The sequence below is a fragment of the Littorina saxatilis genome, linkage group LG1, assembly GCF_037325665.1.
Source record: "Littorina saxatilis isolate snail1 linkage group LG1, US_GU_Lsax_2.0, whole genome shotgun sequence".
Taxonomy (NCBI): domain Eukaryota; kingdom Metazoa; phylum Mollusca; class Gastropoda; order Littorinimorpha; family Littorinidae; genus Littorina; species Littorina saxatilis.
In genome coordinates, this window is record NC_090245.1 from 65,584,942 (window position 1) to 65,702,107 (window position 117,166).

General features: G+C 44.2%; 1 protein-coding gene across 1 annotated transcript; it reads right to left on the bottom strand.

Annotated features, from left to right (window-relative positions):
- Positions 1-19,200: 19,200 nt before the first annotated feature.
- LOC138982833 (zinc finger protein basonuclin-2-like) lies at positions 19,201-69,880 on the bottom strand. The gene is made up of 6 exons (XM_070356227.1): positions 69,616-69,880; positions 42,977-43,221; positions 26,204-26,541; positions 24,736-25,784; positions 23,610-24,340; positions 19,201-23,136 (listed from the first exon to the last, which is right to left on the bottom strand). The coding sequence occupies exons 1-6, from the start codon at positions 69,878-69,880 to the stop codon at positions 22,213-22,215; spliced, it is 3,552 nt and encodes a 1,183-aa protein (XP_070212328.1). The 3' UTR covers positions 19,201-22,212.
- Positions 69,881-117,166: the final 47,286 nt, after the last annotated feature.

The following is a 117,166-nucleotide window of genomic DNA, read 5'->3' on the forward strand; positions in this document are numbered from 1 at the left end:
GTACCGAGTGGTTACGTCCCTTGAGTAAGAAGGGAAACATTTGAGGATGAATCAAATTTCAAGTTAAATAAAAAAAAGATGGGTTGGACAAATTTGGCCCCATGAATGTAAGGTACACAAGGTCGCTTATTCCAGCGTCGCGGACGACGCTGGTATCTGCGGTCGGGAAAGACTGTCCACGAATTTGCCACAGGGCGCCGCCATGTTTTCTGTGCTCGACTGCGAGCAGACCACAGGCACATTACACCCAAAATTCTTGTAGGCATACACAGACGCAACATAGCATATGCAGACAATAACACCCACAACACTTCAACTGCATATGAAAGGAATAAAAATAAATCCGCAAATCAGTCGCGCACAATACACCAGTTAGAAAAACAAGGAGTACCAAAGCGGCGTGCAGAAACTAAACTGACTCGGAGACTGAGAAGAAACATTTATCACACGATGTGGATAGCAAACATTAAAATAAAACAGATAAGTCAAGCAAAAAATAAACACAAATATCGAAAACACAATAAACAAAGGTAAGGAAAACAAAAAGAGATGCTTGCCGACAGTCAGTGTGTGTGTGCGTGGTTTGCCGTGTGCGTCAGCGGGGTGTGTGTGTGTGTGTGTGTGTGTGTGTGTGTGTGTGTGTGTGTGTGTGTGTGTGTGTGTGTGCGTGCGCGTGCATGCGTGCGTAGGCTACGTTCTTGCGTGTGTGCGTTCGAATGAGAAAGAAGAGAGAGAGAGGATTGAACAATGAGGTCACGTTCTCTGTCACATGAATACATATACACACACTGAAGGCTACTTCGGACACGAACACTTGCCAACAACTGTGGTTGGACATGCTTTTGAAATGTAATATTTTTTCGACATGATTTCTGGACATACGAATCCCGCTGTGTTGCCTACTGATGTTGCGAATGATGAAGGTTTTGAGTTGACTGACCTTGAGGAGGGATTGCATCAGGCGTTTATCGTCTCAAATTATATCCTTGCTACTTTTCAGGAGTCAACTATTGCCATTCATGGTAACTTGGATAGTCAATGTTTTTATTTGTTTGATTCCCATCAAAGAAACAGAAATGGTAACCATTCTTCAAATGGCGCTGCAGTTTTGATGTCATCAAGTTAATTCCTTTGCAGAATTGATTGATTTTCTCAAAAGCCATTATCAATGTGTTTATCAATTAACACCTGTTCATTTCTGTCCAACTGCAATGCAAACTCAATGTGGAGGAAACAAGGATTCATTACAAACAAGTCATCCCTGTACATCAACAGATTTATGTACCTCAATCAATACTGCTAGTATGAGTGACAGGAATCTAAAAGAAAAAACAACCAAACGCAAATGTACTACTACTTCTACGACTCGTTTGAATGTAAAACAGAAATGTAACACTATCTGTGACAATGACGGTTCTACGACTCGTTTGAAGGACAGTATAGATCGAACCTTAACCCACAACTACGACAATTTGTGTCAGACTTTTTTGAACAGGAAAATATGCCTCTGTTCAACAGTAACCAAAACATGGAAGATGTTTTTGAAACTTTACAGAAATGTAACACTAGCCTATCTGTGACAATGTTGCTTTTGAATTGAACCCACATTTGTTGAACAGGAGAGAATGTTCCTGTTCAACAGTGCCCAAAACACTGAATCTGACGTTTTTGAATCTTTTCTGTCATCTAACTGAATCTGACGTTTTTGAATCTTTTCTGTCATCTAACCCAATTGCTCATGACTTCATCGATCTTGAACATGCCTACTTTTCAAAGAAAGACAGACAAAAGCGAAATCTGCATGTTAGCCATCTGCCTGAAATGGTCAATGCACTTTTGTAAAATTGTCACAGCTGTTATGCACTTTTGTGAAATGGTCAGTGCTGTTGTGCACTTATGCAAAACTTGGTGCTGTGCTGTTAACATTTGAACAAAATGCATTTTTTTTCAAATGTTTAGTGCAACTTGCTACTATATAATCGCTGTATGCGCTTTGTGGTAATAATGCACTGTTGTGAAAAGTTTGCGCTAAATGTTGGCACTATGCATCATTGTTGGAGCACCCTCCTGTAGATGCACCATGCTGAAAAATGTACTTATGAATCAAGCATTGACTGAAATAAACAATTTATATATCCAGCACAACATGCAATTCATTAACTTTTGACCCTAACCTTTAACACTTCCCAAAATAAATCTTTGGTGGACATTGCATCGACGCTGTTCATTTTGAATGAACATTTTTCTTGTCAGTACTATCGAAGGGTGTTTTTTTTTGTTCAGTGTAGAGTTTATACTAGATCAACGAGGCCGAGAAGCGAAATATCACCACGGCGAAAGATGAAAACGTCACACCGGCCCTAAGACCATCCTTCCAGTTGGTCACATACTAACCATCAACCGCCTGGGTGCAGTCATCAGGGCGTTGCTTTTGGCATGTGTCCAGGTGGATCCAAGTTTTTAACGTGGGGGTTACATCAGAGTCACTCATTCCGACAGAGTTTGCATAACTTGACGTGGGGGTATACGTCAGAGTCACTCATTCCGACAGAGTTTGCATAACTTGACGTGGGGGTATACGTCAGAGTCACTCATTCCGACAGAGTTTGCATAACTTGACGTGGGGGTATACGTCAGAGTGACTCATTCCGACAGAGTTTGCATAACTTGACGTGGGGGTATACGTCAGAGTGACTCATTCCGACAGAGTTTGCATAACTTGACGTGGGGGTATACGTCAGAGTCACTCATTCCGACGGAGTTTGCATAACTTGACGTGGGGGTATACGTCAGAGTCACTCATTCCGACAGAGTTTGCATAACTTGGCGTGGGGGTATACGTCAGAGTCACTCATTCCGACGGAGTTTGCATAACTTGACGTGGGGGTATACGTCAGAGTCACTCATTCCGACGGAGTTTGCATAACTTGACGTGGGGGTATACGTCAGAGTCACTCATTCCGACAGAGTTTGCATAACTTGACGTGGGGGTATACGTCAGAGTCACTCATTCCGACGGAGTTTGCATAACTTGACGTGGGGGTATACGTCAGAGTCACTCATTCCGACAGAGTTTGCATAACTTGGCGTGGGGGTATACGTCAGAGTCACTCATTCTGACGGAGTTTGCATAACTTGACGTGGGGGTTACGTCAGAGTCACTCATTCCGACAGAGTTTGAATAACTTGATGTGGGGGTTACGTCAGAGTCACTCGTTCCGACAGAGTTTGCATAACTTGACGTGGGGGTATACGTCAGAGTCACTCATTCCGACGGAGTTTGCATAACTTGACGTGGGGATTACGTCAGAGTCACTCATTCCGACGGAGTTTGCATAACTTGACGTGGGGGTTACGTCAGAGTGACTCATTCCGACAGAGTTTGCATAACTTGACGTGGGGGTATACGTCAGAGTCACTCATTCCGACAGAGTTTGCATAACTTGATGTGGGGGTTACGTCAGAGTCACTCGTTCCAACAGAGTTTGCATAACTTGACGTGGGGGTATACGTCAGAGTCACTCATTCCGACAGAGTTTGTATAACTTGACGTGGGGATATACGTCAGAGTCACTCATTCCGACAGAGTTTGCATAACTTGACGTGGGGGTCGAACCCATAATAATAGTGACAAACTTGTTTCAAGCCACAGCGGTCAGCGCCGCTACCGACTGAGTTATCTGGGATATTTATCAGTCGTGCGAATGCGTGCACACGGGGGTGTTCGGGCACAGAGGAGAGTCTGTGCACACAAAGTTGTCTCCGAAAATTAAATCCATTGCAGAACGTACCCACATAAAGTTACAAACTGGTTTGAACCAGCGCTCCTACCGACTGAGCTGGCCGCCCCAAGGCCGTTGACGGGTAAGCTCGCGCTGTACCTGACGCGACAAGTGAGAAGAACCGCGTCAGGATGCTCTTAAAACGGTCTGAAAGGCTTCCTTTAATAGAGATAGACGAGACGGGGATGTGGAGTGCAGATAGAACTACAGTGGAACCCCCTGTTTAAGACCCCCCAATTTAAGACTCCTTCCCTTTCAAGACCGTGTTTTCACAGCCTTTCTGTTCATAACCTCTGTACATTTAACCCTATTTAAAGACTCCTCATTTTATCAGATTTTTGGAGGTCTCAAAAGACGGGTTCTACTGTACGATATCGTGTATCACTTCTGTCTATGTCTGTCTGTCTGTCATGCATGTCTGTCTTACATCTACTGTACTATACCGTGTTTCACTTCTGTCTATGTCTGTCTGTCTGTCATGCATGTCTGTCTTGCATCTATTGTACTATACCGTGTGTCACTTCTGTCTATGTCTGTCTGTCATGAATGTCTGTCTTGCATCTACTGTTCTATATCGTGTATCACTTTTGTCTATGTCTATGTCTGTCTGTCATGCATGTCTGTCTTGCATCTACTGTACTATATCGTGTATCACTTCTGTCTATGTCTATGTCTGTCTGTCATGCATGTCTGTCTTGCATCTACTGTACTATACCGTGTATCACTTCTGTCTATGTCTGTCTGTCTGTCACATGCATGTCTGTCTTGAATTTGCATGTCTGCATGTCTATCTGCCTGAACTGAATTGGGGGCTTATCGTCCGTTAGGTCTAAATGCCTATATTGGACATGATTTTTAAGTATCCGCCAGTCTACCTGTCTGCTTATGTGTCACCTGCCCCCACCCCTCGGGCCCCTCCGGCCCACTTTTCTCCCTCAGTCTGTCTCCCTTCACACCCACTACGCCACCTCCTCCTCCTCCACCACCACCACCCCCGCCCTCAAATCCACCCCCTACCCCTACCGACCCTCCCCAACCACCACCCCTCCCCCCCCCCCCCTCCGCCACCCCCCCGCCATCACCACCACAAGCACAAGTCTTGTCACTTTCATCAACCTGAGTTCAGCCTTCGTCTCGCAGACCTCAACGCAGCTTTCGGTGTCTTTCAGTGTGGAAAATATTTTGTATTTAAGTGAGTAATTGATGGCTTGTCTGTAATTTGCTTTTGATTCCCCGGTGGGGGGAGAGGCAGGTGCTGATTCTGGCACCTCGCCACAAGGTAAGAGGGTTCACTCTAACGTCAGTCAGTTGCCGGTGTAACGATCTGAGTTTTCGCCTGCGCCCACCTTTCGCTTTCGGCCTGGTTGATCTCGTATAAACTTCACACTGAATACACTGAATATCCCCCCTCCCTTCCAAAGTACTGATCGACTGTATGTGGTTTACAGTTATGGGGTCAAATTCGCCCCCCCCCCCCCCCCCCCTCTCCTCTCCCCCGCCCAAAAAACGGTATTTTAACTTATGAATATGCTTCATCGCAAAATCATTCCCTGCTCATTCAAGGGACGTAACCACTCGGTGCACGTTTTCGAAGGAATTGAACTTCGGGGTGAAATCTATCGAATTCCACCACCAATTTCCTTCACTTACAAGGAACTGACACGCTTTTGTCCCTCAAATAAGTGTATACCTTTTAAATTTTGACCGGGAAGCAACATTTCAGTCTGAAGTATATATCGATTGCGAAAGCTGGGCGCAAGCGAAAACTGAGCTGGTTGCACCACTGTCGCTGCCATCACCATCGCAGACGCTGCAGCGACTTGACTCGTTTCGACTCAGCGGTTCACTGCGTGGTGGAAGTATGGAAGTGAACTTTAGAAAAGGGGTAGAGGGTTTGGGACAGGGGAGGTGGAGGTTATGTGCAAGATTTGTTTTTTGGGGGGAGGGGGGGGTGGTATGAGGGGGGAGGGGGGAGGGGGTGGAGGGGGGAGGGGGGGTATTCTTCCATGTCCTTGGTGGCTCAAGGTTTTTTTGTGACGTTTTCTGCACCGAGGAGCAGAGAAAGAAGACGGTTTAAACACATGATAATTATACCACTGAATAAAAAGTTCATTCACTGATGTTTTCTTGCGTCCTATAGCTTTAAAAAGAAACAAGTCGCGTAAGGCGAAATTACTACATTTAGTCAAGCTGTGGAACTCACAGAATGAAACTGAACGCACTGCATTTTTTCACAATGACCGTAGTCCGCCGCTTGTACAAAACGGAGTGAAACTGACGAGCCTGTTTCGCGCAGTAGTGGTTTCGCTGTGCTGCATAGCACGCTTTTCTGTGCCTCTCTTCGTTTTAACTTTCTGAGCGTGTTTTTAATCCAAACATATCATATCTATATGTTTTTGGAATCAGGAACCAACAAGGAATAAGATAAAATTGTTTTTAAATCGATTTCGGAAATTTAATTTTGATCATAATTTTTATATTTTTAATTTTCAGAGATTGTTTTTAATCCAAATATAACATATTTATATGTTTTTGGAATCAGAAAATGATGTAGAATAAGATGAACGTAAATTTGGATCGTTTTATATAAAACAAAAATGTTATTACAATTTTTAGATTTTTAATGACCAACGTCATTAATCAATTTTTAAGCCACCAAGCTGAAATACAATACTGAAGTCCGGCCTTTGTCGAAGATTGCTTTACAAAAATGTCAATCAATTTGATTGAACAATGAGGGTGTGACAGTGCCGCCTCAACTTTTACAAAATGCCGGATATGACGTCATCAAAGACATTTATCGAAAAAATGAAAAACACGTCTGGGGATATCATACTCTCATGTAAAATTTCATAAAGATCGGTCCAGTAGTTTACTCTGAATCGCTCTACACACACACACACACACACACACACACACACACACACATACTCCACGACCCTCGTCTCGATTCCTCCTCTATGTTAAAACATTTAGTCAAAACTTGACTAAATGTAAAAAGAAGAGGCAGAGGGGAACGTGTGGGTCGAAATAGCATTTGCAGCGCTTTGATTGATAATAAAAGTCAGTTCAAACTAGGTTATTCGTCAGCTATAGGAGTGGAAAAGAATGTCGTGGTTATTAGGGGACTGGGGGACGGGGGATGGGGATAATATCATCAGGATGCAGGTTGCATCAACTCCGTGAAGGCTGTCCTTGTTTGAGCCCGAAGTTGACTTCGCAAAGACTTCGCGAAGTCTTTATACCGAAAATTCAGCGCCAAAGCTTCGTGCAGCGAGCTTTGCGAAGTCGACTTCGACCAATGAATATAAGGCTTATATACAGCAGCACATAATGTCGTGTTCGTACGCAAGGAAGGGTGTTGTCAAAGATCTCTGAGACAATCGAAAGATGATCTCGATACTATGAGGACACACACAGTTGAGGGGAGAGGTGGTGGGGGAGGGGGGGGAGTGGCAACGGAATGTTAGATAACTATTGGTCCCAGTAGCTCTGTGACATCAGCGATTGTGTCGTTGCTGTGTGGAAGGAAAAGTCACAGCTGATCTAGACAATGCAAGCATGCTAAGATGTTCTTGAAACCGAAAAGAACAAGGGGACAAGGAGAGTGGAGGCAGATGTGGCGGGGGGGGGGGGGGAGGGGGTGACAGAGAGAATATTAGAGACACAGTTATTACCTACGGGTCCCCGCAGTGCCGTGACAGCAGCGACGTTGTCGTGTCTGTGTTGCGGATGGGGCGTCGTCAAGCAGAAGCGCGACCGGAGGGCAGTCGACAATGAGATTTTAAAAATGGATGACACGCGTCACGGTGAAGTTGGGCACGGTCAAATTAGCTGCGTGTCTTGTCGCACGAAGGACAGGGGGACGTCTGATGTGAGACGTCAACGCGTGACAGTGTGTTGCACTGGATACACGTACGTATATCGCTCCGTCTGCACAGTGCCCACTGGGGACGTCCAATGCACGCAAGCACTGCTTCACTTGGTGGAGTGTGACACTCTTGGGCGGTGTTACTGCAGTGGAACCCTCTTTTATGACCTCCAACAAACTGAGAAAATCAGTTCTTATAAAGGAGGGAGTCTTAAAATGGGGTTACATTAACAGAGGTTATGAACAATAAGTCTGAAAAAAAACCCAGGGTTTAAAAAGGGATGAGGTCTTAAGTTGGGGCTCTTAACGTAGAGGCTTCCACTGTACTGTACTGGTGGTGGTTGCTTTGTTTGTGTTGCCTAGCGTTGCCAAGCGCAGTGGGGTGGGGTGGGGGGGGGGGGAGGAAAGCGGAGGAAAATAGATAAGGGGTAGTAGGGGTTGGGGATGCGGATGGGTGCGTAGTAGGGGTTCAGTCTTTCGTCTCATTTCTATCCTTTGTTCGCTGACAATTGATGTACATTTGTTATATCAGGGAAAATATGCCTTATCTGACGCTGCCTTTTGGTAAACATGAATTGAGTAGTGAACTTCAAAACTATTCGTAATCATAAAGTTCTGAAAACATTACATGTACTTTAATTTAAAAGACGAGATGGTGACTGTTCGCTAGAGATCAGACATGATGTTTAGACACAAACCGTTGTTTCAGGAAATATGTCCACACTGAACAGCAAACAATAAACGGAATGAACAACAATGCAACTACAGAAAGTAGATAAGCACGACAGAGAAAAAAAGGAGAAGAAGAAAAAAGAACTTTTTTTTTTAAAGGAGAGGAAGAAAACGACACACAGAAGGTCACTGACAGGGATTGGTGTCGTCCATTATTGATCACACGTCACAGGTCCGAGGACCGCTGTTGATTGGATTCTGGGGACCGCGTGACATCACGCGTCACTTCCGGACAGTCTCCGCGCTCCATGTTACCGTTTAAATGCCCGAGCTTCTCTGTCTGTCTGTCTGTCTGTCTGTCTGTCTCTCTCTCTCTCTCTCTCTCTCTCTCACTCTCTTTCTCTCTCGTGCCCCCCCCCCCCCCCCACTTTCCCCCGCTCCCTGAGAAGCAAAGATAAATGTACTTGTTTCCAGTAAATAAATGCTAAGAATATCAAATGCCTAACTTTTTGACGCATTTGATTAAAAACAAGTCGCGTGAGGCGAAATAACAACATTTAGTCAAGCTGTCGAACTCACAGAATGAAACTGAACGCATTGCATTTTTCCGCAAGACCGTACCTCGTAGCATCGTCTGTCCACCGCTCGTGGCAAAGGCAGTGAAAATAACAATCCAGAAAAGCGCGGTAGCGGTTGCGCTGAGGACGATAGCACGCTTTTCTATATCTCTATTCTTTTTAACTCTCTGAACGTGTAGATTTTTAATGACCAAAGTCATTCATTAATTTTTAAGCCTCCAAGCTGAAATGCAATACCAAAGTCCGGCCTTCGTCGAAGATTGCTTGGCCAAAATTTTAATCAATTTGATTGATAAATGAGGGTGTGACAGTGCCGCCTCAACTTTTACAAAATGCCGGATATGACGTCATCAAAGACATTTATCAAAAAAATGAAAAACAGGTCTGGGGATATCATACCCAGGAACTCTCATGAAAACTTTCATAAAGATCGGTCCAGTAGTTTACTCTGAATCGCTCTACACACACACACACACACACACACACACACACACATACACCACGACCCTCGTCTCGATTCCCCTCTACGTTAAAACATTTAGTCAAAACTTGACTAAATGTAAAAATGAGGGTGTGACAGTGCCGCCTCAACTTTTACAAAATGCCGGATATGACGTCATCAAAGACATTTATCGAAAAAATGAAAAAAACGTCTGGGGATATCATATCCAGGAACTCTCATGAAATTTTCATAAAGATCGGTCCAGTAGTTTACTCTGAATTGCTCTACACACACACACACACAGACACAGACACACACACACACACACAGACACACACACACACACACACATACACCACGACCCTCGTCTCGATTCCCCCCTCTATGTTAAAACATTTAGTCAAAACTTGACTAAATGTAATAAGGAAACACAAAACATTTAGTTACAGACTTGGATATTCTACGAACCAGTAAGCGCGGCCAGTGCCAAAGTTAGCTGTCAACAACATCAGGCATTAGCAATCGTATTGCAGTTCTTTTCAATGATAATCAAGCTTCAGTACATGCAACAACTGTAGTATAGCTCGTAAATACATGTACAGTTCTATGTTAGGCCATTTACCTCCTCTGAAGAACGTTCTGATTTTGTTTAAACTTCATATTTTCTTACTGTTTACTAGTTAGTTAGTTAGTTAGTTAGTTAGTTAGTTAGTTTGTTAGTTAGTTAGTTAGTTAGTTAGATAGATAGTTGGTTGGTTGGTTGGTTGGTTGGTTGGTTGGTTAGTTAGTTAACTGAGTATAGTTACCAAATTAAAAACATTAGTCAGTCAGTTATTCAGTGAATTAGTTAACGTATTGACTGTGTGAGGACGAGTGGAAGGGAGGTCTTTATAATGTTTGAACTCGCTCAAATACTTATTGAAATACTTTCGCAAACTTTCTTTCAGTGCTAGACTTGCAAGAAAAGAATGCAATTTTTTTAGTTTGAAAAGTTTGCCAAGACTTCAAAAAAAGTTGATTTCTCAGTATTTTGCTCTTCGAAAGTGGCACGGTCTAGTGACGCTTGTTCCTAGAGAGAGAGAGCGAAGTAGTTGGCACTCAAAACAGGCAAAGCCGAAGGCAGTCAGTACACTTTTTTTGTCCACGTTCGGAACACGGGACGCACGCGCCAGGGATGTGAAGCTACCGGAAGCGGATGAACAAAGGATTGTGGGGTGTTGACGAGAACGAGGCGTCACAAGAAGCCTCTGTGATCCGCACGACTATAAACAAATTGAATGGCTAATCCGCAGCTAATGTTGTTTTCTGCTCGGGTCCTGGAAAAACGGCGGTGGAAGATCAGCAACAGACCTGGTGGAGTTCTGTCTAAAATAAATGCACGTGCTCACCGCGACAGGATTGTCGACCACGAGCACATGCAATTGTGAAACTGTTGTTTCATTTGAGGTTAAGTTTGTTTTTGGTTTTTCGCTTTAGTGTACTACTTTATTCAAGTCATTCCGTCAGTTACTTAGTTTTCTAGTAAGTCGGTTGATTAGTTTGTTAGATCGTGCGTTAACGTTCGTCTGTAGTTGTAGCAGATCTTTGACCTTTTCATGCAACATTTTGAAACAAAAAATATATCCAACCTGTCATGCTGGTCATGCATTGTCATAGTTTTGACTGATCTAGCCTTGGGATTTTGATTTTGAGAGTTGATCCTACACTTGGCTAAGCCCATGTTTCAACGTTCACCCGTTTCCTTCTTTTGCCAGGCAGAGACAGCTGCTGGGTAGACCTCGTCGGTACGGTATGCCTCATGCTTTCTTTTTTGTACCGAAATATAGGCGCCACAGTTTCGCGCAGCAAGCTTCGTGAAGTGGACTTAGCGAAGTCGACTTCGACCAATTAATTTGAGGATTTAGTAGGACAGAGCGTACACTTTGACTGAACATCAGACATCGCACGCGACACCATCGTGAGGCTTTTCTGCAATACATAGGATTTGTAATTCTTTTATACAGAAACGACAAAAACTGCAAAAGACAAGACACTTGCTGTGTCTGAGGTCTTTGGGGATATTAGCTGTTGCAATCATTATATGAAAAACGGGAGAGACACTTGATGTGTTCTCGGTCTTCCGAGATATTAAGGCGTTAACGAGACGTGATCTTCTTCAGTCTCGGAGGCGCGAAACTCGTCTGGTCTAGGACATCCATGACCCAAGTTGTCATGGCGTGGGATCTCTTGCTTTGATCTCTTGCTAAGCGTGTCTCTATTAAATGAAGTGGCAAGGGAGCTGGCACTAGAGAGCATTGACAATTATCCGAAGATGGTAATTGAATAAGTTGGATATCTCATCGTAACAACAAGACTCGAAAAGCAAGGTGATTAGGTCCCCACGTCAAGTTGCCGAACCACGGAGAGTCGCCAAGGCATTCCTTAATTGAGCCTGAAGTTGACTGTACGAAGTCTTTTTTTACCAGAAATTCAGCGCCGAAGATTCATTCAGTGAGCTTTGTGGAGTGACTTCGCGAAGTTGACTTTGCCCAAATAATATCAGGCTTAACACACGCAAAAGCTTGTAAACTAAGCATCTCTGAAAATATTATTTTGACTTATCAACTATTTCTTGAATTTTAGAGTGACAGCATCTTAGAGGCCATATCATATCAGATATCATATCATATCATATCATATCAGAGACGTAGACATGATACATTTTTTTCCCGAATCGTTTGGAAGATCTGAATTTTTTTCAGAATTATATCTGGAAACATAAGGCGAGACACACGTGATGATTTATATAACCCGGCCCTTAATATTGAAATATCACCTCAGCCATCGCAGCCAGGATACCCAGGCTCCGCCTAAAGGCCTTCCTTAAATGAGCCCAAAGTTGACTTCGCGATAACTTCGCGAAGTCTTTATTGAGACTTCAGTGCCAAAGCTTCGTGCAACCAGCTTTGTGAAGTCGAATTCGTCCAATTTATATAAGCCTTTAGACACAGTTCTGAGCAGACGACACCAGGACCACGATCTCAGACGCACAGGTTAATGGAAAGACGGCGTGAATCGACGATGGTGATATTTATCGGATATGAAGAGTTATGACCCAGGCCCAGCAGGCCCTCTGAACAATGCAGTCAATTTCTGGCCGCTAAAAGCAATCCCATCATGCCTTGCCGTCATGGCGGACCCCTGGATGACACTGAATCGTCACCCCCAACGAAAAATCAACCGCCATCATCGATTCTTGCTGTAATCGATCGTCAGTCCCGTGTCGAGAGAAGCGAACAGGGTGGGAGGGGGGAGGGTGCAGAGGAGAAAGGGTGCAGTGGCAATTTTCTTAGAGTAAAAAGGACATTCTTCTTGGTCATGGAGGAAAGCCAACACATGGTCTCGAAGGAGTAAGCGGCTTTGCCTCGAAGAGAGTCCACTTCGACACAAGGAGCAAACCAGTTATAGCTGGGGGTCCAGGCGTCCTTAACAGGTCATCTTAAGGTGAGCACTGAGAGCAAATGTGAATCACCGATATCGCTGGTTAAAAGAGGCTGTTTCAGATTACAAATCGCTTGAGATTCAGTTTGCCAGCTTCCAGTCATTATTGTCTCTTTCCCATCATAGCACACCGGATATCGTCTACCCGCGCACTCAGGGGGGGTTGGAGAGAAAGCGAAGAGGGTGCTCTCGGGATCGGGCTGGAACGACCCTGACGATTTCATCAAAAGATTCTTACTTGCTGCTCGTAAAGAATCTGCTGCAGACACAGTTATTGACAGGCTTTGACACCATGGAATGAGATCGTCTGCTACCTACTAGCAAGCAAAACACGGATGTTGGCAGCTGAACATGCGACATTTTAATCCGCATTTTAGCCTTGAGACATACGGTAACGGTTTTTATATTTGTTTTTATTCATTTATTTATCTGTTTGTCTTTTTTCGTTATCTTTCCTCCCGAGCCGCGAGTTCATAACCATTTCAAAATTGTTCAAATCCAATTTGGTGCTAAGTGATTGATAAACATTTGGACAATTTCTGGTTGTCAATTGTCTAGCTATGCACCTGACTTGGAGTGCAACGAATGAAATAGTTTTTCCATATCTATTAATTTGACTGATTGCTTGCTTGCTTGCTTGATTGATTGATTGATTGATTGATGGATTGATTGTTGAATGAAGAGACCCCTCTTCCCCTCTTCCCCCTTCTCTCTCTCTCTCACACACACACACCGACACACACACGCGTGCACGCGCACACACACACATGGCACACACACACACACTCACACACACACACTCACACATACACACACACGCACTCACTCCCACACACTTCAGACCAAAGTTTCAAGCATACTTTTTATTTCTAAAACAATAGAAAGACTGGCTTACCGTCAGCCATAGTACAGGTGTAGATTTTGCATCATAAATTAATACTGAAACAGACCTGGTCGAGACATGGCTTTTAGCCAAGTAAGGATTTGATGACGTGACAGTGACGTCACAATTCGTGAGATAGCACGTACATAGTCAGGTGATGAAATCAAGTTGAGACGGGAACGCATGCACCTGAAATAGAAAACCGGATTTTTTTCTCACTGCCAACAGTTCGGTGGTAGCGCTATTCCCGAAAACAGTGGATCCAGCTACCGATTTCAGGTGCGTGTGTTCTATTCAGAATGCCGAAGAATCGCTGAAGCGAATTATGTATTTAACCTACAGCTGCATGTATAATAGAACATGTAGTTATGAAACATTCATTGAGAAACTGTGGATTGATTTGCATTATGTAAGAGTACTCAGTAGAACCTGATTATGTACAACATGGACAACATATATCAAGCAAGTCAGTCAGTATACCTAGAGATAAGGATTATGGTGGATGCTAAGTTATTCGTCTTAATAGACTCAAATAAAGTGGCGGGGTGTACGGGGGGGGGGGGGGGGGGGTCTTATCCTTTTTCACTTCAAATGTAATTTTCTTTTAGGCTCGTGAACTTATTTCGGAATCGTACTTGTTGGGAGTACACCATGGGAAATGAAAATTTGTGTGTTGAAATATGATTTTGAAGTATTGAAAGATTAGATCTTATACACATTATTTTTTATAAATGGTACATACATGTAGTCCATAGTCTATTACGACGACCGATAACATGAGTGAACATCTCTGGAACAAGAATTTGCATTGATGAACATTTGCATGATCATTCTACAACAACTGCGACATTCAATTCAAATGTGTAACTAAGAGCACCAATCGAAAAGTATCTAATGCACAAAACTCAACGATATGCTGTTATTATATTTACCAAAAAAAAAAAAGTTTATCCTGTAACAATATACAAGGCATATAATATTATCACAATATATTGCATTCACATACTGCACGTATCTACAGTAAGATAAAACTCTATATCGCTATTCTAATATTTAATTACATTGACACTACACTACTGAGACAGCAGACTCGAACGAAAGTGAAAGCTGTTTCTTATTATAGCCAGAGGATACTTACAATTCTATAATAGCGATGTACAAATATTTACAGGTGACATGGTGTTGTCTATTTATGGTTACATGTTTTATTGCCAAAAGTACACGTTCAGGTTTTAGAGAGTACACTGGTCGATATTCCATTGAACAAAAACTTGTGTACAAAAAAACACAAAGTAACTTATTATGCACCAACACGTATATCACTAATTTATTGCCTTGAACCTCATTGAGCTGAAGTTTCAACGAATAAAGCAATTTTGAAATGGCTTTTAAAGATAACGACACGTTTACAGTAGCAGGAGGAGGTTAGTTAAAAAGAAGGTAAAAGAACGCAAACACGACGTAGGACAAGGAAATGGGGTTAAGGGGATGGGGGGGGGGGGGGGGGGGGGAGGTGACGGAGCTATGCCACCAATACAAATAACAACATCGAGTTAAAAATCTTTAATGAATCATAATTAAATTGAAACTTGGGTCTTGTTGAAGATACGGCCAGATTAAAGGATTAGAAAGGTGTCTGAAGAAGCTATCAAGCAAAGGAAAAAGTGGCCCAGGGCGAGAAAATAAAGTTGGACGGAGAGAAACGCTAGGGTGGAGGTGGGTGGGTTTGAAGTGAGTATAGGGATACAGTCTGACGATGTGGAGGTTGGGGGGGAGGGGGGAGGGTATCCCCCCACGCTCCCTCCCCCATACCCCCAAGGGAATGGTGGCGGGGTGCCTGTTGATTTGAGCGAGTCAGTGAGCATGTCGCCATGCAGACAGGCACGACTGCAGATGGCCCCCTGGTCATCGATTGGGACACGGCCACTTGCCCGTCATCGTCCTCCGGCCTCAACACACCGCGGGTTGTTAGCAGTAGAAGGGTTGGGCGGCATACGCCCTGGCAAACTTTCAGTGGGACGCAAGGCTTAGCTTGTTCGGTGAAAAAGTTTGCTTCTTTCTTTCTTTCTTTCTTTCTTTATAAAAATTGTATTTTTGTTAGTACATGTACCTTGGTATTTATCGTATAAATACGTCTTAGCTTGTGAAAATCGTTTAGTCCTGGAAGACGAAGAAAAGGGGTATTTTGAGATCAATCATTTGAAGACAAAGGTGAGTTGGATTTTGTTTGGGGGGGGGGGGGGGATTTGCTGTTTGTTTGTCATTTTTGTTTTCTTCTTCTACTTCTTCTACGTTTTACTGATTGTGATTAAGGTAAGGTCAAAGGAAAACGCAAAATCAGCCAAACTTGTCTCCTCTGGGTGTATATTAGCCAACTCCAATCTTATTTCTAAAATGAAGTTGATTTCTTCGAGTAACAAATTACACTCGTTTCAGTCCAACGCCTTGATTTCATGACTCAAAAAGTGCAGTGGTCTGAACTATCTCAAATATGGCAACACTGACATTCTGCAATACTGTTGCAAACAAAGTCAGTTTAATCATTATTTTTGGAACTATCATGTGCACAAGAATCATGACTGTCATGAAAAATGGCGAAAATGTTTAGGTTTGACGAAGGCAAAAATACCGATTTTTATGTCTAGAGAATTTATGAAAAATTCACGTAATATAAGCGTTAGTTTGTGTTCGTGTCCCTAGGTTTTTAATTTCATTGTATTATGTTCGAATTAAATGAAATCTTGTTTAAAGTCTGCCAGGGTCGTTTTCACAACATCACCAGATGCAGCTAATATGACCACTGAAAGGAAGCAACAATCATGTCGCCGAGAGGAAATTGTTTTTATCAGTCTCCAACGAGCCAGTACCCCCCCCCCCCCCCCCACACACACAGCCATGGTATACTGTGCACGAGCGTGTGGCAAACGGCCTGTACAGCAAAAGCCACGCGAAACACGCCACGGAAAACGTTATTGGCCGCCCCACGTAACTGACCCAATTACAGCATCATCTAATTCTTTCACGCTTGTCAACGCGTTGAATGAATAATCAGTGTCCCAAGCCCTAATTCAGGATGACGGGACTGGGGGGGCCTGGGATGGCAGAAACAAACCGAGCCAGACCTCTCCGGTCGATGGTCTGCAGAGCCATCAAAATAAAAGTTATGAGAGGAGGGGTTGAAGGTGCCGGGTGTGTGACAGAGAGTTGAGGAGGGTTGGGGGAAAAGAGAGAGGATACCGATGATACAGCAAAACCCCCCTGTACAACGTCCCAAAAATTAATCAAATCAGGTCTTAAAAAGAAGAGAGTCCTAAAACGGGGCTACATTTACGTAGGCAATGAACAAACAATCTGAAAAGGCAAGGTCTTAAAAGGGAGGGAGTCTTAAAACGGGGGTCTTAGTCTTAAAAGGGAGGGAGTCTTAAAACGGGGGTCTTAGTCTTAAAAGGGCGGTTCCACTTACTGAGTGGAGGAAAGAGGATGACACGAAAGATTCGTCTGGAAAGCCATAAAACAGTGTTCTTTGATGGGCGGCATGCCAAGAGACCGACCATGCGTTTGACCCATGTCATCTAATTCAGTTCAATTGTCTTTGCTTTTGAAACGACTACTCCGCAAACATTAAGAAAGTAGGATATATCTATGACAATATCTGTAGAGCGACATTCGTGCAAAGCGGCTTTTAAAAGACGACCTATCGGACGCATCTAAGCCCTTTCAAGGCTGTCAGGCAGTTATTGTCTTGCTGCTGATGCGTTATTTTCTTCCATGCGTGCCCCAAAAATAAAACTTCCAATCATTTAGACGGCGTTAATGCAATGGTTATAACGGCGAAGCGTTTAACGTATTGTCTGCCCACTGTCAAAATATATATTTCGTGAAATTCTTTACTTATTTAGAACGAATACCATCACTTCTCAAGGCTATGATAATGAATTACCAAAAGATTCAGGTAGCGTTTGCGCCACAATGTAAGCGAACACTTCAAATCGTTTTCCTCCGAATACTTACTCGAATTTGAAAAACAAAGCGATGACGATTAACGTACTAAATGTGGAACAGGATGTTTTGTTCACGAATGAAAGTGCTGTCGCGCTAACCTATTAAAAAAAAAAAAAAAAAAAAAAAAAAAAATTCACATCCAGATTACAAATGCAAAACACTGCACTTGACTAAAAAAATTTTCACTGGGCCCTTCTATAAATATTATCTACATGACTGAAGCGTACATGAATGATACTACATGTCCAACATGCAAAGCTATACTCTTCAACAAAAATCTGACACCAGCAACAAAACGTTTTACTAGCGTCACGACATATATGTTATCGTGACAATACCAAAATAAATACGTTATTCAAAAATACATCTTTTGAGACTACTGTGTTCCACACAAATAATTTGTAATATACACACACAGCTAGACTGAGACTGGTTAATCTGGGACAGACATTAAGAAAACAAAAAACTCATATCTTATAAGAAGAGAAATAAACAAAATAATAAACAACTAACACAGAAAAACAGAAATAGAGTGGGGAGAGAGAGAGAGAGAGAGAGAGAGAGAGAGAGAGAGAGAGAGAGAGAGAGAGAGAGAGAGAGAGAGAGAGAGAGAGAGAGAGAGAGAGAGAGAGAGAGAGAGAGAGAGAGAGAGAGTATATATGGACAAATAAGAAAGCATCCTCACTAATGTTTCAAAGAAATTTTGCGCTTTGAAAAGATGAGTGGATTTAATGCACACTGCCCCTTTTTAAGCAAGTTCAGGGTACCGTTATCTCATCTGGAATGTGTCTTGCATGGAATTTTCTCTTTCACATTAACCCTAAGCCATCCTGCCATAGTAATGCTAATTCGTCCAAACTGCTACGAAGACTTTAAAAGTACCATTGTTGTTGTTGTTGTTGTTGTTAATGTAGTTTGTGGTGATTACGGCGTATTGTTATATAGCCTTTTGCTGTTTAAAAAAAATGTGTCACTTGTTTTGGCGTCGTTTTTGTTGTTGGTGGTGGTTTCATGTGCGGGTATTTTGTTTTGGGGTGTGTCTTGGGTTTGTTGTTGTTGTTGTTGTTTTTGTCTCTGTGTGTTGTTTTGCTTTTGTTTTACTGCTATCAGATTCCGTTCTTCAAAATAAGTTCTACAAGGGATTGAAGAGGCAATGTGGTATTTTAGGTATCCAAGGGCCATGAACTCTTTGTTACACGTACTAGTCGTAGAGTTTGTAGAATGCATACGTCAAAGCTTTGAATGTTTTGAAGTTTAACGCCTTGAACTAGCCAATTAATGGTTTCAGAGTGATAAGTATTAAAGTAAACACAATGATTGGTTTTAAAGTGATAGGTATTAAAGTAGTCACAATGATTGGTTTGAAAGTGATAGATACTAAAGTAAACACAAAGATTAGTTTGAAAGTGATAGATATTAAAGTAAATATCAAGAAACAGAAAAAGTAGAAGACACAGAAAAAGTAAGGGAAAAACAATCAAAAGGAGAAGTAATTTGTGCTTGTACAAAATTTAATACATTCTAAGGCAGCCATCATACAACAAAAACAAAAACTGAAATACTAATTCAACCAAACAGTTGAAATAATCACATCGATGAGCACGACACGAAATATATATAAGTATACTTTACATGATACATTGGCACATCGACTAAGACTAATTCAATAAATTAGTAAACACACATTTTCTCCGTTATTCCTGAGTAAACATCAATGTTACTTGCATAAATATAAATAAACCAAGTCCGGTACTATGCTGTACACACACTGTACACAAGAACACACGCACGTTTACATTCATGCTAGCAAGTTTTTGAGCACACCTTCGTACCATGACTAGATTTACACCATCCACAGTAATTTAAGCATCACTGATTTTGTTTAAAGTTAAACAATCCTCACTTCCAATCTCTCTCCATTATACATTGCCCACACAAGGTCGTAACTGGAGAAAATATGAAACTTAAAAATAAGACAAAAGAAGGACAGCTAATCCGACACTTTGATCAGAAGAACTTGTCATTTTGGTAAACACATGAGGTTTGCGAATCCTCTCCAAAGCATTCGCCAGAAGTTTCAAATAAATAAAATGAAAACAAAACAGCATTAATAACTTATAAGGACTTTGCATAGTTTCACAAATCATATGTTCACAAATCATATGTCCACATGCACAGAAAATCGCACCAAACAACATTTTCATTTTCTACTGACGTCACAAAAGTACTAAATATTCATTAGATCTAAAAACGTAATGTTACTCGTTATCTAAAACTATGCTGGTACGTTTGCATTGAATACGATATCATTATGTACAGATTTACAATCAAGCCATAATACAGAGAAGTTCCGGCACTCCAGAACTCCACCGGACGATGTTTGGAAATAACTCTGTTGGGGTTCTTATGCACTGTGGGAAAGTTATACTCCTTGCCAGTGAGGCAAAAATGTACACACGCCGATAGGGTCACAATGAATAATGAGCTCCATGAGCATGATTTCGACAGGAAAAGCCATCACGTGAAGCCGAAAATGCATTTAGGTTATGTGTGTATTGATGTGTAAATTGTATGTGTTTATAATGTTTCGAGAGTGTGATTTTGTGCGATGTTATTTGTAAATAGGAGCCAAACGAAAAATGTCTGTGTGTCTTCATTCAGATAATAACATTATCTTGAATTGAATTTAATTGAATGTTGATAACTCTTCCACAGCGCATAAAAAAATCCTGATAGAGTTATTTCTGGAAAATGTCAATTAATTCGTGAGACAAAAACATCCAAAACATAACATGTGTTAAGTACATTGCCGCGGTAAATTGATTCCATGAAATAATTGCATGACCAGCAGACATTGCTGGGTGATCTATATTGTTCATGACACCATGCATAAGTAACATTTCAAAGCATCATTGGAAGTACAAGTGATCAAAAGTGATCGATATAAGTGATCAGTAATCAAACTACTGAAAGGCATTGAGACGATTCCAACGGCTGAGATCAACTATATCTATGCAGTCAACAAAATACTCGAGACAATCGGGTCCTCCCAACACGAATAGAAAAAACAAAACATTATACACAAAACCTTATGCAAGTATATTGCAAATCAAAATAATAGAACAATGTTATCAAAATCGTGTATGCATAGAAAACAGTCATGGTTGATTGCACTGTGTCATAATACTGCTCGAGGCATGGAGACTAGACTTGTGCCAAAGTTTAATAACTCCCAATGGTTGATGACTAGATTTAAAATAAATTGAACTCAGTATACTTGTACTTCCGTTGCAACGATGAGATATCCTCAGCAAGAGCACAGAAAAATTGTCTGCATGGCAGAAAGATCTTGTGTTAGAAGATTCTTTTTGTGCCAGGTTTTATGCATATTTTTCTCTTTTCAGAAACTCCCAATATGGAACGAAAAGTTCATCATGACTAATTATGCTGGTGATTTTATTTAACCGTTTTTTTAATTTTAAATAATTATAATTGAAGGCCCATTCATAATTTTGACCACCGATTTCGATGTTCTTTGTCACAAAACGCCACATACGTAGGAAATTAGCATACATCCTACCGATCATACATGTATTCCAATATGTATAGTCAACTTGTTCGTACTGCATTTTAATGACTAATTAAAGTTTATTAGATTCTTTCATTAGCACTGAGAAACACACCATATCCGCTGTCGGAGGCTATCAAATTGCGTTTAACTGTTTGCAATCGTTTGTGTTGAAGTTCTTGGTGAAAAACGTGTTACCATGTGAGAATGAAAGATGCAAAGTTCATTTGTCGTTTCAGTTTGCATCATTGTTTATGAAAACATCATGTAAACTGAAAAACACACTGAGGCACTATATACTGTCTCTGGGACGTCAAATAATTCAGGAAGACTGTTTTGTCATGTACAAGACCGCACAATGTTGTGTAAAAGTCTGCTGTGAAATCATATGTGTACAGACACATTTCGTAACGTATCCTTCCTCGCAGCAAGGTATCTCCACACTGCATTCGCAGTGTCCAAAACAAGTCTATCACATTTTTCTGCTTTTCTTCACAGTCTGATACATCTTATCCACAGCGAAATCTTCTGGTTCTCAAGAGAACAGTTTCAAGACACTAGTTTCAGATCAAAGTCCGTGCTTGTTGTTTCTTAGGACGAAGCACGTCTTCGTGGTTTTTCTTCGATTTATTCATCTCATTAATCTGATTGAGAAATACCGTTTCAAATTGCAAGCCAGGTGCTAATTGCATCATACGTCTCTTCATTTCAGAAAACAACTTTTCTGTTGCGCCCCTTGAAGAAATCTTGCTGACTTGTTTTTGTCAATACAGGTTGTTTCTGTTCAAATACACCAACATGCCAGCGCTTGATGCATTGTCTACACATATACCAGAAACTAGTTCCTCGGAAAAATAACAATTCTAACACTTGCTGTGGCTTTTTCACAGCATTCTTGTTAACCTCCAACCTTGATTTTTAACATCCAATCTCCTCAAGAGAACCCGTTCTTTCGTCCTGTGGAGACGAGACGATGCAGACCGTTCTTGTGACGAGGGCGAGAGCGACGAGAGGCGAGGAGGGTCTCAGTGGCAGCAGTGTGACCGGTCTTGATAGGCTGTGAGGGGTGGCTCAGGTCGTAGTGTTCTTTCAGAGCAGACTCCGTGTGGAACGTCATCCCACAGCACACTGGTTTCCTCGAGATGCACATGGGTTCTTCGCGGCGACCCGTAGGAGCAGGTTTCTCTTCTGCTTTGTCTGCTTCATCTTCTTTGTTTCCTGCTGCTGTGGAATCTGTGTTGCCTTGAGCCTCCTCCTCCTCTCCCTCTTCCTCCTCTGCTTCTTCTTGTTCCCCTTGCTCCTCTGTTTGTTCGCTTGAGTGGCCGTTGCCACCGTTCTGAGTCATCTCAGTCTCAGCTGAATGTGCGTCTGTTTTTGCTTCATCATCGTCGGTTTCTGTTGGAGGCAAAGCAGCAGCACCTATTGGTTGGGAAGTTTCTACAGAATCAGAGGCAGGGAGAGTGGCTGTTCCTTTCAGCTCAGCCACCTCCTCAGAGCCATTGGAGTTAATCGCCTGAAGGTTCAGAGCCCCGCCCCTCTTAGCAGCGGCGGTAGCAGCTACGGCCACCAGCTGGGTCGCTCCGTACAAGGTGCTAAGAATATCGTCTCGAAGAGTGGGGTCAGCAGAACTGTCGAGCCCGGATTCCCCACCCGACATGAGCTTGCGGTGCAGGTTGAGGTTGGAGCTGTGGCGATCCCTGCTGCGCTTTGAGGGAAAGGCCGCTGTACAGCCATCCACCGTGCATCCGTGCATGAGCTTGAGGTGGACATTCTGAAAGTGAATCTTGACGGAGAACTGGTTCTGGAACAGCTTCCCGCACAGCGCGCACTTCCTGGGGTTGTCCTTGGCCAGGTACACCTGCAAAACACAACTAACCGTGTATACCTCGGTATTAGTTCCATGCGGGAAGAGAGACAAAGCAAGAGAAGGTACGAAACTGTTTTGAAAGAGGAGACAGAGATACTGGTGTGGATGAGGGGACAAGGACAGAAACGCTTGTTGACGGACATACGGAAAGTGTAAGTGGACGTACATAATCTCTCTCTCTCTCTCTCTCTCTCTCTCTCTCTCTCTCTCTCTCTCTCTCTCTCTCTCTCTCTCTCTCTCTCTCACACACACACACACACACTTGCGCATAGTTTACAAGCACATAGATTACAAGCGAACAGATCAAACACAAACACAACACACACAAAACCTCGTTAGAGTATCCCATTTCTGAGCTTTTCATTCTTTCGGACCCATCTACACCTCACCGGCTCATCATGCACTCTTTACAAAAACGACTAGCTATATACCCTACAGGAAAAGAATAAAGGGTTTCCGCTTACCTCACTGCTGACTTCAAGCGACGCTCCACCGTCAGATGAGGGAGATGGTACAGATCCACAAGACTCTCCATCCTCTCCCCCATCCTCCCTGGACACGGTGTTGTGGTTGTGGTCGTTGTCGTCGTAAGTAGCAGCCTCCTCACCCTCTTCCTCTCTTTCCTCCCCCTCTTCCTCGTCATCTCTGTCGTCTACATCGCCATTGATGACGAGTTCGTTCTCGTCAGAATCGTCGTCATCTTCTTCCCCGTCTTCCCGCTGCTCTTTGGAGGCGAGGAGGAGAGAGGCGATCTGAGGAAAGTGGATAGCACCTGTGCCTTGTTTGTTTTCGCCAGAGGTTTGACCCTCCTCAGCGCTGGCAGTGTCTTGGGGTTGTTGTTGCATTTGAGATCCGTTGGCTGTGTCTGCTTCAGCGATGATTCGTGACTCTTCCGTTGGTCTTGCTGAGAAAGGATTGATGGGCAGTTGGCTTCGTTCCTGGTTGTGTGAGTGGTCTTCGCTGACGATCACGGGCTCATCTTTCTGCGCGAAGCGAGTGGGAGCGTTGGACTTGCGTCTGTTGCAGCCTTGTCTTTGCGTCATGACGTCACTTTTTGCTGTGTCGTCACCATCCGCCGTGACGTCAGTCTCCATCTCAACTTCCATGTTTTCAGTGTCCTTCGTTTCGTTGGCGTGTGAGCCTGGTGTAGCGGCGCTTTCTGAAGGTGCTCCTTTCTCCTCCTCGTTGTCTTTGCCTGTTGAATGGAGATAGGGTTTTGTTTAGAGGTTGTTTAACGTACTTTTCATGTCTAATCATCTCATATCAAGAGCGTACCTACTTGTCAAATGGCAGGTTTATCTTATTTCCCACTTCAGTTTTACTCTGGGTTTTTTTTAAAACTCTTTTCTAGTACAAGTACTATGTGTTCACCACTACTGTACAAACTGCCGGTTTCTGTTTTAAAATTAAACATTAAAATGCGATGAATAATCCAGATGACTGTCTCAATCTTTGCAACAAATGCAGACACAAACAAGAGCAAATACACATCCACGAACACACTTATTGACACAAACGGACGCTCCCCCCATTCCCTTTGTCTCTTTACCACCTTCACACTGGCATCTTCACACACACACACACCCTTACCTTTCTCTGAACCACATCCACCACTCAGGTCAGTGGGCGCCTCCTGACTCTCAAGCTTTATGCGCTTTCCAGGCGGTGCGGCGAAGGGAAACTGGGCCCCGAGCTCCATGAAGTAGCTAGGATCCGCCCTCAAAAGACCGCCCGCCTCAAGCGAACGATGCGCAGCGACCAGGCCCGGAGCGACCACCATAGTAGGCGAGGAGCTGAGGGTGCTGCTGAGAGAGGTGGTGAGGGAAGACAGCGAGCAAATAGGCTCCCCTTCGTCGTCCAGGCCTTCCAGTTCTTTGCGCTTCTGAGGCATGTGGAGTTTGGGGTTGGGGTTGGCGGAATGGCGGTTCCTGGACCTGCGCGAGCTGAACATCATGTTGCAGCCCTCCACCGAGCACTTGTGCATCTCCTTGAGGTGCACGGCGCTGTAGTGGATCTTGAGCGCGCCCTTGTCGCAGAAGGTCTTGTTGCAGGCCGTGCACAGCACGCGCTTCTTGCCGTTGGGACCGATCAGCGTGTGGCCGAAGTTGGCGCTGGGGATCCAGTGGCGTTTGATGGGGTTGCTGGACTTGCGATGGTGGCGGGCGGCCGCAGCTGCCGCGGCGGAGATCTTGCGGTCCGGATCGTGCGGGGAGATGGAATCTCGGGTGGAGTAGTCGATAGCTCCCATGGACTGCTCGTCGTCTGAATCTGAGAAGCCGGTGCTCAGCTCCCCGCTTTCCAGCACCTGAGACTTGTGAGGCGTGACGCACGGCGAGGGAGCAGAGTGCACTGAAGAAGGGGTGGTGCTCAGATTCCTCGGACTCTCCATCACGGGTGACCTGCGGCCAGTGATCGCGGCCATGCTGGACACGACAGTGGGCACGGACATCCCTGTGGCTAAGCTGGTCGCTAGTGTGACCTTATCCGAGGAGGAGTTAGGGCTAGGTGCGGGGCTCGCAGAGCTGGCCAGTTCGCGGCGGAACTCATAGGCCTGGAGACGGTTGATGGGCGGTGTGGACAGAGGGGTGGACGAAGCCGCGGGGCTAGTGGTCAAGCTGAGTGGTCGTACTGCGTTATCCCTGTAAACATCCCACAAAAAGCTTTTGTTAAAGGCAAATCAATAAATGTAAAAACAATGGTTGTGCTGAGCGGTCGCACTGCGTTATCCCTGTAAATATCACACAAAAAGCTCTGCGTTATCCCTGTAAATATCACACAAACAGTTTTTTTTACAAAAGCTGTCCTTAATTGCGCCCAAAGTTGACTTTTGAGAAGTCTTTTTTATTGAAAATTCAGCGCCAAAGCTTCGTGCAGCGAGTTTTGTAAAGTAAACTTCGCCAAATTAATATCAGGCTCTAGAGGCAAATCCATACATTGAAAAACAAGTATGCAATAACGTTTTAAGCAAAAATAGAATGCAGAAAAATGATATTGACTGCGCGTGAGACCCGAGCGAGAAATAACGGACTTGTTATTTTATGCTTTTGAATGTTCTTACCTGGACGGCGAGTAAGGCGAAGGCGTGATGATAGGCGAGGTGAGGAGCCTGGCCCCTGACGGGACAAAGGGAAGCCGCCCTGCAAACATCTGCCTGCTGGGGTCCAGCTTCATGAAGCTCTGCATGGACAGGTTGCTGCGCTCGATGAACTTCTTGATCTCGGACTCGGCCCTGGTGGTCTGCTTGCTGTACGCGTCCTGTTTGTCGCGCGTGTCCTGCAGGATGATCTCCTGCGCGATGGCCTTGGTCTCGCCGAACCTGAGGAACTGCTGCAGTATCACGTGCTCCTCGTCGCGCGTGGCCATGCTCCACTTGTCGAGCACGTGCCCATTGCTGTCCTGTGGACACAACAAAGAGACAAGAAGGTTAAGGTTGGCTGAAGGATAAGGGTTGCTGTAGGTTAAGGGTTGCTGTAGGTTAAGGGTGGCTAAAGGCTAGGGTGATGAAGGTTAAGGATAGCTGAAGGTTAAGGGTGGCTGAAGATTAAGGATGGCTGAAGGCCAGGGCGATGAAGGTTAAGGGTTGTTGTAGGTTAAGGGGGGCTGAAGATTAAGGATGGCTGAAGGCTAGGGGGATGAAGGTTGAGGGTGGCTGAAGGTTAAGGGTGGCTAAAGGTTAAGGGCGGTGTTCATAAAGTGATGTTCTGTTGAAAGCGAGGTTCTCTTTTACATAAACAAAAGTGAGAAAGTGGCCGCTGCTGTCATGTATACCAAAGTTTAACGAAGAGTGAAGAAGGTTAAGGGTAGCTTTCATGGAAGTGATGTTCTGGTAAATGCGATGTTCTGTGTTTATTTTCGCAAATAAAAGTGGATATTTCACATGAGAGCTCATTTCATAGAATGTTCAGAACCCGACACTGATGGGACTGTGTGGTTGTCTATACTGAATGTGCATAAGTATCCTTAGCGGATTATGACTTTATTCAGTTATTCTGCAGAAAAGACAAATGCTGGAGAAAAACTGTTCTTTTCTGCAGCATTTCTTCATAATGTCATCTTTCGCCGAAGCAGCGTTTTTTTTCTGCAGCAAAACATTTTACTGCAGTAAAATTGAAATCAAGAATGCTGCAGTAAAACGGTGCTGTTGTTTTACTGCAGAAAACCTGTTTACATTTAATTTTTTCTGCAGCATTCTGTACTGGCTCTTGGCGGTTTAGGACATTATTCAGTTATTCTGGAGAAAAACCGAAATGCTGGAGAAAAACTGTCTTTTCTGCAGCATTTTTGCATAATGTCATCTTTCGCCGAAGCAACGTTTTTTACTGCAGTAAAACAGTTTTTCTGAAGCATAATGTTTACTTGGTTTTCTGCAGCATTATTGCGATTAACCTTTTCTTCAGAGTAGTCTGTGACAGTTTTTCTGGTGAAAAACGAACGACCTTGTAAAGTAGCGTTTGTATTCGTCGCCCCCTGGGATAGTATAATAGTTTGTTCCGCAGTGTACCAATCAGAAGGCTATTGGTAATTCTGGATGAGTCCATTCTCGACAGAGGGGGGCTCGCGTGCTCCAACATTATAATGAGCCAGTACAAAATGCTGCAGAAAAAGTGTAAACAGGGTTTCTGCAGTAAAACAACAGCACCGTTTTACTGCAGCATTCTTGATTTCAATTTTACTGCAGTAAAATGTTTTGCTCCAGAAAAACCCGTTGCTTCGGCGAAAGATGACATTATGCAGAAATGCTGCAGAAAAGACAGTTTTTCTCCAGCATTTCTGTTTTTCTGCAGAATAACTGAATAATGCCAAAATGCTGAAGAAAAAGTGTAAACAGTTTTTCTCCAGTAAAACAACATCACCATTTTACTGCAGCATTCTTGATTTCAATTTTACTGCAGTAAAACTGTTTTACTGCAGAAAAAAACGTTGCTCTCGCGAAAGATGACATTATGCAGAAATTCTGCAGAAACAAACAGTTTTTCTCCAGCATTTCTGTTTTTCTGCAGAATAACTGAATAAAGTCATAATCCGCTGAGGATACATAAGCCTTTCGCAAACGCACGTACAAACGCATGAAAGTACGAAGACGCTCGCACAAGCACACAAATGCAAAAGGTACCACCGGCCGCATACCAACCGGACCTATCGGGAATAGACTGCTCGTTTGATGGAGAAAAAAGGTTTACGCCATTTCCATATATTAAAACAGTACCGTACGACCCTGTGAAACCCGAACCAAACTGTAGCCCCAGTCACTCCTTTCTGCCTTTTACCCACCACACACTTTATTGCCATGAAACTGACGTTTTCTTTTCATTCTTTCTCCACACCTTAGCAAGAAAAAAGCAACTAACAGCCCATTTCATCACGGACAAACACACAAACTAATTGTTGTCTCACTAGAGGGCGACAGCAGTAGGGTCCAAAACGCTACGCGCTCGTGCTCTCTTATCAGCGCGCGACAACCAAGATCTGTTTGTTCCCGCAGCGGAAGTCGCGCTGCCATGTGCCAGAAATTTATCTCCAACGCAGGAGATGGCCTGGCGCGCTGAATGGCGGTCCTTGTGTCGCTGCCGCCAATCTCCCGCTAGCAGACGCGACCTGTGACAGTGGCGGGAAAAAAGGGATCCACGACCTTGACCCGTGACCTTGGTTTTGCAAGACTTTTTTTCGGGGGGGGGGGGGGGGGGGAGGGGTAGTTTGGAGAAATGTTGACAGAAGCAGGATTCTTCTGGATTTCTCTGTCTCGGTTCGCGGGTGTCCTGTTTCGTCGTGCGAGAGATTTCTCTCGCCCTCCCCAGCTCGGTTCCCGTCACAGTGTCGCCTTCATCTACCCCCTTCCCCACGTCCTTTCTTCTCCTTCTTCATCCTCTCTTCCCTCCTCACTTCATAGCCCCTATCCTCTGCTTCCTCAATTCTCTCCTCTATGTGTTTTCTCTCGCATTATCACATTCCACCCAGCTTTGAAAATGGGCTGCAATTGCAACAACATTATTGCAACACCCAACTTCATTTGGTCAACAGTCTGACATCTGCAAAACTTTCTAGGAAGCGATAGCTAAAGTCTTGGTAATTTTTTTGTCTTTGCGAAGATTTCGAATATGTGCATATACATATTGCTCTATACATATACATTTTGATTATGTTTTCAGCTTTCTGCAATACAGAGAAGAAGACAGGACAGGACTGATGCCTTTTTTCTCAAAGACAACCCCAAAATATCACTTTCAAAAGCTAAATTTCAACAACAGCTGGCCAACCTCTTTACCCCCCCCCACCTTATTTTGGAAGCCCCTCCCTCTCATACACAATAAGTCCAACCGTCCTGGTGCCACTTACTATATGTCGAAGACATTATAACGCACGATCCACGAGTCCTACTTGTTCCTGTGAAACAAAGTGGGAGGTACATGACGGCGAACGATCTGGAGGGACGAGACACATGTCAGCAGGAGACAAACTGACCATGTGCAGAAGTGACCAAAAGGTCACAAGGACCCTTTATCTTGACCCCTGCCCCCATTCCCAGGACCAAGAGAGGATGACCGATGCGTTGACCCACGCCTGGCATTTCGACTCTCGCTGTGCCAGAGACGAATTCGCTAATTTGACCATTGACCGCGAGAAAAAAAATGTCACCTCAACCTCAAGAAAAACAAGTGGTGTTGAAACGAGGAATATTGAGGAGATATTTTACGATTTTATATATGTGTAGAATCAGAATCAGAATTATGTGTGTGTGTGTATATGTGTGTGTGTGTGTGTGTCACTCTCTCTACCCCTCTCTCTCTACCTCTCTCTCTCTCTCTCTCTCTCTCTCTCTCTCTCTCTCTCTCTCTCTCTCATCCTTGCAACCAGTGTCTTTATTCATGACAATCTATTTGTGCAGAGGTATGCGTGTTTGTGTGCCGAAGCCAATTTATTTACATCAGATTCTGACATGATAGGTGTGAATATTCTAAAAAATAAAAAGTCAAACTTAAGAAACCCTGAAAAATCAACAAGTCGCGTAAGGCGAAATTACTACATTAAATTTTAGTCAAGCTGTGGAACTCACAGAATGAAACTGAACGCACTGCATTTTTTCACAATGACCGTAGTCCGTCGCTGTGCAAAAGGCAGTGAAAGTGACGAGCCTGTTTAGCGCGGTAGCGGTTGCGCTGTGCTGCATAGCACGCTTTACTGTACCTCTCTTCGTTTTAACTTTCTGAGCGTGTTTTTAATCCAAACATATCCTATCTATATGCCTTTGGAATCAGGAACCGACAAGGAATAAGATGAAATTGTTTTTAAAACGATTTCAGAAATTTAATTTTAATCATAATTTTTATATTTTTAATTTTCAGAGCTTGTTTTTAATCCGAATATAACATATTTATATGCTTTAATCAGAACATGATGAAGAATAAAATAAAAGTAATTATGGATCGTTTTATAAACAAATAATTTTAATTACAATTTTCAGATTTTTAATGACCAAAGTCATTAATTAATTTTGAAGCCTCCATGCTGAAATGCAATACCGAAGTCCGGCCTTCGTCGAAGATTGCTTGGCCAAAATTTCAATCAATTTGATTGAAAAATGAAGGTGTGACAGTGCCGCCTCAACTTTTACAAAAAGCCGGATATGACGTTATAAAAGACATTTATCGAAAACATAAAAAAAACGTCTGGGGAGTTCATACCCAGGAACTCTCATGTCAAATTTCATAAACATCGGTTCAGTAGTTTAGTCTGAATCGCTCTACACACACACGCACAGACACACACAGACACACACACACACAAACACACACACACACACACATACACCACGACCCTCGTCTCGATTCCCCCTCTATGTTAAAACATTTAGTCAAAACTTGACAAAATGTAAAAAGAAATCAGATGTGAAAGAGCAGGGGGGATGCAGAATCAGAGGGCGCGGGGGGGGGGGGGGGGGGGGGGAGTCTCAAGGATGAATGTTGAAAAAGGGCTGACGATTGGGGAGGGGGCAAGCACTTTCAATTTCTCTGTCTTGGAGGGGCGGAGGGGGTGGGAGAGGAGGGGCTGGGAGGGACACCAAGCTTCCAGAGTCAACAAGTCTTGACACCGTGAGAATTTGTGACCAGTCTCAATGTTCACAGACATGGCAGCAACAAGTGAGGGAGGGAGGTCGAGCGGCCAACAAGTCACCCAGCAGATATGGAGACAACAAGGGACGGGTCTTGAAATGGAGACGACGGGGGGTGGGGGGTTTACGGTGTGTGCGGGGGTCGGTCTTTCTGGAAAGGGAGCTAGGGGGTAGAGAGGGTGGCAGGCAGAGGTCGGTCCTTCTATGGGCGTGGTTTGACGATGAAGAAGATAGAGAGGACGAAAGAAGAAGGAGGGAGAGGGGGGGAGGAGTTGCAGAGGACTTGAATCAGCAAGGGTACTTGTGATGTGACGGAGATGAGAGGGTGGGGGGGGGGGGGTGTGCTGTGAGCACAAGACCTCTCTTTGTGTGACCAGGGTTCTATGCCACTTGCAGGGGACGGGGGCAGGAAAGATATCACTTTCATGACCCCGCTGATGACACACGTGATGGCTCCACCAGTTCTGGCATCTCTGTGAGTGCACAAACCTGCGCACTTTTATTTGACCAACGCTAGTGCGTGCCAGAGACTGTAAAACTACCACCCTGACTTTTACTGATGGGGGATGTAATTTTAGGCTTCTTTGCATATTGACAACATTCTTTACCCATACAGTATTTTAAACATTCAAAAATAGATAGACTGCTCTTACGTTCCAAAACTCAGAATCAAGAATGGTAATCTATTGGAACGTTTAATTTCTTTTATGTGTACTGTATTTTAACATTTCACATATGATATAATAGAATGAGGGAAACGAAACATCGCGATTTTCAGAACGAGGAGACACTCTGTCCCATGCTCATTGTACCACACATTTCTGTCTAATGTCTAGGGGACCGGGCTGTTTGACAGAACTCAGCAGCCCTGAGCCAACTAAAATAAATTATGCAGATATAAATTCCACCATAACCTGTCGTCCAGTGCAAGTTTTTCTTCATCATCATCTTCTCCTGCGTTCATGGGCTGACCCCCCCTCCCCCCCCTCCCCGTACACTCGTGTTTTTTATGCATGTGTGACACTTTATACCCCCTCATTTAGGCAGCCATACGTCGATTCCAGGGAATGCATGCAAATATTCTTCTGTGCATTTGTGTACTACAATGTCATTCCTACGGGCTGACGTGGGATAGATTGGGACCCTCCACTATCTGTATCAGTGTGGCAGCATCTCAACATCTTAGCACTAGAGCAAATTCTGGTTTCTCAAGACAAGCGTCACTTTGTCATCCCATTTCCAACACACTCTTCAGAACGAGTCTTCCCCCGTGAGAAACTGGACACTAAGCTAGTAGCACCCTTTGGACAGGCGGAGGGGGGGGAGGGGGGAGGAAGGGCGTGGGGGTGTAGTGTCTTGGGTACTTGACTACTCAAAGACGAAACGAGGTTACATGGAGAGTGGCAGAGTAGGGGGGGGGGGGGGGAGCGGTGGCGCTTAAAAGAGATTTAGGGAGGGGCATACAGGGGACACATTTTTGAAGCCAGGGAAGTTTGACGCGTAAGGAGGTCAGGCAAGCGTGTCGTTCTGGCACCAGGAAGGGGGGGGGGGGGGGCCGAGGTGGAATAACAAACACACTGAAAAAGCACAGGCAGGCAGGAAGACAGACAGTCATACACACAGATAATCTCTCTCTCTTTCTCTCTCTCTCTCTCTCTCTCTCTCTCTCTCTCTCTCTCTCTCTCTCTCTTCGTGTTGTTACAAGGACTAACTGTAGGAAAGGACCATGTGGACCTAACGCTATAATCCTTCTTTATTAAAGTTTTCGAGTTCGAGTTTGAGATCGCTCTCCCTTTCTGCTCCCACCCCCTTTCGTGTGCCTTCAGACTCAAGAGCCAGATATCAGACTATGATAGCAACGGTGTCAGCAAGTTCATGCGAACTTTGCAAGGAGACAAAGACAGGACAGGCTGGGACACCCCACGCTAGGCAGCAAAGTTCACAGGAATCTGTGTGAAAGTTTTGACATCGTCAGAGAGACATGGCGCTTACTTCAACATCAATATGCATAAAAGAAAAAAGTGCAAGTAGGAAGGCCCCGACGGGAGGAGTTTCTTATCTTTTAACACAACATTGCTGACACCAAAGATATTGGCTGAAACGGCGAAGGAAGTAATGCATGCAAGAGATCTGGTGTTTGTGGCATCAGAATCAAGCAGTGACAATAATTAGGGTTATCACTCAAGAAAACAAACCTGTTCTTTGCACGAAATCGTTATGTTGAGAGGGGGGTGTAAACAGACGTATTCATACAGCCTTAGCAGAACGTCGTCGACTATGGTTATAATTAAATGTTTCATGAGGTATCCGATCGTGTGACATATCAAAGAATAGTAAACTAAACCCAGCTACAAACCGGTAATTATTCCAAAATGTAAACATGTCTCTCATAGTCCCATAACTGTATTAGTGAATCTATTGTCACTGCAAAACAAAGACCGAACAAACTTGGGCTGATATAAAATAACTTTTCTCGCATCTGCAACACTAAATTTACTGTCGTTGCAAAACAAAGAACCCCGAAATAGGACCAGACACTGCAGAGAACAGAGTCTGACAGTGCCACAATTTGCACGTGCACACATCACAAATCTTCGTCCCTCGCCAGCGCGCCTCAACAGATGTTTCCTGTTATTTCTGCGAGGCTGGTGACAGTACACAGGAATTGACCAGCCTTGCACTGACAGGATAGGTGGTCCGAAACGGGAATGGGGGGGGGGGGGGCGGAGGTAGACGTGGGGGAAGGAGGAAGAGAGGATGCCTGGGGAGAGAGAGATGGAAGGGAGGCAGAAAAACAATGACAGAAAGACAGTAAAATACAAAGATGGACAGGGAAAGGGGGGGGGGGGGGAGTCCCCAGATATCACCAGAGGAAAAAACTGGATGGGAGGAGGAGAAGGAAGAGAGGAAAGGGGGGTGGGGGCATGAAGAGACAGCAACACTTTGTCCCTTCCCCCACAGATGGCTCCTGTTGCTTTTTGTGCTACACTGGTGACAGTTCACCAGCCAGCAATCAAAAGGAGAGACAGTCTGGGCTCACTGAAGTGGGAAAGAGAAGGGGGGCAACTTGGAACTGAAGCAGAAAGAAGGAGGAACAGGAGAAGGAAGGATTGGGGAGGGGGTGTCCCTCTGAAGAGTCCAAGCTGCCGTAGTTTATCATTCCATCTTGCAGGCATCGTTACGTTCCCTTCCATCCCAAATCCATCCCCCTCACCCACCCCTCCTATATCATCTTCCAGCAAGGCCCAGTAGCAGCCAAATCCTGGTGCCAAATTCTACGCTTCTGTCTCCTCTTGTCAGGCGTCCCAGGCTTCCGCTTCTCTACTCATTGTTTTCTTTCTTTCTTGCGCAGATATGGAACCTTTCACTCTGTATACGTCTTGTTCAAGTTTTGGAAACATTGACATTTTTTTTAAAGAAACTGAACAAGTCGTCTACTACCTTTCACTGGCAAAGCAACACGGAGAAAATAGGGGGATTGCAAAGAACGAGACAAAGAAAAGGTGAGAGAGAGAGAGGGGGGGGGGGGGAGAGAGAGGGAGCGAGAGAGAGAGAGAGAGAGACTCACACACAAACACACACACGAACACATACAACACACACACACACACACGAACACATACAACACACACACACACACACGAACGCTGAGGGATAAGATCCATCTAGACACACACAACACACTCCACTTGATATCTGGTGTAGGTTTGCCTCCACAGGAAATGAGCGATAACTCGCCGAGACTCCCCCCTGCACGATGGAATGGTTTGGACTCGGAGGGCTGTCACACGAAACCAACGCACAACATCTGTTGGTCCGTCCGCTCAGCTCTGGCACAGCTTCTAGACTGAGCTTCGTCAATCCTTCACCCTCTCTCTTTATCTTACTCTCCCACCCCCATCCACAGACTCCCCCCCCCCCCTACTTTCCCTTGCTTCTGTTTTGGAGCAGTGGAAAAAGAAGACTTTAGATTGTCTTGACGGCGAATTTTGTAAGAATAGATACATGCAATTGCGAGTGAGAGAGAGAGAGAGAGAGAGAGAGAGAGAGAGAGAGAGAGAGAGATATGATCTGTGTGTCTGACTGTCTGTCTTCCTGCCTACTTGTGTTAGTATACTCGCGCGCGTGTCCATGTGTGTTTTTGGCCATATACCCTCATGCGCCCGCCTCCCTCACTTATCTTTCTCCCAAAATTTGAACCAGATAAACAAACAGCCAGGAGACAAGACAAGACAAGACGGGAGGACAAAGACAGGAAGCTGGCAAGGAGCAACAGGCATGGGCCCAAAGCAACCTGAAGGTGCCAGTGATCTACAGGAAGGTGAAAGACAAACCCTCACAAGAGGGACAGGAAGCCCAAGCTCTCTGGCTCAGGTAAGATAAAGCAAAGATAGCAAAGGGGGTGGGGAGAAGGGGAGATTCGGGGGTGGGGGGGGGGGGGGCAGAGAGACACAGAGAGAGGGAAAGAAGGCTGACACGGAAACTAGGATTTGTGAACAAGTCTGGCAGTGACTTACTGAGTCCAAAATAACAAAGAAAATGTGGGCCTGAATCTCGAAATAAAATGTTCTATAACTGTACCCTTGAAGATAATGAAACGTCCATCTTCAATCCAAATGTGAGAGAGAGAGAGAGAGAGAGAGAGAGAGAGAGAGAGAGAGAGAGAGGGGGAGATAAAGAGATGGGGTGTGTGTGTGTGGGGAGGGGGGGCAGAGGCAGAGAGCGACCGACGGATAATGGGGGAGGGGGGGAGATGCTCTGTCAAATTGAGCAGAGACCAGGTGGGGAGATACGAGACGAGTACACGAACAGTAAACAAAGTTCCGTTACCTCAAGCTTTTTTTTTATTTACTTCTATCCCCTTTCCTTTCTCCTCCTTTTCTTGGATGAAAATGAATGCTCCCCCAGATATATCACCACCCACCCACTCCCTTCCCCCATTCCCTCATTCTTAGGTTGCGCATCCAATACCTTTTTTTTCCCCATCGGACGATAATGGCAAAATATGTGTCTCCAATGACGCAGACAACCATGCAGATAAAGAGTCATCTATACTTACATCCTTGCCACACGTGTGTCTCTTGTGAAATAGACTGCGCAAAAAGCCATTCATCCAAAAATCCTGCTGCTGTCCTACAGCTTCTTTTACAGCTTCAAGTTTGCTCCTACACCTACGCTGGAATATCTTAGCCTACACTGTATCACCTGAGCCCTCCCCCTATCATTTACGATGGAGACGAACCGAGCCAAACACAAAATGTAATTTATTTCAACGTCCCAACCCTACCCTACATTTTCTCCTTGCTGTTACAATCGCTGTCCTTAAACCTACATATCACCTGAGCGTGTTCCCGAAGAGCTGGTTTTGTACATCAAAAAGACACCCGTCGCCACCCCACCCCATCCAACCCCACAGTCTCATCTTCCAGCAATATTTCCTACCCCTACCCCTACTTTTATCACCTTGACGTGTTCCCCAAGAGCTGGTTCCGTATCTATCATGACGGAGACAAACCACATCAAATAGACACCCGTCACCACCCCAGCCCCTTCCCAACACACCTCACAGTAACCCCGTCTAGCTAGCTACAGTCCCTGCCCCAAAAGCTAGATATCGCCCCGTTTTAAAAATCCCAGCCCTTTTTTCAGATCAAAATTTCCCAGATTGTTTTGTTCATAACGTCTGTAAATCTACCTCCATGTTTAAGACATTCCCCTATTTGGAGACCCTATTTTCTCAGAATATTTTACGGTCCTAAAAAGGGGTTCTACAGTATAATCCATACCCCTACCCCTACATATCACCTCAGCGTGTTCTGCTTTTACCTGTGTCTCAAAAGGGGGCGCGTGTCAGGGGGATGGCTGGAAATAGGTGGAAACGAGCAAAACAGCCTTGTCATGGAGACCGTTTTTATCCCCACAGACAACACAGGCGCTACATGTCACGTTGCTTTGACAAGAAATGTTCCAGAGTAGTACGGTTTCCCAGTAAAGCTGAAAACACTGGTAGGGGGAAAAACGCGAGAGTCGAAGATTATTTTCATGATTTTTGTTGTTCTTTGTCCACAGTTTGTCCACAGCACCCCCTGTCTTTGGCTAGGCTAAGACACCTGCGTTGACGTTAATTAAGAATTCCAATAATCTGTCTTATCTGAGGCTCCTATTAATTTAGGGGCCTTTGCTGAGAAGTTCTGACATTGAGAAATGTTGCCATGTCAATATGGCCTCAGACTGGTCATTTGTCAAACCCAAATGTGCGTTCTTTTTTTTCTATATTTGATTAGTTTCAAGTTTGCAATTTCGCTCCAAATAGTGTTCAGTTCTCAACATCAAAACAGTGTTCAGTTCTCAACATCAAAACAGTATCACAAAGTCTGTCTTCACTGTCACAAGAAAAGAACAAATTCCACACGCCTGTGCAGAAAGCCCCAACGGTGTGAGAAGGAAGACAGATCGACAGCAGGGATGGGAGGGGGGGGGGGGGGGGGGGGCGCTAGGGGTGAATGACAAAAACAACTGGTCTGGAGGCAAGCAGGATGAAAGATTATGCACGTCGCGAGTCTTTGAACCTAGGGCCATCTCGAAACAGCCCGGTGCTTGAATCGAGCTGTCTTTTTTTCTTGAGGTGAAGCAAGGAAAGTGAACTCTTGCCAGAGAGAGGAAGCTGGAGGTTAGCTTTCTTGATTTGTGGTGTGGCTCGGGGGAACAGAAAGTTTTTCGATACGCAGGTAAAGGGGAGGTAAGTGTGTGTGTGTTGTTGTTGTTGTTGTTGTTGTTGTTGTTGTTGTTGCTGCTGCTGCTGCTGCGGCTACTGGCGTTGTAATATTAGCAAGTAAAACAACAAGTAGGAAGTTAATCACACACAACACTCAAGGTTAAAAAAAAAAACAGAAGGGTCCTGCTCAAAGACAGCCTAGAACCATAATAATGATGTGGTTACAACACACATGCACACCCTTTCCACCCACACCCTTTTCATCATCCTCCGACACCACAGAAACACGAAGAGACACGAGTCATTGCAAAATGGAGTCGGGAGTCGGTTTGTCATGGAGTGGTGAGGCAACTTACTTTGATTCAGTTTTTTGTTTGTTTGTTTACTTGCTTAACGCCCAGCCGACCACGAAGGGCCATATCAGGGCGGTGCTGCTTTGACATTTAACGTGCGTCACACACAAGACAGAAGTCGCAGAACAGGCTTCATGTCTCACCCAGTTACATTATTCTGACACCGGACCAACCAGTCCTAGCACTAACCCCATAATGCCAGACGCCAGGCGGAGCAGCCACTAGATTGCCAATTTTAAAGTCTCAGGTATGACCCGGCCGGAGTTCGAACCCACGACCTCCCGCTCACTGGGCGGACGCCTTACCACTAGGCCACCGTGTTGCGGTTTCATTCACTTTCGTCTAGTGGCAAAGACAAAATCTTGGAGATGTGCCATGTTTCTTTGTAGCTTGAGAGGAGAGAGGAAGAGAAAAACGGAGTGAAAGATGGGGGTGGGTGGGGGGATACACACTCTACACACTGTGATCATAACAATTTAACTTCTTCCAAGTCAGCGACAGAGACACGTAACTAACAGGAGCAGAAAACAGACTTCATGACATATCTTACAACACAACCTTCTACTGCGACGGTTATTATCACACTTGAAAGAATACGAACAAAGAAGCGTAGCCTATAGGCCTACGCAGAGAGACTGCATGAAGTCATTCACGTTAACGACCTTGGGCACTCCTAGTTCTTACTGTGCCAGAAAATGACAGTTCTGTGAATCGTACTCACGCTCCGTTGAAGGAGGGTGGTTCTTCTCAATATTTCTATTACTCATACTGAATTTGCTGTAGACGTTGGTGGGGGTAGGGGGGGTAGGGATTAGAAAGTTGTGGAGGATGACACACGAGCCAATGTCAACAGTTTACGTACGGTGTATACACGGTTGACTCAGGTGATGGGGGTATGTGGCAATAGCCCGTATCGTATGCGCGTGCCGGATTTTCTGATGAGTATTTCTCGGGTTCTCTGTACAATCTTTGCTGTTTCGAGTACCGAGGCTGCGGCTTTCCCCAAATCTGTCTCTGTATCCGATTTTACGTCTTGATAGCTTTCTGTCTGTCTGTCTCTCTGTCTCTCTCTCTCTCTGTCTGTCTATCTCTCTCTCTACACACACACACACACACACACACACACACACACACACACACACACACACACACACACACACACACACACACACACACTCACACACACAAGAGAGATTAAAAAATAACACATGAATACAGAGTATGTGTATGTCAAATCGTCAGTCACAAGACAGCAGGAAAAGATCTAGCCCCCAGCAATTCCTCCGCTTTACATCCAAACACAAGATCTCGGCCTCACTGACTTTCAAAAAGACAAACACCAACGCAAAACCAAACAAAATCCGTCTCAGGTCGTCTTTTGAGACTCCTAGCCTCCTATCAACGTTTTCTGACCTTATGCTACTTCTGCCATCAGCGACAGCAAAGACCTAGACCTTGACAACACCCTACCTTCACTGTCAGTTTATTCAAAACACCAACACACAAACCAAAATCCCTATTTCTCAGGAAGACTCTGAAGAGGACTCCTTGCCTCCTATCAATGATTTCTGACCCGTTGCTGCTTCTGCCATCAGCAGTACCGATAACCAGGGGAAGGGAGAACATGGGCAGGGCGACTTCTGGAGCTAGTCATTAGCTCAGCTAGGGGCAGATAACAGTGTCAACAAGAGGGACAAGTGATGTAGGGGGAGGGGCTAGATGGGGGGGGGGCGTGGGGGGGTGGGGGTGGGTGGGGTGTAGCTTCCATGTAGATATTTGTCTGGGTAATGCAAGACAAGACAGAATCTGTTCTTGGTGTAAGCGTGACTATTATGCTGACATGTGTGTATGTTTGCCCTGTCGGTTACCCTGTCCTTACCACTGTGTTCTACTTTGCAATGTTTCCCTTGGACCATTGTTCTACATCCGTGCTGATAATCCTCTGCTTTGTGTTTTTCTATTTTTTCACTCCCCCCCCCCCCCCCCCCCTCCTCTTAATAAGGGAAAGAACATCTATCTTTTCATGAATGGCTTGAGATGCTGGACAATTACACCAAAAGCTGGCCCTGTTAGTCGTCGTCTTTGCCCTCTCAAGACGATGATTTTACTTCTTCATCCAAGCTACCAGTTTTCTTCGAGGAAAACCAATTGAAATTAAATTGAAAAAATCATAAGGTTAAAAACATCTATGTTCCATCAACATCAAATGTGTACAGTGGAACTCCCATTTTAAGACACCCCCCCCCCCCCCCCCCCCCATTTAAGACTGCCTCTCTGTTAAGACCTTGTTATCAGAGACATTTTGTTCATAACCGCGGTAAATTTACGCCCATTTTAAGACTCCCCTCCTTTTTAAGACCTGATTTTCTCAGGTTTGTTAAAGGTCTTAAAAGGGGGGTTTTCACTGTACTCTCTCCTAGCCATTATCTATCTCTCACTCTCACTCTCAGCCTCAGCACATGACGTGAGTTCATTCCTCGACCCCTGTGTAGGGGAGTGGTATCTGCGCCATACACAGTGTGAACATGGTCGTGCTACTGGACGAGTTGCGCACGTGCCGACAGCTACTGTCAGCGCCACGTCATAACACGGGGCCTTTGAAGTCCCTTCACAACACACCTCCTCGACATCATGGGGCCTTCACCTCAATACACGCTACATGTACTTCTTGTCGCTCGGTTTATGTGGACATGGTATGTGAACCATTGAGGAGATATGGGAGGGAGATGGAGAGATCGAGGGGGGGGGAGAGAGGGGGGGGGGCAGAAAGTGACAGGGGCAGAGAGGTTAAAGGGGGAGGGGTGTTATTAAGAAAAGGTTTGTTGATGGCCTATGCAGATTGTGGTCTTTTGGGGCCAAGTGGGCTCAAGAAACGATAACCTGTGGTGGCATCTTTATTGAGAAGAAAAATGCAAGAGCCAAAGGGTTGTTATGACAAAGGGTTTGTCTGCACAGTCATACAAGTTACGCCTAGGCACTGCCAGAAGATGCATTTTTACAAACGACAGATCAGAGTGCGTCATTCGACAACTTTGAAAAGGACCAGGTGCTATGATCTACAGCGACGTCAGAACGAACAATGAAAAACTTCAACCTAAGAATGAAGCAGGCAAAAGATTTTCTCCGCGTACTACTGACGAATTAAAATGCATCAAAATGCGTCCTTCAACATTTCCTAAACAGGGGTCAGGAGGCATAAACCAAAACGGGAGCGGGACGAATACTCAGAACAGTAAAACAAACCAAGCATTCAAAAGAGATCAACATGACATTTGGACCTAAGAAAAACATCAGCCAGAAACTATACATTTCGCTCACGAATCAAAATGCGTCATTCAGCAAGCTCTTAAAAAAAGGGCCAGGACCCATAAACCACAGCGACATTGTGAAAATATTCAATACAGCAAAACAAACCGTCTTTGGAGACCCAACACGAAAGCATCAACAAAAGAAAGCAGCCGCCATGAATGGCCAAAACTAATCTGCCGTTCCCCTCGAGTCCCCAAATGTCCGCTTGTGTTTCGTGGCAAGACACAGGAGCCAGTATCAGTTTGGAAATGTGATGAGCTGTGTTGAGCGTGGCATGGCAGTCTCATTATAGGATGCTATGTATCTTTGGGAACAACGGGTCATAGGGGAAATGTCCCTAAACCGAGGCGAGTCAGTAACAATTTTCTTTCCTCTCAATTTCCGCGTTGTTCTTTTTTGTTTTCGTTTTTTTTTTAGACAGTTACACGTGGTTTTACCCATAAACAAAGTCAAAAGGTGGCATTGTTTCTGTGAATAAAAACTTCCTGCACTTCATTGCACGTGTTGTTATCCCCACTCTTGATTGTAGATCCGAAGCTGAACATAACGCCTAAACTGAACAAAACAACAACAACAACAACAACAACAACAACAACAACAACAACAACAACAACAACGAAGCAGTGAGAGCCCAGCCACTTCCAAAAGTTTCAGTAAAGAAGAGTAAGTGCTTCCTTTTTCAATAAAAATAAAACGTGGAGGAAGGTCAAGTTGATCAGGGACTGGAGGGGGGGGGGTAGAGAGAAATAGTTCGTCACTCTCAACGCAGGGTCACAAAAACCTCTCTGTTCCCATCACTTACCTCCTATCAACCCACCCTCTCAGCCTCCCATCTTTCCCACACACCCAAGATCAATCCCAAGTCCCCCATGACGATAAACCTTATCAAAACCTCCTTCACTAAAAAGCCGTTCGTCTTCATCTCCCCCTCATCAACAGATAGCGAGACCCTGCGACATGCAGAGCCACATGCAGAAGCTGATGTGCACGCGATGGTGGGGGACATCCATGTCCTTCAGGTTTATTGCTGACACGTGCGGGCAACATTGAGACTGTGATGCTGATAGGAACACTGGCTGTGATTCCCAGCTGGGACAAGATGGCATGGGAACTTCACACCTCAAAGACACGGAGTGCAAGGGTCGGGGTGGGGTTGGCCGTGCTGGATCTAAGGGGGGGGGGGGGGGTACTGGTTCCGAGTGTCCAAAAATACCCGTTTCAAATGCTAAACAGCATCTGAGGGACAAGCCACTTCAACACACACTAAAACAACAACACTTCAACACTACACACAAAACAGCCACACTTTAACACAACACAAAAACAGCGTTATAAACAGACACTCACCCTTACCTGCAGTATGTATCCCCTCGCATAGTCCTCGTACGACCAGCCGAATCCGTGGAGAACTTGCAAGACCTCCTCGTGCTGGAGAACGCTCAGCAGTCGGTCCAGGAGGATCTTGAGACGGACCGGAGTAGCCTGGGCCCCGTACAGCATGAGGCTGGCGATGTCGAACACGATGTTGGGCTGAACCACCTCCACTTGCATGCCAAGGTTGTAGGCTTGCTGGTAGCCAAGTTTGTCCAGAGCTGAAACAGAAGAACGAAAATTGTTAGCTATAATGCTTTGGTTCAAAGAGTAAGCTTTGTTCGTCCAGAGCTGAAAAGGTAGAAGAATGAGAATAGTTTTTTAATGGTTTGGTTCAAAGGGTAAGTTAAGGTTGTAGACGTGCTTGTGGCCAAGCTTGTCCGGAGCTGAAAAAAAGACAGAAGAATGAGGAAATTAGATATCGGCGAACGCAAGAAGAAGAAGAAGGAAATTAGATATAATGGCCTGGTTAAAAAGATTGTTTTTTCTGACAGCTGTTAAAGTAGAAAGAATATACATGTGGGGTATGATGGTCAGGCGGCCTGGTAGTGTTTTCAAACCCGGAGCCTAAAAGAACAAGGAACTAACGTTCTGATGATTGAGATCAGAGACTCCGCCTCGGCTGTGCCATCATGATTTGAAATGTTGATCAATACGGCACGGTACGGGGTAGAATAAGAGCTGCAGATAAAACAAAAAGAGAAAGAAAAGACAACGAGACAACCAGACAGACAAAGTCATGCAACAGGCAAACAGACTCTAAAAAGCAGAGTAAAGAAATGTTATTTTCAGAGTACTGTGATGTCAAACATCCAAAATGGGCTTTTTCCTCCTCACAGAACGCCATACATTATTGTCTGTACGCGTATCAAGCCACGTCCGCTATCAACGACAACCGAGTCATCAAGAAAACCGCGTAGTGCCAACCGCATGATCAACATAACCTTTGTCAACTCACAAAATGACGACGTCATCAAGCCTTGTATCCGAAAGGTCGCAGACGATCACCTTTGTAAAGTTGACCTCCTCCTGACGCAGTAGGACTAATTACTTCCCTTGATACACCACAGAAAGACCGTCAATGACAAGAACCTTGAGTGTGATTATCTCCCCTGGATGAGGACAAGGGACGAAACCGCGACGCCAATGAACAACAGGTCCCGATGACGTCCGCAAGAAACGAAGTGAACGAAGTCTCCGGGGCCGATGAATCTGTCGCGGATCGGACAGAAACCTAATTTCGAGTCCCCAACAGGAAAACAAAGAGCAGCAATTGTGTACACTGATTGAAGGACAAGGCAGGAACGAGGGACTGGCGCGACGACTGAGCACAGCGAGGTCCACGGAAACTACTAAATCCCCACGAGGTTTTTGTCTCTGTCGCCAGGACGAAGCAAACCCAATTTCTACCGACCACAGATCGAAAACAAAGAGCAGCAATAGTGTCTCAGGATTTGACACCTCCGGGCTGCGACCAATAAACCAGTGGGTGTGAACACCCGCGAGAAGGGTGTGAAAACGAGCGGCGTAGAAGTGGTTAATTGTATCAGAGGAGTCCTATTTCCTGCAGTGTATGAAGGGAGAGAGAAAGGACAAGGCGTCTATTACGAGCTCCTTTCCCAGCGTCTAACGAGGGTTGCACAAGCCTTGTTTAGCCCAATCTCCTCTGACCTTCCCCTACACCCTTGTGTCCAAAGGGTCAGCGCTTTGAAGAGGAAATGACCGTGATAGACTTGAAAGGGGAGAAACCCGATAAATCACTTATTGGGAAAACCTGGAGAAAGGGGAAGGAAGCTAATCTAGCCACGGTCCAGCGGCAGTTGCCAAGACTCTACGGTTGGTTCGAGGTCTGGACGCCATATGAAACATGTTCGTCTCTCTAGAGTTACAGGGACCGAATTAGCAGTTGGCAAGTGGCACGGAGTTGGGTTTTAATTATTTAATTGCGGGCACTATTAGCCGAAGCCAACGCGGTGTGCACCAAATGAGGGGGTACCGGTGGACGGCAAAGATAGGGAGGAACAGCGGTGAGTCCGGGCTCTGATGTCAATCTTGACAGCCACAGCTACCGGCAGCAACAGCAAGTCGACGTCAGGGTGTGACGTCATTAGGACCGCTGACAGCACTTACCTGTTGGTAAAGCTTGGCACAGAAGACTTAGGATTTGGGGGGAGTGGGGGGGGGGGGGGCGGACAAAGACTGAAGGAAGAGTTTATCTTATTTCATAATTTATCAATTTCTTATACATTTGGTCGCTTCCTCCCTGTGGAAAGCTAGCAGTAACAAGAGTCGCGCTACCCATAAGCCAAGGTTGACCTGTGTTCTTCCCTTTCTGGATTCGAACCAGTGACACGAGGGTCGCATGTCCAGGAATCAGATAGCTTACCAGACGCTCCTTTTACTCATTTATTTTTTTATAAATAGTTTTGAGTTTATTAATTTTTTTCAAGACAGGTATCGAGCAATGAGACGCCACAAAAATTCCACGTCAGCGCGTGACTGACGTCACTAGAACGCTGACAGCGTTTACCTGCTGCTGAGGCTTAGCATGAGTGGAGGGCGGTAAAAAAGACTGGAGGTAGATAGAGAGTAGGAAGACGCGCCATGTCAAATGTTACGGATAAAAGATAAAGGAGTCACGCTGAGACGGAGTTGTGTAAGACTGGCGGTATGTAGACGTGTACGTTTATCTGTGACGGGGGAGGGGGATAAGGGCTGGAACTTGGGGTGGGGCGGTGAAGGGGAAAGGGAGGGGGGAGGGGTCTGTGTAAATAATAGTACAAAACTAAAAAATAATGGGTCCAAAACTTAGTGTGCATCAATTTAGCCCAAAAAAACAAATGTTGATTGGGACAACTTTTAAATTCAAATTATATAGCGCGATGAATTACTTGTGCGAGAAATCCAAACCCGGAGACCCAAAGATTAGAGTATAGCCACCCCCAGTCACATCACAAAAAAACACTCCCCAGTTTAACCTGTTGTAAAGAACAGTACTTTGTGCCGAGACACAGCATCGCAAGACAAAGCCAGCAGCAAATACAGCAACAGCAACAACGTCAGCGCCACTGCAGCAGCGGCAGAAGTATGAATGAGGGAGCACACACGTCAACAAGGCCTATGTTTACGTTTTCTGAGATGAGAGAGAGAGTGGGGGGGGGGGGTGGAGAGAGAGAGAGAGAGTGAGAGAGAGAGGGTGAGAGAGAGAGGGTGAGAGAGACAGACAGAGAGAGAGAGAGAGAGAGAGAGAGAGAGAGAGAGAGAGAGAGAGATGAGGAGGGGGGGGCTGTATGTGGTATATCATCGTTTCTCTCCCTTGCCCTCTTAGTCGTGGCAATCATTGTGGCCAAGTCTCCTGTGTAGGCTATGCGAGATGGCATTTAGCGTTCTTCATTTCTCGTCCCAAGTGTGCTGTTGCTACCTGCCAGCCGCTAGCCCATGTCTAGTTAACATTCCTCCCTGACCTACCTGTACTATGGGTATACAGTCACAGAAATGAAATGAGCGACTAAGGTGGGGGTCGTGGAATAAGCCTTTTCTTCTTCTTCTTTTTTCTTTCTTTTCTTTTTTTGGGGGGGGGGGGGGGGATAACGTGGGGCAACTTTGACTTTCCTGGCGGGTGATTAACTGTGGTTTACGATTAACGAAGTCTGTGTTGCAGAACCAACGAACTTTTTTTATTTGAACATAACACATAACGCAACAGAAAAATTACCCGGGCCGGTTTTTTTGCGCAATCGCTAAGTACTCCATTCCCGCTAAAACCAAAACACAGGACCGGGACCAGCTAATAACTAGCAAACAATCAAACCCAGAATATCAAGGACGGGTTTTCAAGACAGGTACCACAGTCCGCACAGCCCCGAGTCCCTGCACAGCAAGAGGAGGAACAGGTAGGACCCAGGGCCGGTCTACCAATTAACGGACAGCTCGTGCAGGTATACGACTGGGGATGAAGGCAGGTATAGACAAAGGAATGCGCCACCCTGCGGCCACCCAACCTTTGATCTCAAGACTTCCGCTGACTGAGGACCGGAAAGAAAACGAACAGCAGAGAGAAGTCTTTGAAAGCGCAGAGACCAATGTCTTGGACCGAAAGACGCACACACACACAGCGGTTGCTAGCTCTGGATGCACGTGAAGTCCGCGGCACAGCAGCAGCAGTGCTGGCAGGCGGCAGCAGCACGGCACATTGCCGCACAGCTCACGGCACACGGCACCGCGGGGGATACAGCGCACAGATGTTCTGTCCCATGGAAGGTGGGCGGCACTGGTTACAACTATTGCAGAAAATCTGGTGCCACGAAGAAAGTGCTCTCGTTTTTGACAAAGGCAAAGTATTTTTTTTTTTTTTTAGGGTGGGGAACTTGACTAGTTTTCAGCTTAAAACGATTTTAAGGCCAAAGAAAATCTCAGAAGAATAGAATCTTTAGGATTTCTATCCACACGGTCACGCAGAAACATATAATTAACGAGGGAAAGGAAAAACCAATTGCCTCCACACCCCCCCCCCCCCCCCCCGTCCAACACACACACACACACACACACACACACACACACACACACAAGGCCATTGCGCGACCCGGACCAGAACATGCGGCACCAGATTTTCTCTTTCCACAAAACTCCCCTTCCCCTGCTAATGCCAACGGTGCCAGGTAGACAGGTGATAGGTAGATGCCATCTGTGGCGGCCCTTCACACAACACCACACCTGAGTTGTGCCGCGCACCAGCTTGCGGTGTCTGTCGGCCAGGGAGGAAAAGGGGGAGGGGAGGGGGGAGGAGAGGGAGGGTTGCTGCTGTACAGACGGTGTACAGTCTTTAGGGGTCACCTTCACGGACAGAAGCGCACCTGAGGAGCCAAGGATCTCAGTCTCTCCCCCGTTGTCAAGACAGGAATTTATGATGGGTCAAAAAAGTGCCAAACCGACAGTGGATAACAAACGGCAAGGGGTTGTACGTACAATGACTTAAAACAAAGAATGTACGCACATTGTGTTACCTTTTAAAAGATAAATACACTTCAAGTTTACACAAAGAATGCAACAAATATTACTGTAAAAAATGTTCAACCATTCGAGCTTGATTCGTATTCCTCTCTAAAACAACACTTTTTGTTTAGTTTATCCGAGGTCTTGAAACTAAAACCAAAATCATATCAGTGCACGAGCAGCATTCGCGGATTCAACTCAAGTCCAACTATTGTCAATCTCCCCACTCATTACCTTACTCAAACACCACGACAACAATTTCTCATATTCTGCAGACATTCTTTATCTTTCAACCCATCCACCCAGCCCAACTCTCCTTACCCCCTCCTGTCCTTGCCCGATGAGCAAGAATTTAGTAACAAGAAAAACGAGTGATTTTGCGTTCCAGCTTTTAGCAGCGAGGTCGCACACTTTCTCTCGACATAAACACGGGGCAACAAAAACCCTACTGCACGTGACATTCGAAGCCAGGGTGATATCCACTTCAGCGCTGGTATTCCAATAAGACAAATAGCTGTCTACCTGCTGGGTTCCTGTTCCTCCTACCTGGGTCTTTTCTCTTGGACTGGTGCCAAGTTTTAACACGGGAGTTTGGGGACTCTTTGTTGTTGTGCTCTCTCTCTCTCTCTCTCTCTCTCTCTCTCTCTCTCTCTCTCTCTCTCTCTCTCTCTCTCTCTCTCTCTCTCTCTCTCTCTCTCTCTCTCTCTCTCTCTCTCTCTCTCTCTCTCTCTCTCTCTCTCTCTCTCTCCCCCCCCCCCCAGTATCATCACACCATATTTCATTCACGTTCATTCATGCCTGGGTCACGACCATGACTGCGTTCCATTAAAGCAACGCCCAATCTTTTCTTTACGGTCTTCGTGCACAATTTGTGTATTGGATGACGAAGACAGTCTGCTTTATAAAGACAACCCTGGTATCAATAAACGCTAGTCGTTTCACGTACATTTCTACTTTCTTTATAGTGGAAAAAACCCTGATCACAAATAGCCAGTCCAAGACATCACAGCCTTTCAATATAACCTCGTCAAGTTACTAAAACCTCCACTCTGTTCCTCCTGCTAGCAGCAGGTCTACCTGGTGTTTACACCGATGTCTACCTGAGAGGTGTGTACCTGGCCCTCCCCAGCAGCCTGACTTTGTCCAAATACCTGCCTTGTCAGTGCCATCTGCCTTCCCGTGCTGCCTGCGGGGCAGAGACAGGAACTCTGGCTGCGTGGACCGTGTTCTGGAACATTCCAAAGGCGTCAGGCGTCCTCCTTTGTCTCAGACTAGTCGCTTTCAAATGAAGACGTATGTGCGTCTCAGACCCTAAGGTGACTTGCGTACTTAGTACGTGTGACATTTTGACTACCTGGACTGTTCTGAAACATTCCAACGGCGTCAGGGGTCCTTCTTTGTCTCGGACTAGTCGGTTTAAAATGAAGATAGCTTCACGATCCAAACTCGACGCTATCTTTGTCTACGTAAAGAAAACAATAAGTGAAAGCAAAGCAACTGTTTGGCAATGATTTTTCGTCGTAGGATTAATTCGGGCAGCTCGTGTATGCACAAGTGGAACAATCTAAGCTAACATCGTACCTGTCCAGTTGAAGATTTTTGAAGTTGTACTGGGATTTTTGTTCAGATTTTATCGAGTTTGTCTTTTCGGATGGACCTTTTTTTTTTTTTTTTTGACAGATAAAAGAAAAACTGTCGGTGCGTATCATCACATTACAAAAAGATAACTCCGAAATAGCAGTATAGCGAGCAACAGAGTGCATGTTCTTGACAAGGGTTGAAAATTTATGACGTGCAGCTGAACAGAAAAACATGTACTGACGTTTTCTCCTTGATTTATCGCCATCTTAATCGTCTGATTCCTCACCAAAACGCACTACGAATACGAGAAAAATAATAAAAAAGCAGCGATGAAAGAAAAACTCGCGATGTTCTAAAGCGTTGATGAGTCGTCTCGGCGGGACCTCTCGCCGACCGTCGCAGTTTCAGGATAACGCATGAAGTCTCGTCTCGTGCATCAGGTGAGCCAAGACCGAGAAAAAAATAAGGGATGTCTAAAAAAAATGATCAGTAAAGCGGAGACCAACCCCAAAAAATCAAGAGATCGGAGACCAATACAAAAAATATCAGGAGAGCCAAGACCACAGCAACAACATCAACAACAAATCAGGAAGAGCCGAGACCACCCCCCTCCCTAAAAAAAAGAAGAAGAAATTTTTTTTTTAAAAGGTGTGATACCAGAAAAAAGGGCGAAGAAGTCGGAGGTGTTGGAAAGACCGATAACCACGCAGTCGCTCGACATCGTCGATGAAACTTGAAGACTCCATCCTGCCACGGGTGTGATGAATCGTGCAACAGTGGCCCGGGTCGTCTCAGTGCCTGGAGCCTCGCCAGGTAAGAAAAAAAGTCAGGAGGTAGAGGGAGGAGGGAAGATAGCCAGGGGAAAGGGGGGAGGGGGGATGAGAAGTCATCAAAAGTGTGAATTTGGTTCGGGGGTCGGGGTTGGGGAAGGGGGGTTGGAGAGACGAGATCGAGTGTTGAAAAGCGGGAGAGCAAAACAGGGCGATAACTTTCTTTTGTGCTTCCGCTGTCTTATGGGCGCAACGACGGATGGGTGTCTTTCGTATCAAAGATCTTCGCACGATTCAAGGTACGCACTTTCAGAAAACGAAGGAGAGAAAAAGTAAAGATAAAAAAAAAGATAAAGAAAGACACTCAAAAAGAAGTTAAGAGGAACATTTCTGCCATTTTTCCTTGACAAGATGATTTTTATGTTCATCACTCACAGTCATAACGCTAAATCAGGTGTCGCCAGCCCAAACACGATACAATCCATCCTGAACTCAGGTCAAAATGAGTTCGGCTCATTCTCTCCCTGACAGGATGCCTCGATTTTTTAAGCAGATTCGCGATCGTCGATAATGATTTTTCATGGTGTTTAGTAATTTTTAAATTACAAAGGAATTGATACATGTAAGACAGTTTCAAGCGAGCTATTTTTCACGGCTGTATTTACTGTGCAAACAACTCTAAATATGGCAAAAGTGTCACGTGATAATCAACCGTTTGGTTTCGGCATTCACTGGAGCAGACGATTTTTTCTGTAACCAGTTGACAGTGATGAAACCATATAATTACGATCTCCTTCCGGCAGCAGTCCCAAAATTTCGACTTGTTTTGACATTAGAACGATGTCTTTATCATAACTGTGAAGAACAGAACGGAGATCACTGTCGAAGTCGGCCAATCTGCAATCATTTTCGTCTCGCGAACACTGATCTCAAATTTAGATCAGTGCTCGCGAAAACCATATTGGAGATAACTCTGTATTTTTGTTTTGATAGATTCGCGTAGGACTGTAGCGTCCGGTCAGGGAGAGAATGAGCCGAACTCATTTTGGTTTAAACAGAACTTTATTCAATTTTAATCATGACAAGAACAATGCATGGATGATTACATACTCAAGCATATAATGCTTATTTTAAGCAATCATAGTAATTACAAAACAAGGGTTAGCATGATGGCGGAATAAATTTTGACCTAAGTTCAGGATGGATACAATCGGCAACTTGAGTAGTTTTTGTTCTTGTGCATCACAGTAGTCATAAAAGCCGCCTGTTATCATTGCTTATAAATGCTTCTCGCTTCTTCTTTTCAAAACAGTTATTTACAATAAATGTCATTGACTTGTCAACGAAGTGTCTGCCTGCGCTATTTTCTGCCTTACTATTTGTTCAATTATTTTTAAAATAGGACAACGCGGCCTGGATGTAGTAAGTTTCAACGGGTTCATAAATACTTATTTTCTGTACAGTTAGGTCAGACAGAAACGCATTTTTACGTTTTCAATGATACAAAAGCATAGAGTTTGTATAAAAATAAAAAAAGTAACCATGTTTATGGACAAAAAAGTTACGTCCAAACTCCGTCAAACCAACCAGATGCGTGATTTCTTGCTTGCTCGGTCCACACTTGGCATATGCCTCGACGGAATCTACAAAACTTTAATAATACACCATCAACGGGACAGAACTGGAGAGAATACATAAATGTCTCAACCAAACACATACACCCATATTTCTGCCTCCTCCCTGAGAAAGACAAGAAAGAGTGGCCGGCGATTCAAACCCGACAACTCAGCTTCTGTGTCAGAAGCCATGGAAGAAGAAGCTTCAAGGCAGCTGATAGCAAAGCCAGCTCGGGATACGACAATAAACTCAAGAGGGGGGGACATCAAAGGTGATAAGATATCCCCCTAGCAGACATCCAGCCGGGAGACTTCAGCAACAGCGGGCAACGGCCATTACTTCTACCTCCCTCCTGAGTTCTAAGGTTTTCGGGAGTACACGCGGATAGATCTACATGTCTGGCCTTCGTGATAGGTGTGATATGAATTTGGAAAGACTTTCGTGGAGACAGTGCTGGTTTGGAGTCAACATACATTTTACCACAGTTTACCCAACAACTTTGCCTTTTGAATTTGAAACCAGCGTATCGTTCCAACATGTGAACAACGAAAAAAAGTCAATATGATTACAGTGTACCCGTCCCCTGTACATCTTTTCATTCCTCTCATCGCACCGTGTCTTGAACTCTTTCATATCACTCCATGCTTAGCAACAGAAACTTGAAACCTTTTTTTTCTTCTCACGTGTCGCTTAGTAACAAGCAATTTTGGGGAAAACAGGGACATCTCGAAGCAGCACAGGAGCTCTTCAACGAGTGGTGCCACACAAAAAAGCACGCGCACATCATCTTATCAGCTCTATATATCCATGTCTTCCACCCTTGTAGCCTCACCTGTTTTCGTGCCACCCTGGCTTCAAGTGGCTTGCTTCGGGGAGTCGCCCCCAAAGGGGGACCCTGCTTGAGGAGGAATGGAATGAACGAGGAAGCTAAGGTTTGTGTGTGGTGGGAGGCTTTGGAATGTCAAATGTTGTCAGGAGGGGGCACATAAGAGAGAGAGAGAGAGGCAGAGAGGCAGAGAGAGAGGGGAAAGACAGAGAAAGAGGCAGCGAGGTGAAAAAGAGAACCAGCGACTCTTTAGGTCAGAGATAGGTATAGGTACAGGTAGGAATCTGGAAGAGAGTGCTGGAGAACGGGAGGGGGTGGAGGGGGAGGGAGTGTGTTGAAGAGACAGAGACAGAAACAGAACCTGTTGAAGATGGGAGGAGGGAGACATGGAGGACAAGACAGACAAACAGACACGAAACGGTAACATAATGGCAAGAAAAATTAGGATGTTTGACTGTCCATGTGACACAACCCCTCACACACCAAAGTCCCAGTCAGACAAAGAGAGGTAGGACATGATAAAGACGCAAACAAAAGGAACACAGCAAAACGAAAGTAAACAAGTCGCGTAAGGCGAAAATACAACATTTAGTCAAGCTCAGTCGAACTCACAGAATAAAACTGAACGCATTGCATTTTTTCCGCAAGACCGTACACTCCGTAGCATCGTCTGTCCACCGCTCGTGGCAAAGGCAGGGAAATTAACAATCCAGAAAAGCGCGGTAGCGGTTGCGCTGAGGAGGATAGCACGCTTTTCTATATCTCTATTCTTTTTAACTCTCTGAACGTGTTTTTAATCCAAACATATCATATCTATATGTTTTTGGAATCAGGAACGGACAAGGAATAAGATGAAATTGTTCTTAAATCGATTTCGAAAATTTAATTTTAATCATAATTTTTATATTTTTAATTTTCAGAGCTTGTTTTTAATCCGAATATAACATATTTATATGTTTTTGAAATCAGAAAATGATGAAGAATACGATAAACGTAACTTTGGATCGTTTTATACAAAAAAAGTTTAATTACAATTTTCAGATTTTTAATTACCAAAGTTATTTATTATTGTTGTAGCCACCAAGCTGAAATGCAATACCAAAGTCCGGCATTCGTCGAAGATTGCTTGGCCAAAATGTCAATCAATTTGATTGAAAAATGAGGGTGTGACAGTGCCGCCTCAACTTTTACAAAAAGCCGAATATGACGTCATCAAAGACATTTATCAAAAAAATCTTAGGATATCATACCCAGGAACTCTCATGACAAATTTCAAAAAGATTGGTCCAGTAGTTTACTCTGAATCGCTCTACACACACACACACGCACACACACACACACACACACACACACACACACACACACACACACACACACACACACACACACACACACATACACCACGACCCTCGTCTCGATTTCCCCCATGTTAAAACATTTAGTCAAAACTTGACTAAATGTAAAAAGGAATGACAAAAGCTAAAAAAAAACAAATAAAAAAAAACCATCCCATAATGAGTCGATGAAGATGGAGTGGGTTAAGTGGGGAGGGGGGTGTATTAGGGAGGAAAAGGTACGTGACACAAGCTAGAACACTTGTAGTTGATAGGGAAAGCATGTTGCCTGATGTCGGCCAAGGATGCTGCTCTTATCAACTTACGTGTCTTGTAGTCTGACACATTCCTCCCACACTTTTTCTCCCCATAGAATCATGCTTATTTGTCTGGGGTTTTCTCACAAAACTCCTACTCTTTCCCTTTCGGTTGTTGTTCAAAATGAACTGATTCTCTTTACAAAAACATGTCAACATATTAATGCGATATTTGCGGCTTTTTTTGCATCAGATTCAGCTCCTGTAACCGATTCGTAACACCAACAAAGAAACACACACACACACACACACACACACACACACACACACACACACACACACACACACACACACACACACACACACACAAAGTTAATAAACAAACATAACCAATGCTAAAATCGACTTTTTTTACTGTTTGTATTTTTTTTCCCGCGTCACATTAATTTTGTAACCAGCTATTTGATGACAGAAGCCGCGGCTGTCAGAACGCTATTTTCAATCAGATAACCAAATAAATCAATCAAATTCAGTCAATTTATCGGCCAGTAAGATAAAATTAATTTGTCAAAGAAAAAAATAGAAAAAAAGAAGATAGTACATTACAGCTAAGGACACAATTTTGGACGTACGCTAATACCAAGGCGAAGGGGTGTAGCGGGGTTGAGGATGGTATGGGGATGGAGGTGGGGGGAGACAGCGGAAGAGTTGGCAAGCAAACCTGTCATCACCATTACGACCGATATCAAATTATATCCCACCAGAAATGCGCGCGCATTGCGCAGTCATCATGTAATGGTTGCAGAAAAGGGCTGTTGCTTCTTTCCCCCACTGCTGGTGTTTGCGGAATCAGGCCCAGATTATATTAGACGCTGGAGGGCGTGTTTGTCTTTGCTCTACTCGGCCTTCCCGAGATCGCCAGCGGGCTAACACGCGACAAACGACACGACAAACTGTTTTCGTCCAAATTGAGTTTGCCACCATGATCTCTGATCCCCTCCGATCGTGAGGAGCGAGAGGACAGGGGCAAGAAAACCTCCCCAGGACCGCTCCCCCCTAGGGCCACGGATCGATGGTCACAGGACCCTATCGTATAGATCGTCCCCTCTCTCTCTCTCTGCTCGCTGGGAGTGACGATTGTTGCACAACTATCAGAAGACAGCGACTACGGTCTGCACGTGCTGATGTTGCACCACAGGTATTTGAAGCTGTTATATCGTAACACGATTTCTTTTTAACTATCAGACTGTCTTGTCGGAAATGGAATGACGCTTTTAGCTGATAAAAGTATGAGTAGGTATTGATAACCGTACATTTAGAAATGCAAAGGATATGCATACAAGGAAAGACGTAGAAACGGACGGACAGCTCGGGAAAATATTAAATCGTCTAGAAAAATAGAACAACAACAACAAAATCACCAAAAATACGAGGCTTTTCATGCGTGTGGCAAAAACATTTCAGAAATAGGTTAATTGCGGCCTTTGATGTTTGTTAAAAACTGCATTCCAAATACCTGTACCCATGACAACACATTTTTTTTCTCATCTCTTTCCTTATTTTTATTCCGTCGCAATTGAAGACGACGCGCAGGCAAAAGAGCGGGAAACGACCCTGCACCGCCGCCAAGATGACTCGAGTTGCCGTCCATCTCACGTATTGGTCTGCATACATACCATTCTCCCTCGAACCCCCTCCCGACTCCCCCCCCCCCCCTCCTGGTCCCCCGACTCCTCGGGACTCTTGCCCCCCTCTCCCTTTTACCTCGTTGCCCCCGACCCCCAAAGATTCTTGTCTCCCCCCCCGGGTCCCCCCCCGGTCCACCGATACCTCACGACTCTTGCCCCCTTCCCCATTTACTCATATCCCCCTCCTCTATACCGTTTCTTTACGAGCCGATGTCGGGAGTCCCGGGACTCCTAAATTCGGGTCACTCGCATCCCCAAGACTCTTCTCCCCCTTCTCCCAAACCCAAGTCCCCGCATCCCCCCCCCCCCCTCACCACCAACCCTAGTCACCCCCTCCCCTCACCCCAGAGACGGGCCAGTGTCGGCAGTGGTGGGACTGTGACTCCGTGTCGCCCGTGCAGCGCATGACGTGACACCGTGTTTGCTGGGGTCCTAATTGTATTAGGGGCAGGCCCGCTACACGCGGCCGCGGGATGTGACAGTTCAATTATATATCCTCTGTGTCTCGGGCTCAATTCAATTATGAGCCGAGTGCTGGCATGTGCAAGTGCATAAATATGCGCTGCTCGAGATGCCTTGTCAGCTTCTATTAGGCCAGGGACGGGGGGCCGTCCGACCGACCGAGCGAGAAAAAAAGAACAAGAAAGGAAAAGGGGAGGAGGGTTATATGTACTATTTGTGCTTGTCTCCTCCCTCTTGTATTTTTTTTTTAAAGTTGAGATTTTGGTGTTTACGCTTCTGTCCCCTTTATTTCTTGATTTTCCCCCTCGACTTTTCTTGTTTCTTGATCCATGTGATTGTTCGTCCTTCACAAGAAAGTGAAACCTGTCTTCAAAATGTCACCCTTCCCCGATCTCAGTCTCACAGGATCATAATGATCCACGCGCAAGCTCCTTATCCCCCCTCTATTGCGAGAACACCCCGACTACCCACCCACCCCTTTTCAGTATTTAAAGTCTGTGTCAGGCGTTTTGTAAGATCTGAAAATCAAAGGGTGATAAGCAATCTAAATATAGACAACAATAAGTGAGAGTTATTCGGAACCAGTCTCCTGGACCAAGTCGTTCTTTGTGGTCTAAGGCGCAATTTTAAATTGTCCATCGACTTGGAAAAACACCCCTCCCCCTCCCCCTTTCCCCAACACTGACTTCGAAAGCCTCTGCTCACCACCGACCCCAACCCCACCCCCGCCCCCATACCCCTTCCCCTATCCCCATTACAATTTCATCACACTGACACCATTCCATTTTCTTTTCTCTGACGATTCACGTGCGGGACAGCGTCTTGGAATAAATTGACACGTACACCACGACAGACTCTTGTCATCGTGCGAGTGGCTGTACTATAGAGACGCCAGTCTCCAATGTCGTCTGGTACAGAAACTTGGGGAGTTGCTTTCCTTTCTTGAACGTGTGACACTTGTATTACAAGTGTATACAAGTCATGCAACATTTTTTTTTTTAAGTGTTAACTTACTGATGACCTTTCGGAGTTGTATTCATTTTGTTTTTTGTTTTTTTGTTTTGCAAACTTACATGATATATGTCCTTTGCATCTGTTTCTGCGACTTGTAGAAAGTGTCAGGGAGTTTTCAAGCGACTTAAATTGTGACAACATTGTGCATGTACGCATATGTGACCCTCCACGACGGTATGAGTCGCATGTCACCTTTGCATGATTTTCATATTTTTTACATTTTCCTAAAGAGTGTTTTATGCTCTATCCAGTGGTGAAAACCGTTTTAGAAAAGAGCGAAAACTGTTTGAGTTATAAGCCTGTGACTAAGGTGACCCTCACACTGTTACCAGACACCCCCCCGGACTTCTATTAAGCCCAGCGCAGAACCGCGCGAAGTGACATGCGACTCATTTCGTGGTGGAGGGTCACATATATGCAATTTGACATTTGTTTCAAACGTCCTAATGTCTACTGTTGTTTCTTCCGTGGCACTGTCGAGGGACTTTGAAGTGCCAGGAAATTTTCAAGGGACTTTGACAACAGTCTATAATTATACACATATGCATCTACAAGTGTCTCTAACGTCCTAATGTCCGCTGTTCTTTCTTTTTCTTTGCCGGCACTGTCGAGGGGCTTTAAAAAGACGTGAATTTTGTATTGCACAAGTAAGTACGAATTTAACATTTGCTTCAAAGTCAGTTATGTCCAGATGGAGTCAAATTTGTCAACGGAAGTTTCAGGAACTTTTCAAGCGACATGTGACAATTTTGCAGAAGTGTGTATACACTTTGCCATTTGTTCCAAACTCAGTGTTGTTCTAATGGAATTGCACCTCTTTCTTTGACTTGACAAAAGTGTTAAAACGTAAAACTGCCTAGTACGAGAATTTTTCTTAGTAGAACTACCGAACTATTTAGGGACAAACGCGTCACTGTTTGAGAGAAGAAGAGAAAACAAGTCGCGTAAGGCGAAAATACAACATTTAGTCAAGTAGCTGTCGAACTCACAGAATGAAACTGAACGCAATGCAACGCAGCAAGACCGTATACTCGTAGCATCGTCAGTCCACCGCTCATGGCAAAGGCAGTGAAATTGACAAGAAGAGCGGGGTAGTAGTTGCGCTGAGAAGGATAGCACGCTTTTCTGAACCTCTCTTCGTTTTAACTTTCTGAGCGTGTTTTCAATCCAAACATATCATATCTATATGTTTTTGGAATCAGGAACTGACAAGGAATAAGATGAAAGTGTTTTTAAATTGATTTCGAAAATTTAATTTTGATCATAATTTTTATATTTTTAATTTTCAGAGCTTGTTTTTAATCCAAATATAACATATTTATATGTTTTTGGAATCAGAAAATGATGGAGAATAAGATGAACGTAAATTGGGATCGTTTTATAAAAATTTTCAGATTTTTAATGACCAAAGTCATTAATTAATTTTTAAGCCACCAAGCTGAAATGCAATACCGAAGTCCGGGCTTCGTCGGAGATTACTTGACCAAAATTTCAACCAATTTGGTTGAAAAATGAGAGCGTGACAGTGCCGCCTCAACTTTCACGAAAAGCCGGATATGACGTCATCAAAGACATTTATCAAAAAAATGAAAAAAACGTCTGAGGATATCATACCCAGAAACTCTCATGTCAAATTTCATAAAGATCGGTCCAGTAGTTTAGTCTGAATCGCTCTACACACACACAGAGACAGACAGACAGACAGACAGACACACATACACCACGACCCTCGTCTCGATTCCCCCCTCTATGTTAAAACATTTAGTCAAAACTTGACTAAATGTAAAAAAGACTTCATCGGAACTTTCAAAATATCACAAGCGTGCTCGGAACTCATATCATGTCATAACAAAAAAACTGTCACAGATAATTCAACAAAATGTCAACTTCATAAACACTAAACTTATAATTGGTTCGGAAAAAAATGCACACGTTCGAAGTTCAACAACAACGGCTTTGTCCTTGGTAGCATCTTCACCCACTTCAATAACCCAACCAAAGATTGTCTACACTAATATCTTTGAACCAAGCTCAAAGAACTTAGTGTTCACCCAATTCCTTCATTCCCTAGCCGCTCGCTGTACCCCAACAAGTAGTATACAGTATCTTCCTTGTGTCCCAGGACAGAGTGCAGAACGAGAAACTCTAGCCGCCCCAGGGCGCCTCAGCGGCTCCACACTGGCCAGAGAAATGACCGCCAGGAGTCGTGGTCAGTCTCCCCAAGACCTGCCATCGTGCCACCGCTAATGGACAAGCCAGCTTCCGCTGAGTGGCACCGACATCTGATAAGCAGCTCATAACCACGGGAGGTCAGGCAATGCGACTTGGTGGCCGCCATGATTGAATTCCCTTGACACTAGCTTGGAGACCTCGGTAGAATGCACTGCCTGGCTAATGATAGCATTGATGTGTGTTGGCAAGTGGCGGTAAATCCAGCTGTTTTTGCGCACCGCTCTACTGAGTTACAGGGGGGCTACATAAGCTCTGAATGCTAAGTTACCTGAACTTATGACTTGCTTTGTTGCTGATCTTTGCAGTAGTATTAGATATCCCAGTGTCACTGGCTGTCAATGTATATCATCGTACGGCATTGGTATGTGCTGGTCAGTGGCGAAATAACCATTGTGTGTATTGAATGAAGACCAACTGAGGCAGATATTTTAAACGGTACGGAACAACTACCAGCATGTAATAGTGCACATGGCAGTAAACATAACATGGAAGATCTCTTACTTTACCGATCGAAATCTGTCCCAAAAAACATACAACAACAATAACAAAAAACCCTCGTAATTTGGAGCACAGCAAAAAACACTACCCCAAACTTTGACACAGAAGACTGTTGACTCTGGTTGGCATCTGCTTCGCATTTCCTTTACCCTGGGCCGACTTTTCAGGCCTTCATTACCAGGGATTTGAGAATAATCTCAAAATGCACTAATTGTGCAAAGCACCCTCCTTTCTCATTATGCGCACGTGCCAGCCGTCTTGTGAATCTGGAACACATTTCCTCACGACTGACACCCACGGCCACGTGTCTCGGAAGGACCAACCAGCGTGGAACAATTTTTGCAGCTGTTCTCAAAAATATGAAAATGATAGATGATGATGAATTCATCCTTTTGAAGTTCTAGCTTATTCTTTTGGAGTTTAGTTGCACGCCCGCCGAAAAACAGGCCGCTTTGTGGTCTTGGCAAACAAGTCTACAGTATGATAAAGTTGCATTAACTAGAGATCGACTCTACTGACCAAAACAGAACCTTGAACACCTAGCTGCAAATTAGACATGGTGCCCAAACTAATCAATACTTTATTATAGTACAAGGGACAGACTCCGTGAGCAACACGTACTTTATTATTAATTTTTTTAATGTCTTTCCTTTACTGATAAATGGTTGGTCATGTCTGTCGCAGACTTGACTTGGAACATTTGTGTATTATATGACATAGTTGTCTTCACTGAAAGTGCGTGGGATTTTAACAGATCATCACTTATATCAACGCACAGGACATATCAACTTTGCAGACCTCGTCCGGCTTTACTGTCCGGCTTTACTGGGTCTGAGAAGTCCTTCAGTATCTATAGGCATTGGTAAATTGGTCAGTCGCATGGGACAAGGTACGAGAAATTATTAAACTTGTTGGAATTGCCTGTGTCTGCCAAGGACACCAGTAAACAATCAGCTAGTTTGACTAGTCGAATGGGACATGGGTGGAAGAAGTGTAGAGGGGTTGCTCCTACGTTCCTCCGGCGACAGGGTGCAAGAAGTAAGTGAATTTTTCACGCGTTCCACCGTCGAGTGTTCCAGAGCGGAGCAGCGAAAAGCCAGTAAATTAGTCCAGCAATGGGACAAGTTGCACCGACTGCAGGATCTCTTCTGTCACCGGCCATTGTTATGAGCGCCTTCCCACCAGAAGGCCCCGTAATGAGTCGGGTCGTTAGCCAGTCCGGAGCTGACGGTGTCCAAACAGCCTTGTTTAGACAGAGCTCACACAATTTGCTGCCGTCCTGCGGGAGGGACAGCGCTGTGGGCTGGACCTTCACTACGGCCTGACAGTCTTCACTGGTGATTCTTCCACCACCACGGGCCCATGATTCATAATTATGACGGTGGGCTGTTGACACTGGGGCTTGTCCATTGCCAGATAAACCTCCAGCGCCCAAACAAGGCGGTGACAGGCAAAAACACTGCCCCAACATCGTTCGCCCCAATCACCTCATCCCCCCTCCACCCTTGTCCCTCCCGAGTCCCTTGCATACTCTTCTCTTTCAACCCAACGAGCAGGGCCCACAGACAAAGACAAACATGCCGCCCTCCCGCTCCTCAATATGCGAGAAATAAATGTCAAAAAGGGTGTCTCTATCAATGTCTCGGGATCAAGAAACGGCCCCTATACTTTCTGCGGTTTGGCCAAGCCAAAGTCGCGAGCGAGGGTTCTCTCTAACGTTTTTCAACCCGTCCCACACAAGGAGGTCTGGCGATTTCGGCTTGACGTTTGAAGAGACAAGGAAAATTGCCGCCATTCAAGCTAGCAATGGGATGCAAAGAAAACATCTCGTGTGTCTCTTTTTACGACGCCCGCTCCGAGGACAACAAAGCAGTGAAAGCGCGCCCGCGTGTTGACAGTGCACACATAATTTTGAGTTGGTGTCATAAGTTATTACACCGTGTGAAAGGGCCCGATGCCGGGAGTAGGGTGTAATGTCCACCCTAACGATTTTAATCAAACTTTCCAACTGCCTACCAAAACATGAAAAAGTTTCTCGCTCAAAAACTTGGCAGTCAACCTTTCAGCTTTCTGTCAGCGGGGACTTGGGTGGTTCTTTTTTTGTGTGGAAGAAAGTAACTTGTATTTCAAACACAATTAGTAAGTTTATATTCATTGGCCATTGCAGCTGAAGTGTGATGTTCTGTATTTACAGAAACAGCAAAGAGATTCGGATTTCTTTATCTTGCTGCTAGGACTCGACCTCAAATTCCACAGAAAGTCCAAAATGCACGGATTATCTGCCAGAAAAAAAGATGACGATCACTTTTCTACTCTAACACAGAAAGAGGATAAAGACTTACGAAAACTTCCTTCATCTGTCACTGCCTATCCTAGATGATGATGATGATGATGATGATGATGATGATGATGATGATGATGATGATGATGATGATGATGATGATGATGATGATGATGATGATGATGATGATGATGATGAAACGAGGTTAAGACGGAGGAATCAAAACCAGCATCTGGCTGTGACATTTCTTCATCCACTGCCCATCACCACCATCATTACAAAATAAAAACAAAAACCTAGCGATATGGACGTATACTCCCAGCAACGCAAAATCGAATGGTCACAGAACATCAAGGAACAGACAAGTCAACGGCCTCGATTCCACAGAGAGAATCCTATCACCCAGTCATCTTCATCGCTGTACCCCATTATCCAAAGACACTGCAACGGTCACAAAATCATCAGACCCAAGACTTGACCAACGCAAGCCCACTGGGCAGTACAAAAAAAACCGCTTAGTGGATGTAACCCCCTCTAAAGAAACAAGAGATTGCCTTTTGACCCCTAATTCAGTAAAGCTACCTACATGCCCCTAATTGAGACGGACTGCGCTTGGATTAAGGGCTGGCCTTGCCTCTGCAGATTCCCGTCTCGCAAGTTTATCTACTCCAGAAGCGGTCCTGGATCATCCGGTAAATATATATACTGAGACCTGCGACTGCTTCCTATCACAGAAACCTTGTTCGTCTATCCTAAAGGGAGTAGGACTTGTAATGATCCCGCGGAAGTGGTCAGTTATGGCTCCAATCTTCGCGAATGTTGTCAAGAATTCTCGAGTTCTGCAGCATTCACGGCATTTACTATATAGTGCCTGTCTCAAAATGCATTCTTTTGAGTGTAGAAAACATTACGTGCAGCGAATAAACTAAGTGAACGACCACGTTGTAATGTACTTGGCCCACAGTATTGTACGAACGAGAAGAAGAAAGTCCACACTGTCACACTGATCTAAAACAATGCAGTTAAATATAAATTTGTCTCAACAAAGCAGTTCCATAGGCTGCCAATTTGCTATAAAACAAGAGAACAGGACATCAGTTAAAGAAATAAGTCACCGTCCTTTTCATTGCCCTTTCTGTACATAATTATTATACTCAAAATAAAAGTCTAGAATTTGTTTTGTTTTTCATCTCTCAGAAAAAAACACCCGCACTGTACGATATTGGGGTGACAGACCGATTAGCCAACAAGTTGAGCAACGCGAACTGCTTATTAACATTCATTGTATTTTATTAGTCTCCCGTTTCGCCAGACATCTCGGTGGACCTGCACTAAGCGCGTTTACATCCCCCGACCTCTGTCTCCAGCGTATTGATGGGCATGAGATAGCCAATCAAGAGCCTGCGCGTCATTTATCACGTGATGCTGACGTCACAAGGGAGCTGGGACAACGTCAGCTATTAGAAGACCTTCTCTTGGGAAATCGTGGGGTATGGGAGTGTCAGAGCTCGGGAGTTGCTCTTGTTTTTCTGGTAAATGATGGACAAAATATGGCCGCCAAAAGCCACAGTCCTTCCCGTGTAAAAGATTTGGCTCACCATCTCACACCTGTCTACACTTTTACATGGGATGAAGAACATCCCTCCGCTTGGCCATATACCAACAATCAACAGCTTGACGACTTCCCGACAGGTTTTGTATTTTCTCATGAATACATTTTGCTTATTGACAGTAGCGTCATTTAGCATATTAATTCATTAACAAAGTTCCAACTCTTCACATGAAGCAGTCAGGATATTACAGCTTTGTTTGGTAAGAGTGAGGGTTGGTCTTCTACCATGTAGAAGCCTGACCAGATCTGAGATGGTGAGCCGAAGCGTTTACACGAGAAGGACTGTGCCTTTAAAGTTGTGTGAGAGTCGTTTATCATGTTACCGTGGCGCCACCAGGGACCCATGACGATGTCAAACTCCAGTAAAGAGTTCTCGCGGGACGCTCTCGGGACTGACATGGGTCCTCTGTTTAGCTAGTACTCAAAGACGAACAGTAGCGAATGTGAAAGACTGCGCATTAATTGGTATATGGTACTGGTGCCATTAGCTGACATGAGAAAAACCAAATATTTTCTGTGCCGTATGATTCAGAATATGACACATTCTTTTAGGCTTCAGGTTTTGGAACGGCAAAACATTTTTTTACTGTGAACATTTGTCTGTGTGTTCTTCAATAAGGACCTGGATTTAATTCAACATACATAAATAGCTAAAAGTGATGGAGCTAAGTTAAACTCGGACACCGAATGCTTTAGGGGTAAATCATCTCTGAAAGACCCAAGGTTTTGCATAGATCTTCCTCCGTGCTCTCAGTTCTTCATCCTTCTTCTACCAAGGCATTCTCAAGGACCTAAGTCAACTCGGCGTTCTCAGACCCATCACAGAAGCGAAGGGGATGTTTGCTTCCAAGCCCGACCCTTTGAGCGATGAGCAAGCAGGACCGTGCAACCGCTGCACATCCATCTCAGTAAACGACAGTCACAAGGGCTGGTGTCAATCCCTTTTCACATCGTTTGCCCCAAGACTTTGAAGAACTCCCAAGGGGCTATCTCTCCTTTAGAGTCTGAACTTCGTTCAGGGGTCAAGGAGCATAACAACAAAGCAACTTTATGAACGTATACGTATTTTCCCCCCATAAATAAACAGGTTCGATCGGTGCAACTTTGTAAGATCAATATTGAACAGCTACAAACAAACGGGCGGGTTTTTTTTCTGTGTTTAAAAAAAGTTTTGATTTAGCGGAAATGTTATTTAATATGCACTGGAGTGAACAGAACGGCTAGGAAATCGTTCCCTCGTCAGCAAAGAACTCCTGTTCACCCAGTCTGTGTTTTCACAACGTTAGCTACGCATCACAGACAAACCCACACACAAACTTAAAAAGAAAATGAAAAGCCATCAATCATTCAAAACGTGTGTGCGACACAGGAAGCAATCTTTCTTCTCACTTTTTCCCCTTTTTTTTACCTGGTGTAAACGGGTACCCCTCAACCTTCACTGATCTACCCAGAATAGACTCATTATGCCTGCTTAGCGTCGACTTGCGTGGGACTCGTAGTGAAACAGGAGGCAGAAGAAAGCGAAGTGTACAGCGGGTGCAAGAGACAAAAGCGCCGAAATCTCTCTTCCAGTTTCAAATTTGTGCACAAGCAGGCAATTTACCTGGCGAGGAAAGGTGTGCTTCTGCACTCAATCACAGGTAACTGGAAAGGCGCTAAGGGACCGGAGGGATCGGGAGGAAGTCTGGGCTCAGGGACGAGAGCGAGTACGAGGGAGGAAAAGCAGGGCTGTGGTCCGGGAGGAGGTGTCAAAACAGGGGCACGGGGAGGGATGGGGTGTGAAGAGGAAAAGAAGAGACGAGTCTGTCGGAAGAAATGAAGACAGAGAAGAGAGACAGGTGAGCATAAAAAAATTATAATAATAATTATACACTTTAAAAGCCTGCAGGCAAACAGAGTTCAGATTCAGAGAATATAGGACATGATTTATAAGAGAATCGGATGAGAGAGAGAGAGAGAGAGAAATGGGGGAGGGGGGGAGGATGTGTGTGTTTGTGTGTGAGGGGGGTTGAAAAAATATGTATAGGGGAGGAATGTCCAGACTCGAAAAAGTAGGTACGAAGTCAAGATGCAGCAGAAATGATACAGAATCGAGGACAGGAGGAAGAAAGGGACTCAGGTGAGACGAGTCAGGAAGGGGGAGGAGGGGGGGGGGAGAGCGGAGAGGCAGGGCGGTAGAGGGAAAGGAAGAGAAGGAGGTACCAGAGTCTGCACGGAAGGAAAAGCCAGGGGCACCGACAAACCGAGGCCGGGGGAGAAAGATGGAAGATTAGGCAAGACAGCTGCTGTGCTGAAGACGGCACCACGGGTACAAAAAGAGGGAGACTGCCTGACTGACGTCCCGTCTCCAGGTAAACCCTGCACACCTTAAGTCCTGCTGACGTCACGCCCCGTCTCTTCTACCTGCCGTATAGGCGCAAGAAGGAGAAACAAATGCGGGTCGTGGATAACAGACAAAACTAGTACAGTGGGATCCACCTGTTGGGACCTTCAAATATCCGACAAAATCAGGTTTCAAAAGGGATGGAGTTAAAATGGAGTTAAATTAACAGAGGCTATAAACCGAACATCCAACAAAGCAGGGTCTTCAAATGGAGAGAGTCAAATTGGGGGAGGGGTAGGGGGGTGTCTTGAAAGGGGGGGGAGGGGGGGCACAGTACTCAGGTAAATAAAGAAAAACACGCACGGATTTGCACCAAAAGTGATCTCCCTCTGTAAGTAAACGAAATGAAAATAATTGAGAAGACAAAGTAAACACGGCAATATCTTCTTTCCCATTGAACAGGCAGGTGATATACTCCAACTGTGGGCAGGCAAATATGGACCAGACCACTGGAGCCCGATTTTGCTTAATATGACAGCAACCCCTCAGAGAAACAAACAACAGTGAGGTGTGGGGGTCAGTATTAACCGAAAAGATCACTTGCAAAACGGGGAGCCTTGTGCTGAAAGGTCACCAAATATTTACCTGACCTATCCGTTCACGTAAACCGTAAACTGGTACAGTGGAACCCCCCTTGTAAGACTACTTCCCTTTCAAGACCGTGTTTTCTCACATATTCGGTTCATAACCACTGTAATTTTACCCCATTTAAAGACTCCCTCGATTAAAAAACCTGATCTATTCCGACTTGTGGAGGTCTTTAAATGAGGGTACCATGTATACAGGTAGGGCTGTGCCTGGCAGTCACCAAGACATCACACGCAAGTCCTACGCATCTTACCCACAGGTGATAAGCATACACTCGGGGTTGGCACCAGACTTTGGACACGGAGAACAATGGAGGGTTCGGGAGGTGGGGGGGGGGGGTCGTCGCTCAGCCATGTTAAAGTGTGGAGATTGAGACAGGGCGTGGAAGGGGGGGGGGAGAGAAAGGGAGGAGATGTGTTTCTGCCATGACAGAGGGAGAGGGGATAGGACTAGAGATGGAGAGAGTGCGAGAGGGTGGAGTGGAGAGGAGGGAAGGAGAAGTGTTTCAGCCAAAATTGAAAGAGAGATAGGGTATAAGACTACAGTTGGAGAAAGTGCGGGGAGGGAGGGGGGGGAGGGAGGGAGGGGGGAAGGATGGGTATTTCAGCTATCCTGCAAGCTGATCCTGCAAGCTGACAGACCGTAAACCCTGGTGGAAGCGCCGGGAGGGGTGTAGAATCGCTTACCTGGGGGCCAGGTAAAACTACAGGTATGGGAACTTGACTACCCTTTGAAGAGCTCCATTAATGTCAGCCAGGGCGAATGCCGGGCGCACCGTTGCGACACGCCGAACACAATGAATGAAATGAACTGTTGGAAGAAAAGAAGTGTTAGGGAACGGCTTGAGAAAAAAGATAAGGAGGTTAGGAAGGGGGGTGGGGGTTCGGGAGGAGGGGGTGAGCAGGGTGCAGAAAGGCTGAGGAGCTGAAGAAAAATAGTGACTGCAGGAAGATTATGTTTAATGTAAAGGAGTATGGACGGACACGGGTCAACTATATGTGCAGACCCAGAGACGGAAGCCATGTCCCACCCCCGTGTCATCACAATGGCACGTAAAAGACCTTGGTCATTCTGCCATAAGTGCAGGTGGCTGAATACACCCAAACACGCAGACACCTGGGTAGCGCGACTCCGTTGCTGCTAGCTTTCCACTGGGAGGAAGCGACCCGAATTTCTCAGCGATGGGACAATAAAGTAATGAAAATGAAATGAAAATGAAAATGACTAGCAGCTCTTTGGTAGTACAGTTTGATACCAGTTCGAGCTGCTCTATTATTTTCAGGGGTTTACAAAAAAAATAAGGGGGGGGGGGGTAAATTTATCTTCAGACTCTCTCTCTCTCTCTCTCTCTCTCTCTCTCTCTCTCTCTCTCTCTCTCTCTCTCTCTCTCTCTCTCTCTCTCTCTCTCTCTCTCTCTCTCTCTCTCCAGTCTCATCATACTTATCACACCTTAGGTGATACCAACGCCCGTAAACATATACATAACCATCATAGTAAGGGGGGTCGGCTGATATGAAACCAACAGGTGCTCGTAATGTTGCTCTTTTGCAATAAATCCCTGACGGTGCCGGAGCAGTAGCAGATTTAGTGCCACTTGAAAGTCTGCAACGGGTCTGCTGGCCCCACAGCCGACAGCGCGACCACAATTTATTGGACGTAGTGTCACATGACAGAGCGGAGCGTGAGATATACGAGAGCATATAGGTGACAATATATCTTATATTAGGGGATAGGCTGTGGGACTGGAATTTCTCATGAATAAAATCTGTCACTGCCTGAGTTTTTCTTCTTCTTCGGAATGCTTTGGGGTATACGTGCAAATTCTTTTCCCTTTGGTTGCATTACACATTTTGGGAAAGAGTGTTCCGCATCACTTACGTGTTAACGAAGAGAATTAGCGATACTATCCCTCAGGTGTAGTACAAAATTAAGACAAAAATAAATGATGTTAATGCAACGACAAAGATTACCGTTCTCAAATGCCCATAAAAATGCCTCTTTTTAGGTGAGCCAAAGAACATTGTCCACAGTACGCTAATATAAAACATGCAAAATGAAGACACCAAATGTAAAGATAGCAAACCGATAGACAAACAGACAGACAGACAGACAGACAGACAGACAGACAGACAGACAGACACACACACACACACACACACACACACACACACACACACGCACACACACACACACCCTGCTACGAGTGTCACAAAAGAGAGGACAGCACAACGACAAACACGATCTACCAAACAACCAAAACAGACAAAGAAAAAAAATAAGAATCACAACATCAATCAAAAAACAACTATCCAATAATAAAAATCTTCAATCACAATCAGCAGCCCATCCATCACGCCAGGTGTCACACAGTACCGACAACAACACTGACGAACACACATGTATCCAACACACCAACCAACCACACAGACAAACAAACATACACAAACACACACACAATCAATTGAAAATTCTTCACTCACCATGCGCAACCCAGCCATGGTTGCAGGTCTCACAATAACGGAGACAGGCCTTGCCAGGGGCGAAGCATTCACAAGGACAGCTCGGCTGCGTGCAACGGATGGCCTGAAACACCAAGGCAGGGTTCACTGAGAATCGCCGGATCAGGTCTTTGAGTGACCATGACGGTCTGCTGGTCAATGAACTCGTCACGCTTCGAGGAACTTTGACGCTGGAAGGTGGGGGTGGAGGGGGCAGGGGTGGATAGCAGCACAAAGACAGGTTCATGACTGTGTTGAAGGTGAGAGTCACAGGTGAGAATCACAGGTGAGGGTCTTGTCACAGGTAAGAATCACAGGTGGGGGTCTAGTCACAGGTGAGAACTGAATCACATGGAAGTTTTCATAATTGGTTCCAGACGTTGTGCCAGACACGGGTAAGAGTTACTGCGTATTGCCAGATATCGTTCTTTTTATGATTATTTGAAGGTATGGTTCCGACCGTCAGTTAAAATCATGACTGTTTCAAGAAGCAACAGAAACCAAATGGGTAACATTAAGTTTACTGCTGTTTCAAAGCATTTGTTAACAGATTCTGTCGATCAGTTACTTTGTGGTTATTTCTTTTTGTCTGTGTGGGTTGTTATTTTAATCACAAATAACATGAAGTTTTGACTCTGAGTCGGATCACGATCGCCTGTTTTTATCACACATCAAAAACATTCACAATTAAAATGTGAAGTTCCGCAAAAAATTATTTTGTAAAAGTCCAGTAACTCACAACAGCAGTGCAGTGAAAGCACAAGTAAAATCCACAGAAAATAAAACACGTGAGCGTGACTCCGGTGTTGTATCAATTTTACACTCTGTCGTCTGCTCCGCTCCAGCAATCAAAACCGTAAGATTATCTCCCTTCCACCGCTTCGTCCTACCGAGCAGATAATACAACAAACACTCATCGATACTGATTCACAGATAGATAAATGTTTGCTTGCGCAGAACGGCATTTTGCTCGTTTTGTAAAACTTTCGGAGCCTAAAACAAAGGGTTTTTTCCCTTTCAGTTTCGGTGTAAGCGGTCCTTACTTCAGACGCGTCCGTGTTTTCGTGAACTCGCCGAGTCCCGTCAAGTCATTCACAGAATTCGCGCGATGATTTGTGTGTACGATTCTCAGAGAACAGGCAGTCCGATCAGCGTAACATGTCGGTAACGTGTTCACTTACACCCCAGCGATTCAGCTTCCATTCATCACAAGTTCTTTCGCTATTCGTTTCAAGCGGTTCAGGCACCTATTCACAAATCACAGGTACGGGGGTCATCAGATCTTCTAAACACCCTTTCCACTTCCTAGGACTTTTCAAACTGCCACGATGCGAACTTTCATCCCAGAGCTGATAAAATCTCGAGCACAACCACTTCCTGCGTGTAAAGCAATGTATCCCTCAAGTCTGCGGGTATTTTAGAGTCATAGACAGCGGAAGGCAGAAAGTTTGTAAAAACTTGTGTATGATGCTTGGCGAGTTTTGAGTGACAGCTGCTCGCTCACAGGATGGCCAGAGGAAGACTGGGGGAGCACAGAGAGAGATAGAGGAGGAGGCATTCCGCCGTTACATGCATGCTCTGTAGTCTTGTCAGCAATAGCTCACGCCACATAATTTCATTTCTCTCATTATGAACAAGGGCTGGGAGGGGAGGGGTGAGAAGGAGAGGAGGGGTGGGATGAAATTTTGGTGGGATTTTAACCCCCCTTGTGCCAGTGTTGCTTTCTTTTACGGGCCACGGCAGGCATGGTCAAGAAACCACAGCAGCAACAACAGCAGCAGCGCTGGCACCAAAACTCTGCGAGTGCCAGAGACAGTGCGTGAGCCAGCCAGCCTCCCATACAAACAGCAGTAGCGTTCACCCCTATACCTCACTATGCCAGCAGACACAACGCTCAGCGATCACCAAGAGAGCATCTTTCTTGTCTTTGAGATAGGCCCCTCCCTCACCCCTGCCCCCCCCCCCCCCCCCCCTTTACCTCCTTCCATTCTATATCCACCTAACTTCCTTGAAACTGTGTGTGTCCACCTCTCCTTCCATTCCTAGAAAGAGCGATCACCAAAGAGAGCATCTCTCTTGTCTTAGAGATAGGCCCCTCCCTCCAACCCCCCCCCCCCCCGAAATCCCCCTCCGCTTCCTTCCATTCTTATATCACACCTAAACTTGCTTGAAACTTTGTGTGTCGCGTTCACTGAGTTATATGGCTGTACTGTACGGTGCGATATACCTCAGTGGTCCCGTTATGCCAGACTGATCAGGCTTGTATCGGTTCCTCACCCCCCCCCCCCCCTTCTCACCACGCTGGTCTGTTTTTGCAGACTGGGTGGATGCCTCGGAGTCTTTTACTGTACCTCCCAAACTATCGAATCTCCTTCCTTCTTTTTGTTAAAAAAGAATGATCGTACAAGTCTTCTTCACGAAGCTCGCTGCACGAAGCTTTGGCGAAGTCTTCGCGTAGTCAACTTTGGGCACTTGCTTCTTATACGCCACATCTACTTCAGAACTCCCATGCTGCAGCTCAAAAGAATGCAGTTTTGGATGAAAAATTCTGCGTCCTTAGATTTGACTATCCTGCCACTGAGGTAGTAGAAAATGGGACCTTTGTCGGCCTCCCTGTACCGTGAAGTTTCCCGTGCACAGGTAAGGCAGCAAGCCTACCTGGCGTGCGCTAATTCCTTCTGTCGCTCCTGGAGACTGGGAAGCTTCCAATTACTGTGCACTGCGGTGTGGCTTCAAAGTTAGGCCCCTCTCCTCTCCCCGATCTCTGCCTCCTGCCCCTCCCCCCCCCCCACCCCCGCCAGCCCCTCCCGGCCCACACACACAATTCGTGAAGCTTAATTCTCATTACTGTACATCGCGGGGTGGTTTAAAATGTTGGCCCCTCTCCTCCCTTCGTTCTCATTAGTGTACATCGCGGTGTGGTTTCATGATTTTGGACTCGGTCTGTTCCCTCCCTTTACTAACCCAACACCATCTCTCTACCTTCAGACCACCCCCCCCCCCCCCACCCCCCTTTTTGTTTTGCCCCCACCCCAACCACCATTCCCCATGACAACTCACGTCGTTTTGAGGTGCGAATAGATTCATTAAACAAGGAAGTTGTTTCTCTTCCAGCGACTCATCGCCAGTGATTTTAACCAGAAATTAATGCTTCCTCGTGTGAGGCTCATCCATCTCAACACTGAAAACTGACTTCTTACATTCAGCTCGACAGCTTTGAAAATGTACGGGATAATGGCTCAGGGAGACGGGTAGCCGCTACGGGAAAAAAAAGCAAACACACTGAGACGATATAAAGAACACGCACGTACATGTGCGCAAAAACATATAAAGCTCGTCATTTGTACAACAAGTGCCAATTATGCGGTCCTTTTGTCTGAGTCTATTGTCGAAGTCAAGTTTGCAAACAGGGTTGTCGTTTGCTAAAAACGTTGCCGTCATTCCGATTTTTTTTCTTTCAAATATAGGCCTACATTTTGTCAAGGACTGTCTAAAACTTTACGAAAATTGTCGAATCTATCATGGCGGCCATTTATCTGCAAACGTGTCTAAGGAACTGAATCGTGGCTGGGTCGATTACTTAATTTCGCTCTTTACTTGACAATGTCGATGACGTTCAGGTTAATTTAGAAAATACTTCAAAATAAATATTCAAATGGTACTACTCGAACAACCACAAACTCTTCTGCATAGAATGCATATAAAACAAGTCATATTTCATGAACGAAAACAAACCTAAAACTGTCAAAAATGAGTCACATCTTCTTTCATCTCACCCTCATCCCCCCAAAACGAAACAAACCAAGAGAACATTTTGATGGCAAAGACGAACGGGGAAAAAAGAAAGAAATCAAGCGAGAACGACACACGACCAAACTTAAGAAAGAAAGAAAGAAAGAAAAATAGAAAAAAATGAAGGAAACAAACAAACACACACATAAACAAAAAGAAAGTCACGAAAAAAAACCACACAGGAAAGACACTAAAACCAAAAAGAAAAGAATAGGAAAAGGACCCCCCCCCCCCCCCCCCCCAAAAAAAAAAAAAAAAAAATTACTCAAACACTTTTCCAGAACGGAAACACAAAAGCAAAGCAACATAATGTTTTATGTGCCAAAACAAAGCCGCAGCTGTCAAAGACTTCATTCTTTCCTCTTCAACTGACAACTCTGTAGTTTGTAAATGAAGAGGATGATAAACGAGGGAGTAGGGTGTCTGGGCAAAAGAAGAGAAGAAAACAAACGCAACACAGTTCTGTACACAACAACAATACAGTTCCACCTAAAGATAAGAACTCCGTACACAAATAATAACAAATCATACAGCAAAAAGAAAAGACCATTGAATGAAAGTCACCAGGTACGAAATTGGTGTTTTACGAGTCTTGCTCACCTGTAACTGTCAAAGCGTTTAAACACATTTTTTTCCAGTTGATTGCTTGAAGGAGCTGAAGCAGACTTTTACTATCTCTCTCTCTCTCTCTCTCTCTCTCTCTCTCTCTCTCTCTCTCTCTCTCTCTCTCTCTCTCTCTCTCTCTCTCTCTCTCTCTCTCTCTCTCTCTCTCAATGTGCGTGCGTGTGAGTGAGTTTGTGCGCGTGCCTGCTATTTCCTGTCGTTAGCTTTTGTCGAAACGAGATAAACTATGTCATGAATATGTATACCTCAACTCCAAACAATGCCACCCTCGCTCACAAACAATCAAACAAAGCGATGAGAGGTGTAAATGTTTCCTGCGCTAACGAAGAAAGAAACGGAAAAGAAAACACCTTCCGCATTCGTCAAACAAGCGTGGACACTTCATTTTCTCCTCCATTTGACTGTGACAAGGTAATCGGTCGCGTTTACTGACGGCACAGCCTGCGAAAATGACAGATTTTCTTTCACCTTGTCAATAAACCGACTCGGCAGCCAAACGATCTCCTGAATTTGTCCGCCATTTATTACCGTTGCATTGCCGATGCTTTGGGGACAATGCAAACATTCAGAGTTTGCCAAAGCAAAAGGTGTAGCAAGAAATCACTCCGCAGCACTGTTGATCCGCGTGCACGGAATGCGAACTATTGAATTATGATCCGAGGCGGAGGAATACAAAGTGATGTGATTGTATAGTCTCGGCGAGCCCATACAAAAACTTGTCGTCTGCCAGAGACGAGCAGTCTCGGGGACAAAAACGATGAATGCAGTGTGTGGTGATAGCCTAATCTGTGGCTTAGGCAAAAAAAAAGTAGGGATTTTTTTTTACGGCAAAATGAGAATATAATGAACATAATCAAAGAGGGAGGTGCTTGGAGGGGATCAGAGGCAGGATGTGTAACCGCTATGACAGCGATGAAATGACAGCATTATCATGAATGATTTAGAGTGATTTCTGTATTACATATTAGTTCGTTTTGGGGGGGCACAGAGGAAAAAGAGACATCCATCAGAGAAAAAAGCCCACGGCTTTCCTTGAGCAAATGATTATCAAGACGTGAGAGAGAGAGAGAGAGAGAGAGAGAGAGAGAGAGAGAGAGAGAGAGAGAGAGAGAGAACGAGAGCGAGAGAGGAGAGCGAGAGCGAGAGAGAGAGAGAGAGAGAGAGAGGATTAAGAGAATAGGAGCATGAGAGAGAAGAGAAAAATAAATAAAGATCGTCAGGGAGGGTGGTGTGTGTGTGGGGGAGGGGCAGAACATTTAAAGAAGAATCAGCCACATGGACAAATAAAAGGGGACAAAGAGCAGACCATGTAAGATTGCACCAGAGACAGAAAGGCACACGGGATTGCGGTAGGAACACAGAAAAGATTTAAAGAAAAGATTTTGTAAAAGAACGAAGGCAGATCTTGGGAAACCAGGAAGACAGGAACGACACCGAGACACAGCACAGCATTCCAACAACCAGTTAAACCCCACAGAGAGAAAGAAGGAAAAGATGGAAAGACAGGAATTAACGGCCGCGCGAAGGACTGAGGGAGGGGAGGGGAGGGAAGGGGAGGGGATGGAAGAAGGGGAGGGGGAGGGAGAGGAAGGAGGGAGGGAATGGAGGGATCGAGCGGCGCCGGGTGTATTTACAGATGTCCCCCGTCCCCCCGAGAGATGTGTGGACAAGTGGCCAGTGCCACCTGATACGGTGACAGCATTGATCCGTCCCTCTGGCCGGGATGTTGACGCTGTCGCTGATGGCTCTCCTGCCCCACTGAGGACGAAGATGTTGCCGCTGCTGTTGTTGCTGTCTACAGGCACTTGACATTTTCAAGTTTTGCTTTATCGACAGAATACGTTTTGGAGGATGTTGTGGAGAGTGTTGTAAAGAAAGGAGAATCACGTGGTCGGAAAGATCGTTCTTGTTATCAAAGATTTTGGAAGGTCAAAAATCAGGCCAAGTCACGAAGAAAAGCACGATTTCGGAGGATGATTTGCATTCAAATCATATAACCTACCCAATCTCCCAAAACGGTACAATTGTACTGTTAATTTACACTTTTTAAATAGAAACTGGGTCAAGAGCCACTGAGTCCTAATTTCAATCTTCGAGGTTAGAATCGAACTGAAAACAAGCCTTGGCAACGAGATGTGGTGGAAGTAATTTCAGTATCGAATCTGGCGCGTGGCTGTGTAGCGCTTTGTAGTGGGAACCCCCTTTCAAGGCCTCCAAAAAACGTAAACAAAATCGATTGTCAAAAAGGAGGGAGTCTTAAAATGGAGGTAGAGAACTACAAATGTTATGAACCGAAAATCTGAAAAAGCAAGCTCCTATACAACTGAGGAAGTCTAAATTGGGGGGGGGGGGGTTTAAAATGGGGGGGGGGGGGGGGCACTGTATCGAATGTGGCGCGTGGCGGTGTTGCGTTGTCCTAACACCTCTGTCTGGGAGGGGAGACAGTCTCCAGAGGCAAGACATTGTCAATATCTTTCCTGGAGATCCTCCACAAGTCTATTGCTTGCTGTTCCTGGTGGTGGTGGGAACTTGTCCTGCTGTCACCAAGGATCTGTCTCTGTCTGTCTCTTTCACGCTCTCAACACACACCTCTTGCCTCTGCCTGTCTCTCTCTCTCTCTCTCTCTCTCTCTTTTTATATTTAGTCAAGTTTTGACTAAATATTTTAACATCGAGGGGGAATCGAAACGAGGGTATGGTGTATGTGTGTGCGTGTGTGTGTGTGTGTGTGTGTGTGTGTGTAGAGCGATTCAGACTAAACTACTGGACCGATCTTTATGAAATTTGACATGAGAGTTCCTGGGTATGAAATCCCCGAACATTTTTTTCTTTTTTTTGATAAATGTCTTTGATGACGTCATATCCGGCTTTTCGTGAAAGTTGAGGCGGCACTGTCACGCCCTCATTTTTCAACCAAATTGGTTGAAATTTTGGTCAAGTAATCTTCGACGAAGCCCGGGGTTCGGTATTGCATTTCAGCTTGGTGGCTTAAAAATTAATTAATGACTTTGGTCATTAAAAATCTGAAAATTGTAAAAAAAAATAAAAATTTATAAAACGATCCAAATTTACGTTTATCTTATTGTCCATCATTTGCTGATTCCAAAAACATATAAATATGTTATATTCGGATTAAAAACAAGCTCTGAAAATTAAATATATAAAAATTATTATCAAAATTAAATTGTCCAAATCAATTTAAAAACACTTTCATCTTATTCCTTGTCGGTTCCTGATTCCAAAAACATATAGATATGATATGTTTGGATTAAAAACACGCTCAGAAAGTTAAAACAAAGAGAGGTACAGAAAAGCGTGCTATCCTTCTTAGCGCAACTACTACCCCGCTCTTCTTGTCAATTTCACTGCCTTTGCCATGAGCGGTGGACTGACGATGCTACGAGTATACGGTCTTGCTGAAAAATGGCAGCTACTTGACTAAATATTGTATTTTCGCCTTACGCGACTTGTTTTTTTTTACATTTAGTCAAGTTTTAACTAAATGTTTTAACATAGAGGGGGAATCGAGACGAGGGTCGTGGTGTATGTGTGTGTGTGTGTCTGTGCGTGTGTGTGTGTAGAGCGATTCAGACTAAACTACTGGACCGATCTTTATGAAATTTTACATGAGAGTTCCTGGGTATGAAATCCCTAGACGTTTATTTTTTATTTTTTCGGTAAATGTCTTTTATGACGTCATATCCGGCTTTCTGTAAAAGTTGAGGCGGCACTGTCACATCTTCATTTTTCAATCAAATTGATTGAAATGTTGGCCAAGCAATCTTCGACGAAGGCCGAACTTCGGTATTGCATTTCAGCTTGGAGGTTTAAAAATAAAATAATGACTTTGGTCATTTAAAATCTGAAAATTGTAATTAAAACTATTTTTTTTCAAAACGATCCAAAATTACGTTAATCTTATTTTTCATCATTTTCTGATTCCAAAAACATATAAATATGTTATATTCAAATTTAAAACAAGCTCTGAACATTAAAAATATACAAATTATGATTAAAATTAAATTTCCGAAATCGTTTTAAAAACAATTGCATCTTATTCCTTGTCGGTTCCTGATTCCAAAAACATATAGATATGATATGTTTGGATTAAAAACACGCTCAGAAAGTTAAAACGAAGAGAGGTACAGTAAAGCGTGCTATGCAGCACAGCGCAACCACTACCGCGCTGAACAGGCTCGTCACTTTCACTGCCTTTAGCACTAGCGGCGGACTACGGTCATTGTGAAAAAATGCTGTGCGTTCAGTTTCATTCTGTGAGTTCAACAGCTTGACTAAATGTAGTAATTTCGCCTTACGCGACTTGTATCTTTATCTCTCTCTCTCTCTCTCTCTCTCTCTCTCTCTCTCTCTCTCTCTCTCTCTCTCTCTCTCTCTCTCCCCTCTTACTCATCGACCCTACACACATAAGCCTTTTATTCGCAAGAAGTCCACGTTTATCGGGCACTATGACACGAACGGTAGACAGTCATTGTCTAGGTACAGTTAATAGACTTTTCAGTTTCTTATAGTGGGTACACTAGCCCACCCTCTCTGTCTGTCTGCTTTTCTTTGTCTGCCTGCCTTCCTGCCTGCCTGCCTGTTTCTCTTTCTCACACCCTATCCTCCACGCCTAATAGAGCATACCTCTCTAGACTCCAATTAAATTCTGTTGACCTGTATATGTTGCACATTTACGTTAATTGCAACAAATATTGTGAAAACATGTACACACCCCACCCCCACCTTTTTATTCATTTCTCCCTATCTAACCGCCATCACCATCCCTCAAACATCCCCCCCCCCCCCATAATCCTTATCCACGGCGACAGAGTGTGTGGTATCCGGGACACCTGGCGAATTCTGTCGCCGAGACTGTCAACATTGTTTCCGGTTCCATGGCATAATGAGTTAATCAAAAGAAATCCAATTCCCAGACTCTCGTCGCCGTGGGCTAAACCTCCGACAAGTGTTGGAAATTCCCACAGAAAACCAGACTGACGACAAGGTGAAAACAGCGACGGCAATAAAGATTTATTTCGATTGTTGGATAGTTTTACGACGGGAAAACATTCACGGAAATTAAGACTTTTTTATAGTTCAAAAAGAAATCTGAGACAGACTGTTGACCTAGAAAATGATTAGTTTTGTAAATAATTAAACTTTAGATCAAATAACGTTTGTTTTTCTTATGTATAGGTAAACGTTTTCTAAGTAATCAAGATAAAACAACAGGAGAACATTGTACACATATCTTTGCTGTGCAAGTTGTATATAAGATACTTTCTTTTATCATTTCCATTAATTCTGTGGACTGGCCCCTTTTTCGGGTTAGACTGAAATAGAGTGGAATTTAGAGTTTTCTTTGTGAAACTAACAAAAAAAGGAGAAGGCGAAGACGCTAACAGAGATCGATCGATAATATCTAACGCAGAATTGATTTCATTAACACTAACGGCATGTCCCAAAACGCAAAGCACCGCATCATCATGAATTTCCATAACTGCTTGTAACTTTTCCCATACCTCTGAACATGACATCACCGGAATTCCAGAAAATTGTGGAGGGTAACAAGTCATCAACCGCCTTTCCATAGGAATGGGCGACAAAACACACAAAAAGCGATCAATCAGACGGGAGGGGCGACAAGACCCCCTCTCTCCTTTCTCTATGTCTCTCTGTCTGTCTGTCTCTCTCTCTCTCACTCTCTCCCTGTCTCTTTCTACCTCTCACCCTCCCTCCCTCTCTCTCTCTTTCTCTCTCTCCTATATTGACGACACTGACTCTGAAGGGATTAGGATGGCAGGGAATAGAATGAATGAAACCGACAAGGCCTTAGTCACCACATGTCTGGTCCCGCCATGGTGTCTTCTGCCCCGAACAATTGTATCTCTTTTTCCTCCGTCCACCCCCCTCCCCCTACATCTCTCTCTCTCACTCTCTATCTCTCTCCCCCTCTCTGTCACACACCCACTCTCTCTCTCTCTCCCTCTCTCCCCGTCTCTTTCTCTCCACTGTCCCAAATCCGCCTCCCGTATCACCCACCCCTCCGTTTGGTTCCAGACCTTCCCTGCGGACGCTAAAACCCTGCACAAACAGAAGACCGGTGGCAGAGAGACAAGTCGACGTCCAGCCAGTCACGGGCGACGTGTCACAACGTGACGCAGTAACAGTGTGACGTGATAAAGGGACACGTGCAACGTGCCGGAAAGGACACGACGAGAAGACAGAGACGTGACTAAAAGACCTGGGTGACGTGAACGGTGCACCGTGTGACGTAACGCGATCTATGACGTCATAGAGAAAATACAAGAGCAAAGGACACTGCAAAGACCTTGAATTACCTTAAACTTAGCTTCACTACACACTTATTAGCATAATACTATGAAACACTACTGTCCTTTATTGAGAAATCCACCATACGTTTTTGCAAAATATCTCGTAATACACATCTACAGAGGAAAATAGACCAAACGTTCCATTATCTAGAGCGAAAACAGCGTACGAAAGAAACTCCAAACAGAACTGTCAATAGCACAAAAGAAATGTCATTTACGTTGATGGCATGGCTTTGACAGAAAAGACAGAAAGGACGCGGGAAGACTAGTGTCCAAACAGAGCTGTCAAAAGCGGTGTAGACGGTCCGTGTGTCCGTTTCCATCTCGCTGATTGCATTGACTAGTCTGGCGCTGGACTCTGGCAGTAGTGACCACAGCGGTCAAAGAGCTGAGGCTTGACAAGGGGTGGACGGGGGTGGACATCCACTGATTTCGCTCTAAAGTGCTACTACCAGTGGACCCTGTTGCTGCCTTGGAATTTCTCAAACCCTTGTAAACGATCATTTTACGGTCAGTGACCTTGTGGCGAGGCAAGAGGTTCTGGGACTGAGAAGAAGGGACATTGATTTACACGTAAGGAGCTTTGCTTACAGCTTCAAACTAATTCTAAAGTGTACATCGTCCATAACCAACATGAACACCTAGAGAGGTTCAAAAGGAGGAATCCCTCCACAAGTAGAAAGGTTCTCTGAATCGAGGACGTCGCTATTCGTGTGACAGACGGAGAAGAAGGAAAACAGGACCAGATACCAGGAGCGCGTGTGGCCACCAGGACCAAAGTGCAGGTTTCACCAGAGGTCCTGGCCCTGTCCCAAGGGGCGGGAGGCCACTCAATAGAGGTAATGACTCGCGACAATCGATGCACGTGCTGCACGTACGTGACGCGGACACCACGCGCATCGCACGCGCCTCCAGGGGGGTGACACTGCATCAATGTATCTCGGTGACCAAAAAAAGTGCAGAGAAAATTCCCATTCCAGACCTCCAAAAATCTAAGAAAATTAGGTCTTAATACGGGCGGAGTCTTAAAACAGAGGTAAATTTACAGATGGTTATGAACAGAAAATCACAAAAAGCAAGGTCTTCAAAAGGAGGAAGTCTTAAAAATCACAGGGGTCTTAAAAGGGTGGTTCTACTGTAAAACAAATAAGGAGGAAGTATTGTGCGTGTGACCGAGTATTTTTCTCATCTCAGTTCCTGTCAACGGGTGTGTCTTGGAGACGAACGAGACTGCACCATAAAAAGGAATAGTACTCTTGTTCCAATCGTAGGAACAGAGACCTGAACTGGCTGAAGTGTCGCCGGTGTAACACGAGAAAATTACTCCCACGAGATTTTTACTCCGGAGTAAAAATTTCGTACGATAATGTTACTCCCTTTACGAAAAAAGCTCTCCCCCATTACACGAGAAAATTACTCCCAGCGACAGGTGAGTTCCGAGTTAACATTTCGTACACAAATGTTACTCCCCTGACGAATAAAAAAACGAATAAATTACTTCACCCTAACACGAGCAATTTAACTTCCCGTACCAGGTGTACGAAATTTTGACTCTCTTGTCCCCTGTTAGTCTTGGTGGTGGAAGGGGTGGAGGGAGGCTAGCGCGACATTCGTTTGCGCGAGATGCCAATTTTGGCATTATCCCTTCGCCCGCATCCCATTTTCGCGTACGAGATTTTTTACTAGAAGTAAACAAATGGGGAGTAAACATTTCGTGGAGGGAGTAATTTTTTCGTGCCTTGGGGAGTTCTTTTCTCGTACGAAAAATTTACTCGGAGTAAGAATTTCGTACGAAATTTTTACTCCGGAGTACATTTTTCGAGGAGTAAAAATTTCGTGTTACACCGGGGACAAAAATATATCGGAAATTACACTGCATGAATGTAATGGGCATTGTTGACAACATACATAGAGACACCATTTTTTTCTTTACAAGTGCAAGAGAGATGAATGAATGCTAATGAAATGAATGATGTAATTCGGGGCAGCTTTGTAACGCCCAAAATAGTAAATCTACACGCTGCACAAAAAAACTATTCTTAAAGGTGGAGGGGGAAGGTATGATAAACCGTTGTGTCTGTGTGTGTGTTGGTTACCTAATACTTCCAAAAGAATGTTCCTCTTGTTTACGGACGCGGCTGTGAAATGGTTTCGCTGCCATGCAACAACAAAAATAAATAAAATGTAAATAAAGTCAATGGCATTCACATTACTCAAGCACAGCTATTCCGATCTTTTCCATGCGACATGCATGTGCATGAGGACAATGCTATGCCGTATCATTCTCTCCGGCTCCCCAAAAATTGTACATTTCATTCTTTCGTCATGCAACCTTTCGGTATTTATGACGATTTGTGCACGTCACTTGTTGAACAGTCTTCCGGGACCGACCTCGAATTGTCATTCGCAACAGCCCCGCGGCTCTCTTTTATTCAGCCTTTGATATTTGGTGACGTGCATAAGAATATGCGATGCGGGCGCATAAAATGTTGCCTAGTGACAAAGGACGCCATGAATTGAGTGCGTTCCCCGATGTCATCATTCAAGCTTTGGTATTTGTCCACTATTTGTCCACCACGACACGCTACGCATGCCACTCTATGATCAAGAGAATAATTTCCCTCCCTCATGCATCCCTATTTGTATCCCCCCCCCCCTCCCCACTAACCTAACCGTTGAGATAGTGGTGATAATTGTCAAAATATTCTATTTGCCCCAAACTAACCGTTGAGATAGTGGTAATAATTGTCAAAACGCCTTTTCACGCGCGGTTGAGATTGATATCATTCTGTGCTGGGACCAATGTGTCATTTTGCCAGGGATACAACAACAACAAAAAAGTCGCGTAAGGCGAAAATACAACATTTAGTCAAGTAGCTGTCGAACTCAGAGAATGAAACTGAACGCAATGCAACGCAGCAAGACCGTATACTCGTAGCATCGTCAGTCCACCGCTCACGGCAAAGACAGTGAAATTGACAAGAAGAGCGGGGTAGTAGTTGCGCGAAGAAGGATTGTAGGCTTTTCTGTACCTCTCTTTGTTTTAACTTTCTGAGCGTGTTTTTAATCCAAACATATCATATCTATATGTTTTTGGAATCAGGAACCGACAAGGAATATGAAGAAAGTGTTTTTAAATTGGTTTCGACAATTTAATTTTGATAATAAGTTTTATATATTTAATTTTCAGAGCTTGATTTTAATCCAAATATAACATATTTATATGTTTTTGGAATCAGCAAATGATGGAGAATAAGATGAACGTAAATTTGGATCGTTTTATAATTTTTTTTTTTACAATTTTCTGATTTTTAATGACCAAAGTCATTAATTTATTTTTGAGCCACCAAGCTGAAATGCAATACCGAAGTCCGGGCTTTGTCGAAGACTACTTGACCAAAATTTCAACCAATTTGGTTGAAAAATGAGAGCGTGACAGTGCCGCCTCAACTTTCACGAAAAGCCGGATATGACGTCATCAAAGACATTTATCAAAAAAATGAAAAAAACGTATGGGGATATCATACCCAGGAACTCTCATGTCAAATTTCATAAAGATCGGTCCAGTAGTTTGGTCTGAATCGCTCTACACACACACACGCACAGACAGACAGACACATACACCACGACCCTCGTCTCGATTCCCCCTCTTTGTTAAAACATTTAGTCAAAACTTGACTAAATGTAAAAAGTCGATGCGACACAAACTGGATTTCAAAATGGCAAATAATGATTAATAATAATTGAATTGTAACAAATATGTTGTATCAGTAACCGGGACAGGTTCGTGCCATTAATTTGTCCATTCGAGAACTACCAATGACACAGCCAATCTTCATAATTATGTAACATTATTTAGTCACTCACTGAATCCGGCACTTTATCGGTCACTTAGGATGGATCTTGACACTTCAATGACAATTGATGATTAAAAATATCTTAAAATAAAAATAGCACGACATCTGTGAGTTGACTCGATGGCACTAGTGCACACAACTTGCGAATCTTGAAGATGAAAATTGCGGGGAAAAAACATTAACACAAAAACAGAACTGAACAAAAAATCACAACGCATCACTTCAATCAGAAAGAGTCCATTCACAAGCTAAGCCTTTGATGACAATTGTGGCCATTTACAGGGTGGGGAGGAGGGGGGGTGGTGACGGTAAAGCAGCGGGGTCAGTCCTTTATGACGTTTCCAGGAGTCCATATATGTGTGTGTGTGTGTGTGGGGGGGGTGTGTTTGGTGACGTTTGAGCGGCTGGCATCGATCTGTTCCTTGATGACGGTGCTTACGAAGGCGTCATTCAGCGTGCGATTAAGGTGATTGAACGTCATTAGCCTCTTCTTTGACAGACTTCCACATCGGACGGTACCGTCTCTGGCCACGACCGGTGGGGATGGGGCAGGAATGGGGGGGGGGGGGGGATGGGGAGGGCGGAGGACTCTGGAACCGGGGTATGGGGTGGGAGGGGGCTGTTGAGGACTCTGAAACTGGATTCGGAGAGAGGCAACGGCGATTCTATATATTCAGCGTAAGCCAGGGAGAGGGGGGGGGGGGGGGGTTAAAAGAAGTTGAAACAAGGGGGGGGGGGGTGACTCTGGACCCTGTGAGTGGGAATGGGAGAGAGGGGCCAGCAGGATTCTGGAACCGAACTCGTATGAAATGAAGGGAAGGGGGGCGGGGGGGGGGGGGACACGGGGACCCTGAAAGATGACCAGTGAAGGAGGGGGACTGCGGGGGCGGGTGGGGATGGTGTTAAAAGGACTGGAAGAGGGGTGGAAGAGGGGGGCAAAAAATACTCTAGGACCAGGGTTGGGAGATTGAGCAAAATGACTCTGAAACCGGAGGGAGGAGGGGGGGGGGGGGGGGGGGGCAAGAGGACCGCCGAAAGATAGGGATGGGACAGCCCTGTAGGACAAACGTGCCTGATGAATGCACAACACTCCGGCAGGAGGCTCTGCAATCATTTTAGCGGGTCCCGAACTCATTTTCCTGCCAAACCTAGATATATTGACATTGGGCTCAGATATCTGGCGTGGGCCAGGCTGGGGAGAGAGTGTCAAGAAACTTCATCTACGTTGAGGACCGAAAAAAGGGGGAGAAGAAGATGGAGGAGGAGGTGGAGAAGGGGGGAGAGGGGCGATTGAGAAGCCAGAAAAGCGAAAAGCCAGTGACTGAGCAAACGAACGCACCCCTTTTCCTGGCAGCTAAAAATACCCCAATGATTCCTGCGCACATCTTCGCTGCTCGCTTGGCCTGCTGCTGCTGCGTCCGTGGCCGACGCCAACCAACGCTGTCTTGCGATGTGCCACTGTGTCCTATCACACTGCCACGCACAACTCCCCCAACTACCGAAAACTTTCCCAACTCGGCCCAAACTACGAAGAAATCAATAAAACGACACCGAGACTTCCCTCTATAGATGAGAGGTATAAGAACAGGGAGTTGGGAACAGAAGGGAGTTTTTACCTATATAACCAAAATGACACCGCGAGCTAGAAGATGACCTCTGCTATCTCCGAGTAGCAGGGAGGACTAGCATGGCCGCTCTAGCACCGGGCTCTGTGCCTGCGCTGCGGTGCCAGCCAAGAGAGAAAGGGGGGCTCGCTCAATCCCCAAAACTTTTCGACACAAAACGTTCTCAAAACATCGTCACACAAACTTTTCTCAAACTACGACAAAAGTTAGTCAAACTTTTTACAGAAGTTCTAAACACCCTATGACAACACGGGGGACCAAAGTTTGACAAGGTTTCCCATCAACAAAAGGTGAGCAAGCAAAGGGAAAGGAAAAGTTTTGCACCTACCTCCAGCGGCTTCATGACGATGCGACTGACAGTAGCGGCATCAGACCCGAGTGCCAGAGTCACCGCACACACACGTTTCTCAAGACGGCCAGGGATGGGGGAGGGGGAGGGAGACGGGCTATAGGTGATGAGGCTGGAGGTATGGGATGGTACACGGAAGAGTCAGAAGTCTGTCAGCAGAGCCCAGAGTCCTGTGTGCTGTGGCTGTGGCAGAAACGGCACACCGGGGCACACACAGCCAAATTTAGAGCACAGGCAACGCGTCTCAAGAAGCGGGTCCCACAGCAGAGGCACGTACAGTAAGGTGATTGGTACAGTGAGCACCCTTTATCTGCCAGCACAGGGCCCCTCTCTTGCCATCGTGTGGGACTCCTGCCTGTCAACCCGGTTGGCCGAGCCCCTGGCACCGCTTCTGCTCCCCCTGGGGGGTCAAGGGATGGGGGGAGGAGCCGAGGAGGAACGAGATAAGCAACAGGGGGAGGGGGGTCTGGAAACTGCCTTGGTGTCTTTGTATCCCTGTGAGCAGCGTCTTCTGCCTGCTACTGTTTGTCACACTCAAGATGTAGGTGCGCCGGCTGGCATAAATTATCCGCCTTTCGGCTCTTTGTCAACTGTAGCAGAAATGCTCTGGCTTTCTGTACTTCAGCGGTTTTTAACCTCACCGGTATCTTTAAAAATGTCACCGTTGTTGAAATCGCTCTTCAGGCTCAATCGAATTATGAATGTTTGAGATGACAAAAACCTTAGTACTATTTAGTCTTTCGTGTAAACAGTAAAAGTCAACGTCTTTTTTGAAGGCACCACGATAACTAAAGTCCAAAACTAACACAAACAATTCAGCAGTCACGACTGTCCCATCAGTTTCAAAAGTCGAGTCAGTTCAACACGAGGAATTTGAACAAGAAGGCCGTAACAGGAAATGCAACGAGCGTTAAAAATCCATAGATTCCTCCACCGCACAAGCAACAGTTGACAAGCAGAAAAGCCAGGAATCGACCAGCGTGACAGCACCGCACCCCTCGGCTGGAACCAAATCTCCCCCGTCCCTGGGCTGTAAACTTCCAGGCTAGCGGAAAGCAACAGCTCTCTGGCAGCAAATTCCGCGAGACAGGCGGGGGACTGACGACGGGATGAGATTCCGAAAGCGGCGGCGGGAAACGGGACAAGAAATTGTTGACTTTGTCCTGTCTCCTACACTTCCCAAGAGGCACCGCGACGAGAGGGTTGAAGAGGTGGAGGGGGGGGGGGGGGCTGGGGAGGGAAGAGGTAGGATGCAGAAGAAGTGTGATCCAGAAAGAGTTAAAAGCCCGCGCTGAAGAGGAACCGAAAATCAATACCTGGAAGACACTACCCGGTGCCAAGTTTAGGCCACACATCTACAGACAAGTCAGGCACTGACGACAACACTCGGAGACAAGGCGACAGTCACTAAAAAACCAGTCCAGCGCAAGAAACAACAAATACGGTGCAACACACACACTCTCCCCACACTGTGAAACAAGTGTTTTTCGGTGTCAAATCATCACAGCAGTGGTAGTACCGAAAGCCTTGGAGTCCAAGTCCCGCCGCGTCGCAACAGGCCAGAAAGCGGAGAGTGGACAGTCCCATACAGGGCCGGCGTTCCTGGACTCTCGCACGGCTCTGGCACTGTCTCAGCGGCGAGGGGGAGGGACCGGAGGATGGCGCGTCGTCAGGCTTTGCCTGGGTGGATGCCAGAGCTGGGGGTGGATGGAGGGGAGGGGTGGAAGGGTGTCGGGCGACACGCTTCGCGGACCGTCGCACGGCAAGCTAACTTGCTTGCATTGCCTTCACTTTTCCTGCCCACAAGTGGCGCGACTTCCAGTGCTTGACTCAGTTCTTGACGATGGTGACGGAGATTAGGGAGGGTGGGTTTTTGAGAAGGAAGGGGACAGCTTTGGGAAGAGGAGGGATGGGGTATTCTGGAGACGGAAAGGACATACTGAGGGGGGGGGGGGGGGTGGGGGTAGAGAAAGGCTTGAAACGGGACAAGGAGATGAGGCAGGAAAGCTCGACCCTGGCAGCCTGAGGCTGGGTGACAGTACTGAGATAAAGGATAAGAGGAGGCTGGAGTGGGTGTGGGGAGCTTATTTGGGACTGTGACAAAGAGACTCGGAAAAGATTCAGAATGTACCCCGAAGATACAGAGTCAGTGGGGTTGGTGAGAAAAAGAGCGGGAGAGAGAGAGACAAAGAGAGAGAGACAGCGACAGAGACACAGAGCGATAGACAGATGCAGAGATAGGTAGACACACAAAAAGACAGTGAAAGGGACAAACAGAGAGACAAACATAATGGTTAGACCATTAAGCAGAAGACTGGCTGCGACAGAAAGAAACTGAGACCGACAGACATACAGAGACAAAGAGACGCTGGTACAAGAGCTCGGAAAAGAGAGGACACAAAAAGAGGCAGTGTCAAAGAAACACTCTGAAGATGAGGAAGGACGCAAGGGGGGATGGCGGGGGGGGGGGGATGGGGGGGGGGGAATGGAGTGAGAGAAGAGAAGACAGCTAATTTTCAACCGGCAAAGAAACCTGAGAGTGCCCGACTTCAGCGCTGCTGTCCTGGAACCAAAAAGCGTCCCGTGGAGAGACAGGGTGCTTGTGCTCCTCCGAGCTGTGTCTGGCACCGGGCCTGTCCCCTCCCCTGTCCCCCCCGAGCCTCCGGCTCCCGTCCCACCTCCCTGCATGGAGACTGAGATCTCTTGTCAGCCTTGAAAAAGCCGTCGACATTCCGCTACACGGCTTCTGCAGACGCTCCTTCTTAGTCTTTGCTTCTTAGTCGTTTCTTTTTCTCATTTTTTTTTCGCCCTGTGTATTTTGTCCATGTGGCGCTTTCTTGGCCGAAAAAAATGTTTCAGATCGTATATTCACCCGCAATCACTGCGCTGATTTATTTCAGTGTCAGTACGTTTGACAGGCTTTCACTTTCACTGTGGTGAAGTGGAATTTTATACCGCCCTGAAAAGGCAGCAGCCAAATCTATTAAACTACGAGAAAAAAATAAGAAAGAGAAAGAAACAATCCTCGGTGTCTAAAACAGTGACAACAACTCTCACGCCATCTGATCTTGTTGAAACAAGATATTTGCAAAAGGGCCGCGTCCAAACCTAAAAACAATAGCCGACCAAAATCTGTTATCAAAACTGAACCAAAAATATGAAAGCTAGCTGAACATGATGCAGACGCCGGTTTTGACTGTTGCACAATCATTGTCTAAAATTAATGACCAACGGTATTTACGATTCGGACACAGTACTCATCACAAATATTCGAAATTTCACACTTTCTTCCGCACCACATGTGTATCCTTTCTTTCCACCCTCCACCTCAACCCTCTCATGGACTAAATAACACTTCAACCCTTGTAATCAACCCCCCCCCCCCCCAAAAAAAAAAAAACCACACACATTCTCCCCTTTAATCCTCTTCGCTCATGGCACCGAAAACTAACACAAAAGGTCCCCCTCTACTCTCCTGGCCCGAATTACCCGCATCCCGTGTCGGTCCTCAAGTCGCTTGTTGAACAATCAATAAAGCCAAAGCGGTCCCAGTCTCAGCCACTCCAAGACAGATGGCAGTTTACTGCTCCCCCCCCCCCCTTTCCCCCTACCTCTCCTTTCCTATCTCACCCACTCCTATCTCCCTCCCTACCCCCTCTCCTCCTTCTCTTCTCTCTTATATTACCTCAGTCCTTCAAATTTATCTCCCTCCCTCCCTCTCTCTCTCCTCTTTCCATCAGAGCGGCCCCCTCCCCGGCTTGTGCATGTGTGTTTCATTAAAGTTTCCTTTGATGAAGGCAGCTTGTCGGTCGGGGGTAATTAACACCGCCGAGGCCTTGCACGACAGCGACTGGGACGAGAGGCTCTGTCCAGCAACTGGTGTCCATTTAGACCTCACTTGATAGAACTCAGAACTCAGAACTCAGAACTCAGAACTCATTTAATTGTCATAAAAACACAGTAAAGGGTTTATCAGACACGAAGTGGATATTTGTAAAGACAAGAAGAAATATCGTCCATGGAGCAGTGATTACAACATTGTTATGTATCTGTAGTTATGTCATTATTGCGTATAATCATGCAGTTGTATACAAATTCAGCAAGTTGTTGCTGTATCGATACGTCTTGCATCGTCATCAGCTGACTCGGATTTCGAGCATTAACACGTGCATGTTCCATAAGCTGCAAGCGTAGATCATGAAATCTTGTACAACTATCCAGGAAATGGAGCTCGTCTTCAATTACGCCACACACGGTGCACTTTCTATCCTCTCTGCGTGTGTTTGTGTATCTCCCCCTTTCGATTTTTAAATCGTGAGCGCTAATACGCAATCTACACAGTGCTTTTCTGTGTTTGGGGTTGGTTACACATGTCAAGTATGCTTCACAGTCGTAATCGCCGTCAGTAATTGTGTTGTAGTATTGCAGTTTTGAGCCCTCAGTCTTCTTTCCTTGCCAAAATCGTACGTATTCGTATTCTAGTCCTCGTCGTAGAGTTTTCATCAGCGCATTCTTTTGGACTGCTGACTGAAGTATCCAGTTATGGTCCAGTCCGAGGTTACCTATGATTGCTCGAATGAAATGTATCCATTGCGGTGAGCTGTCTTGTGGTCTGTCGATCATGTCAGCGTAAGCCTGTCGTAAATATGAATTTTCTTCTGACTCAACGATGTGGGTCCAGAAGTTTATTGTTTGTTCAATTAGTTTTATACCCACAGGGAGTTGCCCGAGCTCTGCTAGCGTTGGCAAGTTCATTGCTTTACTGTGGACGCCAAGAAGGCGTTTACTGAATTTTAAATGCACTTGTTCATGGGGTAGATTATTCGATAGACACTTATCGAATATGTCGGGTAGCGATTGTTCGTTTTGGATGTTGATTGCTGATGGGAACCAGACCTCGGCTCCATAAGTGGACACAGGGGCGACTAAGGTATAAAATAGTTGCATCATTGTAGTTACTTTCATCTCTCTTCCTCTAATTAGTCGTCTCAGGGCATGCGATGCCTTGTTTGCTTGCTTGGCTAAATGTTCCTGGGTTTGTAAGAATTTACCGCTTTTATGGAAGATGACCCCTAAATATTTATATTGGTCTACACTTTCAATCATATGTGTGCCACAGTTAAATAGTATTGGTACTTTTGGGTCTGTGCGGGTAAATATTATCACTTTCGTTTTTTCTTTGTTTATTTTAATGCCCCATTCCCTGCTGTAGTCATTCAGTCGGTTCAACTTATTTTGTAGTCCTCTTTTGGATGTGGACAGAATTACCAAATCATCGGCGTAAAGTAGGCATGGGATTTCTGTATTTTGGGCACTGTTCTGGGGGAGATGGCGTGAATTGTGATGACGTTAATTCGGGCAATGACGTCATAAAGGTTTTTCGATCATGCGGCGAGGGCCATAAAATGTGGGTGTTTGTGAATAAACAATAACCGAAGAAAGCGGCATGTTGAGTACATCTGTTTCTGTTCTTTGTGGTTGCTTCTTTGTTTTGTTTTTTGGTCCTTTTTTGGGGGTCCTATTTATTTTTTTCATTTTCTTTCTTTCTTTCTATTTTGATATTATTATTGTATTCCTTTTTTTTTGGGGGGGGGGGGGGAGGGATATTTATTTATCTTTTCATTTCTTCCAATTCATCTATGTATTTTTTTTCTCTCGTTAATTATATTTTATTTAACATCTTGAATGTTAATTTGACGCCCAGTTTGAGTCCTGGTACAAGCACTATTTTTCAAATTTAAAAAATAAAATCGTTTGCTGGCTGTGAAAACTGTTATAATAGAATTCCATAGATTTAAAACCAAAGATTGCTTGTAGTTGGATTACCTGTTATCGTTTCACCGCTTACAGTTCTCTTTAACAGATCCTTGTCTGAGGGTGTTTTTCCAGTTGGCCACATGTGCGCTCCTTCACAGGTTTCGCAAGGATCTGATGACCCGTGTCAACCCAGGTAATTACTGTCACGAGCAAGCAAGGTTTTGCAGTGAAGAGGTACGAGAGCAGTCTCATCACTGACGCAAGGTCATCGCAACGCCATATGACGGTCTTGCCTGGTGACGCAAGGTACGACAGTTCCGGCTGATGACGCAATAACGCGTAACGCAGTCTTGGTGGACCAAGACAAGGTCAGAGTGTGCCATGTCTCAAATCGTTCGTTGTTTCGTCTACGGTTCTAGTTACGTAGTAGTGAGGAAGTGTGACGCGAATTGATTTAGGGACGTCTGGCTAATCAGTGTCAGGACTATTTTTAGAAACCGATTTCTGCTGCCAGAGCTTAAAGTCGTTTTCTTCTTTAGCACCATCTGCTTGTTTGGAGTGAATTAAAACAGCAGTATCCTACCGGTCCCTACCTTGTACAAGTTAAAAGAAAAGACACGAGAAATACACACTTGAATTCCCACAATTTTACAAATATATCATGACAAAAACAAATAGTCTATCCGAGAAAACTGTTGCGCAATAAACTGAACTCCGTCTATGACTCTTGTCTGAATTTATTTTCGAGTTGCTTATGGCGATCATATAATAATTAATATATTTTTGTCTGACTCGTTATAAATAAAAGCTGTCTAAAAAATAAAAACGCAGCGCGACTTCGTAGCCCATATCCATTACCAAAATGCCAAGAATGCCAACTATTTTTGTCCCCAGTTCTAGTGACTATTTGGGACATGAGACGTTAATACGCTAAGTAATATACATGTAATACCTAATTCATGAACACAACTTATACAATTGCAACCAGACCACAAAGCATGCGTAAAAACCGACATACAATAAAGGCAGGCCGAAAAGGACCATATAAGAGGGTGAGATTGTTTGCCGACAGATCAGAAACTGGACAAAAACCTCCCCGCAGCCCCTAGCAAATACTTATCGATGCTCTTATCAACTTCTCACACGACTTCGTTACGCTTGTCGCCATCGTGATCGGTAATCGTCGCTTCTTTTCTTTCTTCGCCATGGCAGTGTTTACAAAGGATGGTCAAGGGATAAACGGAGACGTCCATTGAAGTAGCATCTCAAGAGTGTTTTACAAGATACGCCTCAATGATCAATCGTTTGATCACGAACAGTGCCAAAATTGTTGAACGTAAGACCACGTATTTAGACGTCTTTGCCCTTCTGCAAAGCTTGCCATGTGAACCGAGAAAAGAAACAAACTCGCATCGGTCTCGAAATCGAATAGCAATATCAGCTGAAGAGACAATACAAAATAATAACGAACCAACCAACCAGCTCTTCCGCAGAAATAACAATGTGATTTTGATGTTGGTTTATTTGTTTCTTAACTTTCAATGCACAGAAAGAGCTAAAAGACACACTCTATTTTAAACGGAACTTCTTGTGAAAAAGAATCAATCCAAAATATCGTCAGTCCCACCCAACATCTGCATCCATAATTGTTAGATCTGCCAGGGCCTCACATCCACGTCAGACATCGGACATAATTATGAGGATATTTTTTTCAAATGTCCTATACATTTTTCATGCAGGAGGACAAATGTCCTATTGTTTTTGTCACAAAGTGGTCAATGTCCGATTATTCTATCATTTGATCCGGACATCGTCAGTACTTCTCAATTTACAGTAGTTTGAATGCTAATTTATCGATGTATTGCGAAGCGATGTGTAGCAGACGAAATTAGACACTTTGTGCCTCTAGTACCAAAGAGTTTCCAAGGCTCGCAACTCGGAATGCTCGAAGCCAGTTGAGAGTTGCCTCCCTTTGCGCTTTCCCCGAATATAACAAACATGCCATGCCGCCTAAACGAAAACTGATCCCAGAAAAGGGACAGAAGAAATTACACTTCAAGTCCCTTCCCTCATCATCTGTCAGTAGCACGGAAACTGAGCTTCCTCCAGCCCCAGAGCAGTTAGAGCCCGATCGCCCAGGTGAGAATGTCGATCGCGATAGTCAAACATCGGAGCCGAAGAAAGACACTACCCCCTCCCTCACCCCCACGCGTAACTTCGTCTCAAGGTTGATGCGTGTGTACCTGGAGGGGCCAAAGGATGACATTCACAAGTCACAGTGGGCGGTGAAGGTTGTTGAAAAGTGGACATCCACGAGGAAGCGAATGCTCTTCAGCAAAAGAAAGGAACCAGCACAGTAGTTGAAGTTCAGAGACAGAAACACTGCACTGACTCGATGTAATTTATTTTATATTTTCTGTTACCTTTTTGCCAAGAAAAGTATTTTTGTTCTTTTACCCTCGTGCCAAGAAACTAGTCAAGTTTAATCATATTTACGTTTTGTTACGGGAAAAAAATGTCCTATTGATTTGTTTTTGTTTAGCTTTAGGACAAATGTCCTATCACTTTTACACTGGCCAGGACATTTGTCCTATGCTACCTCTCATGGATGTGAGGCCCTGATCTGCTTTCACTAATTCTTTTATCAAGTATCCGATCTTCTGATTTAAGCTCAAGAAAAACCCAAACAGGCATATCTCACTTAAAATAACGCTTTGGGTTAACTCACATCCTACATTCGCCTGCATGCAATTGGAAAATGTGAAGCCACAACTTAAACATTTAATTGTCAAAATATTGGTAAAGAAATACCGAAACACTGTTTTTTCTTGTGTTTTGATGTGCTACAATTAAATTCAGGTGCACAGAAAGACTGAACAAAAATGAAGTGGTTTTGTATGGGAATTGTATGAATCAATCAAAAAAGCCATCCATACACGGGAGAAAAAATCTAGGAGACATAATTGCGGACGAGTACGTTGCCGGCGGAAAATGATCAAAACATCATATAAAAAATTTGTTTTCAAGAATGAAGATCCAAGGCATGACCTTTTCGAAAGACAGTTCTCACATACACAGGGACAAAGAGACGTGAATCGAAAACTCACATTTGCACGTCAACAAAATATGGTTACCATATAGATGACCTTAAAATGAGAGAGAAAAAGACAAACAGATAGAGAGACAGAGAGCTGAGAGAGAGAGAGAGAGAGAGAGAGAGAGAGAGAGAGAGAGAGAGAGAGAGAGAGACAGACAGAGAGAGAGAGAGACAGAGAGACAGAGAGACAGAGACAGAGACAGAGAGAGAGAGACTCGAGAGAGACTCGAGAGAAAGAGAGAGAGACACAGAGAGAGAGAGGGAGAGAGAGAGAAAGAGAGAGAGAGACAGAGAGAGAGACAGACAGACAGACAGACAGACAGACAGACATATTGGCAGACAGATTGGCAGACTGACAGAATGACAGAGAAAAAGAAATGTAAAGACAGAAGAAACACAAAGAGAGAGGGGGACAGCGAGCGAGCGAAAGGGGGAGAGAAACAGGGGCAGAAACAGAGGGAGACATTTACAAAGACGAATATTCTAGCTGAAATAAAACATTGTCACAAAACTGTTTCAATATAAAATTGCACAATCAGACTTATCCCAGCTTACCTTCATCGCAAAATATGCAGTGGTGTAGTCCAACATTGTAGCGAAGAACGTTTTTTGCTTGTAATTCTCCATTGCGAACATCCCACAAACTGCTCTCTTTTTTCCAGCATACACACACAACACGTATCACCAAAACTCGAGTCAACCGTTTTCTCAAACCACAAAATGACGAAGACAAAAAGCACACGGGGGTCCAATACGTTTTCCGTCTTAACAGGCTCAGAACTGTTTTCGAACTGAATGTGGTGATGCCTTGTGACACACTAGGGAACCCTTTTCTGGAAATAGAAACAGCCAATCCAAACGAAGGACATAACAAGATTATCAGGCGACCAATAAGTTGTTGCTGCAACTGATGACGCAACTTTGTCGCACCAGCGCTGAAGGAGAAAACCACTCAGCCGTGACAGGATGGGAAGGAGGAACAGATAAGGAAGGACACAAGCGCAGTGATACTTTTCACACCTCAGTGATGACCTGTCCGGGTACCCTAAACGCAGGGACATGGTTCATTGACCACGGCTTATGACTGTCACTTGAAATCTTGGCTGAAATTTGAGGTTCCACTTGACTGGCTGGTAATATTTACGATCCACAATTGACATGACTCTGGAACCTGTAATGTTCATTTCGCACCCTCTTGCAAGGAAATATGTCCTGACTTTTAACTGCGTAATTATGTCGCAGATGTATACTCAGTATGAGTGCAATGAAAAGGGGTGATACACAGCCAGAAATCATGAGACAATTTTGAAATTGTGTCAGATGGTAGGCTATTACGTTGCTCAGGGTTAGATGTCTGGATCATTTCGTCTTCATGGCTGCATTGGTGGTCATTGTGAAATTATAAATTAATTGTGTTATAATGATTGTTTTCCACACATGCAGACCGTAAAAGGACACGTGCCGAGGGAGATGTTCAACCCCCTCTTCTCAGTGTTCTACTGAGGTACCTTTGATATGGTCGAATATGATGGACCTCACACTGTAAGAAGTTCTACCAAAACAAGAACAAATATAAACACAAAAACAAACACTTTGAAAAAATAATATTCCTCGCTATTTATTTTTGTTTAACCGTGGGCACAATTTCAAAGCGCATGCATCAAATTAGTTAAACAAATCACAATAAAAGAGACAAATGACAATGAAAGTAAATAACGACGTATAAGAAATAAGGGTGGGGGGGAGGGGGGAGAGATCCGTACGTTTCAGTTTAATTTCTATTTGAAAAACAAGATATCTAAGTAACTGTGCCTCTTGATAATCGTTTATGATGCTTGTGAATCACTTGTTTGTATACTAACCGGTTGACCTGTGACAGTAAAGAAGTTTTAATCAATCACGGAAATGTTTTTTTTTCTTCTCCTTTGTTTGAAGGTGAAGGGGGGGGGCACCTTAGTGTATGCAGAAAAAACACACGAGAAACTAAACAAACAAAGAACAAAATAAACGAACCAACGAGAAAACCGAACGAAATAATGCGCACACACACACACACACACACACACACACACACACACACACACACACACCGCACACACACACACACACACACACACAAAGCAACAACAACAAATCAACAACAACAACAACAACAACAACAACAACAACAATTTACAGAGAGTGAGAACATATATTTCTACAGTGTGAAGACCGTTGAGAAAAAACGTACAAACTAGCTCAGTAGCTTTCTTGATATTGACATCCTCCCTCGTAAAATTCAAACCGTAATTTTATAAATGTTATGACCGCATGCTAAAGGTCGACTGACAGTTTACACAAAATAATCAGTGATCACAAAGCGTGCAGATTTGAACAATTGTTTTAGCTTGCAGACTGGGACAGACATGAGAATAAACGGACGATGGGAGAGACCACAGGCTGTGTACAGCAATCGCACCCTTCCTTCGCCTCCACGCACACACGTGAACATTTGTTACACACAATCTTCCATAAACTACAACAGATTTTGTTTAGGGTTTTACATAGCATAAAACTATGCTCTCACTTCAGTGGATTCATACCAAAACTTGGCAGCGAGAGTTATACGTCATGTACGGAAGCTGAATTTTTATCTGAATTAATTTGCAGATTGACACACGTGCGTGCGTGTGTGTGTATGTGTGTGTGTGTGTATATGTATGTGTGTGTGGGGTACATGACATAAGCTCGAAAGACAAAAGCTCGAACGACAAAATCTCGAACGACAAATGCTCGAATGGACAAATGCTCGACGCGACAAAAGCTCGACGCGACATATGCTCGAACGACAAATACTCGAATGGACAAATGCTCGACGCGACAAAAGCTCGACGCGACATATGCTCGAACGACAAATGCTCGAATGGACAAATGCTCGACGCGACAAAAGCTCGATGCGATAAAAGCTCGAATGGACATAAGCTCGACGCGACAAAAGATCGAACGTGTCTGTGCGTGTCCCGGCTTCTCGGTGTTATTTTGCCTGTCTGTTTATTTTGTGTTATTTTAAAATCTGTCTGCGAGAGCGAGAGAGAGAGTGAGAAAGAGAGAGAGAGAGAGAGAGAGAGAGAGAGAGAGAGAGAGAGAGAGAGAGAGAGAGAGAGAGAGAGAGAGAGAGAGAGAGAGAGAGAATAGACGAAAAAAAGAACGAAGAGAAAAAAGAAGGGGGAAGATCGTGTCGGGGTTTAGATTTGTCAATGTTATTATTTTGATTTGGCCCGGGATTGACTGTTTATCAGGAAAGGTTCAGGTAAGCGGCACGGGCAGATGGACGACTGTTTGTTTGCTTGCTGTGAGTATCAATTCAGAAATAAAGTTAAACTTGTTTTAACCAACCGTGATATCAAACAAATTTAGTCAATTTGTCGCTCGAAATCCAGCAGCGTGCTTTCAACAACAACAACAACAACAACAACAACAACAACAACAACAACAACAACAACAACAACAACAACAACAACAACAACAACAACAACAACACCAACAACGTGATATCAAACAAATTTAGTCAATTTGTCGCTCGAAACTAGAACAACATCATATCTGTCGTTCGAGCATATGTCGCGTCGAGCTTTTGTCGCGTCGAGCATTTGTCCATTCGAGCATTTGTCGTTCGAGCATATGTCGCGTCGAGCTTTTGTCGCGTCGAGCATTTGTCCATTCGAGCATTTGTCGGTCGAGATTTTGTCGTTCGAGCTTTTGTCGTTCGAGCTTATGTCGGACACCGGTGTGTATGTGTGTGTGTGTGTGTGTGTGTGTGTGTGTGAGTGTGTACATGCGAGCACGTGTGTGTCGTTGAGATTGCCCGCCTTGCCGCGTTTATCTCACATGTGCTTGCCACGGAGTCAGTATATTCCATAGATGCAGTCTGATAACGAGTGGGTGCGAAATTATCGTAGATGACATTATCTATATTCATAGAATTTGTTCCCCATGCGTGAATGATCTTAACCCGCACCAATAAATGACCCTCTGATATAATGACCAATGCTACGTCATACCAGAGACTGCAGAGTACTCTACAGACTCTGGTCATACTAAAGTGGCCAAGAGAGGCTTGCCAGTTTATGACAAATTATAGTGACCAAGACGACAGACGGACCCGCAGTTGCCATCCTTCTGACGTAGTCTCCAAGGTCTGCCAGACAAAATGACAATGACCTCATCAGTAATCGCTGGTACATTACCTGCACTTCGCACATACTTGAAGACTTGAAGAGACTTGATAACAGAGACTTGAAGTATAGGAACTTGCAACGCCTCATAAAACGGTCACCCAAGGACATGTTTCTGATACACTGAAACAGATGAGGGATACGAGACGTACAGTGTGTAACTATTACAGTGGTACTTCTCTGTTAAGACCAGGTCTGAGACATTTCGGAATACAAAAAACGAACAGTGTGAAACTCGTATTACAGTAGTACCAAAGAGGCCAGCTCAAATATAATTATGAGAAATTAAGGTATCAAAAGAGCGGCGGGAGTGTTCTTCTTCTTTTGCGTTCATGGGCTCGGTGTTTGTTTTTGGTTTTTTTTACCGCATGAGAGGGATTTTACGCGCGTATGGGTTTGACCGTGTACGGTTACCCCCACCATTTAGGCATCCATACGCCGATTTTCGAGGAAGAGACCGAGAGAGTCTTATAATGAAGGTAAATAATAGTGACTCTATGAAATAAACGTCTGAGAAAAATGAGGTCTTATAGTAGATGGAGTCTTACAATGCCCCTAGGGTATTAAAGATACTGAACTTGTCTCGTCCAGGTGCACGGAGCTCCTAGGGCTTTCAGTCATGCCGTAGGCAGCTATATGCGTTTGAAAAAAATACCAAGTTTCATTGCCTTCCATGCGAAGAGTCAAAAAACATTTTTTTAACGAATAAATTTGATCATTTTGTGGGCAGGAAAGCGCGGCCCTCGATCAAGCTCACATCAGGCCCCGCACGTGAACTAATTACGTCGAAAGCCTACAGTGTAAGTCTATTAGTCTCTGCGAGAGGGAGAATTCTGTCTATTTTGGGTACTTTACGTCAAGACATTGTGTTTGATTACGTACGAAAATTGAAATAGGTAGTATGTGGGTCTAATTTTCCATACAGCACACATCCTTCAGCCCCAGAACGTGATCACGGGAAATGCTAATTATACATTTTAGCAGGTGATGCGAACTGACAAACCGGCCCATAAAGTTTCGTTTAGCTGGCAACACTAAAGGCATGTGTAGTCATCTGACCTGTGAGATAGTTGTGTACAACTTTTGCCTGTTTATATCTTAAAACTTGGACAAAAAACACAAAAAGTTGCTTCAGCAATGCTGTGAATCCTGCACTGCGTCTTTAAGAGTGGTTCCACTGGTTAATCATGAAATGGAATTGAATTGTAAACGTCCTGGGTTGTTACAGTGGTCCAAGGGCTGATGATTGCCAGGAATAGCGGTATCATAGTTTTACCGATAAAACCTTGCAAATACTGAAGATGAAACAGGCAACAGGTCTTACTAATACTAGTGCGTGTACCTACTACTACGGTGTGTGACAAGTAATGTTGTTGTTTTTGTCTCTCAGAAATATGTAACTTATTTCTTCGTACGTTTGACCAGAGACATACATGCATTCTATCTATGTCTCTGGTTTGACCAATGGGTATGAAAGTGTCATTGTTTCTTTCTTTCTTTCTTTTTTAATGTCAGTGTTCTAACTTAAAGAGACAGCGGTTCGTTAAACTGGCTGCGTGGCGCGATTACTGAATACGCTTCTTCCGTCTATTATCTTGGTGCATGTTAGCTTGCAGTTTTCAAACCTGTGGTAAATGACCGATAATCGTGTGCTGAACATAAATTACTGTGGAGACACAACTTGAGTAGGATGCTCAGCATGTCGACATTATGTAGAACAGATTCATTAATGTCTGTTTAGTCAAGCAAAGGAAAGGCAAGACATGCTTGCTTGGAGACCAAGAGAATGTTCTTTTATTGAATTAGGAACAAGAGACTGCAGGTGAGAAGAACAAGAATAAATAACAATGAAAATGTATTCACCAGAAACATGGACAATAAAAAAATTAATAAACACGGATCGGTTTCGACGTTATATCTTAATCAGCAAAAAGCAACAAACTAAAAACATAAAAGGAGCGATAACAAAAAGAAAAAGATCTCCGGGGGCATGCAGGGGCATTGTTTTGTCCGAAGAAGCAAAATGGTGCTATATTGTGTCATCTGAGCTTTAGAAGTTGCCACGGATTCATCTGACCAAATTTTTAAGTAAAAATCTATACCACGCAATGCACCCAATGAACCCCCCCCCCCCACCCCCCCCAAGTCGTCCTACCCGGCCCTGACTACCAATGATTATGTCACGACTATGTAAACATCTTATGATAATAAGTTATCATTACTGAATCAATGCTGAAACAATAAGAGGTTGTCACGATCATAAATAATAATGTTTTATCCCATGACCTGCCTCTTTGTCTCTGTTAGCTGAGGGGGTGATTATTCTGAAGTATACCATTCACGCAGGTCTTATGTATTACACGAGTACGTATTAGTGATTGGTATATTTTCTTTCTCACTCAACCGACCCACTAATTTTATAATGTTGTTTTTATTCGAATATTCTTTTAAGGCGATCATATTTGAGGTGAGGCAAATCGAGGAAAAGGCGAATCCATGTTTAAGTTTCGTTGCGTGATGTAATAATATTCTTTGTTTCTTATCTTTATTGATGCCTCCGGACTTCTTTCGGTTTAAGCATCACTCACATGTTAACACAAAACGGTTTCATTTTTCAATGTGGATGACCTTTAACAAAAACACCACAAGAAGGGCAAAGCCCATACGACTCACATGCTTGACCTTGACCTTTACATGACCTTGACCTTCAGGGTCAAGGTCAAATAACTAAACCTAGCAATGACATCATACACTAAGAACTGCTTTACACATTTTTCCTACCAAAATACATGTGACCTTGACCCAAGGTCAAGGTCATCCAACACAAAGCTGTTAATTCAAGACATAGGAAGTACAATGGTGCTTATTGGCTCTTTCTACCATGAGATATGGTCACTTTTAGTGATTCACTACCTTATTTTGGTCACATTTCATAAGGGTCAAAGTGACCTTGACCTTGATCATATGTGACCAAATGTGTCTCATGATGAAAGCATAACATGTTCCCCACATAATTTTTAAGTTTGAAACAGTTATCTTCCATAGTTCAGGGTCAAGGTCACTTCAAAATATGTATACAATCCAACTTTGAAGAGCTCCTGTGACCTTGACCTTGAAGCAAGGTAAACCAAACTGGTATCAAAAGATGGGGCTTACTTTGCCCTATATATCATATATAGGTGAGGTATTCAATCTCAAAAACTTCAGAGAAAATGGGAAAAATGGGAACAATAGCTGTTATTTAGACAACATTTATGGCCCCTGCGACCTTGACCTTGAAGCAAGGTCAAGATGCTATGTATGTTTTTTGGGGCCTTGTCATCATACACCATCTTGCCAAATTTGGTACTGATAGACTGAATAGTGTCCAAGAAATATCCAACGTTAAAGTTTTCCGGACGGCCGGACGGACGGACGGACGGACGGACGGACGGACGACTCGGGTGAGTACATAGACTCACTTTTGCTTCGCATGTGAGTCAAAAACCAACAAAGTACACATATACAAACACAAAACGAGGTTTACGGGATTCTTTTTATATTTAGTCAAGTTTTGACTAAATATTTTAACATCGAGGGGGAATCGAAACGAGGGTCGTGGTGTATGTGCGTGTGTGTGTCTGTCTGTCTGTCTGTGTGTGTGTGTAGAGCGATTCAGACTAAACTACTGGACCGATCTTTATGAAATTTGACATGAGAGTTCCTGGGTATGAAATCCCCGAACGTTTTTTTCATTTTTTTGATAAATGTCTTTGATGACGTCATATCCGGCTTTTCGTGAAAGTTGAGGCGGCACTGTCACGCCCTCATTTTTCAACCAAATTGGTTGAAATTTTGGTCAAGTAATCTTCGACAAAGCCCGGACTTCGGTATTGCATTTCAGCTTGGTGGCTTAAAAATTAATTAATGACTTTGGTCTTTAAAAATCTGAAAATTGTAAAATAAAATAAAAATTTATAAAACGATCCAAATTTACGTTTATCTTATTCTCCATCATTTGCTGATTCCAAAAACATATAAATATGTTATATTCGGATTAAAAACAAGCTCTGAAAATTAAATATATAAAAATTATTATCAAATTTTTTTTTTCGAAATCAATTTAAAAACACTTTCATCTTATTCCTTGTCGGTTCCTGATTCCAAAAATATATAGATATGATATGTTTGGATTAAAAACACGCTCAGAAAGTTAAAACGAAGAGAGGTACAGAAAAGCGTGCTATCCTTCTCAGCTCAACGAATACCCCGCTCTTCTTGTCAATTCCACAGGCACTGCCTTTGCCACGGGCGGTGGAGTGACGATGCTACGAGTATACGGTCTTCCTGCGTTGCGTTGCGTTCAGTTTCATTCTGTGAGTTCGACAGCTACTTGACTAAATATTGTATTTTCGCCTTACGCGACTTGTTTTTTTGTCTTTACACTTGTTCCCTTGTCCCGTTGTGCTCTCACACCGCCCCGTCCCTGTACTCGCTGCTCCAACCACCTCTGAATTTCGTTCCGCGGCCAGACTTGTCGATTTTACAGACGCTCCAGGGGGGGATGTCGGGCCGCTGCGGTAGGCTACCCTCGGAAGATGACACTGCACTTCTGCTGAATCACTTCGACGGTGTTCAGTAGTTTGTCTGTCCCGAGCTAACGGACGCAGCCCACTACCTACTATGCCCCCTACAAACGACATTGACTTTTAAGTCGCGGAGCCAGACTGAGTGAGCGTCACCTCCAGAGAGGAGACCGCCACCACGTCCCTCCGTCGACCCCCCCAGAACGTCACACGTTGAAGACTGACAGCAGAACTACTATTCAGGGAAGGAAGGAACAGGAACACTGAGACCAAGGTCACCATGAGAGCTCCGGGCATGAAGGGCCACAAGAGCAAGGACAATTTTTTTTATTTTGGATGATTAATGAGATGAGGATGATTATAATGATGCTTTGGAGTTCCAATTTGGTTTGAGACTACGTGACAGGGCAGCACTCTACGCTTACTGTCATAAAATATCCTGGCGTCAACCAGGCCCGAGAACTGCCGCACCTGCGGTGTTGGTCAGGTATACAGAACCTGAGCACCCTCAAAGTCGCATTCGTTAAGTGAATGACACTCGGCTGTGTGATCCCAGCCTTCCCATAGGAACCATAGCACTTCCACTCTGGGTAGGAGCCGACCGTAGCCCGAAAAACCCACATGACCCTGATGGGATTCGAACCCACGACCTCCCGGCCCGCAGCCCGATGCGCTAACCACTGCGCTACGGGGGCCGGTGTTTACGGGATTCTTAGTAATACAAACCATCTGTGGTTAGCCACTAAGTTTGTACAGAATGCCAGATTGTTTGGTTTGTAATACTTGTGATCGTCTCTTCAGCTGATATTGCTATTCGAGACCGATTCAATGGGTTGGTTGGTTGGGTTGGTAATATTTGTGATTGTCTCTTCAGCTAATATTGTTATTCGAGACCGATCCAATGGGTTGGTTGGTAATAATTTTGATCGTCTCTTCAGCTAATATTGCAATTCGAGACCAATCCAATTGGTTGGTTTGTAATATGTTGATCATCTCTTCAGCTGATATTGCTATTCGAGATCGATCCAATGGGTTGGTTGGTTGGGTTGGTAATATTTGTGATTGTCTCTTCAGCTGATATTGCTATTCTAGATCGATCCAATGGGTTGGTTGGTTGGGTTGGTAATATTTGTGATTGTCTCTTCAGCTGATATTGCTATTCTAGATCGATCCAATGGGTTGGTTGGTTGGGTTGGTAATATTTGTGATTGTCTCTTCAGCTGATATTGCTATTCTAGATCGATCCGATTGGTTGATTTGTAATATGTTGATCATCTCTTCAGCTGATATTGCTATTCGAGATCGATCCAATGGGTTGGGTTGGTAATATTTGTGATTGTCTCTTCAGCTGATATTGCTATTCGAGATCGATCCAATGGGCTGGTTGGTAATATTTGTGATCATCTCTTTAGCTGATATTGCTATTCGAGACCGATCCAATGGGTTGGCTGGTAATATTTTTGATCGTCTCTTCAGTTCATATTGCTATAGGCTGGTTGAGCCGGTAGCTCCAGTGCCGAGGAGGGTAAGGGGGATGAGGGACAGGCCGATGCCTTACAACAGACTTGTAACTGTAACGTTGGCATGACTGATCACCATAGAGCACTGTCTTGTGTGACTGTAACGTTGGCATGACTGATCACCATAGAGCACTGTCTTGTGACTGCAACGCTGCCATGACTCAGATCACCATAGAGCACTGTCTTGTAACTGTAACGTTGGCATGACTCACAGATCACCATAGAGCACTGTCTTGTGACTGTGACGTTGACATGACTGATCACCATACAACACTGTCTTGTGACTGTGACATTGACATGACTGATCACCATAGAGCACTGTCTTGTGACTGTGACGTTGACATGACTGATCACCATACAACACTGTCTTGTGACTGTGACGTTGACATGACTGATCACCATCAAGCACTGTCTTGTGACTGTAACGTTGACATGACTGATCACCATACAACACTGTCTTGTGACTGTCACATTGACATGACTGATCACCATAGAGCACTGTCTTGTGACTGTGACGTTGACATGACTGATCACCATAGAGCACTGTCTTGTGACTGTGACGTTGACATGACTGATCACTATAGAGCACTGTCTTGTGACTGTAACGTTGACATGACTGATCACCATACAACACTGTCTTGTGACTGTGACGTTGGCATGACTGATCACCATACAACACCGTCTTGTGACTGAAACATTGGCATGACTGATCACCATACAACACTGTCTTGTGACTGTGACGTTGACATGACTGATCACCATAGAGCACTGTCTTGTGACTGTAACGTTGACATGACCGATCACCATACAACACTGTCTTGTGACTGTAACGTTGGTATGACTGATCACCTTACAACACTGTCTTGTGACTGTGATGTTGGCATGACTCAGATCACCATACAACACTGTCTTGTGACTGTAACGTTGGAATGACTGATCACCATACAACACTGTCTTGTGACTGTAACATTGGCATGACTGATCACCATACAACACTGTCTTGTGACTGTAACGTTGACATGACTGATCACCATACAACACTGTCGTGTGACTGTGACGATGGCATGACTGATCACCATACAACACTGTCTTGTGACTGTGACGTTGGCATGACTCAGATCACCATACAACACTGTCTTGTGACTGTAACGTTGGCATGACTGATCACCATAGAGCACTGTCTTGTGACTGTAACGTTGACATGACTGATCACCATAGAGCACTGTCTTGTGACTGTGACGTTGACATGACTGATCACCATAGAGCACTGTCTTGTGACTGTAACGTTGGCATGACTGATCACCATACAACACTGTCTTGTGACTGTGACGTTGGCATGACTCAGACCACCATAGAACAGTTCAGAGAGGGATCTACTGTGTACTGTTATCCATCTCTTTTTTCAACTGCTCTACCAGGAACCAATATGTCCTGGGAGTCTTTGGCAGAACACTGTGGACACTTTGGCTGGACACATGGGGACACTTTGGCTCAGAACTTAATTGGCCGATTGCAAGATTTTTTCCTTTCTCAGTTTGGTACACAGCAAGATAATATAATATTTATAGGACCCAGTGTTAACCTGTTGGTCATCTCAGGGTGACATGTTTTTTTGTGTTATTTTCTTCTTTAAATGAAGACCGCATCAAGCTGTTTTCTTTCAGTTTCAGTGTGGTACACAACAAGATGATATAATGTTTATTAGACCCTGTCAACCAATTGGTCATCTCAGGGTGACATTGTGTTCTTTTCTTTTTGTTATCAGTCCGTTTTCAGTGTGATGTGACCACGTGTGTAAAATCGGAAACAGTTGATAATGATGCCAAATTCACATATCTTCTTTTGAGAGAAGACAGTCTCAGGACTGTCAGGCTATGTCACTGTCAGATGCAACACGGTCCAGCCCGCCCTCAAGCCCATCCAAACCAGCAGATATAATATTTATAACACCTTGTCAAGATGATATGGTATTTATAACACCCTGTCAAGATAATATGATATTTTTAACACCCAGTCAAGATGATAACATGTACAGTATTTATAACACCTTGCCAAGATGATATAATATCTACAACAGTCCCTGTCAAAATGATACAAGGGTGCATCTGAGTAAATATAGAGTGAAATAGATATTAAATGGAGCAGCAAGGCATTCTGTAAAAGCCCACTGTTAAAGTTTGGGAATCAATCATTAAAAGAAAATCATAAATGCTGATTTAAGTCACATCTGACAAGTTTGAAGTTTACTGCAAGTTTGGAACACCCACTTCCCCACGTTCTTGACAACTGGTCCAAGATGAAATATTTTAGTAATGTACATGCATACACACTTGCTGAAAATCAAGTATTCTTCATTTATTTATTGATTATACTAGCAGTTAAGCCCGGCTTCGCCCGGGAGTAAGCGGAGCCCTGTAGCAATTTAAGACGCTCGCTATCCCATTATCATTAGCTTTATCTCCCTTGTTTGGATACAAAAAAAGAGTTATCTCCCTTACCTTCTAGAAATTTCTGGAACTGTCCAGTTAATTTTTCTTTCTTCATTTCTTCCCCTCATAGGAGCAATAGCGAGTCTCTAATATCACTGGCATGATGTGCTTGCTACAGGTGAACAGTTGGCACTGAACTGGTCTTGCACCATATAGGCTGTATTCAATAAATGGGAGGTCCATAATCTGAGAAAGGAAACAATGAATCAAGAAACTAAAACCCAGGTGCACATCTGCGGCACCTAGGGAGTGTACGTGCACACTATCTTGTTCCTGCCTCTTGCCATCTCAGAGGTATGGCGACCTCAGACAAAAAAGAGTTATCTCCCTTACCTTCTAGAAATTTCCGGAACTGTTCAGTTAATTTTTCATTCTTCATTTCTTCCCCTCATAGGAGCAATAGCAAGTCTCTAATATCACTGTCATGATGTGCTTGCTACAGGTGAACAGTTATCTCCCTTACCTTCTAGAAATTTCCGGAACTGTCCAGTTAATTTTTCATTCTTCATTTCTTCCCCTCATAGGAGCAATAGCAAGTCTCTAATATCACTGTCATGATGTGTTTGCTACAGGTGAACAGTTATCTCCCTTACCTTCTAGAAATTTCCGGAACTGTCCAGTTAATTTTTCATTCTTCATTTCTTCCCCTCATAGGAGCAATAGCAAGTCTCTAATATCACTGGCATGATGTGCTTGCTACAGGTGAACAGTAGGCACTGAACTGGTCTTGCACCATAATGATATAGGCTGTATTCAATAAATGGGAGGTCCATAATCTGAGAAAGGAAACAATGAATCAAGAAACTAAAACCCAGGTGCACATCTGCGGCACCTAGGGAGTGTACGTGCACACTATCTTGTTCCTGCCTCTTGCCATCTCAGAGGTATGGCGACCACAGACAAAAAAGAGTTATCTCCCTTACCTTCTAGTAATTTCCGGAACTGTCCAGTTAATGTTTCATTCTTCATTTCTTCCCCTCATAGGAGCAACAGGGAGTCTCTAATATCACTGGCATGATGTGCTTGCTACAGGTGAACAGTAGGCACTGAACTGGTCTTGCACCATATAGGCTGTATTCAATAAATGGGAGGTCCATAATCTGAGAAAGGAAACAATGAATCAAGAAACTAAAACCCAGGTGCACATCTGCGGCACCTAGGGAGTGTACGTGCACACTATCTTGTTCCTGCCTCTTGCCATCTCAGAGGTATGGCGACCACAGACACACACACAGACAGACACTCTCTTTTATTTATATGTATAGATTTTGATATATTGATAACACCCTGTCAACCTTCTGGTCATTTCAAGGTAACATTTTTTTGTGCATTTTTTGTTTTTTTCCCCTCTCAAAATGAAGACTTTATTAGTCTGTTTTCTCTCTGATGTGACCTGAAGTGCGTATCGTATGGGATTATCACTGTTCTTCATGCCCGGTGTGGTACTTTAAGCAAACAGTCAAGAAAGCTGTTGTTGACCTCGGTATGAGATAACAGGGTTGAAGTACGTATAAACATTTTTTAATTTCATTTCATAAGTAGGTGACTCATCATGTGTTCTTTCTTTATTTGGCGTTTAACGTCGTTTTCAACCATTCAAGGTTATATCGCGACGGGGAAAGGGGGGGAGATGGGATAGGGGAAAGGGGGGAGATGGGATAGAGCCACTTGTTAATTGTTTCTTGTTCACAAAAGCACTAATCAAAAAATTGCTCCAGGGGCTTGCAACGTAGTACAATATATGACCTTACTGGGAGAATGCAAGTTTCCAGTACAAAGGACTAAACATTTCTTACATACTGCTTGACTAAAATCTTTACAAACATTGACTATGTTCTATACAAGAAACACTCAACAAGGGTAAAAGGAGAAACAGAACCATTAGTCGCCTCTTACGACATGCTGGGTAGCAACGGGTAAATTCTTTCTCGTCCCAACCAATATGGGACTCCCCCTAACCCGCGGGGGGTGACTCATCATGTGTGGCATCAATAGTTGTTGCTTTATATTTTTCCCTTCCACATAAGTTATGACATTGATGATTGTAGCATAGACCATGACAATTACGACTGTATTACTTTTTGGTGATTATGAGGCCATTTTAAGCATTTCAGATCATTATGTATCATCTCTTTCAAATAAGTTCAATAATATCAAGGATTCCACCTGTAATATTCAAGTGTACTATGCTAGTGTTTTGTTTTGAAAGAATCCAATTCGCAAGTACTGTTTGGCCCATGCTATTTGCTTTGTGGTTTTCAACAGTGTACTAAAGTATTGAGAGAACACATGGGTACCGTTCAGCCCTTGGCGGTTTGCTTTGTGGTTTTAAACTGTAATAAAGTGTTCAGAAAACCCACCAGTACTGTTCAACCCATGGCTGTTTGCTTTTTTTGGTCATAGGAGGTTTGCTTTGTGGTTTTAAACTGTAATAAAGTGTTCAGAAAACCCATGAGTACTGTTCAACCCATGGCTGTTTGCTTTGTTTGGTCATAGGAGGTTTGCTTTGTGGTTTTAAACTGTAATAAAGTTTTCAGAAAACCCATAAGTACTGCATGTTCAGCCCATGGCTGTTTGCTTATTTCAGCCCTCAGCTGTTTGCTTTTCAACAGAATACTAAAGTTTTGAGAGAACCCACAAGTACTGCTCAGCCCTCGGCTGTTTGCTTTTTAACAGAGTACTAAAGTTTTGAGAGAACCCACAAGTACTGTTCAGTCCTTACTGCTTTCTTTACGCATTTTAACAATGTACTTAAAAAAAAAGTTTAAAAAAAAGCCCATTACCATAATGTATCTAAAACGGTCCTGTAACCTATTACAATAAGTTCTAATGCAACACTGCCTACCCTCCCTCCCCCTACACACACATATAGCTATCTTAAAAAAACTGTCTGAAAGATGACATACAAGAGACCTAAAAACCAAAAAAATCAAACACAAAGATGACTTACAGGGTTTAGGGACAACAAATACAAACAAAAACAAAACAATCGGAACAACAAAAAAGACAAACAAAAAAACCAATCACACAAAAAACGAGGTTTAGGGGATTCAATTTTGAGATGGGACCCAAGAAGAAAAACAAAAATTAGTTTACAGGAATCAGGGACCTTTAACAAACACAACAAAACAAACAAATTACACACATACAAACACAAAACGAGGTTTAGGGGATTCAACGCCGCGCCAGGGACCTTAAACAGCAACAAGAAATAAAACAAAAATGGTTTACAGGAACCAGGGACCTTTAACAACAACACCACCAACAACACAACGCACACATACAAACACAAAACGAGGTTTACGGGATTCAACGCCACGCCAGGGACCTTAAACAGCAACAATAAACGAACAAAAAAACGGTTTACAGGGTTCAGGGACTTTTAACAAACACAACACACACACAGAAAAAAATCTACAAACACAAAACGAGGTTTACGGGATTCAAAGCCACGCCAGGGACCTTAAACAGCAACAATAAACGAACAAAAAAACGGTTTACAGGAATCAAGGACCTTTAACAAACAACAAAACCAACAAAGTACACACATACAAACACAAAACGAGGTTTACGGGATTCAATGCCACGCCAGGGACCTTAAACAGCAACAAGAAATAAAACCAACAAAAAAACGGTTTACAGGAATCAAGGACCTTTAACAAACACAACAAAACCAACAAAGTACACACATACAAACACAAAACGAGGTTTACGGGATTCAATGCCACGCCAGGGACCTTAAACAGCAACAAGAAATAAAACCAACAAAAAAACGGTTTACAGGAATCATTGGGACCTTTAACAAAAACAACAAAACCAACAAAGTACACACATACAAACACAAAACGAGGTTTACGGGATTCTTAGTAATACAAACCATCTGTGGTTAGCCACTAAGTTTGTACAGAATGCCAGATTGTTTGGTTTGTAATGCTTGTGATCATCTCTTCAGCTGATATTGCTATTCCAGACCGATTCAATGGGTTGGTTGGTTGGGTTGGTAATATTTGTGATTGTCTCTTCAGCTAATATTGTTATTCGAGACCGATCCAATGGGTTGGTTGGTAATATTTTTGATCGTCTCTTCAGCTAATATTGCAATTCGAGACCAATCCAATTGGTTGGTTTGTAATATGTTGATCATCTCTTCAGCTGATATTGCTATTCGAGATCGATCCAATGGGTTGGTTGGTTGGGTTGGTAATATTTGTGATTGTCTCTTCAGCTGATATTGCTATTCGAGATCGATCCAATGGGTTGGTTGGTTGGGTTGGTAATATTTGTGATTGTCTCTTCAGCTGATATTGCTATTCGAGACCGATCCGATTGGTTGATTTGTAATATGTTGATCATCTCTTCAGCTGATATTGCTATTCGAGATCGATCCAATGGGTTGGGTTGGTAATATTTGTGATTGTCTCTTCAGCTGATATTGCTATTCGAGATCGATCCAATGGGCTGGTTGGTAATATTTGTGATCATCTCTTTAGCTGATATTGCTATTCGAGACCGATCCAATGGGTTGGCTGGTAAATTTTTGATCGTCTCTTCAGTTCATATTGCTATAGGCTGGTTGAGCCGGTAGCTCCAGTGCCGAGGAGGGTAAGGGGGATGAGGGACAGGCCGATGCCTTACAACAGACTTGTAACTGTAACGTTGGCATGACTGATCACCATAGAGCACTGTCTTGTGTGACTGTAAGGTTGGCATGACTGATCACCATAGAGCAGTGTCTTGTGACTGCAACGTTGCCATGACTCAGATCACCATAGAGCACTGTCTTGTAACTGTAACGTTGGCATGACTCACAGATCACCATAGAGCACTGTCTTGTGACTGTGACGTTGACATGACTGATCACCATACAACACTGTCTTGTGACTGTGACATTGACATGACTGATCACCATAGAGCACTGTCTTGTGACTGTGACGTTGACATGACTGATCACCATACAACACTGTCTTGTGACTGTGACGTTGACATGACTGATCACCATAGAGCACTGTCTTGTGACTGTAACGTTGACATGACTGATCACCATACAACACTGTCTTGTGACTGTGACATTGACATGACTGATCACCATAGAGCACTGTCTTGTGACTGTGACGTTGACATGACTGATCACCATAGAGCACTGTCTTGTGACTGTGACGTTGACATGACTGATCACTATAGAGCACTGTCTTGTGACTGTAACGTTGACATGACTGATCACCATACAACACTGTCTTGTGACTGTGACGTTGGCATGACTGATCACCATACAACACCGTCTTGTGACTGAAACATTGGCATGACTGATCACCATACAACACTGTCTTGTGACTGTGACGTTGACATGACTGATCACCATAGAGCACTGTCTTGTGACTGTAACGTTGACATGACCGATCACCATACAACACTGTCTTGTGACTGTAACGTTGGTATGACTGATCACCTTACAACACTGTCTTGTGACTGTGATGTTGGCATGACTCAGATCACCATACAACACTGTCTTGTGACTGTAACGTTGGCATGACTGATCACCATACAACACTGTCTTGTGACTGTAACATTGGCATGACTGATCACCATACAACACTGTCTTGTGACTGTAACGTTGACATGACTGATCACCATACAACACTGTCTTGTGACTGTGACGTTGGCATGACTGATCACCATACAACACTGTCTTGTGACTGTGACGTTGGCATGACTCAGATCACCATACAACACTGTCTTGTGACTGTAACGTTGGCATGACTGATCACCATAGAGCACTGTCTTGTGACTGTAACGTTGACATGACTGATCACCATAGAGCACTGTCTTGTGACTGTGACGTTGACATGACTGATCACCATAGAGCACTGTCTTGTGACTGTAACGTTGGCATGACTGATCACCATACAACACTGTCTTGTGACTGTGACGTTGGCATGACTCAGATCACCATAGAACAGTTCAGAGAGGGATCTACTGTACGTACTGTTATCCATCTCTTTTTTCAACTGCTCTACCAGGAACCAATATGTCCTGGGAGTCTTTGGCAGAACACTGTGGACACTTTGGCTGGACACATGGGGACACTTTGGCTCAGAACTTAATTGGCCGATTGCAAGATTTTTTCCTTTCTCAGTTTGGTACACAGCAAGATAATATAATATTTATAGGACCCAGTGTTAACCTGTTGGTCATCTCAGGGTGACATGTTTTTTCTGTGTTATTTTCTTCTTTAAATGAAGACCGCATCAAGCTGTTTTCTTTCAGTTTCAGTGTGGTACACAACAAGATGATATAATGTTTATTAGACCCTGTCAACAAATTGGTCATCTCAGGGTGACATTGTGTTCTTTTCTTTTTGTTATCAGTCCGTTTTCAGTGTGATGTGACCACATGTGTAAAATCTGGAACAGTTGATAATGATGCCAAATTCACATCTCTCCTTTTGAGAGAAGACAGTCTCAGGACTGTCAGGCTATGTCACTGTCAGATGCAACACGGTCCAGCCCGCCCTCAAGCCCATCCAAACCAGCAGATATAATATTTATAACACCTTGTCAAGATGATATGGTATTTATAACACCCTGTCAAGATAATATGATATTTTTAACACCCAGTCAAGATGATAACATGTACAGTATTTATAACACCTTGCCAAGATGATATAATATCTACAACAGTCCCTGTCAAAATGATACAAGGGTGCATCTGAGTAAATATAGAGTGAAATATAGATATTAAATGGAGCAGCAGGGCATTCTGTAAAAGCCCACTGTTAAAGTTTGGGAATCAATCATTAAAAGAAAATCATAAATGCTGATTTAAGTCACATCTGACAAGTTTGAAGTTTACTGCAAGTTTGGAACACCCACTTCCCCACGTTCTTGAAAACTGGTCCAAGATGAAATATTTTAGTAATGTACATGCATACACACTTGCTGAAAATCAAGTATTCTTCATTTATTCATTTATTATATTTTGATATATTGATAACACCCTGTCAACCTTCTGGTCATTTCAAGGTAACATTTTTCTTTTGCATTTTTTGTTTTTTTCCCCTCTCAAAATGAAGACTTTATTAGTCTGTTTTCTCTCTGATGTGACCTGAAGTGCGTATCGTATGGGATTATCACTGTTCTTCATGCCCGGTGTGGTACTTTAAGCAAACAGTCAAGAAAGCTGTTGTTGACCTCGGTATGAGATAACAGGGTCGAAGTACGTATAAACATTTTTTTAATTTCATTTCATAAGTAGGTGACTCATCATGTGTTCTTTCTTTATTTGGTGTTTAACGTCGTTTTCAACCATTCAAGGTTATATCGCGACGGGGAAAGGGGGGGAGATGGGATAGGGGAAAGGGGGGAGATGGGATAGAGCCACTTGTTAATTGTTTCTTGTTCACAAAAGCACTAATCAAAAAATTGCTCCAGGGGCTTGCAACGTAGTACAATATATGACCTTACTGGGAGAATGCAAGTTTCCAGTACAAAGGACTAAATATTTCTTACATACTGCTTGACTAAAATCTTTACAAACATTGACTATGTTCTATACAAGAAACACTCAACAAGGGTAAAAGGAGAAACAGAACCATTAGTCGCCTCTTACGACATGCTGGGTAGCAACGGGTAAATTCTTTCTCGTCCCAACCAATATGGGACTCCCCCTAACCCGCGGGGGGTGACTCATCATGTGTGGCATCAATAGTTGTTGCTTTATATTTTTCCCTTCCACATAAGTTATGACATTGATGATTGTAGCATAGACCATGACAATTACGACTGTATTACTTTTTGGTGATTATGAGGCCATTTTAAGCATTTCAGATCATTATGTATCATCTCTTTCAAATAAGTTCAATAATATCAAGGATTCCACCTGTAATATTCAAGTGTACTATGCTAGTGTTTTGTTTTGAAAGAATCCAATTCGCAAGTACTGTTTGGCCCATGCTATTTGCTTTGTGGTTTTTATCAGTGTACTAAAATATTGAGAGAACACATGGGTACCGTTCAGCCCTTGGCGGTTTGCTTTGTGGTTTTAAACTGTAATAAAGTGTTCAGAAAACCCACCAGTACTGTTCAACCCATGGCTGTTTGCTTTTTTTGGTCATAGGAGGTTTTCTTTGTGGTTTTAAACTGTAATAAAGTGTTCAGAAAACCCATGAGTACTGTTCAACCCATGGCTGTTTGCTTTGTTTGGTCATAGGAGGTTTGCTTTGTGGTTTTAAACTGTAATAAAGTTTTCAGAAAACCCATAAGTACTGCATGTTCAGCCCATGGCTGTTTGCTTATTTCGGCCCTCAGCTGTTTGCTTTTCAACAGAATACTAAAGTTTTGAGAGAACTCACAAGTACTGCTCAGCCCTCGGCTGTTTGCTTTTTAACAGAGTACTAAAGTTTTGAGAGAACCCACAAGTACTGTTCAGTCCTTACTGCTTTCTTTACGCATTTTAACAATGTACTTAAAAAAAAAAAAGTTTAAAAAAAAAGCCCATTACCATAATGTATCTAAAACGGTCCTGTAACCTATTACAATAAGTTCTAATGCAACACTGCCTACCCCCCCTCCCCCTACACACACATATAGCTATCTTAAAAAAAACTGTCTGAAAGATGACATACAAGAGACCTAAAAACCAAAAAAATCAAACACAAAGATGACTTACAGGGTTTAGGGACAACAAATACAAACAAAAACAAAACAATCGGAACAACAAAAAAGACAAACAAACAAAAACAATCACACAAAAAACGAGGTTTAGGGGATTCAATTTTGAGATGGGACCCAAGAAGAAAAACAAAAATTGGTTTACAGGAATCACGGACCTTTAACAAACACAACAAAACCAACAAATTACACACATACAAACACAAAACGAGGTTTAGGGGATTCAACGCCGCGCCAGGGACCTTAAACAGCAACAAGAAATAAAACAAAAATGGTTTACAGGAACCAGGGACCTTTAACAACAACACCACCAACAACACAACGCACACTGTGATACAAACACAAAACGAAGTTTACGGGATTCAACGCCACGCCAGGGACCTTAAACAGCAACAATAAACGAACAAAAAAAAAACTGGTTTACAGGGTTCAGGGACTTTTAACAAACACAACACCAAAAAAAAAAAAAAAAATCTACAAACACAAAACGAGGTTTACGGGATTCAACGCCACGCCAGGGACCTTAAACAGCAACAAGAAATAAAACAAAAAAACGGTTTACAGGAATCAAGGACCTTTAACAAACACAACAAAACCAACAAAGTACACACATACAGACACAAAACGAGGTTTACGGGATTCAA

Bases quoted from the DNA above. Each gene is read 5' to 3' on its own strand.
- LOC138982833 (XM_070356227.1), bottom strand. From the start codon at position 69,880: ATGAACCTGTCTTTGTGCTGCTATCCACCCCTGCCCCCTCCACCCCCA. The intron at 43,222-69,615 runs GTGAGTGAAGAA...CTTCTGTTTCAG, and splicing joins CCATGGCTGGGTTGCGCATG to CTCTGGACAAACTTGGCTAC. The intron at 25,785-26,203 runs GTAAGAACATTC...GGATGTTTACAG, and splicing joins TCGCCTTACTCGCCGTCCAG to GGATAACGCAGTACGACCAC.